Here is a 129,933-nt window from a genome sequence, read left to right as displayed (position 1 = left end):
GTATGGAAATATGACAGGCAGATCGAATGGAATGATTGGACGAACATTTTTTGGTCCGGAGACTTCAACAGACGATATAAGTACTTTTTTATTATTATTATTTATACTACTTATATTATTGATTGCTATCAGGATGTGAAGAGAGTTTCAGCCAGAATAACAAAAAGTGTTAATAAAAAAAAAAATGGCCTACCTCAAATTGAACAAGAGGAATAAAAAAGTATTTTTTCTTAAAGATAATTAAGCCTGTTTTAGTAGTTATCATCGTGACATTATATGACAAGTTCTCCATGCCACCATAATTATGCAAAATGCAAAATAAATCTAATTCTCTGTACTGCCATATGAATGAAATAATAATGTATTATTTTAATTATAAAGTAGCCTACGTACACATCATGGTAATATTTCTTAAACTGCCTTAAATATATATTTGTATTACTCTTTTGTGGCAATGTTGTCATGTCATGAGAATCTAATGAGATGAATGCAAAGTATTTTTTTTTTTAGGTCAAATGTGACCAGGAAATTGTAATATGTTTTTTTCACTCAGTTTGCACATACTGCTGATATATGTACACCTATAGAGCTGTGGCAATATGTGTGGAATGCAGGAAAATGTGCCACATCATTTTCTGTAAAGTAATTTTGACCATATGTATGGAATCAGGAAATCACACAACCAAAAACAAACTGTTCAAAACTGTAAAAAAAAATATCACGCATTCAAAAGCATATATAATTATTTTTAACAGGCCGCAATCCGTAGTTTAAGGTACTCTAAGGCTAAGCGATGTCATGCGTTTTTTAGGCCAAAACATTTTTTGTCACATAAAGCAAACATCTCCTCACTATCCGCTAGCTGCCTGTCGCCTGAACACACTGTAAAAAAACACGGTCTCTGTAGACAGCCCAGGCTCCACAAACGGCAAGAAAAACAAACTGGCCCAGCCTGGACCACGAAACATAACAAACAGTGTTTCAGCCAATAACCGACAAGAATGATTTGGGGGTGGGGGTTGGGGGTTAGTGCGCGTGCACATGAAGGGGGGTGTGGGGAGTGGAGGAGAGAGAAGCAGGAAGAGGGAAGTTAGCTAGAGGAGAGATGTCCTAGACAACGACAACGACTAATGTTAAAAATGTATATTCTTGAGAATTTTAATAGCCCACACACGACCAAAGAGACGACGTTCCGATGAGCAAAATAACAAAGAATAGGGAAAAGGAGAAGGAACGCAAAAGGTGGTGAGAACTCCACCGGCAGAAGGGCTTCTAATCCGAAATTCAGGTGGCTCTGTTTTTGCTGGACAGGTGGGTAAATCCAGTTTGTTTTTTCTAAATGGTTCAGGACTGTTTCAGGAAGCACGGAAGGGAGGGGGAGGGGACGGGATGAGGATTTGAACGTCAACAAGAAGTGACGTCACCCAACATCGCTTAGAGCAACTTTAATGCCATCAAAATAAATATTAAAGTCAAGCAAGACAAGTCATGTCATAAAAATATCCACAAATAAGTACAAATAAAGATACACACATATGAACAAACTCTCTCATAAAGTCTGTGAGGGGTGCAGTCTAAATAAAAGCACCTAGGCCTACTGTTTTAAGGGGGGTGTAGGAGCATTAATGGGTTAATGTAATTTTCTTTCACACCACTAGAGGGCACATAATGTATTTATGATGTCTGCGCCAGCAGGGTGCGCCGGAGGAGGTATGGAAATATGACAGGCAGATCGAATGGAATGATTGGACGAACATTTATTGGTCCGGAGACTTCAACAGACGATATATGTACTTTTTTATTATTATTATTTATACTACTTCTATTATTGATTGCTATCAGGATGTGAAGAGAGTTTCAGACAGAATAACAAAAAGTGTTAATAAAAAAAAATGGCCTACCTCAAATTGAACAAGAGGAATAAAAAGTATTTTTTCTTAAAGATAATTAAGCCTGTTTTAGTAGTTATCATCGTGACATTATATGACAAGTTCTCCATGCCACCATAATTATGAAAAATGCAAAATAAATCTAATTCTCTGTACTGCCATGTGAATTAAATAATAATGTATTATTTTAATTATAAAGTAGCCTACTTACACATCATGGTAATTTTCTTAAACTGCCTTAAATATATATTTGTATTACTCTTTTGTGGCAATGTTGTCATGTCATGAGAATCTAATGAGATGAATGCAAAGTATTTTTTTTTTTAGGTCAAATGTGACCAGGAAATTGTAATATGTTTTTTTCACTCAGTTTGCACATACTGCTGATATATGTACACCTATAGAGCTGTGGCAATATGTGTGGAATGCAGGAAAATGTGCCACGTCATTTTCTGTAAAGTAATTTTGACCATATGTATGGAATCAGGAAATCACACAACCAAAAACAAACTCTTCAAAACTGTAAAAAAAAATATCACGCATTCAAAAGCATATATAATTATTTTTAACAGGCCGCAATCCGTAGTTTAAGGTACTCTAAGCGATGTCATGCGTTTTTTAGGCCAAAACATCTTTTGTCACATAAAGCAAACATCTCCTCACTATCCGCTAGCTGCCTAGCCCAGGCTCCACAAACGGCAAGAAAAACAAACTTGCCCAACCTGGACCACGAAACATAACAAACAGTGTTTCAGCCAATAACCGACAAGAATGTTTTGGGGGTGGGGGGTTAGTGTGCGTGCACATGAAGGGGGGTGTGGGGAGTGGAGGAGAGAGAAGCAGGAAGAGGGAAGTTAGCTAGAGGAGAGATGTCCTAGACAACGACAACGACTAATGTTAAAAATGTATATTCTTGAGAATTTTGATAGCCGACACACAACCAAAGAGACGACGTTCCGATGAACAAAATAACAAAGAATAGGGAAAAGGAGAAGGAACGCAAAAGGTGGTGAGAACTCCACCGGCAGAAGGGCTTCTAATCCGAAATTCAGGTGGCTCTGTTTTTGCTGGACAGGTGGGTAAATCCAGTTTGGTTTTTCTAAATGGTTCAGGACTGTTTCAGGAAGCACGGAAGGGAGGGGGAGGGGACGGGATGAGGATTTGAACGTCAACAAGAAGTGACGTCACCCAACATCGCTTAGAGCAACTTTAATGCCATCAAAATAAATATTAAAGTCAAGCAAGACAAGTCATGTCATAAAAATATCCACAAATAAAGATACACACATATGAACAAACTCTCTCATAAAGTCTGTGAGGGGTGCAGTCTAAATAAAAGCACCTAGGCCTACTGTTTTAAGGGGTGTAGGAGCATTAATGGGTTAATGTAATTGTCTTTCACACCACTAGAGGGCACATAATGTAGTTATGTTGTCAAATTTGACACAGAAGTGTGTGAGCGAAGAAGGTCAAATAAACTTTTTGATCGTGATGGACTTGAATGAATTCAATCAATCAATCAATCAAAACTTTATTACAGACTCAAGGTCCACATCTCACCATAACAATACATAAGTACAAGCTCATAAACACACATGCATACACACATACCTACATACACACACACACAAAAAAAAAAAAAAAAAAAAAAAAAAAAATTTATATATATATATATAAATAACATAAAATAAATAAAACAATTTAAAAAGAAGATCATTGTTCTACCAGGAGACAATTATACCAGTGTTTCCACATACGGGATTGGTAGCGTATAGTACTTAGCCGTATGTTAGTTAAGCCCATTATTATTTCATTTTGTGACCCATTAAGCCGGCACATGAATTTAAACATTAGGTTTCTTAAAACAGCATGAAAGGTCCTTACTCTTGCAACCACAAACATCTCACTTGCACTACACCATCTTGGTCTTGTGAGTAACATTCTCATTGCGTCGTTATATGCCACTTTCAATTTTAAAAGACTTGCCTTTCTATAATTTGACCACAAGTGTGCAGTATAGAACGGTGTGCAATATGCTTTAAACAGAGATATCTTCACACCAACCGTACATGCCCTAAATTTACGTAAAAGAATATTGGCTTGTGCATACATCATGCGACATTGCCTGTAAATATCTTCATCATCTGTCATTTTATCAGTGATAAAATGACCAAGGTATTTCACCTTATTACAGACACTAAGCTTATTATTAGCCAATTTAAAATCAGGGTAGTTCAAACATTTATCATCTTTAGTTCTACTGATCATGACGACACTCTTATTGGCGTTATATTTGATATCATGTTCCACACCATATACCGAACAGATTTTAAGAAGCTGCTGTAATCCAGCACTACTTGGACTAAAAATCACAAGGTCATCTGCATACATAATATGGTTCACTATTGAATTACCAATCATGCACCCAGTATTACAGGTTCTTAGCTGCCTGGACAGATCATCCATATAGAGATTAAAAAGAGCAGGTGACAAAATACCTCCTTGTCTGACTCCATTGCCAACTCCAAATAGAGCAGAGACACTATTGCCCCATTTCACTTGCATAGTCTGGTGGGCATACCAGTAAGCCAAAATTCTCACAATATACTTAGGCACCCCTCTTTGCCTTAATTTGTTAAACAATTTACCATGATTTATACGGTCAAATGCTTTAGAAGCATCAATAAAACACATAAGAACTGATGAGTTTTTATCTCTATATTTGTTCACAATTTCCTTTAGAGCATATATACACAAGTCAGTGCCATGTTTAGCTTTGAATCCAAATTGGTTATCTGTGGTGTTAATAAATTCATTTAATCTGTCCAACAGAATTCTTTCTAGTACCTTTGATAATATGCTCGCTAAAGCTATAGGCCTGTAGTTATCTAGACTACCTACCTTCCCAGCTTTGTCCTTAATGACTGGAACTAATAGAACAACCAACATTGAGTCAGGCAATACACCATGTATCATAAAAACAGTAAAACAAATGGCGAGCAAGGGAGCTATTCTTATACTGGCATTTTTAAGATGTTCAGCAGAAATACAATCCAATCCACTAGCTTTGTTCTCAGAAAGCTTATGTATGGCTTGATGTACCTCATGTGACATAATCACCATTGATTCCAACGAAGTATTACTCTCAATGTGTTCTACTTTATACAAATCAGTGTGAATACAGTTAAATAAGGTACTATAGTGCTGTCGCCATAACTCTGCAATTTTGTCTGATCCGGAGATACCTTCAACAGTGCATGGTAAAGATGTCTTGCAGTTATTAAGAACTCTCACTTCTTTCCAAAAATCATTAACATTGTTACCTATGAGCTTCTTTGCCATGGAATCAGCCCTCATGGCCTGCTCATTTTTACATATAAAGCGAATGGCATACTTATATCTTGCATTAGTGAGCTTCTTATGCTCAAACACAGGACCTTGTCGAGGTCTACCAGCAATAGCCCATGATTTAGTAGCCTCCCGTGCCTCCGTATGATATCCAGCTACATACTCCTTCCAACCAGGCTTGTTGTTATGGTTCTTATTTTTATATCTATAATAGGGCTTACTGCCTTCATACAGAGCATGAACTATGTCAGTATACATGGAGCATATATCTCTCCTATGCTTCTCATCCTTACAGTTAATATCCCTACACAGGATTGCATCTAGAGGTAGTTGGATATTACCTAATGTCTTGTCTGTATGTACATAGTAGGCAGAAATGTCTTCCTTTTTAAGTGTTGACCAGTCTAATACTTTTGTATTGACACCATTTCCACATCCAGATAGCACAGGTATGTGTTCAGCATTTATCACCATAGCAAAAGGTATATGATCACATGTTGTTATCCCATACAATATGTTCATACACCCCATTGAGGCATGGGCATCAGCTGTACTAATACAGTGGTCCAGCCATGATGTAGTGTGCCAGGCCTCGCTAATGTAAGTATAACTATCTGTAGGCAACAATTCTCTGCTTGACAATATATAATTATTATCTTCACAGAATTGAATTATATGTTTAGCAAATAGTGACTTCTTATCCGAAATATCCGCATTCATATCTCCAATGACATAAACGCAAGAGGTATTACTGTTTTCTATAAAGGAACTGATGAAGGCAAGCCTATTTAAATATACATCCTCATTCTGACAGCATTCATATGGTGTATACACATTTAAGATAAGAAACTCCTTGTTATTGCAGACAAAACGCAGGGCTATACACCAATCTGCTTCAAGCCTAACCACATTTATTATTGAGTCTAGCTTCTTATTCCATAGGACAGCCACACCCCCTGATATCCTACCCCTGACTATTCCCATGCCAAGGTCAGTTGTAGACTCCCCAGCACCATAAAAGTCATCATTGATAGAGTTTAAACATTCCAAGTTTTGCTTTGCTAAAAAAGTCTCTTGCAAACAGAGTATATCACAGTTCTCCAGAAGGTTGTCAACAACTAGGCGGCGCGCTTTATCTCCTGCGTTCTGCCCCAAACACAGGCCACGACAGTTGTACGACACAATCCGAATGTCCATTTACAAGGACTTAATGAGTGCCCGTGGCACCAGCATGTTCAATCAATCTCCCCGCAGCGGGTGCACTGCTTGACACGGTAACTCCAGCCCTGCGCGGCTCATAATATCGCCGAACTAATGCCCCTTCCGGCCAAAGTTCGGGATCATACATTTCATTAACTTCATCACATTCAGCAGTAACTTTGAATGAACCACACCTACGGTGCACAGTATCTATCCTTTGGCAAGCAACCTCCCGTCCAAGTTTTTCCCTGAGATAGCCAGATAAAGTTTCAGCGTCTAGATCTGGTGAAAACTTGGAAGCAAAAACACTTACCAACTTAGTCTTGACTACTCTGATATTGCCGACAGTTCCAGTTCCAATAATAGGTTTAGCATTACCGGTTTTCTTTCTCCGCCCGGGTTGTCCAGAGCGTGATCGGAAGCTAGCTTCAGCATCGTTGTTCTCTCGGACTTGACGTCGACCCTTTTTGACAACATGACTCCATTTTGGAGAGCCTGTCAACGATGTTAATCCACTGGGACCATCCGTCGCTATAGCGTCAGCACCTTCCATGCTCGGAGCAGCGGACCCCGCCGCAGTCGCCAGCCCAAAGGCACCCACCGGTGCAGCCCCCCCCGCCACACCGCCCAGGCCAAGGGCCCCGACGCTCACCGTCGGCTCGTCCATACCATCGCCTCGAGCCAGGTTAATAGAACACTCCAATACACCCACACGGCGATTCGTTTCCATCGTAATGGCACGAAAATCTTCGCCAACATCAGTCTGTAGCTGCACAGCACGTTTCAGGGTGGAGACCTCAGCAGACAACTGTTCCATTTTCCCAAGTAGGGTCGAGACATCCATGTTAGTAAATGTCACCGGCGGCAGTTCATTCAGATAGTGAGAGACAAACCTGGGGATATCCTCCCCACACTCATTCAATACTTTCAGGCAGCTCTTTATGTTGTTAACATCTTTCTGTGTCCCTTTATGTGAGACGTTCCTCTGTGTAGTAGAACATAGTTCAAACAACACTTTCTTAGAGGACTCGATCCACTCGGAGTCAAAAGTATTTGTAGCCAAGAGGACAATCTCGTCCTGGCTCAATGTCTTAATTTTTACAGCAAGGAAATTAAGTAACTCATCTTCCACAATGATTTTACCGTCCACTGTCTTATAAATCTCCGGTTTTACTCGAGACCGGCTAAAGACCTGAGCAGCACGAACAGCATGAGCAGTGTCCGCCATGACACAGTATTGTGTATTTAAGCCCTCGTGTTGTTACCTGTTACCTCTGGTTTCGAATATTAAACTGCACTCTTTTGATGAAATGGAAGATTCCTTTATTTATTTAGTTTTAATTTGGAAAGAAATGGACAATAAAGGGATTGGAATATCTAACTTTATTTTCAAAGGCATGGACATTGCATTTTATTTTAATCTGTTCAAAAAACAAACGCGTCAAAACCAATGATCTAAAGAAATAGGACAAATGCGTGCCTACAGGGGGGAAATTAACTTAGTATAGGTGGTAGCCTATTTGTGAGAGCATAAACCAGGGATGGGCAACTTCGGTCCTGGAAGGCCAATGTCCTACAGAGTTTAGCTCCAACCCTAATCAAACACACCTGAACAAGCTAATCAAGGTCCTCAGGATTACTAGAAAGTTACAGGCAGGTGATTTTTTTCAGGGTTGGAGCTAATCTCTGTAGGACAGTGGCCCTCCAGGACCGAAGTTACCCATCCCTGGCATAAACTGATGTACCGAAAAGAGCCACACTGATGTGTATTTGAAAATTAGATTATGAATGAACAGACTTAATGTTTGAGGTTGCACAAAAGCCACTAATAATAACAATAAATAGTGAATATACAGGAACCCGTTTAAAGTCGTATCACAGGCAGTGGTTAAAGTGGGATTTGGCAGGTGAGGGAAAACCCTCAAATTTTGTGTAGGTGCAACAGTGAAAAATGACTCACCGTGGGACAACATATTGAGTATTGTGGTATAGCAATACTTTTTGGGACAAGAGTGTCACTGTGGCACCAAGTATCACAATACTTATTTACTTGATATTTTAATGGTTTTATTTTGGTACATCCACATCTACACTGATATGATGATGATACAATGATAAAATTGCTGAACACCACAATATGGAACACAACCTTGTGTTTCACAATGTAAATTCAAATATAAAAATGGCTGAAGACGACTATAACAGAAATAAATCACAACCACAATTATGTAAATTTGACATTAGCCTACTTCACTTTTGACTTTTAACTCCACTGCAACATCCACTTGCTCTGGCTAGAACAGAACGGACTGGGACATAAATTCAGCCCTGGCACATAGCCACACCAGCCCACATTTATATGTTTTATGAATAATTTTCCTAGACAAGTTAATTTACTCAAGGCTACCAGGAAAGCTGTAGCCTAAGTCAGTATTACCAATAGGAACCTTCTACAAGCTTTGGAATTTGAAAACGCCTGTTTTTAAATGTTAAAAGTAATTTTAAATAATACAAATTATAGGCTACGTTTACCGCAGTTGGTGTAATTGGCAGACTTTCCCTTAGACACCATGCACTGTGGAAGCGCATCAGAGCATTCTCAGGAATAAATATGCAGCTATAACGTACATACTGTAGGTGATTTTGAATGAATATTTCATGTTGATATACAATGGCTACATAATGTTAAAACTAATCCTGCTATTGATATCTTTGTAAGACTGCCGACCCATAGAACAGTGGCAAAACCTAAAACTAACTTTACTGTTCTCAACCACCATGAGTGCATTTCACGCATTAATAGTTGGCAGTGTCCGTGCACTTGTCCGTGCCGGAGACGGGGGTATCCGTGCCGGAGTCGTTGGTGTCCGTGCCGGAATCGATGGTGTCCGTTCCGGAGACGTTGGTGTCCGTGTCGGAGACGATGGTGTCCGTGCCGGAGATGGTGGTGTCCTTTCCAGAGATGTTTGGTATCCGTGCCGGAGACGTTGGTGTCCGTGCCAGAGACATTGGTGTCCGTGCTGGAGACGGCGGTGTCCTTTCCGGAGACGTTGGTATCCGTGCCGGAGACGGCGGTGTCCATGGACTTGTCCATGCCGGAGACGGTGGTATCAGTGCCAGAGTTGTTGGTGCTCCTCCCGGAGTGGTTGGAGTCCTTGCCAGAGACGGTGGTGTCTGTTCCAGAGACGTTGGTGTCCGTGCCGGAGACGTTGGTGTCCGTTCCGGAGACGTTGGTGTCCGTGCCGGAGTTGGTGGTGTCCTTTCCGGAGACGGTGGTGTCCATGCCGGAGACGTTGGTGTCCGTCCTGGAGACGTTGGTGTCCATGCCAGAGACATTGGTGTCCGTGCTGGAGACGGCGGTGTCCTTTCCGGAGACGTTGGTGTCCGTGCCGGAGACGGCGGTGTCCGTGGACTTGTCCATGCCGGAGATGGTGGTGTCAGTGCCAGAGTTGTTGGTGCCCCTCCCGGAGAGGTTGGAGTCCTTGCCGGAGACGGTGGTGTCTGTTCCAGAGACGTTGGTCTCCGTGCCGGAGACGTTGGTGTCCGTGCCAGAGTCGTTGGTGTCTGTTCTGGAGACGGTGGTGTCCGTTCCAGAGACGGTGGTGTCCTTTCCGGAGATGGTGGTGTCCGTGCCGGAGACATTGGTGTCCGTGCCGGAGATGGTGGTGTCCGTGCCGGAGACGGTGGTGTCCTTTCCGGAGACGGTGGTGTCCGTGCCGGAGATGGTGTTGTCCGTGCCGGAGACTTCGGTGTCCGTTCCGGAGACTGTGGTGTCTGTGCTGGAGACGGTGGTGTCCGTAGATGGTGGTGTCCGTGCCGGAGATGGCAGTGTCCGTGCACTTGTCCGTGCCGGAGACGGTGGTATCCGTGCCGGAGTCGTTGGTATCTGTAATTGTATTTTCACTTCACAGCCACAGGGTCTATTTTAAAACTGTTCATTTCAATAAAAATAAAAAACTGCATCTGTTCCCTCCAAACAAACCAGGCTGGAGAGACTTTCTTGTGAAAGAAACTTTACTGAAACACCCCTTCGGGACCTTAAGCTCTTCTAAACTGTAGTAATGTTTAACTTTGAGTTATTTTCATGAATTCTTTCAGTCACTGACAGATGGGAAAGAACAGATGTGGCATTCTCACTCTTGAAAGTAAAAGTGTATATGTGTCCCAATTATTTCAAGCTTTAAGTAGAAGCTTCCAGCAGATTCAGAGGCATAACACAATGATTTCATGATTTTTATGGAGGAAAAAAAGGCTTATTCCTGACTGTTTTAAAGAACTGTTTAAATAAAAACAAGCCAAACACGTTGTTAACTCATTGGCATGCAGTGCTTTTTAAAAGATACTGTACTGAGTGTACATTGTGCTTGATTGTGAATTATGAAGAGGAAATAAAGGAAACTAAACCACAAGGATGAGAGTTGTTATGCTTGATAATAAAATATACCCCACACAGATGTGTTAATGTTTTTTTATTTCCTATTTCGTGTTAACATAGTGTTTCCCTATAGTCAGAGGGTTTGAAAATAAAAACAATAGCTAAAATCATTTTTTTAATGAATGTATTTTCATACAAATAAAAGTACAATTATGAGGTATTATTGTAGAATCGGTTCACATTTAATTTTCTCCCATCTGCTCCAGGTCCCCTTTCCTGCAGAACATAAGAAAATTGTTTTATTCATGTAAACTATGGAATTTTTCTAAAAAAGTTAATCTATGTCTTAAATTTTATATAAAACTTGCCCCAGTTTTGTGAACTGACTAAAGCCATAAAAGCATATAGCATAAAACCTCACCCATTAGACCAGAGGATAACTGGCTGCAGTAGCAATGCCGCATTGGTTGTTCTTGTTCCTGGTCATCATGATGTAGCCGTTGACACCCCATTCCAGCCCCCAGCTAAAATCACAGCAGTTTGTTTGAGTGTTTAGTAGTTATTTCTCTGTTCAGTCGCGTACTATAATTTTGTCAATTATTAATTATTGTCTTGTGCTTTTTTTCTTAACCTGTTCTTAACAAGCCAATAGTCCGCTCCAGTCTCAGTTCCATAACCAACAGCCAGAACACCATGATCTAAATCAGAGCTGCTGCAATCGGGCTCGTCATAGACACCTAGAAACAATAATCAGTAAATTAGCTTGTCAATTAATTAGCCAGCAAATTTAGAATCAAAAGATGAATAAATGGTGTCAAAAAATACATTTAAAACCTAACACCTAAAAAAAAGGTGATGACAGTTACCAGATTCATAGAGCTGAAAGCTGCTGTGTCCAGCATCGATGGCAACAGACACAGGGCCGATTGTAGCAACAGCCTCCTGTAGTGCACTTTCATCCCCACTGGCAACATCGACGTATCCTGTGCAAGTGGCACCGACAGTGCTCGGCTTAAAACGGCACTGACCATCCTGTGTGGAGAATATTGATGAGCAAAAATGATAAAAAAAAACCCTCAGCTGAAGCTTTACAGTTGAGATTTTTCCTCGCTAACATTGTTAGGACTCACCACAGCCTCATACGGGTAGGACTCCTCTGTATCCAGACCTTTATTGGCTTCGATGTACTGGAAGGCCTGGTCCATTAGTCCCCCATCACAGCCCATGTTCCCATAAGCACCAGAACAGTCCACCAGCTGCTGCTCACTCAAGGACACCAGTTTTCCTGTCTTCTTGAATGTCTGACCCTCCAGGGAACCAGTCTGAGAGACAAAAGATGGATGAATAGCAGCAGAGGCAGAAAAATAAGAATGCTGAACTGGTATGGCCAGCCGTTTTAGCTTCAAATGTTCCCAGCATTTTAAGAATTAAGTTTGAGAGCTCTACAGTTAAATTCTTACTAGTAACAATTTCAATATAGAGAGCTGTCTAATTCAATTTTTACTAGTAAGAATTCCAGTTAGAGAGCTCTCTAATTCATGTACAGAGCTCTGCAATTAAACATCTTTAATGTGTTTTTTTAATAGTAAAATTTTAATTTGATAGCTCTTTAATTGCATTTTGCTAGTAAGTATTTAATTAGAGAGCTCTGTAATTGAAATTCGTACCAGTAAAAAATGTATTAAGCTCTCTATCTGGAATTCTTACTAGTAAAAATTCGATTGTAGAGCCCTCTAATTTGAAATGTTACTAGTAAGAATTGAATTAGAGAGCTCTATAATTTTAATTGTTATTAGTAATAATTGAATTAGAGAGCTCTGTAATTGTAATTGTTAGTAATAATTGAATTAGAGAGCTCTCTAATCATAATTGTTACTAGTAAAAATGCAATTACGATGAGTAACTCAGAACATTTTAAGCTAAAACGGCTTGCCACTAAACTGGACTATGGACTGTTTAAGCATTTGCCATATAAGATCTGTTTGTAACGGCAAAAATGTGGGTCTTACTGCACTGAAGGCCCAGCATGATCCGCACTGCTTCTGGTCTTTAATATCGGTGACATAGCCCTTTTCCCTCCAGTCAACAGTATCAGGCAGCACAGCGCCATCTCTCTGCCGGAAGAATGTAGAACCACCACGGGCCTTAGTGTTATTCATGGAGCCCAGGCATCCATGGAACACCACCTGTCTGTATTCCTCATTGGTCTGAGAGAGGATAGATGGAAGAAATATGATGAATTCTGAACTTTTGAGTAAAACAGAACAACTTTTAAATATTGAATATATATATTTGAATATATTTTAATTTCTTACCATGTCAGCAAAGTATGTCATGCCAAGCCTGTAGGATTTGATGCCCTGATCTGCCATCATGTTGTGGACCAAAACCAGTTTGCGATTGGACAACCAGGTCATCCTACGGAGAGATTCTTCTTTAGTTGATCGGTAGCTCTTACCTGAGGCACATGAGAAAAGTTGATGAGGCATTGTTTTAAACAGCGTTAACTTGTAGTTTCTGCAAAGGTTTTGCTAGTTTCAATGTTTAAATAGACATTTGTTAGTAAAAAGAAATTCATTTAGAAATAAATTTGTATAATGTGTAAAGTAAGTCAAATTGAAATAATTTGTTAGTAAAAATTTTGATTAATTTAGAAATAAATTAAATGTGTATAAAGTAAATCAAACATTTCGCAAAAAGGCAAGTGATTTTTGACAGAAAATTTAGTTTTGATTTAAAAGAATTTAGTTTGATTGTAGTCATCTTTTATATTAAAAAAATATAATTTATATAATATAGCTTTTTATTATGAAATTTCATATGTGGAAATAACATTTAACAAACCATTTTCTTTTCTTTCTTTTTTTTTTACATCAATGTTACATTTACAAGCATCTCCTGACTTTTGTCACCTTCACAGTGTCCCATAAGCAACCCGTTTGACTACTGATATAACCATAATCCTGGAGTTACAAAAATGACTCTTAAAAATATACTTATTGATTTATTGTTGGCATTTTTGGCACTTCTGTCTTTGCTCACTGTCTGAGTCTGAACGGCTTCAGTGTTTGTCTGTTTTGTCTTGTTCATTCAGTCAACAAGGAGAACCTTATGAATCTCTTTCCCAATTTAATAAAACTAAAGAAGGAGACTCTCTTACCAAATTTCATTTTCCATGCGTAGAACTCCATGTCCTCCAGAGAAAGACTGGCAGCACTGGCAACAGCCAGAAAAGCAGCAGCAACGACCAAAAGCCTCATCCTGCACAAAGAAAGAGATGTGACAAGTGTGAGGTTGGACTGAGGTGCACAAGTTAAAACAGAACTGAGTGGCTCATGTCACTGTTTCCTTTCTTCTATAACACTCCCACACATTTTTCTGTACATTTCCAGTATAGTTCCATAGGACTGAAATGTGGTTAAACCTGAGTACTTACTTGTGATGGAATGTATAGATTTCCTTGATGTCAGTCACCTTCGTGTCAGTGTTTGTGAGAATGAAGATCTGAGTTTTTATAGGAGTCTTTAGTGTCCTTGATCAGGTGCCTCTCATAAACCCATAAAAAACAGTGATGCTGAGTGTAGAGAAAAATAGAGGGGAAATTACGTAACAACAATTGGTGTAATGCTGGGGAAAATGCTGCGTAGAGGGAAGTTTCCTGTCATCATCGATCGGTGAATCTTTTATTCTTTCTTTTATTTTTTACAGTTTGTTTAGTTTGTTTATTGTTTGTTTTGTTTTTTACATTTGTTTTTTTTCTTTTTCAGTGCAGCGGTATAAGAGTTAAGTTGTTTCCTGCATATAAAAAAAACTGTCAGCTTTCATGATATGACCACACCCAGATAAATCATAATTTTTTTTGTTGAAGTTGCAAATTTGACTACACTTCCAGTAACAAACAGCATGTGACATTCTTTCAGAGCCGGTATGCGTGCATGTGTGTGTGCTATAGCTATAGTTCCTACAGAAAACATTCAGGCTTAATCTGAAAAACACCGTGAAACATCCTCATTTGTTAAAAACAACATATATATAAATTAAATAATAATTTTGTTTTTTGATCTAAAAATGTTAGGTTCTTCACTTTGCCACACCGGTGGAACCCACTGTAGAACCTCTAGGCACCCTTTCAAAAGGGGTGGTTCTCTGAGAAACTCTTATCTATCTATCTATCTATCTATCTATCTATCTATCTATCTATCTATCTATCTATCTATCTATCTATCTATCTATCTATCTATCTATCTATCTATCTTTCTATCTATCTATCTATCTATCTATTATTGTTGTTGTTGGTACTATCGTTACCATTAACTTATATTATAATTAACAAACTGAAAAACTGAACCAAATACAAAATAAGAATTGTTTATTGCATATTATAGATACATTTTAAGACATGCACTTGAATGTCCTTGGAAAAACTTGGAAAAAAACTAGTAATAGGCCAAGGCCAAGTAATACATATAGGAAAAAGAGTATAATACAAAAGCAACATGAATAATCAACCGTTCATATGCAAAAAGAAAAGGCATCTCAACAAAATGCATGAATAAATGTAAAAAAAAAAAAATGGCCGTTAACATCATGACTAATTAAAAGTGCTTCAAATATGTTTTGGATACTTCACTTTAAAACATTTATGTGTCTCAATCCACTTGCTGATGTCATTGTTTCCGGGTTCCTAAGCTCTTAGGTACCAAAAGTGAACAACAAATAGATTTTATTTCCTGTTCAAACTTGTATTTCAGCACACCCACATGATGCAAGTACAAAATTTTACTGTAAATTAATGAAATTAAAAATCATTTCCTCATCCCATAGCTTTTTGTAATAAAAAATACTTTAATTAATATTAAAGTAAAGTAAATAAAGTACTTAAAAACATTAATCATTTTACCCTCTGACAGAGATGTCTTTTATTCTAATACAAATGATTAAGGTATAAGAGAAAAATGCTATTGAGCATCACAGCTTCTCGAACAAGAAAAACATGCAGGACTTGATTTTGTACATCAGGAATTGATTGGATCATTGGATGGTTGTGGCTTGCTGTTGCTGTGATCTGAGCTGTGATAGGTTGTCCTATGTTCTCGTGCCAGTAAACATTTCATCAGAGAAGAGAGGAGAATTGAATTTTTTTCGAGAGCTGTTTCACTCGGATATACGTCACAATGGGGAAAAAAACTATCACATCTTCATGCTGACTTTAAGGTTAGGGAATGGATTTTGGTTAATCTGTAATTATAATAATTATTATAATAAATCTCTAGACAACCATGTTATAAACAGGATAATGTCATGAAGAGATTTTGAATCACCCTATGGAGGTTGTTTTGTGATATTGACAGGCTCACTGTAGTCTGGCTAGTCTATGGCTTCATTTAGAAAACGTGAGCGTGTGGATCTGAGTGGGTTGGAACTGGGTTTGTGTTGCTCATTTAGCATTTTTTGTTGCTTTGATAAAAATGTATGTTATGAAAAAAGCACCGTGGATTATCACTTACATATTCGAGTCAGGAAGGGCATGAGCTGATCAAACAAAAACATGAATATAGGAAATGTCGAATAGTTGTCAATACTGTAAGAGTCAATGAGAATTTTTATGTATAAAGTACATACATTCAATAATTATGTTTATTCAAAAACACAAAGCGAAAGTTCATCAAAATTAATTTTAAGAAGCTCCAGACCAAGATCACCGGCTTCCCTGTCAACACATTCACATGTGCATTTTTTTCACAATGATTTTACTACACGTACTTGTTATGATTTCAGGTTTTTTTCAAACTCATTCTCTCTTCTCTGCCTGTAAACATTATGATTAATGTAGCATATGATTTCTTGTTAATGTGAAATGTCATTTGAGTGGGAAGATGCTACTATTCTGAAACACATAGCTTGTCTCAATTTCTTTGAAAGGTTTTACCGCACATCAGACATCCTGTTTACCTCAGTCAAGGTTTTGCCCATTAACATATCCTCCCTGCTTCTCTATCACCTTTTCTCTCTTTCACATAGCGCCATTATATTTTTTGGCACCCTCTCAGATGATCATGAGTTCTGTGGAGTCAAGGCCTTGCCAATTCACCTTCATTCATCAGTCTCTCTCAGCTGTTTTTTGCATTGTCATGACAGAGGTTAAAGATCAAGTGACATGACAGCAGAGTTCTGTGCATTTGAAGAACATGGCAGATGTGGTTTAGGGTAACGTGTTGCAGTTCCCATTAAATGGACAATGAGCTGTTTTGAACGGAATAGACAAAAGTACAGGCATCATCTTGTTCTGTGCGTGTGATTTGTGGCGGTTTGAAATGTTGGCAATAGGCATTTGTGTGTGCTCATGTGTTAGTGCTTAGTATACATTTTATGTATAAGTATCTGTGTGTTCTTGTTTGTGCATACACACGTCTTCTTTCTCATTATTGTCTATTATAAATTCATATGCTTCATCATATATTGTTGTAGTGTACATAGGTCTGGTGGGTCACAAAAGTCATCACAGGAATAAATTACATCTTTATATATATTTAAATAGAAGACAGTAAAATTAAATTAATAATATTTTTCAATATTACTGGTTTTACTGTATTTTATAAATAAATGCAGCCTTGGTGAGCATAAGAGACTTTCAAAACCATTAAAAATCAAAATTATTGATGGGTAGTGTAATAAAATTCTACTGACCATATATTTGCACATTTGTATAATCATTTTGCATATTGTTGAGTCTATGCAGTTAATATATATATATATATATATATATATGTATAGGCCTATGTATATATATATATATACACACACACACACATATATATAGGCCTATATATATATATATATATATATATATATATATATATATATATATATATATATATATATATATATATCTTGGAATATTGTTTTTTTATTTACTTTTCTACAATTTTGGTACTGTACGGGAGCGCCACTTGATCTTCAACATAAAATCTGGGTTCTGAAGTAAAACAAAATGCAAATGACTGCAAACCAGGTACATTAGAAGTCATGAGAGAAGCCAACATGGTACAAAATCACTTGCTTGCATTATTTGAAGTGCACATGTTTGAAGTATACCATCTTTACGACTTCTGTCAAGTGACTGACTGTATCTGTGTCCTAAAAACCCAGACAGACAGATGACCATCTAACACATGATTGTCATTTAACAACCATATAACTTCCATTTAACAGCAATATAACTTCTTTCTCAGCCAATACTTTGCAGCTGGCCTGCAAATCCAAAAATGTGGTTGTTAACTCGACCCTTGACGCATATTATAACTTTGTTATTAGTTTCAGAATTTTTTCTATTCACACCATTTTTAAGAAACAACTGCAATACATGACCAGCAGAGGTCGTTTTTATCTCTTTATTTTTAGTGTGTGCGTGTGTGTGTGTGTGTGTGTGTGTGTGTGTGTGTGTGTGTGTGTGTGTGTGTGTGTGTGTGTGTGTGTGTGTGTGGTTCAGGTGGGTTTTTCCTACCTTATGGGGACCTAATTTGTTGGTTATAAATCATACTAAATTATGTTTTCCGAAAATGTAAAAATGCTGAAAGTTTTCTGTGATGGGTAGGTTTAGGAGTAGGGCTAGGATTATGGGATAGAATATACAGTTTGTACAGTATAAAAATCATAATGTCTATGGAAAGTCCCCATAAGACATGGAAACATGTTTTAGCTTCTGTTTTAGCTTAAAACCTGAATATAAATAGTCCCTGACAGACAGAGATTTTGCACCAGCTGGCTGTCATGTTTTATAGTTTTGGCAGGGGAGTCTTAGAGGAACCATCTATTCATGCACCCGTTTATAATTTCATCATCGGACAAGAGTGAGTTTGTACCCTACAACATCAGTGATAAGCCTGGAACATCTTTCCTTCCAGAGGAACATAAACACAGTATTAAATCTAGGCTTCAGGAGCTCATCGTTACCCATACAAAAAATGAATAATGGCTTTCCGTTCCTATGACTTACATTAGCTGGAACGGTTTCTTCGGTTCACAATTTGGATACCATGAAGACAAATCAGCTTTTTAATGTTCAACTCAAATCTGAGATATATAACATAACCATAAGTCTTTTTGAAATTAGTAATAGGCCATGACAAGAACAAGGCAACATGTTTAAATGCATGTTTAATAAGGAAATACAAACACCTTCTTGCATTTTTAGTCTTTTCATTTTGAATTCAATAAACATAAAAAATACACCACAAATGACTTTCCCCTTTTAACAACATCAATGTAATCTTTTCAGTTCTATACAGTGGTTGTTGGGAAATCATTTTATTTCACTCTTTTGGCGGTTTACTAATTCTTTGAAATCTCTCAAAGAGATTTTTTTATTTTAACTGTTTCACACCATGTTAAGAAAAAAAGAAAAGAAAAAAACAGCACTGGCCGTGAGTGTATTTTAATTGAAACACATAAATACTATTGTATATATAAATAATACTGTACATGAGAAGAAACAAATAATGCAAAGATACAATACAAACATATTGCTGCCATCCTTATTCAATCAATATAAACAGCCAGATTTTTAGGAAATGTATCATTCCATATACACTGCACCATGCGATGTTTCTTACGTCTCGACGTCCAAACAGAGAACCGAAGAGGGCAAGCTGGATTTTTTTCACGACAATAAATTAATTAAAAAAAGATCAAAAAGAGGAAAACGGATCAAAAACAGAAAGACCATGTCGTCTAGTGCCCCTGCCTCCCCCCAGGCGTTCTCTCATCACCCTGTGTTCATATCTCCATGGTGCACACAAATAGTCCTGGAGCGTGTTCAGAGCGTGTGCAGAGCTGGTGGAGAGCCGGTGTGCGTGGGGGCTAAAGAAACAACAGTTCGGCTACAATGGGCCAAACTGCAGGCTTTAATTGGATGGTCGATGAAGGGCTTCTCATTAAAACCAGTAGAGCTCCTTCCCTTTCTTGTGGTGCTGGAGACCTGCGGTGCAAAGCAGACATGAACACAAAGGCTGAAAACAAGGAGGACCCATACACACACACACACTCTCAATGGTGGCTGCAAACTCTCTATATAATAAGCACCAACAACTGAGGCCAAACAATCCATTTCCTGCCATTAACCTGTAGGGCATGTGGCTTGTTTGCTTTTAACATAATTCATGCACCTTTCTAAACGGAACATTCTGGAAACTTAATGGGTAATTGCTGGTAAACTCTCAGTTAGTTTGGAAAATAAAGCTCTGTGAAATGAAATGAAATGAATCTTAATTTTACAAACTGTAAGTTTACCTGCAAATTATTGAGCAAGTTTTCACAATGTTCAGTTTAAAAGAAAGTGTATGAAAAATAGTTAAAATGCTAAAGCTACAAAGGTAGAAGGTTGTTTTTTTTTAGCAGTTTTATGTATTATATTTATGTCTTAAATTAGGCACGTCTTTGGCATTTTAGGTACAGATTATTCTAAACAGATGTGTCCCTTTTTACACATGTGTAAGAAATACATTTGATAATGAATGATGCTGAAATATATATACACACACACACACACACACACACACACACACACACACAGATTTCTAGTTCCCAGCATGCTTTGCTTCTGACTGTTAAAGGAGAGTATTATTTAATGTTTTACTCAATATTAATATAGGGGGAGATCTGTTGGTGTTTAATGTTCTATTATTTTGGAATTTAAGAGGTTTGCTGGTATGTCTGAGTTTTTGGGGTTACCATTGTGCTGAAGAGTAGAGCCTGTGGTTCGGTTGACAAATGACCAAAGACTCTTTAAACTATAATTACTAAATTTTAAAGTAATGGTGCACTCTTCAGCACAGTGATACTCTTGGAGAAATGCTTTAGTACATGCAGGTGTGCTTGTGCTTTAGTATACTAGCTTGAAAATATGAAACATTTATAATGTAAATAATAAAAAAAAATATATATATATATATTACATTATATATTTCTCTATATATGTGTGTTTATGCTGCATGAGTAAATATATCTGCAATATATTACACATGCAGTACCATATCTGATCACATATACATCGATATATGAAGTGTATTACTGAATATAAAATTACATACATTATGATATATTAGTAAATATATTGTCACATATTTTTCCATATATGAAAAGTGGCAATTTCTTATTCAATATATTGTAATATATTAACACAATATATTATTCTGTATATTTGCAAATATACAGTTAAACCATTTAATATATAGGGAAATATATTTTCTTTTCATAAGGGTATACTATTTGTTAATATTGACATTTCTGATGTTGTGTCCCCAGGATTGGCATCAAACTTGTTACCATATTTTTCCCTTTTTAAAGTGATGAACTATTTTATAAATCAACATAAATCACAAACATAATCATAATTTCAAGAAGTACACTCTTCAGGGACACATTCAATTCTTCTCTTTTTATCACATTATCTTTTATTTTGTTGCTGTTTTGCCTACATTGGAACACCTTACCTGATTCCATGTTGAGAGCCAGACTCTGTGCCACTTCCCCAGGCGGAAGCAGCCCTGGCCATGTTGCAGTGGGTTCCAGCTTTCCCACTTCATAATGCCCAGGCAGCGTCGAGAGATGAGGCGGCCGGACGGCAGGCATCAGCAGAGGTCCATAGTGGGCATCCAGCCCGGGATTGGAGTACAGTTCGTGGAGGGGCCGTGGGGGGGGATAGGGCTGGCTTTGAGAGTAGCTCCAGGACTCTGATGGGTGTGGGTGAGCGTGTGAGTGAGGCAGACCGGGGTGCAAGGCCTGAGCGTACGGGTCCATAGCGTAGGTGGGAGCACCTATGGGATCACAATGGGGCCGGCTGGGCGGAGGGGGGTAGTTACTGTCCCAGAAAGATGGAGGGAAACTGCGCCGACTGCTTGAGGATGAAGCTTCTGATGGGGAGAGAAAAGAAAGAATGACAAAGAGAAACAGAGACCAAAGAGCATAATGTTATGTTTGCATGGACAGAAACTACATTTTTTATACGAATTTGTGGGGAGGATCAACTTCTTAAGGATGTACTGTCCATAAAATTTGGGGAGCTGTTGAGGTATGTCCCACACAACAAAATGTGTCTGGCACCCCTTGCTCAGTTAGCTAACAGTCAACTAATCAACAAAACATTTTTGTGGTATGTAAATGTAAAAAATTATGATTAAAAATGACAGTACAGTACTGTTCAGGGTCAGACACTAATGGGGGCTTGGGGCAAGAATGCTACCAAAGTTAATAAAAAATGCCTCTAAAATTTAAATTGGTGCACAAAATGGACCTTATGAGCCTTATTTTGTTTATTTAGATTTATAACACAATATAGCTAAGCAAATCATATGAGCAAGAGTGCTATTTTTTTTCAGATATCAGTATAATTGCAAATCTTTTTTATACAATTTTATATATTTTCCTATATAGATTTAATACAATAAACAGTTCAATGAACAAACATTTTTTATTAAGTGACTTACATTATTTTGGCAATGGAAATCGTTCCAAAAAAAAGCCCAAAACAGAACAGTTGTGCTTCTCTGAGCATTTTGTTCCTGAATTCAATGACACATTAATTGAATGTGTCACTGAATGGTTGAGTGAATGATTAAATGACACATTCATAAAGATAGTGGCTGCATCCGAAATCAAATAATACCCTATAGGCGAAAAACATGATGTGACGTATGTCCGAATTCAAAGTACTCATAAAAGAGTAGGCGAAAAGTACCCGGATGATCTACTTCTTGCAGAAAAATTCTCAAGTGTGCATACGATGGACATTTTACTCCTATGAGGCCATGGGAGAGGATATGTGATTCAATGTAATTGTAATTCAATGACTCACTCATTTAGACGGTGACTTACCGCGCAGCTTCCTTTCGATTTTAGTTTGATAAAAGTAGGCTATCTTTTTTTCATATTTCTATATTCAAAATTTAAAATGATAATCTCACAACATTATTTTATGCAATTGTCACAGCTTTATGGTGTGTCTTATTATTCTAATTGAAGTTACTCGTTACATTTAAAGGTAGGGTTCCTAGAGGCTAGCAATAGCAAGCTAGCTTTGAAAGCATGAGATCCCACCCTCCCTTCTCCAAAGCCACTCCTCCTTCAAAACACATGAAAGCAGACCGCAGAGTCTGCAAAGCGTCACAAGATGAGAGACGGCGTTAAATTACCTCATGTCTCAAAGCACATAACATTACAATAAAAATTAATGTAAACAACTTACAGAGCTCTTACTTGTACCACCTGACTGCTGCAGATTCATTTTGGCGTTGATAGTGTTAACATAGAGACGCATAAATCTGAGTCTGACGACATGAACAGCTCCGGGTAGTACGTCACGTGTTGCCATCTCTAACTACGTACACGAAATGGCATGTTGTTTTAATTCAGGAGGAACTGTAAAAGGCGGCTGTTATTTTTTTACTGCCTTACTGAACGCACTGATGACGTGTGATGTCTGCACAAGCAGGGTGCGCGGAGGTATGGAAATACATGTTGGCAGGTAGGTAGGACATTGTATCATTACATTCGGACCGAATGCAATTATTGGACAAATTTTTTTTGGACCTGAGACATTCACAGAAGATATACAGGTGCTGGTCATAAAATTAGAATATCATCAAAAAGTTGATTTATTTCAGTAACTCCGTTAAAAAAGTGAAACTTGTATATTATATAGACTCATTACATGCAAAGTGAGATATCTCAAGCCTTTATTTGTTATAGTTTTGATGATTATGGCTTACAGCTTGTGAAAACCACAAAATCAAAATCTCAGAAAATTAGAATATTACATGAAATCACAGTAATTACACAGTGATACCATGGTCATTGAACCAGGTTTTGGTTCTTTTGGCAGTGTGGGCAGGTGCAAATCCTGCTGGGAAATGAAGGAAGCATGAAGTGCTCTAAAAATGTCCTGGTCGACGCCTGCGTTGACTCTGGATTTAATAAAGCACAGTGGACCAAAGTCCTCTTTTCTGATGAGAGCAAATTTTGCATCTCATTTGGAAACCAAGGTCCCAGAGTCTGGAGGAAGAATGGAGAGGCACACAATCCAAGATGCTTGAAGTCCAGTGTGAAGTTTTCACAGTCTGTGTTGGTTTGGGGAGCCATGTCATCGGCTGGTGTTGGTCCACTGTGCTGTCCACTCAACGCAGCCGTCTACCAGGACATTTCCAGAGCACTTCATGCTTCCTTCAGCAGACAAGCTTTATGGAGATGCTGACTTCATTTTCCAGCAGGATTTGCACCGGCCCACACATTGCCAAAAGAACCAAAACCTGGTTCAATGACCATGGTATCACTGTGTAATTACTGTGTGATTTCATGTAATATTCTAATTTTCTGAGATTTTGATTTTGTGGTTTTCACAAGCTGTAAGCCATAATCATCAAAACTATAACAAATAAAGGCTTGAGATATCTCACTTTGCATGTAATGAGTCTATATAATATACAAGTTTCACTTTTTTAACGGAGTTACTGAAATAAATCAACTTTTTGATGATATTCTAATTTTATGACCAGCACCTGTATGTACATGTTTTAACAAACTTCTATTATTGATTGCTATTAGGATGTGAAGAGAGTTTCAACCAGTATAACAAAAAAGTGTGATATGACATTCAATAAGGTTAGAGAAAATATTGTTCTTATAAATGTGCAATAATGCCCTTGGGAATCTGTTTAAGAAAGTTTAATGAAGTTCAATGGAAAGTTCATTTCTATCATTGCTACTGTTGTTATGGTGACCTCCTCAGGCAAATATGCCCTCTGTTCACTAGCATCTCTTCAGGGGGCTCTGACTAACTTGTAATCTCACGTCGGTGATTACTGAAATGTTGTGTGAACACCATTGAAACTTCCTTTGGAGTGTTCAAGCTTTAATAAGAGGGGTCAGACCCCCCATAATTTGCACGCTGATGTCAGTTAGTTATCATATTATTATAGGTTAAGCTGAGATGACATTTCTCTGAGTCTCATTTGTCCACATATAAGGCCGTTGCACCTTAGACTCTCAGGTCAGGCTTGTCACATGATTTCACATGATTTCCAGCCCCACGCCCTCAGATGTCTTTCTGATTGAATCATATGGTGTTCCATTTGCTTCTAAAGAGCTTAGCACACATCACAGAAATACACACAGCCACATGAGAGAGATGAGAGACGGAAAGAGAGAGAGGGAGAGAGAGAGCTAGAAAGGACTAAGAAAACCCACTAAAGATATACAAAAGAAGAGGTCAAGACAAGAAAATTGGTTTGACTGAAGAAAAACAGACATGTTTGACTCACATCTTTTGCAGTGTTTCGCACATGACATGTTAAAAGTTAAAAAGAAGTTCTCTGAAACAGAAAACCAACAGTTGTTATCCCTAACCGTGCCAAACAGATTATTTTTTGCACCCATTGCTGCCACTTGTGAACTCAAAACCGCAGCTCAAGAGCTTGCTTTTTTTTTTCGTTCCACTGACCTGCATTCTGTGTGAATGGCCCCTAAGACAGTCTCTGTCTGTCCTAAAGGTCTATATAAGGCAGAAGTTTAAACCTGGAGAACCGCATGTGGTTTTCTTCTACAGTCATGCCAGTTCCACAACACCTCCACAGACCTGCAGAACCCTGTCTCTGCTCGTGCCCTCACCTGTTGTTTTTACTAACCCTCTCGCCCCCTGTAACCCCTCGTAGAATGTGGAGGGAGGGGTGAAGTATGTTTTTAGCCGTTACTTTTATATTTAGAATTCTTCTGAAAAAAGACACCGGTGATGTAGTCGTGATCAGAGGAGGGGTGGACGAGCTCCTCATAAATCTGACACTTGGTATTGTGAGCTGTTTGAACGCGATACGAGCTCGAGCCACTGCGCTTACCGCCACGTATAAACATAGTATCTGTTGGGAGGCAGGCAGTGTCTGAGAGGCTAGATGAAGATGTCACAGGGAGGGAGGGAGGGAATATACCAAAGGTTCATTAAGGTAAACACACACATTAAGCACCACCTTGCATTGCAGACACTTGTGTGATCTGGTATTCCACAGGCTCTGCACGCTATCTCACTTGGCGGCACAAAAGGGGCAGAAAGTAAAAGACATTTGTGACTAATTGTGACTATACGACATTGTCAGTTAGCTCCTGTCCACCCAAAAAAATAAAATTCTGTCATTTATTCACCCTCATGACATTGTGAGCTCATATGATTTTCTTTCTTCTGCAGAACGCAGCTGTTTCAGCTGTTATTGTCTTTCATGCTGCCCTTTTAGTAGTTTGAAACTTAGTGACTTTAAAAAGTACATGAACTGAGAAATTAAATTTGATCTTTTGACATGTAAAAGGTAGGGGTGTAACGATAGCCTCATGTCACGATTCGACACATATCACGATACTGAACTCACAATACGATTTTATTGCGATACTCCAAGACATATGATAAAAGTTTAACAAAAAATGTACTGTTGATTAAAATGCTAGATTTGGTATTACATTGTGGGTGTAAATGAATAGGCTAGGACTTGGTGCTGGTAACCCAATGCACAGGACAATGGTGACATCAGAATACAAATATTTATGATTCTGAAGCTGAAAATACAGACTTATTTTAGATGAATATGCTTACACACTGTCACTGGCTAGATATATTTAATAGGTCACTTTTTACTGGCAACATAAGACATTTGGCATTATCAGGACCCACAAATATCCCCCCATTGCATTATTATACATTATATTCAACATTATACTATATAGTAGTTTAATTTAGTACTGACACTAAAACTCTGAAAACTTGAATTTTAATCTCACACAGTAATTTTTATTTTGGGTGAACTACACACAATAAATATTCTCACTATCCACGAAACATAGTTGCATTTTTTGTATTATACATAATGATATATTGTGACACGATATATTGTTACTCCCATAGTAAGAGGTCACTGTACTATTAAAGGGTTAGTTCACCCAAAAATTTTAATTCGGTCAGTAATTACGCACCCTCATGTTGTTCCAACCCCATAAAACTTTTGTTCATCTTCGGAACAGAAATTAAGATATTTTTGATTAAATCTGAGAGCTGTCTCACTCCTCCATAGGCTTCTCTGTAATTGAAACTTGCCAGCCCAGAAAGTTAGTAAAGACAAAGTTCAAAATAGTCCAAGTGACTACAGTGGCTCAACCATAAGTTTATCAAGCGACGAGAATTTTGTGTGCAAAAAAATTAAAAAAATAACGACTTTCTTCAACTATTCATTTTCTTCTGTGTGGGCCTCTGAGTGAGTTCACGTATAACAGCGCAGCGCTTCTGGGTTGTACGTCAGAACGTAGGCTCACTATTGGCCAGCATCACACGCATCACACGCATGACCAGCGTCGGTCATGTGTGTGACCGACTCAAAACTTCCTCATTGATCCAAAAACAACTTTTATTAAAACCAAGCTCCGAAAACAACTCGTTTCGGATTTTGTCACATTATGACATAATAGTGAGACGATAGACCACCTCTGCAGAATCAGATCAACACCTATTTCTACATCATCGCATCTTTGGCCCCATCCATTGGTGCATTATGTAAGGGATAATGCCCAAAGAGGTGTCCATTAACAGAAATTAATGGACGACGCGAAGGCGTGAACCGTCCAACACGAAGCGGAGGACGGTTGCTTCCGCGAAGTCCATTAATTTCTGTTAATGGACACCTCGAAGGGCATTATCCCGCTTATACCATGGTCACTTACGAAAGAAAGAAATATTTAATCAATTAATAATACTTTAATGTGTTTTAGAGTAAAAATCGTGAGGGTTTTTATTTATTAAGTCGAGCGCACTATTTAATATCTCCCGTATACAGGCGTTGCCAAGCAACTTGGCCACAGCGACCCGACCGCAGCAGTTGATCAGTGAGTTTGAGCCAGCGCAATCATTTAGAACTGTCATCAGGCAAATGGACGGGACGCCTTTCCTAGGTGTACATTATCACTTTTTAACTTACACCCTCCAGCCAATCAGAATCGAGTATTCACCCAGACCATGGTATAATAAGATATGAAGGAGAGAAGAGAGGTACAGGACCACTGGACTAAAAGTAACATCACCTTGATCCTAATGCTAGGAAAGTGGTTATTTATTTTCAACTATGTGAATGTCTCAGTAGAGCATTATTTGTTTGTTCGGTACATTTCACTGTGGATTCTTTGGTAAATTATGGTACGTTTACATGACAACAATGTACTGAAAAACTGAAATGTGCAATGTACTAAAAACTGAAACACAGTTTGAGCTGAGATTGCTTAGCTGAGATAATTTGTGCATGCAAATTATATGCAGTGATTTTAAATTTCTTTTCTTGTGCCTAATTCTTGCATCTGTCTCAGATCAAACCGATGGACTCTTTTGCCACACTCTCACCTGTGCTGGGATCGCTGTGCCTCTTTTTGCCCTCGGCCTCCATGTAGGTGCTGAGAGCTCTGGAGAAGTGTTCATCCACCACGCTGCTAATGTCCCCTTGGTAGTAGGTGAAGAGAATGCATCGTGAGCTCAGATATTCTGCCTCCCCGACCTCCTTGTCCTTCGTAGCCTCCTCTACCTGTCCGGACAAAGGGTATGGTGATGGGGACGGACCCCCCGAGCTGGAACTTCCAGCAGAAACCGGGACCCCAACGCTGTCCATCAGATCCCTGCAGCGAGATGACGGGCTTCTCAGACCAAGGGGTGCCTAAGAAAATGAAGTAGTTGTGAACCATTGTGACACATTTTGTTGTGTGTATGTCTGACTGTGTCAATGTTTATGTTTGTGTGCCTGAACCGTGTGATTATCAATCTATATGTAAGAGTGTATGCAATTGCAATCATATATAAAAGATATAGGTAAGACCAGTGCTTGTCACACAGGGAAGTTACATTTTGAATAACTATGTTTCAAAAATCCAGTTAGGCCAATGCTTGTTTTCTCTGCAGTCTCTATTAAATTAGAATTAAACTCTCTTAAATTAGGATTATTTTTGTGAATTCTATCCTCAAAATTAAAATTAATATAGCTATATACTCAAACAACATGCCCAGAGCAAAAGGTCAATGTGTTCAGTGAGCTGAATCTTTTTTAGCTGTTTTCTGTGCATTAACGGAAATGTTCAACTGCTTTTAATAGCCAAGACTTGAAGGTTTGCGCCTATACTGAGAAATGGTCACTGGAGTGTGACAACATGCCCCGGTCTAGTCGACCTCACACACACACACACAGCAAACACATTCGTCATATATACAAAAAATAAAAGTGAGGATAAAATACGCAAAATCTTGCATGTTTAATTTAATAGTAATTTAGCAATGCATTTTACATATGCATTGCTGGGAAACGTGCTTACCGGTAAAGTGCTGATGAATGCTGAAGCTTTGTGCGCGTACGGTGCGTAATGACCATAAGCCGGGTACATAACATCCAGACAACTCATGATAACCCGCTCGCTCCTCTTGGCTCGCAGGCAACGGAACAGTCGCTCTCTGTTTCACGTGCTGAAGCAGAGAAACGGGTAAGGAAAGTCAGGTAGGACAGTGCAACATCTCGGTGTCGGTAAGCAGAGCGCGCGGAGACTGATCAGTGGTCCAAGGTGACGCACACCTGACAGCTGCGCTCGCGGGACTGTGGTTTGGTTTATACCACAGAATGTGCCCAACACAGAGCTTCACATGACGACCCCTCCCACCCCACCCCAAGACCCCCGACAACCATCTAAAATCTAACTGCGTGGTCCACACAATGCAGAGCACGTCCGTGAGTTTGGGCTACTGCACAGATAACATTCATGCCATGATTGATGGTCAGAGCAATTACGTGATGGATTTTGAATATGTGCAAATTAAATACAAAGCATTTTTCTATAACACAAATTTAACATGCATATAGGCCTACAGGTTTAAAATGATAGCAGAGACATAAGTGTTAAAAAAACATTTTGTTAGTTTGTCTCAAACCTTGATGTATTCCCATATGTTTCTCCTAAAAGTTAAAGTTATTTAGAAATTAATATGTTTTTGTGTGTTAATTAGGGGTGTTACAAAGTACCCCAAAGTTGTAACTCTGTGAAAACATAGGCATCAGTTTAGATTTTATTAAATGTATTTTACTTATATTATTATTTTACATTGTGTAATCATATTTTTCAAAAAAAATAATACTTGTAATAATACAATAAAAATAATGATAAAAATAAAATATATTAATACATGTAAATATAAAATAAATGCATATTAATAATAAACTAAAAAAATAATTAGAAATATTTTTATGTTCTTAGGGCAGTGCTAATTCTAAAATTCTACAAAAGAAAAGAAAAATAAAAGTTTTCAAGTCACTTTTTAAAATTTCATTTGATACCATCTGGTTAACTATAAAACATCATGTAGTAAACTTAACTTGCTGCGCTGAACATTGGAGGTATTTGGCTGATTCTCAGGGTGGCACATTGGTGTGAGATATAGACTAGACACCCAATCCATACCAGCACTTCAGCAAAGAGATTCCTCTCAAATCTAGCTCACATTATCACCTTCACTTAAACAAACTCGAGGTCAGTCAAACACGCACCCATAAATATTGTCTCTGTTCTAGTTTAGATTAATATTCCAAATCAAAGCTGTTAATGCTTTATTCAAGAAGGAACTTCCTCCAGATCCTGCTCTGTGAACTGTTTTAGATATTCTCTCAGATATTAATATGTGCACATTGGCTCTTGAGTGCCAAGGAGTTTTCTGACAGACATTCTAGAACGTTAAGAGAATCGTGTGGAATATTTGCAGAATTTCATCCAGCAGTGTTAAACAGAGAGGAATGTCTCTGAAGTGTTTGCTCAGGGTCGACAGAGGCGATGTGTGCCAGAACTATGTCAGCTTCAATTGACCAATATACTCTGTCTAATATGATCGGTTTCAGACCAACTGTTTATACCATAGCTGTGTTTTTTTCCCTTCATTTTTAATAAACTCTGAAACAAAAACAAATATACAAATCATCTAATAAAATGAAAATATTATACAAAAATATAATAAAAATATAATAATAATAATAATAATTAATATTATTATTATATTATTAGGTAACGCTTTAGTTAAGGGTCCAATTCTCACTATTAACTAGTTGCTTATTAGCATGCATATTACTAGGATATTAGCTGTTTATTCATATTTTTATAAAGCACATATTAATGCCTTATTCTGCATGACCATATTCTGCATCCAACACCTAAACTTTACTACTACCTTACTAACTATTAATAAGCAGTAATTGCGGGTTTATTAAAGCAAAAGTTATAGTTAGTTAGTTTACTTGTGAGAATTGGACCCTCTAAAGTGTGTTCTATTATTATTATTATTATCATTATTATATTAAAAGGAAACGTACATTATATAACAAGATATTATTCATTGTTTAAACAGGTCTCATCTATACTGTCACATATTTTTGATCAGTACTAAAACTAAAGAAATCACTTGCAGAACTTCATGCAAATGCATTGTAATGATTTGTACAAACGAAACCGTTAAAATATACTCGTACAATTATGGAGTACATTTACGGGAATGAGAGACACGGACACTTGAGACAAAGTTGGATCAAGCTCCACACTGCTGTCATGAGTATGCTTAACTATTCCCTGCTGGAGGTCAAGAGGTCTGAGACTATTAACCTCTCATTTTACATGCATTTATAAGACTTGTTATCTGAATGCATTCTGGAGTCATGAACATGCTGTTGCCCATAATGTCTGTCTCGGCTGAAGCACACTGTGAAACTTTACTCGCATTGGTGTGTTTTTTTTTTGGGATACAGGGTTGAATGATGCAATGCCACAGGGAAAGGGGTTGAGAGCTTCAGCGTGACGGACAGCTGCTCCTGACGACACGCAGCACAGGGTTTAAAACAGACTCTGCACTATGACCACATGAAGGAAGAACCATTTATATTAATGGCCATGACCGATTGCTCTCTCTCTCTCTCTCTCTCTCTCTCTCTCTCTCTCTCTCTCTCTCTCTCTCTCTCTCTCTCTCTCTCTCTCTCTCTCTCTCTCTCTCTCTCTCTCTCTCTCTCTCTCTCTCTCTCAAAGTCTTCCCAGCAACACATATCACTCTCTCCTTCCTTTTTGGAACAGTAAGTCATTTGTCATTACTAAGAAAACAGGTTGTATGACTATATGCGTGCGTGTGATGTCTAGCCCAGTCTGTATCACAATCTCTGAGCCACAGCGAATGACCCCTGATGTTCAGTTCTGAGTGACCAAACTAGGGAACAGAGAAGAAGGATGACTCCCCCCTCATTCCCTACTCTCTCTCTCTCTCTCTCTCTCTCTCTCTCTCTCTCTCTCTCTCTCTCTCTCTCTCTCTCTCTCTCTCTCTCTCTCTCTCATTCCATTTCTATTTATTCCTGTTTCATTCACTTTCCAGGACCATCTTCCTAAGACTGTGCGTTTTTGTGTGTGTGTGTGTGTGTGTGTGTGTGTGTGTTTGTGAACGAGCAGAAAATAAACACTGATTGCATCATTGTTTGGTTTAGACCCTTGATGCTAGACCAATTCTCTCAGCCATAAAACTAAACTGACAAATCAGTCAGGTGATCACAAGGATTAAAATACCATGTTAAACATATTGCAGGATTGTATTAATATGAGCAATAAAATCACTGATAGTTTTTCATGTTCTACAATACTTTCAGATTCTCTTAAAGCTTGTTTTAACTGCTATGAAATACTTTGTCCTGCATTGTGACATGCTATAATAAAGAACATTTCTAAAACATATGTAAACCAAATATTTATATTTTTTTGACAATTATTTATGCAAATGTGTTCATTAATACAGTTGGGTGAAATAAAGTTGATTGGATCTAATTGCAAGCAGTTAAAAGGTAAATGAACATCAGGTGCAAACTATAATCAAACAATGAGTAAGGAAACCAACAAGTGGGAAAAAGGGGAAAAAACAGCAAAAAAAAAAAAAACTTATAGTAAACCTCAAACAGATAAAACAGATAAAACAGAAAAAGGTTTTATGTTTTGTTAGTTTTAGTTAACTATAATTGTCAGTGTTACTGAAGAACAGGCAACAGGAACAATGTTCTCAGGTACTTATTGAAGAGATTCAAAGAAACAGCCCAGGTAAATATCACAGCATGGTGAAAGGCACTTGAATGACTTAACTTAACAGTTCTTTGTCTTTGCAGGATGACCCGGGACTTGTTAGAATGGATGCAGTCTGAAGATGAGGATGATGATGACAGGCAGATGATCAGACGGGGAGTAAGACAACTACATGTTTATGCAAGTCCCAGGTGATTAGTGACAGGTGTCAAATCAGTACTCGAGTGAGTTTGAATGAGGAGGCGGAGTTACAGGGTCTGAAGTTACGGGGAAGTTACACTGAAAGGATTGGCGCAGAGAGTTTTGGGCGTACTCTGCTCAGGGAAGATACCGCCTCCAGCTGTTTTTGTGGCTATGGCAATCTCAGCGTTCTCAGGAAGCATCCTATCTACTGGATCTTCCTCTCCGTCTGCCCATTCGATCGTGGATGGTAGCCGGATGTTAAACTTACTGACTCACCTAGGAGAGAGAAGAATGCTCTCCATACTCTGGATATGAACTGAGGTCCTCGGCCCGAGACAATGTCCTCAGGTAAGCTGTAATTGCGAAACACTTGAGTGAACAGAGCCTCAGAAGTCACTATAGCCAATGGTAATCAAGGGGATGAGGCGGCATGGCTTTGGACAATCGGTCCACGACCATAAGGATACAGGTAAATTAGTCAGAGGCAGGTAGGTCCGTGATGAAGTCCACTCCTAGGTGTGGCCAGGGTTGGTGAGGAATGGGCAGCAATTGGAGTTTCCCTTCAGGGAGATGGCATGGTGACTTGGAGATGGTGCAGGTGGTACATCCTTGGACAAAGCGATTGACATCCTGAGACATGACCACCAATAACAGTTGCGGATGAGCAAGAGGGTTTGTTGACTGCCTGGATGTCCAGACCCCAGGGAATACCGAGTCCATGAGGGACAGCCAAGAGCAAATGGAACATAAATCTATCCCTCAGGACCTTCCGCCAAAGCAGATTCAGTGTGGGTGGCTTCGACGATCTGGTCGTCCAGGTCCCATTGGATAGGACAGACGATGGCGGCTGGAAGGAGGATGGGCTCTGGGTTACTGTTGGATTGATCAGGTGCATAAATACGAGAAAGTGCATCAGCACTTGAATGGTTTCATGGATGGTTCACCCTCTCCAGCCAGTGACGTCATTCTTCCAATCAAGCTTGATAGTGAGATGTTCCCATGTTACCAATGTCATGATTCTGCTCCGCCGGGGATAACTTTTAGAGAAAGGCACATGGATGTGGAGTTTTGGTGGGTCAACCCACCGCTACGACAGCACCGCTCACCCATTTTGGAAGCATCGACATTAGTATTCAAAACCTTACAAAAACGTACAAAAACCTCAAAAGCTTTCAATGACTTAAGTAATTACTAGTAAGTAATCTTTTTTTTTTTTCACTTTAGAATACTGATCCAAATAATTAGTAATTCTTCGGAAGGATTTGGTTATACTTTAGTCATTAGTGGGGGGTGAAACAATTTTTTAGTTACTGATTAGTAATCAACTACCAAATTTGACAAAGCACTAAGTATACTTACTAATTTGTTAATCAGAGTTTCTTGTTAGTTAATAGTGGTTACAGAAGTTATTCATTCTAAAGTGTTGCCCAATAAAGCTGACTACACAATGAGTCTCTTATTTATGTAATGTCTGCAATTTGTTAAAATGAGAGGATTTGTGAGCAAGCAGAACTGAGTGGTGAGTGGACTCTAACTTAAACACCTCTGATTGGCCATTGTGTTCAAGAGGTCAACAGATATGCTTTTGATTGGCTACATTGCTTAATACTGCAAAAACAAATTGTAAATTTCCCCTGGCCACGAACTTGAGACTATAGCGTGGAATTTTCTTGTTCAATCGACTACATGCTGCTTCTTCTGATTACTTTTCAGAAGCTTTGCACTAAACCTTACCCAGCTTTACACACGCTCCACCTATGCCCGAATTGAATTTAATTCCTAAAAATAAATACAAAACCCTCCCAATACCACTTGGACACTCAACCATTTATATAAGGGGCCAGATTTTGTGAGGGCCCTGAAACAACAGCCTGCATTTAGGGCCTGATATGGCTCATCACCAAGCGGGTCAGGGCTGGAGGTTATAGTGTTGTTTGTCTTTTTCAGCTATAGCTCCATGTGTGGCATACAGTTGCTGCATAAGCACACACACACACACACACACACACACAAGTGTGTGCTGTCTGTTACCACAACAAAAGCCACAAGCAGTCTGATTCCGCACTATAATCAGAGCTCTAATGTTTGTTTAATTTTAGCTCCAAATTTTTTTACTGTGTTGCATCAGATAAGAGGAGGGACTGAAGATGCTTGATTGTCATGTAGGATTATCTCAAGCTTAAATCTGGTTTCAGACTGAACAAGAGCATCGGATGTCCAGTTATGTTCGATTTTACCCTTGGTGCATCTAATCATAATTTAAACTATTGCAATTATGAATATGGGGTTTAGTATGACTCTTTATGTAAGAAGGTCATTCCATGCTTTTGAAAGTCCAACATTATTTGTAAACCCATTTTATCATTATGCCTAATTTACTTATTTTCTTAAAGCAGGGGAATAGATGGATTCTACCTTTAACACAACTCAAAATAAACCTTTTATTGACCTTTAACCCATAGGATCATATTTTATTTTTATGTTTTTAAGACAATTATCATCACAGCTAAACATTTTATTGCCTTTTAACTTTAAATTTTAAACCTTTAAATTGTTTATACTATTTATTCATATTCTTTTATATTATTTATATTATATAATTTATATTATATTATTTTATTATTAACCCAAAGCTGAAATAAAGCTAGAAAAAAACTGTTAACTTAACTTACTAACTGTTAACATGAATGCTTAATTGTGCCCAAACAAATGGACTGTCCTCCTCTCTCAGTAGTATTTATCTCCATCAAACACTTTCTCCTTGGGCCTGTTTATTAAAAGCTAACCCACTCAGTATGGATAGTACGTGAACAAGCAGCATGGCTGAAGTAACTGACGGGTGCTACATTCCCCCTTTGGCAGCCTGGAGTGTCCCAGCGATGTAGACAAGCAGCTGATGTCATCCTGTGTGTGTGTGTGTGTGTGTGTGTGTGTGTGTGTGTGTGTGTGTGTGTGTGTGTGTGTGTGTGTGTGTGTGTGTGTGTGTGTGTGTGTGTGTGTGTGTGTGTGTGTGTTTGTAAAGGGCTAGCAGGAGATTGTCACCCTGCTGTTGAACATTCCTGTCCCACAAGCACAGGAGGGCACTACTGCCCCCAAAGAAAGAAAGAAAGAAAGAAAGAAAGAAAGAAAGAAAGAAAGAAAGAAAGAAAGAAAGAAGAAAGAAAGAGCAAAAGAGAGAGAGAGAGAGAGAGATTAACTGACTGATTGAAGAGAAGATGCGGTTACAAAGCTGTTGTGTCACATGCTCCACCAGCGATAATTTACTTCGCCGCAGTCAGATGTTGTTGGTGCCTCAGAATGCCAGGAACTCAGATGAGTTCTTTTTGCACGCTAAGATGATCACTGGAACTCAATGTTAAAGGGCAATGTTAAATGTTAAATTCAGCATAAAGCATGTTGTTATTTAGTCTAATTAGGGAATTCCATATTACTGGATCTATATGAATGCTGTGCTGTTTTGAATTATGGAAATTATTTATTTCATGTGCATTTCACATTTCAGATTAAGAGTGATTTATTCAGTGATGACATCATGGAGTTCACAGCTATTTTTATTGGCCAATAAACTAGTAGATCTGCCCTCGGTTACCAATCAGAGAGGGTTTAGGAGAAGAAGAAAAAAACCCTTTCAACCAGACTTCCAAATCTATGTAAAATTATGTAAGAATTCTTGGATCTATTTTTCTCTGTGATAACAAGGTCATTGCCCTGCCAACCCCACAACTCAAACCAAATAGTTTATCCAATAATTTTCCATCTCTTATTTCTCACAGGGCCCTATAACATGGGACACTAACGTCACCCCTGTGCAATGTCAGTGTGGGACACTCTACTCAGATCAGTGCCATCCATTTTAAATATAAAATTCACTTGTCATCGACCTGCCATGTGCATCAGTGATAGGCATAGCTGACATCACAGCCATGTGACAAATGTTAGACATTTTATGTCATGGACAAATTACAGAATTTGTAAGCTTGTCTTTGAAATTAATTAAATGTGGAAAAACGGGGGTTTTCTTTAAAACCAAAACCATGTGAATATCTCAACTATTCACAAATGTCAGTAACATTATGCAATTCATGACGTTGAATACAAATTATTATATGCATTGTGCTAGGAATTGCAAATGTGACACATGCATGTGTTGTTGTGAAACTAACAACTTCATTTTTCTTCCTCTTTTCGTGGTCATTCAGTTACAGCTGGGAAAAAACATTCTGTTCTATAGCAACCTATAGATGTGAACCTATAGATTCCTATAAAATGTGAGAGATTTTCCTTGTTTGCAAAATATGACCTATTGTCCCACAACAAAACAGAATCCAACAGACATTTCCTCTTTTCTACTGTTCTGAAAATAAATGTTAAAAGGGTTTAAGTATAACTATGGGACATTTGGTATACTTTGAATTTTGTGGCTGGATGTGTTAGTCTCAATTTGTATACCAAATGCTATATTAAAACCAGAGAGCTAATTATTTACTCTGTTAAGAATTCACTTGACCACAAGCCCTTTTTCCATCAGAATAACCTTAAGATGTGACGCTGACCAAATAACAGGCAAGACCGAAGCTTGAAAGATTTTTAGAAAACAGGTCTCACATCTCTAAATAAATTCCAAGGTGAGATGAAGCTACTAATGAGTTGTTTTGACAGTCTTAGGCTCACAAATTGGATCAATACACATTCAGTAAATGGTCAAGCCACCATCTTAATTAGTCGTTCGTGTCATTCATGTCCCTCTTTGCAGGTTTTAACATGTTAATTTGTGTGTGTGTGTGTGTGTGTGTGTGTGTGTGTGTGTGTGTGTGTGTGTGTGTGTGTGTCAGCTTTGAGCTGCAAGTGCATAGGCCAAGTGATATTCCTGGTGGGCCAGAGGATTCTGTTCCTGTTGCAAATGCCAGACGTTTGATTTTTCTTGAACGTTCTTATAAGAAAAAAATCTGTTATCTGGGTGTGCACTCATACTGTGAGACCTGTGATTTCATGGTGATAGTGTTGAGAAACGAGAAATTCTACATGGAACTATGCCAATAAAGAACCTTTATTTTAAGACTGTACAGTTTACTGATTGCACTATTCTTATTTTACATAGTTTGCACTGCTTTCCAATACAGTTGTACAGTTTGCCTATTAATTGAATTTAGAAAAATAGAAAGGTAAGGCAGCTATTGTTACATTTCTGGCTTTGTGTGGATAATGGCAGTTCATTACTTGGTAGATCTCACAAATGCTGCTTGCCACCCTTCCCGTGTTCAAACTTGACACCTTTAAAGGTAGCCTACTATAGCATATATTTCCCATGTTAATAGTAAAAAAAAAACAATGTATCCTATTTTTCGGTTAAAAGTGAAATGAAGTACATCGCCCTTGAAAAGAAAGCATAAAGCAGTATGCAGGCCTATTGAAGTAGCCTACGTTTGTTCCACGTCTGCATTGAGAATTGGCTTTGTATTGGACAATGTAGGCCTACTGATTCAAATGAATGTGCTCCATAATAATGAGGACATCTACTGGCCTACAGGTGTCGGTGCAGAATAGTATTATTGTGGCTTTCATAGTGCTCGCGTCATCATAGTTCATCATAGAACACTAGCACACAAATACAATGTAAACTTATTATATCAACACAAACGATATCAGATTGTATTGATTTTTGTTGTTGTTGTTATTACCTTCAACCGCCAAAGACTATGAAAGCTTGTTTCCGCCACGGAATAAAAAGATTTTTATCTCACAATTATAACTTTTTTCTTGCAACTGCGAGTTTAGATTTCGCAATTCTGAATGAGAACTAATTGCATGTGTTTTAATGGAGGCTTATTTAGCTACGCCACAGAGTAAAAAATTAAATAAATAAAAAACGACATTTATCTCGCAATTCTGACTTTTTCCCCCTCAGAATTGCATGATAGCCTAAACTAACAATTCTGAGGGGAAAAAGCAATTACCCTTTTTTCATTGTTGTAATAGGCTAGGTCTATTCTGTGGTGGAAACAAGCTTCCATAAAAACACATAGTTCTTTCATTAGAACTATTGCGCAGTGGGAGCTTATAAGAGTAGGCTAGCCTATATCCACTTAAAGTTAATTGAGATATTTTCACTTTTGTAAAATGTTCGTGTCTTCTTGATAGCCTAATTCAAGTTCTGTAATTCCAGGATGCATGTTTTAAACTGAGACAAACGAACTATAGCCTATTCATTCCATTTTTCAGGATAAGTCGTTGCGTATAGGCTATACGACTTATCCTGATATGGATCTAAGATGGAACGAAAATAATACAAATTTGTCAGGATAGACGGTTGAAATGTGTAGGCTACTTATAGTGCCTGTGTAAATAGCCTAAATTTATAGTCAAGAACTTAATTGTTAAAAAATGATTGTAGTTAATTATTTGAAACAATTATTTTATATAGCCTATTTTACTGTCCATTTTGATTTACAGGTTTTCTACATTGTCTAAATTTCTAGATTAAAATTTCAAATATTCTCCCCTGGTTTCACAGATTAGTCCCAGACTAAAATGCACGTTGTAGCTGTTTTAACTGAACTTGTATTGACATATGACACAATATGCATTGTTTTGTCTCAAGATGCACATCAGTAATGTAATGACTACAACCTAAAGCACATATTTATTAAAAATCCAAAGAAGATTTCCCCATCACGGACATACACAACCTCCTCCTCCTCCTCCTCGCCGTGTAGCGGCGCTGTCCTGCCGTGGATGAATGTGCGGCGGCCGCTCGGCCATGTTAAAGTGTGGAGGAACTGCAGCCCGCCATTGTGTGTCTGATCTGCAGCTGTAGCGAGAGAGAGAGCGAGCGAGAGAGACGGGCGCAAAGACTCTAAAAACACACGCATTTCCCGTTGACTTTAACCCGCAAACAAACGCGCAGTATAACACACAGGCTCCGGGGAGAGAGAAATGTCAGCCAGCAGCCTTCTGGAGCAGGTAAACAGAGGCACTTTGTGAACATTGAGCAGAAGTGGCGTCGAGGCGGGTTTTTTTCTCTCTCGCAGCGCGAGTTCAGGCCTGAGCTTCATATAAACCTTCATTTATTCTCCCTCTTTCCTCTCAAAACTCACTCCTTCATGAATCACCTGGACCCAATCCAGAGACCGAAAGGCCAAGCAAACAAAGGTAGGTGAAGTGCTGGCATTCCGTTTTTGCGCTGTAAAAAGAGTCTCGTGTTGGTGCTGCTGTTAGCAGGCCGTGTGTTCATACCAACTCCGCTATTAAATCAAGCGGCTAAACCTGCTTAAAACAATCGCACGTGGGATTAGAAGAGAAGTAGGTCTTATAGTAGAGGATCTGGTTGGTTTTAGTCTCACGGAACTGACAAGAGCTTGTGTTTAGAGCCCACGCTAGTTAGCCGCCTAGCACAGGCGAATGTGAGTGAGGCCGAGTGCAGCTGAACGCGTGACACACACACTCAAGCACCTGAACACCCACATACACTGCTTGAACACAGTTTTTAGGTGTTTACTTCAAATGTGGTGGTGTAAGTGTCCCACATACTCTTAGATCAGCATCTGACAGTGGCTAAGTGGCGGGGGTTTAAACATGCTGCCGGGAGGAACCTGTTAAGGGGATTTTCAGCACCACACGAAGTGTATCAACCTTTCACAATCCAGTTAACTTACGTGTTGAATTAGAGCACATGACCACGTGGATATGATGTGAGAGCTTTTAATCCTTTATTTTAGTCCATTTTCAATGTAAAAAGTGTTGAGGATTTTTTAGCATACAGTATTAGAAAAAAGTAGACTCTGCCAACAGACACATTGTCAAAAGATGAGGAAATACCTAAACATAGCCAGAATGATCTTAATAAAGTATATACTGAATAAGTTAAATGCTCTAGACATAAAGTAAAGTGCTATACATTTTCAGCAAGATGTAAATGACAATTAAGACTACTACACTGTTATCAGGACTGCACCGATATGAATATTTTGGCTGATACCGATAACCAATATATTGACCGATAGATCTAAATCCAAATTTTTATTTCATTTGAGAACCTGATTACAAAAACAAGTCGCACCATTAAAAGCCATGTCCCAAGCACACAATTATAATGTTATCATTATCATTTTATGTAGCCTATATGACACTTGCGCTGCACATGTTACACTTAACTGTTTTTTCCTTTTTGAAGTGATTCCAATCATATTTCAAGCAATTAAAAAAACATCATGACGAACAGTGTATCTGAAGAGTCTCAGCTGAAGGAAATTATATCTTATTTATCTGCTTTAATATATTGGCAAAATTTTCTTATCAGGATGATAACAATAGCATTAAAAATGAACACATATCGCCAATACCGATATGGTGGCCGATATATCGTGCATCCCTAACTGTTATACAGACATAATAAACTAGTATAAAGATTAGATCGCTGGCCGGTTTCTGATGTTGAAATATACATTTGGCCTTGATAAATAATCACCTGCATTTGATCTTTCTGACAGTATAGTAAAATGAAGTTTTCTGATATTTGCATTTGATGAGGATCTGTCTTTGATTTGTGTCTCTAGCTGTAAAGAGATATTATCAGATTGTCCTTTTTGTTACAAATCAGGTAATACTTTTTTATTCTAGCTATTTCTTTTGAGTTTGACAGTTAGTGTGATGAATCCACATGTTGAGTTCAGCAGCAGCTGCATTGATCTGGTGGTGCATTCAACTTTTATATATTAACGCCACCTCAAAGTCGTAATTGAGTGGGCATAATCTGAGAGTTGGGCAGGGGGAAAACCTAGACAATGGATGTAGCTGATGGTAAATCTGCTGAAATGTATGTTTTATTTTTGTGCATTTAGAATAAAACTAGCTAAGTTCCCTGTACAAAATACAAAATGATTGTACATTATTTTAGTATGTGTGTATATATATATATATATATATGTATGTATAGGTATACGTATACAGGTGCTGGTCATAAAATTAGAATATCATCAAAAAGTTGATTTATTTCAAGAATTCAACTTAACAGGTGAAACTAATATATTATATAGACTCATTACATGCAAAGTGAGATATTTCAAGCCTTTATTTGTTAAAATTGATGATTATGGCTTACAGCTTATGTAACCCTCAAAATCCCAGAAAATTAGAATATTACATGAAATCACACAGTAATTACACAGTGATACCATGGTCATTGAACCAGGTTTTGGTTCTTTTGGCAGTGTGGGCAGGTGCAAATCCTGCTGGGAAATGAAGGAAGCATGAAGTGCTCTGGAAATGTCCTGGTAGACGGCTGAGTTGACTCTGGATTTAATAAAGCACAGTGGCCCAAAGTCCTCTTTTCGGATGAGAGCAAATTTTGCATCTCATTTGGAAACCAAGGTCCCAGAGTCTGGAGGAAGAATGGAGAGGCACACAATCCAAGATGCTTGAAGTCCAGTGTGAAGTTTCCACAGTCTGTGTTGGTTTGGGGAGCCATGTCATCGGCTGGTGTTGGTCCACTGTGCTGTCCACTCAACGCAGCCGTCTACCAGGACACTTCCAGAGCACTTCATGCTTCCTTCAGCAGACAAGCTTTATGGAGATGCTGACTTCATTTTCCAGCAGGATTTGCACCTGCCCACACTGCCAAAAGAACCAAAACCTGGTTCAATGACCATGGTATCACTGTGTAATTACTGTGTGATTTCATGTAATATTCTAATTTTCTGGGATTTTGATTTCGTGGGTTTCATAAGCTGTAAGCCATAATCATCAAAATTACAACAAATAAAGGCTTGAAATATCTCACTTTGCATGTAATGAGTCAATAATAATAATATATTAGTTTCACCTGTTAAGTTGAATTCTTGAAATAAATCAACTTTTTGATGATATTCTAATTTTATGACCAGCACACACATATATATATATATATATATATATATATAGAATATATATATATAGAATATAAACAAAAAATGCAAAACCACACCTGATGTGCATTGTATATCATCATTTTGTACAAGTAATGTTAGAAAGGCTAGTTTTTTTGGTAGAAAAGGTACTTTGTCATTTCGCTCTGACCAAAGTGATTTGAATGCACCTGATTTTGTAATTGACTTCCCAACTTGTAAATACAAACTGTATTTACTGTATTAATTTTGTTCCTTGAAGCGCACAAGTTCCAAGATAAAACTTCCTTGCTCTCCTTGTTTTGGCTTACACTTGTGTCCTTTTCATTAGGCTCCTGTAAAAAAGAAAATTTGTGGATGCTCTTAACTTTCTGTATCTTTTGCTTTCCAGTGCAAAACGGAGCTGTTACCCAAAAGGATACTTTGAACGATGATGAGTTCGAGCCTTACCTGAACGCTCAGCCCAGACAGGTAGGTCTTGTTTCAGAGCTAAACAAAAGAACCCATAGTGACAAAGAGCAGGGCTATTGTTTTTGCTGCCTATTCTCTTGAGGATTCGTTATGGCCTGTAATTGCATCCTGGTCTCTGTGCTTTGTTTTTTTTATTGGGGTGTCACCATGGCACTCTACACTACGGCCAAAGACTGTACGAGTGTTGGTTAAAGAGGTGTGTGGACAAGTCATACATCTTATTATTTACATAGGCAGATATTTAGTTTGCAGCTTAAATCTTAGTGCACATTGACGAGTCATAGGAAATTGTGCAAAATGCAGTACAGCTGTTTACCATGAAGTGATGAAAGGTGATTAAGGAATGAAATAATTATCAAGTATTATGTTAGTTCCTGTCCAGAGGTTCCAGACATTCTATAATAGAATTACTTTCAAATGAAAAATTCCCCAATTTATCAATCCTTGCACTAATGTATGCTGAAATAGTGGGTTTTCTGGCAATGGATGTCTTCTCAGAAAAATGGGACACAAATGAATAAAGGGTCTAGTATTCTCTGTCAAAGGAATGCTGGGATCTTTTGTAGGGAATCTGTGCCACTGTTGCTCTAACAAAGCTGATTGCTGGTGTTGAAAATATGAGCAGACTGTGTGCCTGGAGGGGGTCTCGGTCCTTGACCAGTCCTAAATGATATTCTCAAAGCTCAAAATTTTCAGGGAGATGCTGTAGTACAGATGTTAGTACAGTTTATGTTATGGTTAGCAGAGCTCAACGATAAAGATGGCCTGATGACCCAAGGGCCCTTTTTTTATCATTCATTTTTTTGTCAGCTAGGTACATTTTATGTAGCCTTGTACCAGATTATTTTTTGTTGATATTGCAAGAATTAAATGATAGTAGTGTATATGCAAATCAGTTTGGGGATGTAAGAATTAAAAATAATTTGAAGTTTCTTGTGCTTGCTAAGTCTGCATTTATGATTTTAAAAATACAGAAAACATTAAAATTGTGAAAAATGATGACAATTAAAAACTTTATTTTATATATATTTTAAAATGTTATTTATTCATGTGATGGCAAAGCTGAATTTTCAGTATCATTACTCCAGTCATAAATATCCTGATTTGGTGCTCAAAAAAGCATTTCTTATCAATGTTGAAAAGTTGTTCTGTTAAATTTTGTGGAAAAGAACAGCATTTATTTGAAATTGTGTATCTATAAATGTCTTTACTGTCACTTTAGATCAATTGAATGAATCTGATAAATAAATGTTAATTTTTTTTTTTTTTTTTTATCGAACTGACCCCAAAATTAAAGTGTATATGTGAAACGATTGAAAAAGTTTAGACATCTGTAATTAAGTGTAAATTTATACATTTTAAGTTCTGTTTAGTGAAATTGACGAGGCAAGTAGTAATCAGTACTACTGGCCTGACTGTACAAGCAGAATAAATTCTTATTTAACCCCTTGTTAGCTTCCCTTCCTTAATTTATTTTTATTAAGCTTAACTTTTTCAAACCAACTGTAATGTTAAGGGAAAGGGAAGAATATTTGGATAACAATGACTTTAATGGACTGTACTGATAATTGAAATGGTAGAAAATTTATCCTTTGCTTCTTTCACCCTAATGTCACTTGTTAATGTTTTGACTCCCCACTGCTTTTATATCATACTTGTTTGTATTTTCAAACTGTGCATCTGATATTGATCAATATGAAGCTCATATATTTTCTTTGTTTTACAGAGCAATGCCTATACGGCCATGTCCGACTCCTACATGCCAAGTTACTACAGCCCCTCAATAGGCTTCACCTATTCTCTGAATGAAGCGGCATGGTCTACAGGTGGTGATCCCCCGATGCCTTACCTGGCCTCTTATGGACAGCTTAGCAATGGGGAGCACCACTTTCTCCCAGATGCCATGTTTGGCCAGTCTGGGGCACTGGGGAGCAACCCTTTCCTGGGACAGCATGGCTTCAACTTCTTCCCCAGTGGGATTGACTTCCCTGCCTGGGGGAACAGCAGCTCTCAGGGACAGTCCACACAGAGCTCAGGTTACAGCAGCAGTTACGCCTATGCTCCTAGCACACTAGGAGGCGCAATGATCGACGGACAGTCTCCCTTTGCAGCGAATGAGCCGCTCAACAAGGCTGTGGGAATGAATAGCTTGGATCAGGGCATGGCGGGGCTTAAAATTGGGGCTGGGGACATGGCACCCAAAGTTGTTGGTTCTGGACTTCCTGGAGGGCCACTGAGTCAGGTGTCTGCAGCTCCCACCATGCCACCCGCCTCCATGGCTCCTGCAAAAGCTGCATCTTGGGCGGACATTGCCAGCAAGCCTGCCAAACCACAGCCTAAGCTGAAAACCAAGGGGGGACTTGGCGGGACAAATCTACCGCCACCTCCAATCAAACATAACATGGATATTGGGACTTGGGACAACAAGGGGACTATGCCTAAACCAGCAGCCCCACAACAGACTTCCCTGCCCACTAATGGACAGCCGCCCAATCAATCGTCTCCTCAACCGGGTGCTACTGCTGGCGGGGTGCCACAGCTGCCCCTCAGCAATGGACAGCTAGGGCCTCCTACTGGTCAACTCGGTCAGCACCCTCTTCCTCCAGGTGGCCAGCCGGGTGCTGTCCCACCTCCACTATCCCAGGGCCCTCCCGCTCCCCAACCCTCCCAGCCAACCCGCTGGGTGCCTCCGCGTAACCGTGCTAATGGCTTTGGGGACGCAGCAGGCGGACCTGGCCAATCCCCTCCAAATTCAGGAATGGGTGGCGTTGCTGTGCCAGCAGAGCCCCACCCAGTTCTGGAGAAACTGCGCATGGTGAACAACTACAATCCCAAGGACTTTGACTGGAACCCTAAGCACGGTCGTGTCTTCATCATCAAGAGCTACTCTGAGGACGACATCCATCGCTCCATTAAGTACAATATCTGGTGCAGCACAGAACACGGGAATAAGCGCCTGGATGCTGCGTACCGTTCGCTGGCCAACAAAGGGCCTCTCTACCTGCTCTTCAGCGTGAACGGCAGCGGGCACTTCTGTGGCGTGGCTGAGATGCGATCGCCCGTGGACTACAACACTTGTGCAGGTGTGTGGTCGCAGGACAAGTGGAAGGGCCGTTTCGATGTGCGTTGGATCTTTGTGAAGGACGTTCCCAACAGTCAACTGAGGCACATTCGTCTGGAAAACAATGAGAATAAGCCGGTGACCAACTCCCGTGACACACAGGAGGTTCCGCTGGACAAGGCGCGTCAAGTGTTGAAGATCATCGCAAGTTACAAGCACACCACCTCCATTTTTGACGACTTCTCACACTACGAGAAACGTCAGGAAGAGGAGGAAAGTGTGAAAAAGGTAACCTGCCATGGCCTTGCTCCATCAGGAATATAAAGCTGATTCTTTTTTTTTATCCAGTTCTTCACAAAGTTCTTTTGCTGATGTCGATTTCAAAATATTAAATGTCAATTTTGTCCTTTTTGATATTTTCCATCTAAAATCATACCTTTATGCTCTTAGAAATGGAGTTGTTTCTTTTATCCAGTTCAGAAGGAGATTAAGAGTTTCCTCTGTCACATACCCATTTACATAAGATAAACACTTTTAATGTCTTGAAAATGCAACCTCAAATGTGGCATGTTGCTACAGGTAATTGAAATGCAGATTTGTGGTTTGATGCACAAATAACTAAACAACAAAGAGCTAGATTATAAGTAGAGGTCGACTTCATCGGTTTTGCCGATATATCGGTACCAATAGTTGATTGGTGGAACTATCGTTATCGGCAAAAATCCACACCGATATTTTTTTCCGGGTTGCGTCCGTTGCTGGAACGTCTGAGAAGAGTTTGCGGTCATTACACAGAACGAGAGCACTGAGAAGAGACTGCTGGCATTATACAGAGTGAGAGCGGCCTCTAGAGGCAAAATAAAACCTATCACTGGCTGAGCTGTTTACGTTAACGTGAGGCTGCGCGGAGAGCACATGCTTCACGGAGAGCGCTGACACTTCAGATGCGCATTTAAAACATCGACTTCAAAACAGTATGAATACAGAACACTACAGTCCATATTGCCATATTATAAAGTAATTAATTTGTTGACTAGATGCTGCATTAGCAGAGAAAGAACAGCAGTATGTTCGCCGTCGAGGCTGAGAGGACTAACATTAGTAGTGGCTACCTCAAGCCATTAAAGCAATGTGACAAAAACACGCAAACCTGACCCAAAAGTTTTGTTGCAATTGTTACCATCTGTTTGCATTAATTTATATCCAGCTGGTCACTTATATGCATTCATTAACTGCCGACAGAAACATAAACAAATCAGAAACGCGTTCGATTTCAGTTCTTTTTGTATCACTACAATACATACTGTTATTTGGATTAGATCATCAAGTGTTCTAAAATAGAAGCAAATAAAGTGAGAGACTATACATTTAATATAGGCCTAGATTTATGTGATTTTAATGCTCTGGCCTTTGTAGATATTTAAAGATGGTCATCTTTAAGCATGACTCTTTATATTTATATGGAATGGTAACACTTTACAATAAGATTCCATTTTTAGCATTAACTAAGGTTAATAAATGTTGCAGTATCATTTATTGTTAGTTTGTTAATTTCAACACTTAGTAACACATTTAAAATTGTTTTAATTTTTATTTTCTGTTATTACCTTTATGTACTATGATCTAACATGAATGATCAAGGTACAATTGTATTGCTCAAATATTAATACATGCAGTAAAAAACGTATATTGCATAATGCATATAGTTCATGAAAGCTAGCTAATACATCCTTGTTAACAAATGGGACTTACAAAGTGTTATCAATTAAATTTACATGTTTCTAGGTTATAGCTAAAGAAACACATATTTGACCTGTAATATTTTAATGTTTAAATTGTTTATGTAGAACTTCTCATTTTAATATTCCTATTTAGCACATTTCAGTTCAGCACTGTTTTACTTGGAGTGTTACGTTTGTTTAATCCAGTATCCATTTTAAAAAATATCGATTGAATAATCGGTTATCGGCATGTACAGTCAAACCTGGTTATCGGTATCAGTAAAATCCACTATCGGTCGACCTCTAATTATAAGTATACATAAAACAATTTTTTCCCTCCCCTCATTTGTAGTCAGTAAAAGGGAACAAGCTCACTGTTTGCAATGCGCAAAATATTACATTTTTATATATATATATATATATATATATATATATATATATATATATATATATATATATATATATATATATATATATATATATATATATATATATATATATATATATTGGGTTTTCATATGAATGTATCTCTAAAGGGAACTGACTGTCCAGAAAAGTCTTGATAGCATTTTCTTTTCCTCTTACCTCACATAATGCCTGTTTATAAGTGGTAACCAAGGAAATGCTATATTGCTACTGGTATATAAGCGCCACCTACTGTTTGAAAGTGAATTTGCATTTACAGTCTGTCTGCTGTTTTTGTTTTGTGAAGTTGTCTTATGTAGCATTATTTAACAGATCTAAAGTCGGACCTTTCTAGTTTTGAAATTAAAGGTCAGTTTGGCCTGTAATATAGCAAATAAACAACAAACAAATTTGATTAATGAAAATCGGCCTAGCCTATTTGCTTGTAAAAAGAATGAAATGATCTATGCATCACTGTTATTCCAAACCTGGATGAATTTCTGCTGAACAGTTTTGTCCATGCAATCAAAGGTTGAGGTTCAATCATTGTATGGACATAGTTTAAATATTCTGTTTTGCAGAAGATAGTCATGCAGATTTGAAATTAATTTTGGGGTGAACTGTCTCTTTTAACTCATGCTGTGGAGCTCATGCAGTTTAAATCTTTAGAATGAAATCTTTTCTTCTTTTTTTTTTATCTCAATTTTTCTCTCAGCTGAGTTTCTTGTTAGTGGGACAATGTTTACCAGATTGAATCCCTATAACCCCTTTTGTTTGACCAGAATGTTAGTATGTCAGATGACAAACTTTTGGTTAAGCCCACCTTAAAAACTCCCAACCACAGGTAGCACAGCTCTTGCAATTACTGTGCATCACTGCAAGAGAACAAAGTACTTAAACGTTTTGCTGCCCATATTTCATAACTGCATACTGCAGGTTTTTTTTTTTTTTTGCCACGATCAAAACCGTGTGAGACCATGTTTAAAATGGTACATGAAGACTAAAGTAATATATGGGTGTGATCACTTTTATTCTGTGTTTTATTGAATAATTCATTGATTTATGCTATACTTTGCTGTGCCTTTGTTTAATATAGTATATTTTTGGCTTGGTGTTAGTTTATTGTGGTGACCACTGACCAGCATGTATAGAGTTACCTGACAGCTCGTAATTGTTAAAACAAATATAAGCCCAGATATCCACTGTTCTCTTTCATATGGTGTTTACACTTATGCTTTTTCTGCCACGTGTGTGGTGCTGTTGCATCAGTAATTTTTAGAGAATTAATTTCTTTACCGAGTTTATATGCATGATGTGAATTATGGCTCTAAGATCCAGAATAGAGTTATTACAGTTCTTTTTGTATTGGTGGGCTAACATCACCAGTTTAGCTCACTGAATGTTGGTAGCAGTGCGGTTATTCTGTTTGAATAAGGTGTAATTGCTTTGTGAAGTATTGCTTACTGAAATAATAGCCTACATTATAAAGATAACACCTTCAAGTGAAATATTATGTGCAATTACATCTTTCTTTACTTTTGTCTTTTTTTCGAGAGAGATGTTAGCATTGTGGTTCCCCCTCACCTCCTTACAGTAGATAGACTTATTTGACATTGGCTTAGAAAGTGTCATTTTTAGTGTATAATGACTATCAGAATAAACCCAATGTATACTACTTTTTTTCTAGCGTATGTTAGCTTATGTATACAGTCAAACGAGTAGCCTTTTAAAGTATAGCCTACTCCATTTAATTAGCATGAGGCGGGTCTAAAGTTGTGACTATCATAACCCCCTCATACAAACTCTTGGTAATGCAGGCACCTGTTGTTGTGGCAATCTCCAGTATTTTGTTGTAGTTCTGTCTCTTAGTTTTCTACTGTGAAACAATGACCCAGTTAAGTGTTGCCACCTTGTGGAACAACTGATTAATGCAAAATAAATTAAATGCGAAGTTGCAACCTGCGCGTACTAAGTACTATTTTACAGACTCTCGCATACACGTAAAAAGCGAAGTATGCTTTGGGCTTAAAGGAGAACTCCGGTCAATTTTAACATTGAGCTCATTTTTTTGTACATTTGGAGTGCTGTCAATACAGAGAACAACGACAAAAATCGGTGTTGCCTACACCGTGTTATCCTCTTTTTAAAATTTGCACCCTGTTGACTTCAATGGGGCAAGTTTTAAACCTGCTTTTAGCCTCTTAACATCCTTGATGTGTCATTACAAGTGCACAGGTCATGTGAGTGATTCCTTCAGAGTGAACACGGTGAATCTGACTGCAGTAGATGTGCAAGATATGAATAAAAATTATGTTTATTCAGCCAGCGCACATACCTATATTTACATCCTGTTTTCGGTCGAAGTCCATAGTAATCGATTGTCGAGTTCACGCGCATTGGTTTAGTACCTATGATCATGCGCGTGAACTCGACAATCGATTACTATGGACTTCAGCCGAAAACAGGATGTAAATACAGGTATGTGCGCTGGCTGAATAAACATCATTTTTATTCATATCTTTCACATCTACTGCAGTCAGATTCACCGTGTTCACTCTGAAGGAATCACTCACATGGCTGTGCACTTGTAATGACACATCAAGGATTTTAAGAGGCTAAAAGCAGGTTTAAAACTTGCCCCATTGAAGTCAACAGGGTGCAAATTTTAAAAAGAGGATAACACGGTGTAGGCAACACCGATTTTTGTCGTTGTTCTCTGTATTGACAGCACTCCAAATGTACAAAAAAATGAGCTCAATGTTAAAATTCCCCGGAGTTCTCCACAATTTCAGCGTTTGTCCTTCTGCACTCATCACTCTCCAGTAGAGCGCCACAATCACAATCGTTAAAAGACTGCAATCTCTATTCAAATACTCTTAAGCTGCTATTTAAAATGTTTCATTTGAAAATGTTTTTTTAATCGGTTTGAATAAATGATTCAATGACGCTCTCATTCTTGTTTCATTAATGAAAGAATCAGTGTTTTTAAACAAATCTTTTGAATGAATGATTCAGTGACAAATTTGTCACTTGTTGCTACTTAGTGGCGTAACAATGTAATGATATGATTATTTAAAGTGCCACGTTACTTTCAAAAAGGTGATTGCTCTATTGTGATCGCTACCGTAGACATCAGTGTTTATAAATTAACTAAACTTTTATCCCAGTTCTTCTGTGATTTTAATATTTGTAACAGAAGTAATGATACAGCGTGTTTGAAAAGACTGAAGCAGTTTCATACCTATACGACTGCTTTCTCTGGGTCAGTGGCAGAGCAAACACAGATTTGAATGTTTCTGTGTGATTTAATAGTTGTCATTAAGGAATGAGATTGCGTGGGTGTTTGAATCGAGATTGCGGTCTTTTAACGATTAATCGTTCAACTCTATTTTGAAAGAAAAATGCCGCTTCAAATAAGTATTGCATCGATTACATCTTTACACCACTAGGTGGTGACAAGTGACTTAAAAAATGTCTCTCATTGAATCATTCATTATTTCAAGAGATTTTTTTTTATTCATTTTGTAAATTCTTGTCCAGTGATGAGAAACTGGACATTTAAATAGTTTGGTCCAAAATGGTTGATATGTTAAGGAATGGTCATTGTCAGATTAATCAGTATTAGGCCTGGTATACAAATATTGTTGTTCTCTGTAATTTGCATTTGAATAGTGTTATTTGTCATTCCAAAAGGATTTGACTAAACTCTATTTCTCTCTTGGGCAGGTGGAGGTTCAGGGGAGTGACCCGTACTCCAGTAACTCCAGTCGGAGCCACTACAGAATGCAGGTGATGCATCTTGCAGATTCGCCACTCATTCATACTGTCCTCTATCTGTCAGCATGCTTGTAAATTAGAGTTTATGTGAGCTTGTAAGTAATAGATTTAATCTGTTAGTTTTGGCAGCAGGCCCTGCCATTAGACATGTTTGTCAACTTGAATGTGCTTAAACTAGTCTCTTTGGGTGTCAGTTTGTTAGTAAAAATATGCTCTGATAACATTGTTAAATGGTATCATAACTTTTTTTTTTTTTTCAGCAATGATGCTTTAAATTGATTAATTTACAGTAAAGACATTTATAATGTTACAAAATTATTTTAGATAAATGCTGTTCTTTTTTTAACTTTCTATTCAAAGAATCCTAAAAAAAATGATCACTGTTTCCACAAAAAATATTAAGTAACGCAGCTATTGTCAACATTGATGTTGATAATGATAATAATAATAATAAAAATAATAATAAAATGTTTTTTTGTGGCAATAGCAAACAATACATTGTATGGGTCAAAATGATCGATTTTTCTTTTATGCCAAAAATCATTAGGATATAGTAAAGATCATGTTCCATGAAGATATTTTGTAAATTTCCTACCGTAAATATATAAAACATTTATTTTTGTGAGTGAATGCAGCACAATCGCGAACATAAATGGACAACTTTAAAGGCGATTTTTCTCAATGTTTTTATTCTTTTATTTTTTTTATTTATGTTTTGCACCTTCAGATTCCAGATTTTCAAATAGTTGTATCTCGGCCAAATATTGTCCTATCCTAACAAAAACCATACATCAATGGAAAGCTTATTTATTCAGCCATGAGATTTATACATCTCAATTTGGTTTTGTGGTCCAGGGTCACATATTAGAATGATTTCTGAAGGATCCTGTGACACTGAAGACTGGAGTAATGATGTTGAAAATTCAGCTTTGCCATGACATGAATTTGAATGAATTTTTTTTACAGTATTTTTGATTAAATAAATGCAGCATTGATGAGCATAAAACAGCATTCAAAAAAAAAAAAAAAAAATTACCGATCCGAACTTTTCTAGTGTACTTTAAATTATAAATTTTACTTGCATATCTATTTTTAGACTTTTTGATGTCATTTTTCTAATGGTAGGGCTGTTTTAATTAAAAATATTAATTTCTCGATTCACATTTTGAAGAACTAATATTGATTCTTGAATCCCTAGAATCAATCTTTTAGTCTATCCTATTTTCAGTTGATGAATGAATGAATGAAGCTTTGTAGCGTACCTACCATCCAGCAATCGCAATGAGTTTTGTGCTTTGTTACTTCTGATATCAAACGGTCTCAGCTTTTTAAAATCTTTTAAAGTCCCCCTGTAGTCAATTTTATCCCTTAAAACTCATCTTTGATCACCAAAATGACACATTTAAAAAAAAATTCCTTGGAAAAAAAAATTCTTCATGCCTTAAAACCCATGTTGCAGGTTAGAGTACCCAGTAAGCCAATGTATAGAAAAATAATGTAGGAACTAGATTTAAATATAAACATATACTTCTAAAACGCTATTTAGGCTTCTGGAGTCGTTTTTGTGAAAATTTTACTTCTGCATTTGAAAACCGCCGAACCGGGAGTGACGTAACATGAGGGAGAGCGGTCAAAGTAAACAAAAGGAAAGCAATGGATCGCAATGACAGCTCGGAAAGCTGGAGGAATTGTAGCCTAAATGTTTACTCATATATCAATTATATGAATTATATATATCATACATGATGATATCATATAATCATGAGCCTGATATGAAGCCAAGTGAGCAGGACAGGCCAGGGTTAGACAGAACAACGGTGAGTTGTGGTGTGAGGAGAACAGGGCGAGAGAACAGTGTTAGCTTATAGATGTATTCACGTTAGCTGACGATATGTATAACACTATGCTCAGATCACAATACTGTACAGATTATTATCATCATGTATCAGGCAATAGCAAAGCTATTATTTAGACCCTTACCTGCATGTGTTGTGTGTGTCAGCCATTAGGAGACAGTTTCCAGAGGAAGAGGGACTTTATAAAGGCTTTGAATTGACCCATTTGGTGACGATGAATTAAAAAAATGATCACAATCACACACTGTATATGTGTATCACAATCACAAATACAACTGTCTTACTGTATAAAAACTTTATATGTAGAAACAGCCAACACAAACATTAAAGTCGGTTTGTACAGATTGAAAATGAATTATAGAACATAATATATTATATTTATAATAATAATAATAGTAAGTGTCGGCTGCAGACTAATAACAAACACATAAATGCATTACATTACAAGTTTATGTAGGATATGTTAATGAATTAAATTAAGACAAGGCACATTTTGTAAAACAGATCTCTGACGGATCCGTGAGCATCATGTTTCCCGCTGGCGGCCGAACCACATGCTGACGGCGGACCGTCACCGGGCGACCCGATGAATGAGCAGGGACAGTGTGCACATATCGCCGGGATTATAATCATCCGGTCTATAGTGAACGCTACACACTACCGCGTTTTTCAAAGCAGAAGCAGAAGTGAAGTCCCGTCTCTTACCCTGCACAAAACGCACACAGGCACGGAAGATCGCACCGTTTTTTTTTTCTTATTCGGAAACCTGTGGACTCGATGTCCTGACAGGCCGTAATTCACAATCATTTACCACGACGATGATTAATTGAAATACAATTAGCACCGAAAACACACTGAATCATGACCGCTCCAACTGAATACCAACCTACTCCGCACTGAGCGAACGCAGAGCCGGCGAACGACTCCCTCATGTGACGTCATATGACGCGATGGTAAAAAAAAGCGGTTTTTCAACACGGTCAAGGAAACTGTCACGTTTTCTAGTAAATTTGTGCCCTTATGTCTTGCAAAACAATTTTTAATCCTACATTTACTTTTCATATGGTATTTTCATACATGGTTATATTAATTTTGAAAAAAGAAAAAAACCTACAACATGGGCTTTAAAATAGCTTAAATGTAACTACACCTTTGCCTCATTTAGTATACGTGGTTCTATGAATATGCAAGTTAGCCCCGCCCCCACTCTCACAGCTCAGAGATCCACTCGTTGACGTGATTGGTTACAAGGTAGTTTGTGACGACAGAAACACCAGCGATTTCAAACCGCTTTTTTTTTTTTTTTTTCTTTAAGACTGTATTTGGTTCACTGTAGCTTTAAAGAGAAAATACTAAGCAATGGTGTTGACATGAATTTGCACATGGTTTTTCTTAAAGCATATTAAAAACACCACAGACATATTAACATTAAAAGCTTGATTTTCACCACAGGGGGACTTTCACTATTACAAAATTAAAAAAATATTGACCATTTTGGCGCTCTTTAATGTGGCTTGACAAACCGCTGTAGTGCCTCAGTTCAAGCAAAAAGCGCACGTGAACGGATCATCTCTTCCACTACTACTAGTTACAGCATTAAATAAACATCAGAAGGTATGTTGAAAGAGTACAATTTACCGATATCCGCATCATGTCGCGTGTAATTGCTCAATCAGTGTTTCAACCATGGAAAGGCATCAATAAAGCTGCTTGTAAACAATGTCAGGTAACTTTATTTACCTCAGAAAGCCATCCAATGTCTATAAACTGTCTATAAAAATGAACTCTAGAGGAGCATTTTGTTCAATATATGCACTGTTGCATATTGTATTTTTACCTAACCTGTTCTTCAGTATTAAATGTTTGAATAAATCGGTCATCTTTTTATAAATGTTTTTTTTTTTTTTTTTTTTTTTTTTTAATGACTAGAATTATATTAACTTTATTATTATAAAAACTTCCTTGTGTGTAATTTAAAGCATTGAGTTCTCTTTTTTTTTTTTTTTTTTTTTTCTGGAGGAAATATGCCATGTACTTTACCTGATAGGCCCCATTTAATCTATATCGAATTGAATAGCAAGCTTGAGAATCAAAATTGTATTGTGACATTTCTGCCCAGCCCTATAAGAGTTCAAATGTAATTTTTATAGAATTTGCTGTCAGTGACCTCTTAGCATCCATTGTTCACAGTTGTTTATTTTCTCTTCCAGGATCGTCAAGGACGTGTGAAGTAACAGACACCGCTTTGGGCAAAAGACTGACAGGCCCTATTTTCTCTCCCCAATCTTACAACCAGATATTTTCAGAAATTATTTTGGGGAAGATTTAACCAAGGATTCAAAAAGAGGAAAAAAAGAAACTCAATGAAGACTCTGATTTCTGTTGACCTAAAAGACTTACTTTGAACTTGTAGTAAAAGAAAATGACACGATTATTCATAGGACTACAACTTAATTCTATAGGATTCTAATAGTGAACCCAGTACTTCCCACTTTTTTTGGTCCCATTTTTGTTCTGCTGCCTCTTTTCTCCCCCAAAAAATGTTTTCATTGTTTTTACAATCCAAGCACATGGCTTTGCTTCTCTCTTACAATCTTGAGGGTTTTCTTTTTTCTTTTTCTTCTTTTTTTTTTTAAACAAACGGAGTTCTAGTGTTCTATTATGTCATTTCTCTGTTAACTCCTTCTCGTTATCGGAGCTGAAACCATCCAATCAGGACGTGCAATGATCGTCGCCTTCTCAGTGGATGTTCCATTGTTGGTTAATTGGCCACTAGTCCAGTACAAGTCTCATTACCTTCTGAGGAAAAAAAAGTTTACCAAGATTATAAAATGGAAAAGTGTAATTAAAAAAAAAAAGTCTAATGAATGTTCAGGAATGTCCTGTTTTTTTTTTTTTTGGTTTTTTTTTTGTGATAGAGGGTGTTTGGCAGGGGACGGTAAATGGACTAGCCAATTTGTTGAGTTAAGGCTTTTGCTCATTGGATCAGTTTTATAGTGTACAAAAGGGGGCCGTGTTTGAGAGTTGTCACCTTATTTTCCATTTACTCCTTTTCTTCTGCAAGTTAAAGAAAAATTTGTTGCTATGGGCTGCTCTCCTCCCATCCTTTTTTTTTTTTTCTCGTCTTTCTCTTCAGTTTCTTAAGTCTGCATTGAGGTGGGCCTTGCACCCTCTCTTTCTCATAATCAGTTCATTAAAAAAATAAATGTGGTATACTCGGCAGAACTTGTGTGTTGCATTTTCCCCTTGTTTGACTAAATACATCATCATGCACTAACCTATGTCCCAAACAGCCTGGTCCGCCCTCCACCCAGCACCCACACTCCTCTCCTACACTAGCTGCCTGCGCACTTCACCCCTTCTTCTACTTTGTTCGTGTCAGTGGAACTGCTGGCATTTAGCAGTGTCAGAATAAAGATGCTGCACAAAACTTCAAGTGTGTTTACTTTCTGAAGAATTGAATTGATAGTATGATCATAATTTGGTGTAATGCTACCTTGTAATGGCACACTGTATCCATGGCCATCTGCTTGGTCAAGTCACAAACACAATGTGTTTCTTTTCAGGAAGCAATGGCGAACCTTGAGTGTTTGCCACCTTAATAATGAATCAATAGTTGCGTTAAGTATTGTGAACATACTTTTTAACTTTACATTTAAATTAATTCACCAATAACCCCTTAACTTGGTGGTTGAGTCAGGTCTCAAAGAAGAAAATGCTTGATTTGCAATTAAAAGGCTTTGGAGATGAGGTTTCTCACAAGAGCTGAAATGTTTGGTTTGTTTTTTTGTTGCTGTTTTTTCTGTGGGTTGAACAGCTTTTCTCATGATCTCGATGTAATAAGAAATAGGCTAGGATTTTTTTTTTTTTTTTTTTTTACTAATTTTCATTATGTAATAACGAGAGTGATTGTATGGTTTTCTCTGCGATATTGCTGTACCTGTTTACTAGATAGACGCACATTCTTAATTGGCCTTTCGATGGCGCTGTTTACACGTCCAACCTGAACGTGGATGTTGTGCCTCGAGTGTGTAAACAAAGCTTGTATGTTTTAAATAATCGCTAAATTCTTCAATAATCATTTTCTTAAAATAGAGTACTCTTATTTAAGTTGCATGTCTGTAACGGGATGCACTGGGTATCCTTTTATAGCGATAAAGCTGACGGGATTTGTAGTTGTAGTCCATCTGTATCCTAAAATCACAGTAGGCAGACGGGTTAATCCTAAAATGGCGGCACCATGTAGAATTGAACATGCTTGTCCAACAGGGGGCGGTACAACTTCATTTTTCATGTGCATCCCTAAACTGGTCTGAACGAGCCGTTTGATTGAAGAATAAGAAGTCGCACTTATGACATTAATTGTTAATTTGATGTTTAAAATAATGTATTTATTTTATTCCCTTAGTCTGTGACTAGATCTAGGCCTACTTTTAACAAAACATAACCTATATCACTTAACTCTTTAAAAGCATAGTTCGTTAAAAAATAAAAAATCTTATTGTTTTACCCTTATGTTCCAAACCTGTTTGACACTTCTTTTTTTCTTCTTCTGTGGAATATAAAAATTTGAGAAATATATCAGATTTGTGTTACAATGATGAATCTCAGGGGTAAACAAAACTAACATTCTTCAAAACATTTGTGTGTGTGTGTGTGTGTGTGTTCAACAGAAGAAAGAAAACAGGTTTGACATTATATGAGGGTGAAAATGATGACAGAATTTTCATTTTTGGGTGAACTGTCCCTTTAAAAATCCCCAGAGTTTCTGAACGAATTCACATTCTCAGAACAGATAGGCTACATTTAATATTACAGATGCATGTTAAGAAAGACACAGCATGTTTGTTTCTGTATAAGCATTTATTTCTGTCTAATCTGACCTTACAATCATAAGTCAAAGAATATCACACTGGCCTATACACACTCACAATCAGACCATATTTTGAAGGTTTTGTGGTTTGTATTGTATTTCAGTGTGCAACATCACCATACCTTTCACTTTGTTTTATGAGGTTAAATTACCAGAGACATTTCACACTGAGTATGAGACAATTTAACTATCCCAACGGTTTTGAGCTTGGGTAATTTGTCAAAGGCCGCAGTGTCAGTCTGGTCACAGCCATCAATCAATTAAACCTTTTAATTCGTGACAGCGCAGTAGAGCTCTGCCTCTTTAAGTGCAAAAACCAAATGTTTACAAGAAGCCTTATGTGCATCTGAATCAGTTTGGGTTTAATGTGTATGTTTGAGTCTTTAGTGCATTAAAATATTAGCCTGCCTATTTGGGTACTTTGTGTGTGTGTGTGTGTGTGTGTGTGTGTGTGTGTGTGTGTGTGTGTGTGTGTGTGTGTGTGTGTGTGTGTGTGTGTGTGTGTGTGTGTGTGTTCGTTTGGTTTATATTACATTGTGGGAACCAAATGTCCCCACAAGGATAGTAAAGCCTGAGATCACCTCCATTGTGGGGACCAGCCAGCGGTCCCCATGAGGGGAATGGGTTAATAAACATCCTAAATTATATAAATTTGAAAATGTAAAAATGCAGAAAGTGTTCTGTGATGGGTAGGTTTAGGGGTAGGGTTAGTGTAAGGGGTTAGAATATACAGTTTGTACAGTATAAAAACCATTAAGTCTATGGAAAGTCCCCACAAAGATAGTGAACCAGACGTGTGTGTGTACGCACACAGTTTTGACTTTATTTGTGAGGGCCAAATGTCCTCACGTAAATAGTGAAATATTAGCCTTTCTATTTTGGACATTTTACTGGTCGTCACTAGTTAAAAAGTTTTATAAATCGGCCAAAATGTGTTTTTATTTATATGTGTTGCATGGTTCTGTAGTTTAAAGAGGTAAAGGGTTGGGTTAGGCAATAAAAATATAATTAACCGAATATAAAATCAAAGGAAGCCTATGCAATGTCCTCACTAATATAGTGAAACAAACGTGTGTGTGACTGTGCACGGATGATATTGGGGGTGTTTTATGTATGAGGGGGAATAAGATGCAGCACATGGCTCAACCTCCCGTCTGTCTATATCATGCCGCCTGAGGGGCCCTTCTCTGACCTCGGCCTCTCTCTCCCCAGGGACCCCAAAACCTCTTGGGATCCCCAGACAACATAAAGGTGGGGAGGGGGTGGCACGTGTCTCTGAGACCGTTGATGCAGTGTGTGCTTAAGACAGATGCAGTCTAGTCTGTCCCTGTGTCTAACGTTCTCTGAAAATAAAGTCTGCTTAGCTTCCTAGCATATCAGATAGTGGTCATCCCTGCTGATGTTTACATTATGATCTACATTTTGTGTAATAAAAACTGCGGGGTGCCTTAGGTTTTGAAGAAAAACAACCTCGCAAATTATTTCTTGTGAAAATTCTTAAACTTGTGGACGAAAAAAAGCTAATGTAGCCTATATGTTTATCTTGCATAGTTTTGGATCAATCGCTATAACAGAGCAGGCCACAGGAAAGTCTGCAGAGATTTTCAGGCTTTTAGATCAAATCCGTGTGGCCGCTGATAACAGGCTGCACCTGAATAACAAAGAGATGCAGGCCTGAACACAATCAGTCTCGGTTTTAAGAGCAATAGATGTTGTGAATTTCCGATTTGGGTTCTTCTTGTATCCCAGACAGTATTATCGCTTTTTATCCTGCTCCCGTAGCCGTCCGGATTGTGTGCGGGGTGAGGGGTGATGGGCGAGGAGGAGCGCGCGCTGCGTTTATCAGTGTGTTGACAGTCGAGCAGCCGCATGCGTTCAGCGCATTATCAAGAGCGCGCGCGTGTATTTTTGCCATTAGTAACGCCTGACCATGTCTGCAAAAGATGCAATTTACATAATAAAATCATTTCTGTACTACACTGAGGGACCGATTTATTTCAAACGAATATGTATATATGGAGGCCGAACGAAAATATGAAAGGGGCCATTTAAATGTCCTTTCAATTGCATCAAATATATTTAACACAAGTTCAAAATAAAACAGATAAATAATAAGATTTTAATTAAAAAAAGAAAAACAATCTTAATTTAGGATAATTATTATGCAAAGCCTTGCCCATTTAAAGTTGTGTTTTTCTAGATTTAAATAGGTTAATAAATGATCTCATAAACATCGGTCATTTTCATATGTTTTTAAATGACAAAGAAATGATCCAAATTAATTCATTCCAAATATTCATGATTTGTAATTTGCTCTTAATTTTTTTCGAAATTACGTTAAAATAGCCTAATCTGACGTAGGCTATATGTCATATCTGTGTTTTTCTTCTGTAGAGGATTTAGAAAGAATAGGACTAAATAAAACTAATAATAAAAATATATAGGCCTATATTATTTATTAAATACATTTGTTGATATCTTTGATTGTATCTTTGTGCAGAGACCGAACATTAGACATAGCCTACAGATGTATTTGACATTTTATCGAAACGTTCAAATGCTTCTTACATCAGAATTTGGTTAAATTATTCTTTGATCCAAAATAAAATTGTTTTAATTTTTATTTTACTTAGCCAATTCGATGTGGTCGTTAAAGCTTTGTGGAATTCAAGAGTGACACCTAACCTCGACATGATTAAAGTGCAAGTTAACGTTCCTCTCAACCTACGTTCATAACTGCATTATTAAAATATTTATATGATTTTAAACAAGAAAAAAAATTCTATAGGCCACTGATTTGCAAAAGCGTCTCTGGTAGTGATCGCGCAATTGTTCTTAATTTGAAGTCGTCAAGAGGACAAATGTGAAGTGTGGGGGCAAAAATAGTGCGTCTTAAAGCTTTGTAAGTTGTACGAACTAAAACAAAATACTCTGCGTAAATGTATAAAAGCGTAAAATGCAACACCAGCAACGTCACGTGCGGTCTGAATGACTGTCAGAGTGATTAATATTTGCTTTTATTGTCTTCACAGTTGTGTGTTCTTTCGACAGAATTCTAGCCTGAGGGGCAGAGACTCATCCCAGACCCTGTTTGCCTTTCTTTTGTGAGTAAAATTCATCATTAGTCATAAATAAATACGTAAACTTTGACCCCTCTAAACATCTGCGCCACGTGCCAAGAGCAGATAGGTGATTTATTACTGGCAGTTTGAAGGGACATTATTTGAATGGCAGAAGCTTGACGGTGGGCCTCATATGTTGGTGTTTGTGCTGTACTCCTGTTTAATATCTGCAGTAGCAGGTTGCAAAAAAAACTAAAAAATACCTTACTAAGGCTTTTCTTAACTTAAAGGGTTTGTTGCAACGGGCCCCTGATCTTACTCTGAATTCACTGCGTCACAGATTTGGACAATGCTGTCAGAAATGACAGAATCGTGAAATATTCTAGTATTTAATTAAAAAAAATTGCACAAAATATATGGGTAAATTTAAAGAGCCCTTAATCCCATGCTCACTACACTGCATTTGCATATTGCACTCCAGTGCTTGTAATGATTACTTGTGTTGTGAAATGTAGGTCATAACGCAACCTTTGCAGTTTTTGCCTTCGAGCCTTTTTCAGAGCATTGTCACTAAATATAATCTAATGGTTCGGGAAAGATACAGCCATGCCTTTCGTAAATCATTATATGCGTATTAGGCCCTGTGTTCATGTGTGGGGTTTTGTTTTTCAATGTGATGAATATTCGTTGGTCTACTTAAGTGTTTGCGATGTATAAGGGGAGCTGCTTTCATGATATTGCTGTGATTCAGGTAGGGGATGGCAGTGGGATGATGCAGTGTATTATTTTATTGTGTACATATGATGTCTAATATGAAACCACAGTTGTAGTGACCGTACACAACGTGACTCGGTCACGTTGATCGGTCGCTCAGGTGAGTGCTGCTGTTGGCTTCTCTCTTGGCATTCACCGCGTGCCTTAATTGTATTGAAATTAAATCAAGGTCCACTGTGAACACAAAGAGCAAAAACCCAAGTTTCCGAACGTCGTCCACTTTGTCTTTTCGTACAAACTCTCTCTGTTCCTCTTCATCCCTGCAGTCTGGTCTGTACTCACGGCTAATGGTTCGGTCGTGCACTTCAGCTTCCCTGCCGGTTCTCTCGTTGTCTGTATTTGGTCCCTATGCGGTCTGCACATCCTGTTCTTGTCCTTCAGGACAATACCACGTTTCTGTACTCATCTAAAATCTATTTCTTCTCACCTGTTCTCCTCCTCCTGCATCTGATGTGGGCTTTGCTGGTGTTAGTGCAGTCGAAACCAGAAGTCCTAATCTCGCACAATCACACACACACACACACACTCACACTCACAGACACTTACAAACGCACCATCGCACATCTTTCCAAGGATTCTCCCTGTGTGTGCAGTTTTAAATCGCATAATTCCCGTCTTCGATCGGCCTAGATGTGTGGTAAGAACAAAACATACATGACAATGCAACACAATGTTTCTCATGGTCATATTTTACACACATATGCACCAAAACATTCCAGTCAAATACATTCAGACCTCTTCTAGCTATGCTTTATACCGAATGCATGACCTGAGAAATTACGAGAGAGAGAGAGAGAGAGACAGTGGAAGAGATAGAGGGGAGATAAAGAGGATCTACCTTTTGTTGTACCCATTCTGCATGAAGCCCTGGCACCTGCTTTCTGTTTCATTCCAGCAGACCTTTTTCCACTCTCGGCCAAACAAAGAGGACCAGCAAATCTGTGCGTGAGGGATGTGCGAAGATGCAAAGCTATGCACTGCTCTTCCTCTCGTCCATTCAGCACGTCCACCGCCATGATGAGATGGCTGCCAGCATCGCAATGTAAAGCTAGCGCTTCTCTATGACAGTCTGTTCTCTCCCTCTCTCCCCCCACCTCTCTCTCTCTCTCTCTCTCTGTCTTTTTATTTCTCTCACTCTCTCTCAGCATACGCGCACCTATACGGCAAGCAAAAACAAGTACGGTTAAAATCACATCACATAAATGAGTTGAAGCTGACGATGACAGTTGAAATAAATGCATACATATGCATACAGAAGATGTACATGTATTTAGGAAAATAACAATATTCCAAAACACATCAGTTACAGCCACAAGCATCAAATCACATACAAGAATTACCCAGAAGCACCGTCAATTGCTGCAAAACTACTGACATTAAGCAGCAAATTATCTTTAGATTGGTTCTTTTTCCTCGCATTCTCGCTCTAGCGGAGAAAACAGAAGCGTATATCCTGGTTTTTCCCGTTCTCATAGTTCCGTCAGTTCTCGCTATTCTCCATCCAAGGGTGAACGGGGGGTCCTGCCGAAGCTCTCTCCTTTTTCTGGGGGCTGGAGAGCAGGGTAGCAAGGGGAGATGTTCTGGGGGGGTGGGGTGGAGGGGGTTAGGGAAGAGGTAGGCAGGTAGGAAGGTTTTCACGCATGCAGGAAGGGAAAATCAGGTGCTGGGATGCCGCAGTTGTTTAAAAACCAAAAAAAAAAAAAAGAAAAAGAAAAAAAAAGAGGAGTCCCCCCCCCCCCTGCCATCAGCCTGAGAAAATCCAGCAGTGCGCGCCACTAAAAAAAACACGTATTTTTTATAAAAAGAAAAGAAAAGTTGAAAATGCGCATATACATATATAAGCACATCATATATGTATACATATCCAGAGGAAGAGGGAAGGAGCAGGTATGCAAGGGATGAGCGGTTCACACACATGGACACACACACACTGCGCTGCGCACACGCTCTGGCTCCAATTTATGCTCTCCGTTTGACACCACCCCCACCTCCCTGGGCACATACATACACGCGCACACACACACACACACACACACACGTGCGTGTAACGTCCCAGCTGATCGTGGTAGAGAGATTAGATTGTGGGGACAGCTGGCAGGGATTACACACGCAGGGGGTTGACTGAGCAAGGGAGGGGAGACCCTCTCTGACCAAGATATATACACACACACATACATCAACACACAATAAATTGCACATAAATGCAGGACGAAAGTGTGCAGCATCATGTTTGCCTAGAAATATACTGATATCACATAAATGGCTGCTATATTTGGAAATAGGTGAGCACACACACACATAAACTGAATGCAAGGTGCACAAATAGCACGCATCTAGACGTTGAGGGTTAATGTATGGTAATACATACTGACTGCTAGGGGGTGGCGGGGTGACACAGTTGACCTTTGACCCTGGACCACTCCATCTTTTCAGGGTGATCAGCTGATTGCAAAAGGGGGGCCGAGGGGAGGCAACCCAATATGCTCCTCTGACACGCACGCACGCACACACACACGCAGATGATACATCATGCATGATATAACACACGAGCCACTACTTCGCTAATGCGCAGTATCACTGCGAAACAGCAGGACGAAAGCTTCAAATGCAAAAGAAATTTTCATTTTAAATAGTTTTTTCTTAGTTCGACCGAATCACACATGGTGTTAAATCTGGAAGCGTTTCAAAGCGTGAAACCCCAGTGTACGAGTTGTACAGAGGAGATCAATACTGTTTAGTCTTGGATTTTGAGCAGCGTTTGAACTATATCTGACATTTAAATCAATTCTATGCTTCAGCATTTTCTGATCTAGAAAGCTGCAAAAACATTCTATTCTTTGATAAATCATCATCTTAAAATTGTATGCAAAATATGCACGGCTATTTAACAGATATTCTTAATTCCCTATTTTTCTCTATTATCCTCTGATTTATTGTAATTAAAATATTTCATTTAAATATATACATTTACACCTATATATCTTTTTATAATAATACATATTTAAACATCACCAAACAATGATAGACAGAATGTCTTTTTTTTTAAGGAGCTAAAACATAAAAGGGAATATTATGGGCGCGTTAACATCCACAACGTCTTTAAAACTGTGTGCACGCTGAAAATGTGTCCTCGCTCTATTTATGTCTTTGTCAATGCATGTATATTCCTGCAATGAGATCATTATTGTATATTTTTTGCATTTTATGTGTGTACACCCCAGGCAAATCAAACAGAAATGAAGTATATATGGAAGAGATTAGGACCAGTGTGTGTGTGTGTGTGTGTGTGTGTGTGTGTGTGTCAGCACTAGCCTAGCCTGCATTCCTCCTAGCAATAGCGTCCTCTGAGTGCACTTTAATCTGTAATCTGACAGATTAGCAAATAGGAGCGTTTGAGCTGGATTATCGCCTCATTACAAATGACGAGCATCCCAGGACCTGCTCCTTCTGTGTGTGTGTCGGCATATTCTGTATTTTTTGTGTTTTGTGGCTGTGTGTGAGTGCTTTTGTGCAGTGAGAGCTTAATTTAAATACACTCCCATGATAGTGTGGGTGTCTCTTTAAAAGTGACTCCACATTTATTGCATTTTGTTCAAATCTGAATGTTAAATAGTTAAAACAGAACAGAATTTAACTGTTTAAATGTTTTTGTAATATCTTTTTTTTTTTTCTGTCCTTCAAAAATGTCAAATTTTCAGCCTTCATTGAAAGATTTATTTATTTGTTGTTGTTGTTTACTTTAATCCCAGAGTTCATATCTTGTATGTCAGCATCAGATTAAAATTTCCATCAAAAAATAAATAAACAAAAGCAAAGCAACCAGATGTTCTGTTAAAGCGGTCGGTCTTTGCGCTGCATCATTTTAAAGAGGTCACATAACAGATGGGTCGCTAAAACATCCTCACCGATGAGCTGAAACGGGACATTTACAAGATTACAAAGACTAAAGCTAAATGAGTTTAAAACCTAAACCTGCAGTATTTAAGGGTGAAAGATAATTATTTTAAACTAATGCAAGCTACAGCATGCAAGTGGGAAACAGGAGAGCAGTGCACGTTGAGTTGTGTGTATTGTGTTTCTTCGTTTTTGTGTGTCCCTGCTTTAAAGGTATGGTTATAATGCTGAGTTGGCCATTATATGTGTCTCAGGAGTGTATGTGCCTATGGGCTATGCACAGATGTGTATGTGAGCGAGCACTGATGCATGTGTGTCTGTACAGAATGCTTGGTAGGACATTTGGTAAATCCGGCAGCATGTGCTATTGTGTTCGCCTCTGCACTAAAATGCATGCACATAAAAAGAAAGCATGAAATGCACAGATGAATGCAACAAAAAGTACAATTTGTTGTTAAATCAACACAATAAATAGATAGCTCACCTGAAAATGAAAATCCTGTCGCCGTTTATTCACCCTCATGTTGTTCCAAACCTGCATGACTTTTGTTCTTCTGTTGATCACAAAAGGAGATTTTTGAAGAATGTTACAACTGTCTTGCAAAAGGGATTTTTCTATATATCTGCAACAAAATGTACAATTTGTTGTTAAATCAACACCTAAACAACACATTATATGGATAGTTCACTTAAAAATTAAAATCCTGTTGCCATTTATTCACCCTCATGTTGTTCCAAACCTGTATGACTTTCGTTCTTCTGCGGTCCATAAAAGAGATATGTTTTTCAATATATCTTCTTGTGTGTTCCACAGAAGAAAGACCGTTTTAGAACGACATGATGGTCCCGGAATTTTCATTTAATGAGTGAACTGTGCCGTCAGATGATGCTCGGTTATTTCTATAAAATATTATCCCATAGATGCAAAAGGGACATTCAGTTTTAATTTGTCATATAGTACATGCATTCAAGGTAAACCGTTGGCATACAGTACAGGATGTGATACTAGTTATGGCAGTGCGCAGTGCGGTCTCCAGTGTACAGCTAAAAGCGTGAGCTCTTGGTCATGAGCACTTCATTGTGGATGGATCGATGCCCTGCTCTCCCCCTGGGTCACTGGTGTCCTCCAGTGCCCTTAATATTAGTGGTAATTTCATTAGCTCTGACCATATCACTCTGATAGAGAGGGCGGCTGATTAAGTAGAAGTGCATAATTGTTTTTGTCCTATTGAAATGACATCCAATGAAGCTCCATTTTGCATTTCTTTCATACCTCAGATCATTAATAGTTCTCTTTGTAGTCGAAGCTCTGGAATACTGCATTTGGAATGGGATCTAGCGTCTTCGGTTGCTTCTTGAAATAAGGATGCTCCTAGACCCTACAACATGACTAATTCCACACACACTAAAAAAAAAAGCAAGGATGGGAACTTCTCTTTCTGTCTCTCTCTCCCTCCCTCTTTTCTCAATACGCCCCAATAGTCAGCCCAGCAACAGCACACAGAAGCTCCCAAAAGCAACCCCCCTCTCACCGCCTCTGCATCCAAGTGACCCAGTTTCCACCCCCTCTCTAAAACAAATCACTCCATGACCCACTTCTTCATTTCGCACCACTTTAGCGTGCGCATGTGCTTCGCAAAATTATGCATCTGTCTTCGCTCTGAGGTTCAGAGGCATTTCATCTGTGCGTTTGGTTACAGAAAAATCCTGCTGGCAGTATAAAATCCCCTACATTAATAATAAACGCACTGAAGACTGGAGATTTTTCTGCCTTCTGTGTGTAGCATCAGTATGTCTGATTGTGTTAAAGACAGTCCTTCAAGGTCAGCATTGCCTCCTGTCCTGACCATCTCTAAACAGGATTTTTGCAATCACAATTATTTTAATCTGCCGCTTTTTGTGGTTCCTCGTTGGATAAGTGCGTGATTTGTAATTAAAGTACGCCATCAACGGCTGAATTCTTTTCTGATTAATGTATGTGATAATGCTCGTACTGCTGATAATAAGAACATGTCAGTGAGACTGTCAGAGGCAGCAACAGGAAGGCAAATCAATTTTGCGGCCTATTTAAGCAGAGAGACGAATGGTAATTTTTAATAATCAGCTACGCTCAGACGATAGGCCACACATACAAACAGACTCAGTTTATAAGGATTAATAGGTAAACATTTGTAATATTTAATCGTAGTGTTTTTCTGTAATGACAGCTGCATACTGTCAGACTGTGGGGTAGAATTGATTCAGATTTATTTTTAATGAGCAGTGGGCCACAGTCATCCTTACAATCTCTGACTCAAAGGTGCATAATTTAGAAAAAAAATGTGGAAAATGTGCATTATTAATTAATGCATCTGCGTAAGTGTGTGCGTGCCCTGCAGTAAATGAAAGGCAGGGTCAGATTGACCCTGACTTATTGGTGACAGGATCCACATAACAGCAATTAATTGTAACTTCCTCCACCCCTCTCTCTTTCTTTTTCTTCTGATTTCTTTGGCACTTCAGATATAGATTTACTGTACATTTGTCAACTAGTCTAGTAGAGATGCATGCAGGCATGTTTCCTGCCTTAAATATCAGTATTTAAACATTTTCATGTTATTAGCTAAGCTGTTATAGCTACAATGTTAGAAGTTTATAAAATAATATGTATACCCAAATTATAAATGATCAAAGTAAATTATGTTTATCCTATCCCATCACAGACTTTGCACTGGAATCGGCCTTTCATGAGCTGATGGGTAAATCTCCCATGACACAATCACATTATGCACAGATGAGGCGAAAATACTGCATCTATTGTTTTGGCTTGGTTTATAATCTCTTTCTGAGCTCAATGCATTCATTCAGGAAGTTGCAGGTGGATTCTGGGATTGAAGAAGGGTGGATTTTGTTGTTGTTGGTATTTTATCAATAAACTGCATTTACGTTTTACAGTTTGTGCTTAATATTTGTATTATATTCAAAACATTTATGAATATAAAATACACACATTTTATAATATATTATAAAATAGAATATGTATTATACAATGTAAAAAATAAATAAAAAAGAGCATCACGGTTTCCACAAAAAATATTAAGCAACACAACATTGTTCAACATTGCTAACATTTGATTTCACCAAATCAGCATATCAGAATGATTTCTGAAAGATCATGTGACACTAAAGGCTGTTGGAAATTCAGCTTTGCCATCACAGGAATAAATTACATTTTAAAATGTATTAGAATAGAAGACAGTTATCTTAAATTGTTATAATATTTTACAATATTACTGTATTTTGATCAAATAAATGCAGCCTTTGTGATCATAAGATTTGTTTTGTACATACATACATGTATTCAATGTAAGAGAGTAGATCATAAAAAGCATGCTTGTGTGAATTTGGCTATATTTTTGTAAATATTATTTATGCGTTTCATACCGCCCCCATAGCGCTTCCCCTTTTTTCCTTGTGAATTTAGCTTGGAGTAAAATGCGTATAAGAGACACTAAAAGCCTACAGCCACAGATTTCTGCACAAGAGCGGGGTGGAAAAGAATGACTATGAGGGGGAGGGAGGGAGGGAGGCCAGTGGCACGTGTCCAGATTAAACATAATCCCAGCACAGGATGCCAAACAAGGCTTCAGGTGAGAGAGGAGCTCCAACGGGACGAGAGAAGGGTGGGAGGAAAGACAGGTGGCCAGGAAGACAAGACAAGAGAAAGAGAGGGGGAGCTGTGTGCGTGGATTTACCCTACAATATAATAATGCCCACTAGAATTATTGTTGCTTGGGAGTTAGAATCTGTATGTGTAATATGTATTTACCTCCTTGGTAGTGCGTAATATGGGAAAGAATGGGCATGAATAAACGAGGGGAAACAGAAGCTGCGTTCAGAGGGTCCCATATGCAGTGTTCACCATACACACTGACATCTGTGGAACTTCACTTTATCAAGACTGACGCTTGATAGGGCTTTCAAGTGTGATTATTATATATTTGTATAATAATTATTATATATGATATATTTGTGTGAAGAAAATGTATATTAGTATTAATTATAATATAGTGGTTGGGTCGGTAAGATTTTGTAATATTTTAAAAGAAGTTTCTTATGCTCACCATGGCTGTATTTATTTGATCAAAAACAGTAAAAACAGTAATATTGTCATTTATTAATATACAATATCATTTTTAATATATTAATATAAATGTAATTTATTCTTATGATGTCAAAGCTGAGTTTTCAGCAGCCATTACTCCAGTCTTAAGTGTTGCGTGATCCTTCAGGAATCAATCTAATAGGCTGATTTGGTGCTCAAGAAACATTTAATAACAGTTGTATTGCTTGAATGTTTTTGTGGAAACGGTTGGTTGCATCTCATGCACTTCACACCCACAAACACCTGCGTTAAAATTAAACTGAATGCTGGGCCCTTTTTTATCACATCTATTTGAGCTAAACGTTGTGTAGAACTGAAGTAGTGCACAATGACTAAGATAAGTTTCCCCTGTCCACTTCCTGTGCTGTGATAAATTAGTGCACACTTGTTTTGTTTCCAAAGCTGTTCTGAATATTCACACCATGCAAATTTAAATATCTCTTAATGTGGTCGAAAAATCAAGCGTAGCGTTAGTGGCAGGTCACTTCAGTCAAGCTCGCATCAGCTGACTCTCAGCTGATCCACGTCTACCTATAGGAATACGACGCCTATCACAGCATTCCAGTATATAAGTTCCATTCAGTATTAAAGCAGATTTATCACGTTGCCCAGGAGCTAATTACACTCCTCCATCCCAAGCTCCTCCTCTCGTCCAGTCAGGACTTGGCCTCTGATATAACTGTATGCTAACTGTATGCTAGTTAGTTAGCATTAACTGTATGCTAACTGTCAATCATCCTTGACAATAGTGGTCCAGACAGAGCCCTCTGTCTACTACATGGGACACTTTTGAGCGATGCAAGCGTATCCAGAGATAGAAACAGAGAGAGAAAGAGATGCAGAGATGTAGGATTATGGGGAAGCTGTAATCTGACCATCCCATGTGGGGTAAGAGTGTCTTACTCAAGGCTGCTCCGGGGTAAAAACAGCAAGGGTGGTGGGGGAGGGGAGGATGATATCTGCTAACCAGTTAACGAGTTCACCAGCTAATCCTGAAGTGGGATTGGGTGGATGCGGACGGCCCTGGATTGGACACAGTGGTTGCAGTGTGACCTTCACGGACACACTGACGATACGTTTTGAGTGAGTGAGGGGGCAAAGAAAAAAAGGATTTCTTTAGTGGTGACGCAGAAGCGTGATTTATTATTTTAATTAAGCATCTCACTCGAGTGAGACCAGCAAAGCCACAATTATGCTAAAACACCCAACAGTCGACTGCCTCTTTTCTTTTTCATGTTAATCAGAAATAGATGTGTGTGTATGCGGTAAGCAGTCAAAGCTTAACAACACTCTCAAACTGTGATGTAAATGCCTTCACAAAACAAATCAATGTTTAAAACTAACCCATCAAACCTGCTGCCAAAAACACTATAGGCCAATCCCTTTAGAAATGGCCTTAATTAATCTCTGATTAACTCATCCTGTAAATCCATTTATCACTTGTGCTCTCCTTTTCTCTCTTTGAATGTATACCTATTTTAACTTTTCTCTCCGTTCTCAACCTGTAATTTATCATTAACAAAATCCATATATTCAGCCCTTCTGCATCATATCAGACACCGTTCAGCATCCCGCCACCCACTCAGAATTTACAAACCTCAGGATAAGAATCACAAATACCAAAACCACAGAGAGAGAGTTTTCTTGAAAAATAAAGTTGTAAAGTTTATTACAATCTATTTTGACAATATGTTGCACCAAAACTCCTCTACAGATAATGGAAACACAATTTATTGAATATATTAATATTTGCTGAGAAAAGCCTAAACATAATATATATATATATATATATATATATATATATATATATATATATATATATATATACAGAGTAATGAGACGTCACTGAATCTGTATGGAAATCTGACCAGAACAGAAGTTTCAACAGTCCAGGAATCGTTTTCATTTCATGACTCAAGGTATTTAACTGTTTTACAGCTTCCATGAACCAGTGATTTCCTCCTCAGGTTTTATTTTAGCACTGCTGCTCTTGCCTGCCCGCATTTAGTAATTATATCTAATTTGCAAGGCGATTTCAAAGCCTCTCTTTCTAACCTTAACACCTCTACAGGTGACACCAAACCTACTGTTTTGCTTAGATAAGAGGCTGTAAGTGAACATAATAAGCAAAAAATGCCCACCTTTGTCTTTGATTCATCACTCCAGTTTGAGCATATATGATGAAGCTTAATGTTTATTTACTTTCAAAAACCTTTTACTTTTACAAATGTTCTTGATGCAATGTTTACACTATGCATGTATGTAGGACTATCTACCTATGTATCTATCCATCCATAGTTAAAATATGGTTGAAACAACCCTGTCGAGGAGTATTCAAAAACTCAGAAAAGATACACTTGCAGACATTACAGCTACAAATCTTGAGCTTATGGGATTCTGTGGATCACTGGTGGTCTGTGTTAACCTTGTTTAATATTTTAAAGCAGGGAATATATTTGGATTGAAGGTTAAGCACAGCATACATACAGTGAATCAAAAGGTTAGACGATGACCTAAATTGACAATTTCGTGTTATACTGCTTTTTTATGGCACTGTCTTGAATTAAACGAGGAATTGAATGTTTAAGGAAGGCATGACAGGCTAGGCAGTGCCTTTATTTTGACACTTGTACCTGAATAAAGCAGCCACTGCAATGGAAGGGAATAATGCAAGTATTTACATGCACAGAAATAGCAATAATCATGATGAATGGATTCCAGATGCTAATTTTAATGTATGCAGCCGCGCTCCTCTACGACAGTACACAGATGCTCAGTTTTGCTATGCCGGCAGACGTAGTGACGCTCATTTGCATGCCGAACTGCTATCTTAATGTGGATATTTATTTTAATTCAATTTCTTACCCGCACATACTGCACGGAAGGCTTTTGTGGCAAAGTCACATTAACCTCTGGCTAGTTAATATTCATCTGGCGAAGTCCCCCATCACTTGATGAATATTCATGAGGTGGGCGAGGCTGTCCCCCTTACTCCTCCTTCAGCTCCATGGCGCCCGCGCGGACATGTTTATTTCTGCAACGGGAGCGCACACGGCCATCATCATCATCCTCATCGTCATCGTCCTGCAGCTCGATCTGCGCGTGACAGTCGCTCAGCTCAATATGGCAAACAAGAGCGTTTTGACCGCCAAAGAGCGCTCACTGAAGGGCAGGGAGGAGAAAATGGTCGTGGCAGGTAAATTCTGTCTTTCGTGAAATTCGGCTGCCACACAGAGGGTCATGTCACATGTGAAGGGACACTGATGTAAAAGCAGGTGGATGTGACACTCGTGCGTTTCTCATAGAGTAAACTCCTGTGGCACATTACATCCGGGACATCAGGCTAGTTGTATAGGCGACAACTTCCGCATTCAAACAAAAACCATAGTAACCGAAATTACGAATAATTCCACAATGAAAGTTACTTCACAATGAATTAATGTAAAATGTCCTTAATACAGTGTAGTGTAGAATTATTCCATGTTCTGTCATTTTGTGTAACGTTAATATTTTTTCTGATGGAAGAGATAGAAAGTTACCACATTTTTATTGTAATTTGGTAGCAAATGTCTTAATTTCCTTTTGGGTTTTGAAACTTGCATCTTTATTTTTTAATGTTTTATATTTTTTATATACCCTAATAGTATTAATAAACTAAAATATAGGCTACTTCTTTACTTCTACACTTTTTTAATAATCGAGAGATAATTTGTCCTTCGATCTTATTTGATACTACATTTTTTAGACATATTTAGATATTTTAGTTATTTCATATAGCCTAATGTCTATATCTTTAAAGCTCCATACCATAAATGGGTAGACAAGACACCAAATTAACAGTAACATATGGTATTTAAAGTTATTAGAATAACATTTAAACAGATCTCACTTCATTTTACATGACTTTCATCACATTAATGCCATTGTCTTATAAGATATTGTTGGGAAGTAAACCAAGTAAAATCTGCATACCACCAAAGTCTATGTATCTATTTATTTATTTATTTACAAGTATTTAGACTGACAGAACGATGGACAGTAACTCAAAACTACTTCACTATTAGTATTAATATTATAAATAATTCATTTTTTAATTATTTAGCTGTATAAAAAAAATGTTTAGGCAAAAGTGTGCAATATAAAAAAGTCTTTATTCCTTTTAACCCATTAGAATTATTGAAATTTAATATTATTAATGTCAATTTGTATTGAGGACATAAAAAGTAGTAAATTGTAGAAATGACCCAGAAACAATAGCTGACCTGTATAAATAAAGTCAAAACTATGGTTACCATAGGAAAGATTAATGAGGCAAAAAACCAAAATGTTTTTCTTTTTGTCAGCAAAAGCATAGTGACTAAAAACAGAATAATGAGAAAATGTCTCTTTTGGATATTTGATTGATTCTCAGTGACGTCAAACTCTCATTAGGCTGGGATGATTTGATGAGAAGCAGCATTAAAACGGTTCAGAACTAAACATTTAGTGTGCTAGTGTAGCCCACATTCACTTATTTTACATGTCTGATACTCTGCTACGGTTAGATGAAAGGGGTCATAAAAAATGCATCAGTTCTTGGCTTACTTGGCAGGACTGAGTTCTTGTCTTTTTAGAGTAAAACTCGGCACAGTTGACTAGTAGGCCTCTCTGCCCTTATTCCAAAAATGGTTGTGGAGTTCCTCACTGTAAATAATCAACGAAACTATATTACCACCAACAAACAATAAATCAGGTGACTGTGCCTTCAGATATAACCATGACAGTTTTGCTGGCCTGGTGCATCCTGGGAGTTCTGGTGCCCTAGCAGTGTCCAGGGGCCCATCTGTGCATTATGCGCATGAAAGCTCCGCCCCCGTCACGCGTTCCCGGCCCTTCTGTCGAAGCAGCTCGCTGTCACGGCATGGCGGAAGCTTCCGGGCCTCTGCATCCATGGGGGGTGGAACAGGGTTTTGGGGAGGATGATCAAACCTTACCTGCTGTTGCCATGCTGGCACAGCCTGAGAAAATGTACTGATGTCATCGCCACAGTCACGCCTCTCTATTTAAATGTCTTTATTAGCAGTGTATTTAAATGTGACGTCAAAATATGCATTTCATTTGATGTCATCAAATGAAATCTCTGAAAAAATTGTTTTTAGTATTGTAGTATGTAATCACTTTACTAGCATTATTTTTGATTCAAATAGGCCTTATTATTCTTTTATTGTGTGTGTATCCTCTGAAATAATGTGCATTCTACATCAGTGCCATTAAAGAGCAATTTCATGTGACCTTGGCGACGAAACAATTTCTGTAAAGAGTGTCTGGATGACTGCTATTGGTTTTCCATCACCCCCACATAGATAGAAGTATTAAGCACATGCTTTTTATCCAAAACAACATAGAATACACAAATAGGAGGCTCGGTCCGTCGTGAACAGGCTGTAGTTAAGAGCTTTGCTCAAGGGCACAGTGGTGAAAGGAGTAAAACTGAAATCAAAGTAGCTCTCCAGATCCTGAGCTTCCCCTTCCTGAGATTGAAACCGTAACCTTTGAGTTAGTGGCTGAGATTCCAAACCCTTAGTTTACAATACACTGACCTGTCAGTATAAATCATGAGCTTTCTGTCATTTTTTTGGAAAACATCTAGATTAGACTATATAGACTATATTATTGGGGTCTTCATGCTGAGTAAAGCTATCCGTTCATCTATGAACACTTTTATACAGGCATTACAATACTTCGATTTAGCATCATCAAGTCATTCAGAAAGTTGATATCTGCTTGCTTAGGTTCTGAAAATACTGTCTTTTCTACAACTGTATTATGTTAGCTTATGTTTTGTCTCGGGCATCAGAATGCTGGAGGTGTTCCACAGATTAAGTGCACTATCTTGCAAACTGTAGTGATGGGGGGGGGGGGGGGGGGGGCATTCTTCACCATAGCAACCGGAAATGGTTGCTTGGATACAGGTTTGAATAGAAAGTATGGTATGAATGCATCAGCAGTCGCCTCCAGGGGACATACAGGCACTTGAACTTGTCGGTGACTCCAGTGTCTCAGCTGATTGAAGTTGACCCAGCATGAGGTGGTTATGTTGCGTTCCAACAGAAATGGTCTTGAATATGCCATGTTTAACAAGAACGTGAAGACCAGTTGGTTAAGACACTTTTAGACTGATATTGCTTTGATTTTTTCTTCAAATTCAGAGTCATAAACCCCGCAGGTAGGCCTTCACACACAATATAGACCTTTTCTCCACAGTGTATTTGTTTATATAATCATACTTGAAGCAGGAGACAAGTTTTACCATCAAGAAAATATGCTTGGACGTTGAATCAATCAATATTTCACCTTACTAGTTGCGTTTATAATAGGATTTAAGTGGGGTTACGAATAGTGAAATCTTTTCCAATTGTTTGAAAACCTACAGTACATGCCATTGATTCTTTTGTGACTTTGAGTTTTCTGAATTTTGCAACTAAAATCAAACAATGTTTGCGTCATGTCTTGTATGTTAGTAACATTTGAGCGACTGCAAAGACTAAGGTGCCTCAAAGTAAACATGGAGTCCTAGATCCAACACCAGTGATATGCATCCAACCAATCACAATTCATCCATATGCCAATGTTACAGAGGACAAGTATTCCTTTCAAAAGCGTCGGCGGCACCGTTGACAACAGAAACGTGCTGTAATAGTCCAGATGAACATTAGGTCCTTGGGTCACGAGAAAGTTGTTGTGTGGAGGGATTGTGAAGGGTCATTCCAATGCCATGATGATGGATGGGCAGACTTTGCAGGAAAAACATGCAATACCCTGAGAAATAGTGTTGCGATTCTGCGCGATTTCTGATATTTGACAAGGCTATTGCTATTTCTTCTGTTTGCCGGAACACAATTCACCCCAAATTAGGTCCGTTCTAATAAAAGTTTTGGAGAAGAAAGGTCCTTTTTCCAATCTTGCCGCTCCAATAAAAAAGTCCTCTTCTGATTCTTTTGTCAGCCTCACCCGCCTTCCTTTGCCTCACTTTCTTTTTTCCTCTTTTTCCCCTTTTGTTTTCGCTGTCCTTTTTTCGGCAGAGCGGTTGGTAAGGTGTTGTGGTGTTGGCGAAGGCGTCTTTTGGCACAGTCACGGGGCACTGTTAAAGGAGGCAGACTGGCACCTCCTGGAGCCATGCCAGAGCTCCTCGGGAGAAATACCCACTGCTGTGGTTGGTGTGTGAGTGTGTGAGAGAGAGATAGATAGAACAGGGAGAGAGAGAGAGAAAGGCATTATGGGAAGGTGAAGGGAGGAGGTTGGAGAATGGTAGAGAGAGAAAACACTAGGTTTGCGGTGCCAGAGCTTTTGTGGATGTTGGTTATGTTGGCGTGTTCTTGGCTAGGTTCACTTCATTCCAGTTTGTTTGTTACGTTATTTTTTTTCTTCACTGGATTGAGCGGCTATGTGTTCATCTGCTGCCAAAAGGAACGAAGGAATGAAAGACAAAAAACGTGTAGCTCCTTATTTCCGCTGCTCTAATCTGTTGCGCATCCCTCGCTTTTATTCCTCTGCCCATTCCTGTCTTCATCACTCACTCTGAAATTCATTTATCTTCCAATTCTCACCTTTTTTTATTTGGAAAATGTGTTTTTTTTTCTTCTTTTCTTTTCAGATCCTCCCTCGCAGAAATTAGAAATGGCATAATTGTACACTTGGCTGGCAGGTCAGTGCCAGGTGGTCTGTTCGAACATAGTGAGATTTGGCAAATGTGACTGTAGAGGTGTGTGATGCACAAGTCCTCACTTTGACAAGAAGAAAAGAAAGCTATGCTTGTCAAGGTGACAAAACAAGCAGCTCTTTTTATCTTGATTTGGTAGCATGGCTTTTGCCTGCCTGTCTTTGTCTCTCAGTTGTTTGCTTGTCATCTCATTTCCTTGTATGCTAAACAGCGTTCTTTGTTGTTAAATATGCTCAGTGTGCAAAACAGGTTAAAGTTTCGTAAAAGAAACCAAACACACTTTGTGCTTTAATTCTGGCCTGCATGTCCTGTGGATGCAGTGCCGATGGATAATAGAATTCAGTATCAACTTGTCATCTAACAACTGGCTAGTTTATATGGGTTTATTTTATTTGTTATTATATTTTTAGTGGCAATGGTTTAATTAGCATGCCCCCCCCCCCCCCCCCCCCAAAAAAAAAAACAGTTTCCCTCCCTGCAGCCAATTTTATTGGTTAAAAGGGATAGTTCACCCAAAATCTAAATTTCTGTCATCATTTACTCACCTTCAAATTGTTCTAAACCTGTATTAGTTTATTTCTTCTGTTGAACACAAAATAAGATATTTTGAAGAATGCTGGTTACCAAACAGTTGACGGAAGCCATTGACTGCCATAGTATTTTTTTCCCATACTATGGAAGTCAATGGCTACCATCAACTGTGAGTAAATGATGACAGAATTTTCATTTTTGGGTGAACTATCTATGTAAGATTAGGGTGTAGGATGGGTATGGTTAGGGGTTAGTTGTTAGCGTAGTGTTGGAAATCAGCACTGTGATTGACATGACCAGTGATATTTAGAATCAGCTGTGGAGTAGAGTTTGCGTTGAACTGGTTTGGGAAAAAGATCACACTGTTTAATTAGCATTCTGAGCTTAAGCTGTTATCTGCACGGGAAAAGTGAGGGTTTTGCTACTTTAAAGTCCCTTTAAAGCACTGGTGTAACAGACAGCAATATGTCTTTGGCTATTGCGTCACGTCTTACAGCGTGTTTTATTACTTGAGCATCTCGTCAAAAGTGTTTTTAAGACACCATGGCCCTGTTTCCACCTGATATTAAGATGTGTTTTCAGCGATCCACTGTCTTACTTGGATTACGTATAGTAAGAATATTAGTCCCATGTTATGTGGATTATATACGATCAGGAAAGGAAGCGAATAAAACGGAAAAGGAAGCTGCAATTTTAAATGCAATCCATGCGTTTTAGCACAAAGCAGCGAAGTTTGAATTGCTTGGTGGGCTATCTTACACAACACATCCCACAATGATTACGTATTAGTTCAGTAGGCTAAGGGTAGTCTTTTGTTCAAAAGAGAACTAGCTCAAAACGTTTTAGACCCCGTTTACACTTGTCATCCACTTGTAATCGGATCAACGAAAATACATATAACCAGGCGTAAACAGGGCCTGTGTCAAAGTTAAAAACTTTTTTTTTAAATGAAAAAGTCTGTTACATTCCATCGCACTACATCTAGCTGTTTTTGAATGCAAAAACCTATAAATAAATAGCCTGATTGTGCTCAGAAAACGTCAATTAATTGTTTCAATGTTTAATTGTTTAAAAATGTAATTGTTCAGGGCTTCCTATTAGTTGACTAGTCATTCAGACAACCCACCTACCGGTACTAGTAGATTTTTAGAATATATAGGTTTGTACCTCTAAAGATTCTCGATTTTTACATTTTCTGAACAAAATGTGAGATGTTATTGTCCTTGCAAAATGTCATTGCTAGCTGGTTGCTTACTGCCCTAAATCAAAGGTACCCACCCCTAAGTCTATTATGTTCTGGTTTCCAGAAATAGCTTGGGTTCCTTCTTCAATGCACATCTATAAGGGTTTGTCTTAGAAGTCTTAGAAAAGTAATAGCACACCTCTCCTTACCAAGCCACAAAATTTGAGGCATCATTCATGTCTGCAGCCAAAGTTTAATACTTAGAGTTAGAGATTCAGAGGCTAACTTTCATACCGAGCTTTTGCAATCAGTAATGGACAGATTTTCAGTATTCAGGTCATTATCATATAGTCTAAACTTTAGGAAGATTAAAGGGGTAATGGGGTGCATGTTGCCCTAAATGCACTATTGTGAGTGTTTGTTTGTGGGGCCATGACACATCTCTTCATCCATATGCTAATATTAGTGCGCTGTGTGTAAACCACTATCCTTTGCTGCCTGGAGATTTAGGTGGTAAATCACTTCAGTCTTCTTAGCTCTAATCCTCCCCACATCTGTGCCCCTTTTCTCTTCCTCTTTACTGCTCTAATTCCAGTATGGCACAGTTGGCCTCATCCATCCAACTCAGGAAACATTTTGTTTGTCCATCCTCTTTTTTTCTCCCTGTGGCCTAATCCACTGCAGGTCGTTCTGTAGGGCTTTCAGAGAGCTGGTGTTGTCTCCTTCCAATGCGTTCACGTCACTCATGGTTTGTGACCTTCTCTGGATGGTTTAGAGGTGTGTGTGTGTGTGTGTGTGTGTGTGTGTGTGTGTGTGTGTGTGTGTGTGTGTGTGTGTGTGTGTGTGTGTGTGTGTGTGTGTTGGGTGGGGGAGGTACAGCAGTGTAATCGGCTAAGTGTCTCCCACTGCAGAAACAGCAGCACTGATTCAGCTTAGCCTGAGCAGACCAGGCAAATCTGCAATAATCCTCACCACAGAAACCAGTCTGACAGTCCCACCATCTGGAACAGCGCCACCTTGTGCACACGTACACCCCATTGATAACACAACATTTATATTGCTGTGTTTCTCTCGCCTGTGTTTCTGCAGTAAAGCACACCGCCATTGGGAACCCCACAGTGGAACCATTTCCTGACAGCATGGAGATGATCATGTTTGGTGAGTTTGGAGAAGATCATATTCCAGACATCCTTGGGTGCAATTAATACATTGCTTCTTAAAGTACCACTTGTGTCAGAGTGGTGGCTCATGGGAAACCTGGGTTTGAGTCTAGGCTGGGTCATGTTCCTATCTAATTTCTCCCCCTCTCTCCTCTTGATTTCCTGAGCCAATAAAAATGTGGCTAAGAGCCAGTTTAATGAACAGAATCAATTGATACAGAACTGTAGTTCTGTTCCAAGACCTAGTAAGCTGCCTACATAGACAGCATCTAAGACAGCATTCTAATTGAAATGGAACCGTATACACTACTGTTCAAAAGGAAATTACAATTTAAAACAACTGTTTTCTATTTTAATATAAAATGTAAATTAAATTTAATAAAATGTAATTTATTACAGTGATGGCTAAGCTAACTAAGTCTTCAGTATCATATGATCCTTCAGAAATCATTGTAATATGCTGATTTGGTGCTCAAGAAATATTTCTTATTATTATCAGTTAAAAACAGTTGCTGTTTAATATTTTTGTGGAAAACGGTGATACATTTTTTCAGAATTATTTGATAAAAAGAAAGTTAATTAAAAGAACAGCATTTATTTGAAATGGAAATGTTTTGTAATATTTTAAGTGTCTTTGCTGTCACATCTGATCAATTTAATGCATTCTTGCTAAATAAAAGTATTATTTTATTCTTTCAAAATCTTTTTGAACTGTAGTGTAAGTGCTGTACATAGGCCATACCTTTCTCACCGGTCACACACATGAGTTATTGCTTTTCACACGAAGCATCTAAAGCTTGCAGTTGATTCCAGTTGAGATTGATGTTAGCATGGGACTATGATAAAAGGTTATACTCTAATAAGCACAAAAATAAAATTAGATAAAAAATTATATGAAAATAATATTTTAAAAAAATAATAAAATGCCATTTTGAGGTTTTATCTATCATTTTTGGGAGGTATCAACAGTGGCTGAATTGTACTTTTGTTTGATGTCAAACATCTGTAGTTAGGAAGGCTTTGTAGTGGAACCAAAAAGACAATTTTGTCTCTTTTTAAGTCAATCCTATAATTATTTGCCATTCAATGTCTGTCCCATTTCTGTTCAGGTATGGGATGTTTTTGGGGAGCAGAGAGGCGCTTCTGGAGGATTCCTGGTGTGTTTTCTACACAAGTGGGCTATGCTGGGGGCTTCACACCTAACCCCACCTACCATGAGGTGTGTTCAGGTGAGTCTAACTGTTCGTTCCCCTTCCATATCAAAGAGGTTTCCGAACCATAAGGCCATCAGCAGCTTCATTGTACCCAAATTAATGCTTTGCTGCAGCCTTCACCAAAACATTCCCTTCATCTGCAGTGAACTACCCAGAGTGCACTGCTCTCTCCCAGATCCGCAGCCCTTCCCCCTTCCTCTGTATGACCTACTTGTAGCCAGACAGTTCAGAAGAGATGAAATGGAGGGAGGGATGCAGCTGTGATGTTGCAGTTTCTCAACTGGTCCCAGTGAGAAGGTTCTGACTGCAGCTCTGCAGAGGGTTGGCTTCACACACACATTCTCTTTTAAGTGTGTAGTCTGGAGAAGACCTGCAGATGTCAGAACTGTGTTGGGTGTTTGGGTTAATATGTAGACAGGCTTTGTTATTTGTAAGAGTAGCAAACGCATATGCAGATACAGTTTTGCACAGTAAGTGCATGGTGTTTGAGTACCAGTCAAAAGTTCGGATTCATTTGACAGAATGGTTCTCATGATCTTAAAAACATTTTAAAGGTTTATACTTAAAAGCTTGAAATTATGGTTTTATTATTATTTATTATTTTATGAAATTATAAATTATCATTGTGCCTTTTTTGTGTGCCTAAAATTGTTCTTGAATTTGTTTACAAAACCATTTTAGAAGTTTAAGATTTTGTGAGATCTGCTTTAGTACAGTTTATCAGCATCCCATGATTCACCTCATGAAGTTCATTGGTATCATAAAATTCAATCAAATACACTTACTGTACCATACTAAGTCAGTAAATGTTTAAAATGTTTTTAAAGAAGTCTCTTGTGTTCACCAAGACTGCATTTATTTTATCAAAAATAGTAATATTGAAATATGGAAGCCATGATCATTTTTTTCAGGATTCTACTTTATTTGAAATATAAATATTTGTATACATTTCTTTACTGTCTCTTATGCTCAGTTTAAAGGGATAGTTCACCCAAAAATAAAAATTATCCCATGATTTACTCACCCTCAAGCCATCCTAGGTGTATATGACATTCTTCTTTCAGATGAATACAATCGGAGTTATATAAAAAAATGTCCTGGCTCTTCCAAGCTCTATAATGGCAGTGAATGGCCATTTATGTGTTGAAGTCCATCAAAGTGCATCCATCCATGATAAAAGTGCTCCACACGGCCCTGAGGGGTTAATAAAGGCCTTCTGAACCGAAGCATGACATAATGACAAACGCGGAAGCGCAGACGATAGAGCAAAACAAAACACCAGTAACAAATTAAAAGTCTAAAATGAGAATTTTTAAAGAGAAATGTCGGAGGAGCTTGAGTTTGTTTGCCCAGGCCTGTTTGGTTGAACCGCGAGAGGCATCAAAGCTACATCTACATCCTACGTCATACATCGTCAAGTGTTACTCTTTTAGCATAAGTCGACTTGCGTAGGCCGTCTGCTGGAAGCTAGTTATTTTAGTCAATAATGTTTTAAATATGGATATTTTTCTTACACGAACACATCACTTTGCTTCAGAAGGTCTTTATTAACCCCCCAGAGCCATGTGGAGCACTTTTATCATGGATGGATGCACTTTGATGGACTTTAAAACATAAACGGCCATTCACTGCCATTATAAAGATTGGAAGAGCCAGGACATTTTCTTATATAACTCAGATTGTATTCGTCTGAAAGAAGAATGTCATATACACTTAGGATGGCTTGAGGATATGTAAATCATGGGCTGATTTTCATTTTTGGGTGAACTATCCCTTTAATGCATCATTGCTAAATATTATTTTTTAAATGTCTTAATGTCTTTGTGAGAGATGAATGGATTTGTTTTTTTGTGTATATTTGTTCAGTGGTTGTGTAATGTAGCTGAATATAATTGTCTATATTTTTTAGCCTTTTAATGATATTCGATATGTCATTATTAATATACTTTTTTATTTTGTGAATTAAATGAGCACACAGAAGAATATTTAATCATTTCATTTTAAAGGTGACATATTATGCCCCTTTTCACAAGATGTAATATAAATCTATGGTGTCCCCAGAATGTGTCAGTGAAAATTTAGCAAAAAATGTTCTCATTTATTATAGCTTTTCATATTTGCCCCTTTTTGGGTGTGAGCAAATCAAATAGTGTTCTGTGCTTGTCTGTGCAGCCAACGACAGAACAGTTTGCGTGCTTTGCTCGAGCTTTTGCCATTGTGTTAGAACTGCTTACACTGTTGTCGCTTGCGAATTATGCGAAAACCATATGGTGGCGCCGTGGGTGGAAACTTGCAGATTAAGGGGTGGTAATATTATAATAAGATCCCCTTCCTACGTCAGAAGGGGAGTGAAATCTGATTGGCTTATTTTTTGACATAGTTGCAGAGAAAGGCTTACTAAAACAAAGTTACTGGGTTGTCACTTTTCACGTTTTCTGGGTTGGTAGATGCACCGGGGACCCGATTATAGCACTTAAACATGGAAAAAGTTCGATTTTCAGGGTATGTCCCCTTTAAATGTTCTGTAAAAAAAACTTAATAGACAATAAAAGAGTCATTAAAATACTTAACATCCTTTTCTATAGCCATAATTTAATATAGACTGCAAAATCACTCAACAATTACGCAGTTCTATTTGTGCGTTACTTCTTTTTCCTTCCATATCTTTAGGTCTAACGGGGCACACAGAAGTAGTGCGAGTGGTCTTCTCTCCTAAAGATGTCAGCTTAGAGAAACTTCTCAAAGTCTTCTGGGAGAGCCATGACCCCACTCAAGGTAAACAAACACACCTATTCCCTCACATCTACAAACATTCACTCACACAGATGTCCATAGAAAGACCCCTGGGTGTGAGATGCAGTGGTCCAAAAGCAAACGGCCTCATGAGGTTAAAACATGGCTGCATCTGTCTGTTCACACTGCCCTGTGCATTTGTGTGTGCTGGATGGTCAGGATGATCTTGCGGGAATTGGAACAGCCTCAGACTGGCTATGTTAATGTGTCTGAGACCAATTCAGCCATGAGAGGAAAAGAGACATCGTGCATGTGTGCATTAGTGCAAGCGTCACCTATTCCTCCAATCCACTGGAAACAGACCCAATCCTGAACACACAGCTGATATTTGCCGTCTGTGTTGTCCTTCAGGTCTTCGTTTGAGAATAAATCAGCCTTGCTGTCTGCTTGAAATCCAGCGCTAAAGATGAGACCCCAAAACCCCAATATATATATATATCTGATCCCAAACAGACACATAAATAGATTTAAAGTTCATCCATCTATCTATCTATCTATCTATCTATCCATCTATCCATCTATCTATCTGTCTATCTATCTATCTATCTATCTATCTATCTATCTATCTATCTATCTATCTATCTATCTATCTATCTATCTATCTATCTATCTATCTATCTATCTGTCTGTCTGTCTGATGTAACAGTGGGGCTGCAGTATGAAGCTGTTGTTTGGCTCTCTGTGTTCAGTCACCCTAAAACAGAGAGAGAAGAGAGGAAGAGACACTCCTCTGAAACATTCATAAAGCCTGACCCTGAGGACCTGAAGCGCACACACATAACTCTTCGGCTCTCCTTCATCACTCCACTGTGGGACTACAGTCTCTGCTTGAATAGTTTATATGACGTCTGTGGTTCGTTCAGTCAGACCCTGTAATAACTTTTCTTGTTTGTATTTTTTCTTCATGGAAGGAACACAAATTCCATTTGGAGATCAGTAATGCATGCCTATATATCTGCCAGTTGAAGACACGCCCCTAAAATTCAGAGTGTGGTTTTAAGGACCATGGAGTGATTTTCTACTCTTTCATATGTCAAATCATCAGTTTGAGCTGACATGATTACCCTGTGTGTTCGGTTCTTTGCCAGCTCTCTAATTCACATCATGTTCTGAACTTTAAAAAGTCACTTGGAACACCGTCACCCTGTCAGCCAGAACGCCCCAGAAAGTAGAGCGTAGAAAATTACTCCTAGAAGCCAGGGTTAGTTGTCAGAAATGGCCTTCAAATGTGATTAAACATCTACCTTGCTCTGTTTTCCTTTACCTATGAGAATACAAGGGATGTGCAGCAGATACATATTTTCAAAATCGATTAGTCTGTGGGTTGTCGAACAATTAAATGATTAGCTGGTCTTAAAGGGATAGTCCACCAAAAATGTAAATCTTTAATCATATACTCATCCTCATATTGTTTCAAACCTGTATAACTTTCTTGTGCAGAACACAAAATAATATATTTATAAGAACATTGAATAAGAATATTTATAATATCCCAACAACATTGGATCCTATTGACTTTGTCCACACTTTAATTGTCTGGAAGAAAAAAAAATTCATACAGAAATGTATCAGATTTGGATGACAGACTTCTCATTTTTGGTTGCACTGTCGCTTTATGGATGTCTCTTGTATAATTAGACTGGCTTAGGAAGATGTCTACCCAACCCAATCTGATGTGTTTCTTAGGGGGTGTTTGCATAAGATCCATTCTTGCATTAGAAAACAGGTAGACAGAGTGCAACAGAATAAAACGCTGAGAAGAGGTCTCAAGGTGCGTTTTTTTATTTATTTATTTTTTTTTTAAAGCTGAACTGTTTTAACTTGACACTTTGGGCCCTATTTTAACGATCTGAAACGCAAGTGTCAAGCGCAAAGCGCAAGTAACTTTATGGGCGGGTCTTGGGCGCTGTTGCTATTTTCCTGGCGGGATAAATGACTCTTGCGCCCGGCGCAAATCTAAAAGGGGTTGGTCTGAAGTAGCTTCATTATTCATAGGTGTGGTTTGGGCGTAACATGAAATAAACCAATCAGAGAGTCATCTCACATTCCCTTTAAGAGCAGACGCGCTTTTTCCATAGCGGATTGCTATTGTAACGGCGGATTTGCCAGGCGCGCGCCAGGAGCGGTTCACAGCCGAGGAGAGCAACGCTCTTGTCACAGCCGTAAAAGAGAGAGAAGTTACATTGAAATGGAGAAACCCACCCAAATTAACTTCGGTTAAACAGGCGTATGATAATTTGAGTAAATGTGTAAGCTAGATGTATGCTTTTATAATAAATTGTCTATCTATCTATCTATCTATCTATCTATCTATCCTATCTATCTATTGTAATAATGTATGATTTGCAAAAATGAAAACTGCTGCTTCTGTGTAGATGAGAGAATCAAAGTGCGCGTTGTGCACACGCTACATTGATTATGACCAAGCATGCGCCCTTAAAATAGCATATGAATAACATGCGCAACGCGCTACTGACTTTAAACTGTTTTATCCTGGTTAGTGGCGCAATTGTTTTCTAAACCTGCAAAATAGCATGACGGAACGTTTGCGCCAGAACACGCCTCCTCTTTGCGCTGAATCGCCCCCGGGAGCGCAAGTGTATTTTTAACCGACGTGCGTCTGTGGAGGGAAAAGTCTGCTTTGCGCGGGTGCAAAATAGGAATGATACATGCGTCGGTGTACAAAGTCAATTGCGCTGGGTGCAAGATAGGGCCCCTTGTCTTAAAAAGGTGTTGTATACATAGAGATACATAGCATTTTAGAAAAGAAGTGTAGACCGAAAAAGAGAACTTCCAGCCTTTTATTCCATTTCCAAAAAACAATTAAAATAACCAAATTCTATCATTCTATCACTTGTACACCAAGGAATATACATGACTTGCATAGTCATTTGTGATTACAGGTTTTATAAAAAAAAATTTTTACTAATGAATAGCAATTTCTACCCAATAAAATCTTTACAGCTTGACATAAGTACAAAATGTATATTCATTATAAAAATGAACCATTACTTTTTAGAATTTTATACATTTTCAGGATTTTTTTTTTCAATGAAATTCCCTCATATATCCCAAGTGATCCCTGGCCCCTTGGTTGAGAATCTAGATGGACTAGTCGACCATCGTGACCCGTCGGTAATGAACACACATATTCACAGTCATGTGAGAACATGCTTGTATGAAACGTTACTCACCTGGATTGACATTTAAATGTGCACTTTGCAAATATGAGCATCTTCTAAAGCCGAACTTGTCGCTGTGTCCCGTTTGGCATTTTTAGGCCGTGTTTCACGACCCTGCAGGAGTTTGGGTAGGGAAGCAGGATGAAGAGCATGACCCATGTGCGTGACAGAAGCGTCAGATTGTGTTTTTTGGCGCAGGCCGCTGCACTGCAATTGGCTGTCGAGAATCGGGAACGTCTCTGTAGGCTGTTCATCCATGCATGCTTAACGCACACTCCATTTGTCCGTACCCGAACGCTCACATCAAATCAACTGTGCACGTGTGTGTGTGTGTGTTCGTCATTGCTCTGAATCACGGGTAGACATCTATGTATAGTGTGAAACTGCAAATGTGTGAGGTTTCATAGGATACATACATGCACGATTGTTCCCGTTGTGCACGGAGACCTGTGTATTCAGCTGCTGTCTCACAGTTCAAAGGGTTCTGCTTTCAGCAGCATGATTTGGAATCGTCCAATCACGGCTGGGATAGCAACATCTACAGCCAATCAAACACTCCCAGCACGCTCCTCTTCGTACCCCCGTCTTATACCCAGCAACACTTGCTCTGGCAGAGTCTTTAGGTCATGGTATTGAAAACGTGTGGTGGCTTCCTTAAACCCTACGCTCATTTTCTAAAAATATAGGCTGTATTTCATGCCGTCATGCTACATCTCTGGCTGTGCTGACAAAGATAGTACAGGAAGCCGAGGGTGGGGAGAGGCGAGTCGGGATAATTGGGTTCCTGGATGGATTTGACGAACAGGAAATGACTGAAGCCAGTGTAACAATTCTATCGCCTGTGGCAAACCATAGAACGGAGAAGTGCAGTACGAACACACACATGAGAGAAACGCGCACACGCACGCTTGATCGCCTCAGCAGTTTGTTACTTCCTTGTTTAAGAAAGACACCCCCCTCCCTCACTCCCCCCCCCATTCCCAGCGGACCCCAGGGCTCTCAGTCTGTCTACAGGATAACAACATCTTATCTTCTCTCTTCTCCTCTCCTCTCCTCCCCCATCCCCAGCTCCTTCTCTCCTCCATCTTTCGCTCCCCCTCACCATCATCCCATCAGCATTTCCGCAGTGACTCCTCATTCTTACCCTCCGCTTTTATCTCTTAGTCACTTTCTTCGTTCCGCCATCCCGCGCTCCCTCGTTCCGCTAACAGTGAAAGGCAAGAGGGCGGGTTTCTCTGCTTCTTTGTCCTCGTTTCTCTGTCTTACCACTTTCATCTTTTATCGTGTCATGTTTTTTTTCTTGATTTGCAGTATTTATGTGGCTGCTGCGTCAGAGAGATGCGTTAATGCACGCTTCAAGGGGTAAAGACAAGATGGCTGACGCAGGCGCTCAAATGTAAAGGCTGAGCTACAATCTTTCAGGCCTGTAAACGTTAAATCTTATTTTACACCTGCCTTCAGTGTGTAACCTGTGATTGACACGTTTGCTATGTATATTGAACCTTGAAGAGCAAAACATCAATACACAAGCTAATTATGTGCTGAAACTGTTTGGATCTACATAATCCCTCAGCAACACTCTTTGATTTGTCGTTGAAAACGAAGGTTATTGGGTTCACGAACACCATTTTGTGCACAAGCCACCAAATGGGACAAAAAGAAAAGACCCCCCCCCCCTCTTCTTTTTGGGGTTCAGTCTGCAACGGGCACGTGCCTCTCGGGGGGTGACCTCGACCCCTGCCTCTCCCCGACGAGGGGGGCTCATTACAGTTTGTCAATCAACTATAGGGGGGAGGGGCTGACAGAGGTCATTTATGGAGAGTAGACGAGAAACGGTTGAAGAGATGCTTCTTCTGTTGGATGGAAAAAAAAGGCTAGAATTTGCTGGAAGAAAACATTGTTTTCTTTAAATAAAGTAACTGAGCTTATTTTTCAGGCATATTGGACCGATTTGGATGTTTTTTTTGTTTTTTGAAGGTGCTTGCAGTAAAAATCTATTTGTTACAAATAAATGCCTTTTACAAATAAAAACTTTTTATTCATCAAAAAGCACCAAATCAGCATATTGTGATATTTGAAGGATCATGTGACAGTGACTGAAGACTGGAGTATTGACTGCTGAACATTCAGCTTTGTCAGTACAGGAATTATTAAAAATGTATACATATTAATTGAAAACAGTTATTTAAAATTTTTATGTTTCATAATTTGGCTGGTGCTCCACTCACGGTTCATGTGCGTTGAGAGGAGAGATTCTGTATATTATTGCTTTTTTTTTTTTTTTTTTTTCAAATGAAGGCAGCCTTAGAGAACATAAGACTTTTTTAAAATACATTAAATACATTTTTCTGAAATGCGGGTTATTACAGGCTATTTTCCTTTAAAATTATGGCAAAAGGAATGTGTAGGGAGAGAGAAAAGGATTGAAATCAGAATATGACAGCCTAGATTCAAACCTGCATCTCTGTGAGCACAATGGCTCTCAGTGTCATGAGCATGTGCACTACCCACTGTGCCATGGCCTCCACACTTCAGTTTGGGTTTTAATTTTTCATCATTAGGCCTTGAATACCAACAGCAACAATTTTTGTTTGCCACAGAGTATTTTACAGTTATGGATCTAGTGTTTAATTTATAGATTATTTTTTTCTGGAAGAAAAATGAGAGCAAGAGAGCATTACTTGTGGTGTATAATTGATACAAAAAAATGTTTTTCATCAGTCAAATACTAGCGGCTACATGTTAAAAATAACAAACACACATGTATTAACAAACCATATTACATTTACTACATATTTTAAACATGTATTTTTATTCGCAAAGGGAATTTGTGTGTGTGTGTGTGAGAGAACAAGGTTGTGTGTGTGTTACATAAGAGGTGTAAAAATAGACCCGGCTCTGCACCATTCCTCTTAGTTGGCTGCTCTCGCACGCACACTGCTTCACCGTACCCACAGGGCACACACAACAGTGCTCTGAACAACCCCTCACACACATACACACTCACATATAAGCCTGCATCATACACGCTCAAATGCACAAACATACTCTCCCCAAAACCCTGCTAAAGCATCACACGTGCACCTTCACAAACACATATGGACATTCTCCATCAGCTTAGAAAACAAACACACAATAGCCAAACTGTTTGTGTGTCTTCTTGTTGGCTTACATTTGAGCCTCCTCAGTGGTTAGAATAAGTTGTTTTATCCGTAGACACTGAGAGGCACTTCGGTCGCGAAAAGCGTAAAGCAATAAACCCATCCGACTGAGATTCTGAGCCATCAATATGACTCATGATTGACATTTTATATGACAGTGAAAATTTTGCTTTTGAAAGACGTGAAGATATCTCTGGAGTCATTCCACGGGCTTTATAATCCAGCTACACTGCTGATGTTCACCATATCAATATAAACCTCAAAATAAAAAATCTGTGATTATTTACTCACCTTCTTGTTGTTTCAAACCACCATGTTATTTTTTTCCACGCAACAAAATTCACCATAAAAGTGATCTATGTAATTTGTGTTCTTCTGATTATGGATAAATGGCCAATTTCAAAATTCTGTACTGCTTTGAAAAGTTAAATCAGTTGTTTTAAATCAGTCGCTACAAGTGAATTTGGACATCACAGCATTATAATGCACAGTATGAAAAGTTTTTTTTGTTTTGAGATTTGCTGAAGAATATATTTAACTGCATTATTAAATTACACTGTGTTATAAAGTAATATAATTAATTATCATCAACCAGTACTGAAATTAAAAAATCTTGAAAAAATTAAATCATAAAAAAATAGAGGCTGATAATTTATTTGGTATTTAAGGATTATATTTTGATTATACTTAAAGCTATTGGCCGTGACCTAAAATTAACTGTCATTTTATGGAAAAGATCTATGTGAAGATTCTTTTTAAAATTATAGTTTATGATAAGAGTTGATGGGAATGATATCATTTTTGGGGTGAACAAAATTCTGTCATAATTTTCTTTCCCTCATGTTCCAAACATGTATGACATTTTTCTTTGGAACACAAAATAATATATTTTTAAGATATAAATACAGTCGATTTTATTCAACCCCCATTGCAAATTAGGTTTATTGGCAAAATTGACAGACTTTCAGCTATTTGCAATGAACTAATCAAACAAAAGTAATTGAAATAGCTCAACACAACAAATGTGTTAATGGGTTTCCCTAAATTCAACTGAAAATGCAACTTTTAATGACTTCTGCAGTCTCAAAATTATTCAACCCCCTGAATAGAATCCCTCACAACAGCACAAATCTGAAAAACGTGTTGTCTCAAGCACACCTAATGCAAATAATCAAGGGCTTCATTAGTTGCACAAGGTGTTCTTGAGCTAGAACACATAAAATATCTGAACTGGGTTTGTTGAGTGTCACAATTGACTGCATGTTAGAAATATGGCTAAGTCAAAAGAATGGTTAAAAAATTTAAGAGAAGATGATATCGCCCTTCACAAACAAGGAACAGGATACAAAAAGATAGCGAATGCACAAATTGTTCCTAGAGACACAGTTTGAAACATAGTTTCCAAGTTCAAAGTTTAAGGAATAGTGGTTACCTGGACGGGCAGAAAAAAGGAAGCTATCAACGGCCACGGCCAGATTCTGAGAAGGCAGGTTCAGAAAAACCCTTGGGTGACTGCAAAAAACCTGAAGCAAGACTTGGTTGCAACAGACACTGAGGTTTCAGCTGCACAGTAAGACGCTTACTAAACGCATGCCAGAACTCAGAGACGTACACCACCACTGACCCAAAAGCACAAGAAAAATTGGCTCCAATTTGCTCAAAATCATATAAATACGCCACAGACGTTTTGGGATTCTGTTCTGTGGTGCGATGAAACAAAACTGGAACTTTTCGGCCCTATGCATTAGCGTTATGTCTGGAGGAAGAAGAATGAAGCATATGCTAAAATAAACACTCTGTATACAGTTAAGCATGGTTGTGCTTGTGCTGCTCTGGGGCTGCTTTGCATCCTCTGTCACTGGAAACCTGCAGCGTGTGGAAGGCAAGATGGATTCATTTAAGTATCAGGAAATCCTAGAAGAAAATCATCATGCCGTCAGTGAGGAAGCTGAAGCTTGGGCGTCATTGGACCTTCCAACAGGACCCAATACCTCAAATTCCACCAAGGCTCGGTTGCAGAAGTAGTCCTGGAAGATTCTACTGTGGCCATCAATGTCACCTGACTTGAACCCCATAGAAAATCTCTGGTGGGATTTGAAGGCGGTTGCAACACGCAAAACCAAGAATTTTTTTGAATTGGAGGCCATTGCTCATGAGGAATGGGCTAAGATTCCTCAGAAACGCTACCAAAAGCTGGTGTCTGGTTATACCTGTCGTTTACATCAGGTCATAACTGCAAAATGGTGTTCTACTAAGTACTAAAGATGCTTGCCATGAAGGGGTTGAATAGTTTTGAGACTGCAGAAGTCATTAAAAGTTGCTTTTTCAGTTGAATTTGGGGAAACGACTTGAAACATTTGTTGTGTTGAGCTATTTCAATAATTTTTATTTGATTTGTTCATTGCAAACAGCTGAAAGTTTGTCAATTTTGCCAATAATCCTGATTTGCAATGGGGGTTGAATCATTTTATATATGTATGTATGTATGTATATATATATAGTTAACCAAACAGGTTTGGTAACCATTGACATCTGTTGTGTGGAACAACATGAGGGTGAATAAACAATGACACATCTGTGTTTCTTACTTGTAACTTGTGAACTAATGTCCTCAAGTCCTTTTCATCTTTTCCTTTTCATCCACCCTTCCAAATCTTTTCTTTTTTTTCCCCTCCTTCCTCGTCATCCCACCAGGAGAAGCCACATAAGTGCTGATATTTGAAATGTCTGGATTGGTCAAAGCATCCTTAGAGGATTGGTCTCTGTCAGGATGATGGTGTGTGTGTGTGTGTGTGTGTGTGTGTGTGTGTGTGTGTGTGTGTGTGTGTGTGTGTGTGTGTGTGTGTGTGTGTGTGTGTGTGTGTGTGTGTGTGTGTGTGTGTGTGTGTGTGTGTGTGTGTGTGTGTGTGTGCGTGCGCGTGTGTGTGTGTGTGTGTGCGCGTGTGTGTGTGTGCGCGTGCTTTCACGTGCATGTACAGCTTATTCACTCACTAGCACACATAGTAAATCTTTCCTTTCTTCCCTCCTTCTAAATCAAAGGGTGAAGCTTCTTGACCTCTGCATTAACAGAAATAGTTTTCCTGCGGGAGAGCCGTGTTATGGGGAGAGAGAGACTGCGTGTGACATTTATGGAGTCAGCTTCTGCCCAGCTCTCCGCTCTCACCCTGTTTGTGCGCTGACAACACATTTGCAGCGGTCTCCACTCACGGTTCATGTGCGGTGTGTGTGTGTGTTGAGAGGAGAGATTCTGTATATTATTCAGCTTGAACAGGGAGGATCATCAATAATAACTAAGCGCTGTGATGGAGGCTGTAAAAAGAAGTGCTCCACTGTCTCGGGTGGAGTACATTGAGTGCTTGCTGTTTCCTTTTTGTTTTTAACTCTTGTTTTACTCATGTGAGAAGAGAGAGATTTTTAAAAATGGTTTTGATATACAGTGGCCCTAAAAAGTATGTGGGCACTTAAACTTCACTTAAAAATGTCTGAATGCCATTTCATTAAATAACAAAATTTCCGGTTTCCACTAAAATACTGCAATAGAGCTGTTTTCAACATTGATAATAATAATGTTTCTTGAGCAACAAATCAGCTTATTCGAATAATTTCTGAGGGATCATGTGACACTGAAGACAGTAGTAATGACACTGATAGTTTTGATCACAGGAATAAATTACATTTTAAAATATATCATCATAGAACACAGCTATTGTAAATTGTAATAATATTTCCCAATATTATTACTTGTATTGTGTTTTTGAAAAAGCTAAATGCAGCATTTGTGAGGATAAGAGACTTCTTTCAAAAACATTATAAAATCTTACCAACCCCAGACTTTTGAACAGTATGGAATACTATTCAAAATGCAGACTAAAGGTATGTGGTCTCTGGTTGTCAAACGTTAGTGTGTTAATTCTGTGTGCACCTATGTTAACTTGTGGGGAACTGACTTTGTAGATCCACTAGATGTTTAAAAGACATTGCAAAAATGTCTCAGAAAAATCAGATTGTAAATGTTTGATTTAATATTGTGGTCTGTGCAGTGGTATTCAGACATTTGTAAGTGTTAAGTGTGCAAATACTTTTTTCTAGAAACATTTTCTATAATTTGGCTGTGTGATGTGTTTGGCGGCTGTGATGACACACGGGCCTCAGGGTCACAAGGAAGGTCAGTGACTGTCACTTTGGCTTTGTAGGATCAGCCAATCAGAACGCAGTGTTTTGGCCTTTGAAGAGAGAGAGAGCTACAGAAGGCACCACACGGTAGAGAGCGCACAGCAAGATGGCCGACATCCAGTTCTACGGAAAGATGGATGAGAGACAGTATATTCACTGTGGAGGTTAAATGACAGGAATGTACTGAAACACAAATAGCTTTCCATATATTAACAAGGGACAAATGATTCCAAGACTGCTATATTTAAAAAAAAAATAACTTTTTCTTTCAGTAACATCACAGTAGAATCGAATGTTGCTTGCTAATGTTAGAAACATCATAAAAATATTGACATATCCACTGTGTCTGACATGATTCTGCAAATTCTTGAGGTGTGAGATTTCAAATGGGTCTAAAGCATGTATATGTGTGTGTATTTTTTAGGAATGGCACAGGGGAATGACCATGGCACACAGTACCGTTCTGCCATCTACACCTACAGCCCAGAACAGCAAGAGCTGGCCATGATGAGCAAGCATATGTACCAGGAGGTGCAGTATCTCCAAACACACACACACTTTACATTGAATTCTGTTGCTTTTATAATGAGTTAATGGTATCTAATAACCTGTAACACTAGCCCCTTCAAACCATTCATTAAGATTCTATGATTATTAAGATATTACTTAGCTAAAATAAGGACATATCATAGACTTTTATTGTTTTTATATAAAGTTGAATATAATTGCTGTACAAAAAGCCCTACAAGATAACTTTTTTGCATTTTTATATTTTTTTTATTTCATAATTATTTTTACATTTGAGAATGTCCCCAAAGGGAGATTTTTTTTTTATCAGATTTTGCTAACTTTAGGGGACAGTTTTGTACATACAGTGCTCATTTATGTTTTAATTATGTATTAGAGGGGGCATTCATGAGCAATTAAGTACATTATCGATCAAAACATTGGCCAGTAAGATTTATTTTTCTATTTATGAATACTTAATTTTTGTATCAAGTAAGGATGGATTAAATTGTTCAGAAGTGACAGTAAAGACATTTGTATTGTTACAAATTATCTATATTTCGAATAAATGCAATGCAGTTCTTTTGAATCCTGAAAAAAAAAGTGTCATGATTTCCACAAAAAAATTAAGCAGCATACCTGTTTTCAACATTGATAATAAGAAATGTATCTCGAGCAGCAAATCAGCACATTTAAATGATTTCTGAAGGATCATGTGACACTGAAGACTGGAGTAATGATGCTGAAATTCAGCTTTGCCATCACAGGAATGAATAATATTTTAAAATATATTTATATATATATATATATATATATATATATATATATATATATATATATATATATATATATATATATATATATATATATTAATATTAATATTTCACAAAAAAAAATGTATTGTAGTTTTACTGTATTTTTGATCAAATAAATGCAGCCTTGGTGAGAAATGTAAAAATAAATAAAACGACCAACCCCAAACAGTAATTTACATTTAATGCATTATTAAATTTAATGTGAAAATATAACCACAGATTTAGCCGGTGATTTGCTTTTTCTTTCCCATCACATCTCCAGAAGCGCTTCTGTCCTCTCTTTTCGATTCTTTGCCTCTCTCAAACTGTCCACTGTCAAACACTGACCGCCCACACCTGTCAGAAAGATGCGTTTGTGAATGCTCATGAACGCTGCTCATCTGATTGTCTGGACTGTTAGCCCTGTCGAACTAGCGTGATGATGCTTTGTTTAGTGAGATGCAGGAGCTTGGGTAAACATCACCGTGGTACGCTTTTCTCCTCATGTCATCTGTCTTGCTTCTAGGGCTCAGATGTGATTTGGGTGAGAGGGGAATGAGGCGGTGGCAGGGAGGTTGGGTGACCCCTCTTGGCCTTGGCCTTGTGCGCATCAGGGGTGAAAGGTCAGGCTTGCGGGAGGCAGCTGTGTTTAAAGGGACGCAATTAGATTAGGGGACGAAACGGACATGCTGTTGATGGCCCTAGTGACCCCACAAGCTTAAATGAACACACACACACACACAGATGTAGTGAGGATGGGGGGGGTGCACCCCACAAACTGCATGTCAGCAGGGGTTAAAATTGACCATTTTATGTGTATTAAAGTGTTTATATTTATAATGTTTTAAAGTGTTCTTGCTAAATAAAGAAAGGAGAAAACATGGATGAATTGGACAGACATGCAGTTATTTTATATATATATATATATATAAAAGAAGTCTCATGCTCACAAGGCTGCATTTATTTGATCAAAAAAGTCAAAATGTTTGATCAAAAGTTTTTGGAAAAAATATACAGGAAAAAAGTAATAGTTTATTAATAGTTTATTCCTGTGATGGCAAAGCTGTCAGCAGTCATTACTCGCAGTCAGTGTTACATAATGTGCTAAAGATGCTCAAGAAACATCTCTTATTATTATTAATGGAGAAAACAGTTGTGCTGCTTAATATTTTTTGTTGAAACGGTGTAACTTTTTTCAGGATTCTTTGATTAGAAAGTTCAAAAGAACAGCATTTATTTGAAACAGAAATATTTTATTATTATATTTCACTTTTGATAAATTGAATGCGTCCTTGATTAATAAAATGTTGTCTAAATAATGATCGATATATGATCATATACGAGAACTGGTGTTGTCTGTGTAAATAGTATTACAAATAAATGATTCTATATGGCATGTGAAGTTGTAGGTGATATGACCTGAAACCTATAGGCCTTTTTAATGGAACGAATGGCTCCGGATTGCATGAAACCTATTTTAAATATGTTTATTAAAAGTGCGACACATCTCCTAGACTTTATAGCATTTCCCTGCAGTCGATGCTTGTGCTTCTCTCCTTATCCTTTTCTCTCTGAGGGCAGAGCAAATCTGAAGTGGTTTCGAAGAGCAGCTTGGTTACATAAGCAGCAGCAGTGATGAGATTAGACATGTTAGCCCAGAGTCTTGTTAAAATATTGAGGAATGTGCGTGTGTGTTTGCGTCCGTCTTACTTTGGAAAAGCACAACTGATTGTCTCGCAGTGGAGAGTGAGAATTTGAAGAGGGACAGTGAAATGAAAGATAGACGTGATGAGTGTGAAGAGATTGATGAGGCCTTTTTGAGGACTCTTCCATAAGGTCAAGCTCAGGTGATGAATCCGACATCACATGCAGACGGGAAATGAATTATTAGCACCCGTCGAGAGTTGCACTCCATCAGAGTCTCTCAAAACTCTGCCATCAGTGAGGGCAGTCAGGGAGAAGGAAAAGCAGGAGTGGGAGAGGAAGAAACGCTCTTTTAAATGCTGTGGATGAGGACGGGAGGGGTGCTGTAATAAAATGTAGGAATTTGCAGAGCATCAAAGAGTTTTTATTCAGTAGTGAAAGAGAGCGAGACGCAGGAAGAGAGAGTGGAGGTACAATTCTGCTGCAGTGAAGCACTTTCTCAGAGGAGTTATTTTAGGGATTTGAATTGAAGTTTGTGAATTTTCTTTTTTATCTGCTTGTGTTATGCTGCAGACATCAACATTTGATTTATTTATTTATTTATCATGGATATGTTCTTTTCATTGCCCATATCAAATAAGGTGGAGAGATGAGTTTTTTAAAGAAAAAGACAATGCACAAATGGGATAGAAAATCATTTTAAAGTCAATCTTTTGTGCAATCTAATGCTATCATTATTCCCACTTCAAAATGTTATCATAATATTTATTATCAAAATAAAATTTTGTAATATGTAAGCTTTTTTTTATGAAATGAATAGACCGTATTGATGTTGCACCCATATGCGTCTTTTTTAATTCATTATTATTTTCTTTAGTCATGTTTTTGTTTGTTCCCTTTATAACCCATGTCAAATTTTATGTCAAATTATTTTTAGCTGACATTAACCGATTAAATTCACAATCTAATCAATTTCCGTTTTTCTTTTCTTTTCGGGTGGAATATCCTTTTATTGTGAAGCACGTCAGTTTATGGAAACCAAATGCGTTTTGAACGGTGTTTGGTTCTGACTTTAAGAATAAAGGAAAACGATTTAATTATCATTTCGACCATGTTAGCAGATTTCGAGAATGAAAAGAACCATGTAATAATCATAAATGTATAGTAATTGGCAAGTTTTTCTTCCAAAATGCTAATCGCTAGTGATGCCTAGCTCAGGTTCCCAAAAGCGCTCTATCTAAAAACAAAATCTCTCTCTCTCTCTGTTCCATGTCATGTAATCTTAAACACATAGATGCTTTGATCTGTCTCCTCTCACGGGTCACATGACCCTCCGCTGTCTTATTCCCTCTCACAAAATGCAGGAACAGCCAAGTATGACAAAATGGATTCCTGACTATATCTCATGCACATAGACACAGACACACACACACACACACACTCATGCTTACATGCAAACTAAACATGGGTGGAGATGTGCATAAATGCACAGAACATGCAAAGAACAGCCTTGGCCTTTACACTGTTCTTTTACATAATTCTGTCGTCCTCTTGAATGTTTAGCCTAAAGTGAATCACACATGCATTTACAGATGTGTATATATACACCTACACATGCTTTTCTATTTGTGCTGCAGAACTATACAGCTTCTGATATATAAGCAAGAAAGCTAAGCTAAAACACTGTCACAGTTTCCATATTCAGATATTTTGCAGAATAGCTTTTTGGTTCATAGAAAGAGCTGCATTAATATTCATTATTTATGTTGTAATGTTAAAAGTAGGACAAGCTGTTGCAGTTAAACGTACACGGGGACTGTGTGTGTTAGCGTGCTCTTGTGCAGATTTGTGAGTGTGTGTGTAAATAGTCTTATAAGGTGAGTTTGTGCCAGAGACCCACAGAGAAACCCTAAATTAAATTCAATCTGATGGGAATATTAAGGGAATTCTGGTTGTGAAACAGCTGTTATGAAGACAGTATATACACCAGAAAATAGTTGGACTAATATTAACATGAGTGTGTTTAAGGATGCAGAAACCCTTTTGTGTTAGTGGCATTAGTTGAGTCATCAGAGTCACATGAAGCATATTCAGATATGCAAATGCTTATGTAATCTCTCTCTCTCTCTCTCTCTCTCTCTCTCTCTCTCTCTCTCTCTCTCTAAATCTCTCTCTCTAAATCTCTCTTTCTATCTCTCTCTGCTTGACTGTCCAGAGAAATGTTCTCCTCCACCGGAGAGACACAGACCACCGAGCTTTGACAGCGCCAAGTTTCTGACACCTTTTCCACACACGCACATACAATTTCCCCAAATTTACACTTCCTCTGCTTTTAATGTACACTATTTGAAATAATTTGCACAATTTAAAGGGTCATAAAACCGGGCTCAGCAATAAAGATTTTTTTTTCTGTTGGCCCATCCAGGCCAGGAACATTAGATTTGTTCTTGACCTGCCAATGTAGGCCTAGCCCCAAAAAATAAGAATTAAAAAAAAATATATATTTTTTTTAATTATTTTAAATATTTTGATATGTGCCTGAGGTATTAATTAATTAATAATTTAAGAAAAGGGGAAACCGATGTGCTCTTTAGAACCACAGAAAAATGCCTAAATGAACTGAATTAATTCATTTATTTATTTAAAAATTTTTTTTTTTTTTTTTACGGAACATTTTCTTTACCAAAAATAACAGCATTTTATTTATGAGTAATGACAATTATTATTATTCTTATAAATAACATTATAAATAAATAATAATGAAATCATAATTTTCTCACATCACTCTTATTAATTTTTCTCATCAAGTGTTTGCTCCTCTCTTTATGCACACCTGGCTAAATGCTTTCTTCATCTTCCTGTTCACTGTAGCAAGTGTAACCATGTGATAATCCAGTAAGATCATTCTCACCTTTTTGCCTTTTAAAAATATTAATTTCACCGACAAGATTTTTAAATACAAAGCATATGGGAAATGTTGGCTTTATGTTGTTGTATAGGTATCTTTGTTTTTGTTTATGTCCCAGCTGTTGTCAGGATATCAGGATGTTATGGTGCACATACAACCTCTTTTGTTAGACATTAAATCAGAAGCGGAGTAAATGCAGCAGACTTCTGTCACCACCTAGTGACTGACATCTGAAACTACATACAATTCAAAAAGGACAGTTGTGAAGGCTCAAAAACCAGCACAATAATTCTTTCCTCTTTTTCTTTCTGATCTAGAGACATGTGAGCTTTAGAAATACTGTGATTGATGTTCAAAGGTGTTTTGTTCTCTATGTTTTTGTACTAGTACTACCTAAAGCAATTTTCTGCTGTTGGAGTTTACAGAAGTGACCCCTAGAGGGAGACAGAGTCCCTTTTAAAGAGTTTTGGATGCAATGCTTGGCTTTAAAATCTCACACAAGTGTTGTCTCAGTTCAAATCGAGTTGTTCCTCCCTAGACAGCAATCACATTTACCCTCTTGATATCAAGAATGTGTCATCATTTACCGTCTCTTTCTCTGCTCTTCTGCTAGGCGCTGGCGAGGAAAGGCCTGGGTGAGATCACCACAGAGATCCGAGAGCACACCGAGTTTTACTATGCTGAAGACTATCACCAGCAATATCTGCACAAGGTGCCTAAAGGATACTGTGGGTTAAAGGGCACAGGGGTCACCTGTTCTTTTGGAGGAGAAAAAGATGAACTCTGACTCGGGGCACACAGACATAATTGTCTGCTGTTTTAAAGGGATAGTTTATCCACAAACATTTTGTCATAATTTATTCACCTTTATGTAGTTCCCTTTTTTTCTGAGGAAAGTCATACTTAATATTTAATATTCTTCTGAATAGCTGGGTTATCGTGATCTAAATCTAAAACAATAACAAAACATTTCTCATTTTTGTTAAGCTTCTTTTAGTTAACTTTGGCCTGGTTTCACAGACAGGGCTTAGATTAAGCCAGGATTAGGCCTTAGTTCAATTAGGACATTTAAGTAGCTTTTATAAACGTGCCTTAGGAAAAAAAAAACATTACTGATGTGCATCTTGAGACAAAACAATGACATTGGCATATTTTAAGGTATGTCAGTGCAAGTTGCATTCAGTTAAACAGCTCAAACAGTCATTTTAGTCTGGGACTAGCTTAAGCCTTGTCTGTGAAACCGAGGGTTTATGTACTAAAATAATAATTAAAAAAAATAAAATAAAAAAACTTATTAACCTTAAAGTGCTCGCCTGTGGTGAAAATCCTGTTTTTAATCTTGTTTATATGTCTATGTGGTGTTTTAATATATTTGAAGACAAACCATGTGCAAATTCATCAGTCAACACCATTGCTGAGTATTTTCTCCTTATATCACTCCAGATATAAGGAGAAAATACTCAGCAATGGTGTTGACTGATTGATGTATGGCAATCCAACCTCTATTCATTCCCAGGATATGAATTCTTGATCAACAATTCAAATTTCACTAGTAAAAATGTTAATTCTTGATATCAACAATGACGTCATCACTCACAGAAATACAAATTCTTGGTATCAAGAATAAATTTCAGCTTTTAGTCAATTTTTTTTTTTTTACAAATTTTAGTAAAAACTTTTAATTCTTGATAATTGTAATTGTATTTTCCCTAGTGATATGTCACCATAGGCTGCCGTTCAAATTCAATTTTTGATATCAAGAATTTCTTTCTTGTTGAAATTCCAATTTCACATATCAGAAATACAATTCTTACTAGTAAAAATGTCAATTCCTAATATCAAGAACTCAGTTTTCACTAGTTGAAATGTTAATTCTTGATATCTGAAAATGTATTTCTGATATCAATAATTAGGAGAGTAATTTCAGACATCTGAAAATGGCTTTGTTACTAATAACAATCACATTCATGATACCAAAATTAAAATTTTTACTAGTAGCAATTTAATTGTTGATATCAAGAACAGACATTTGTTGGCAAGCCGTTTTGACTTTAATTCTCAATATATGAATTATTGATATTAACAATAAAATTCAGAAATACAATTCTTACTAGTAAAAACCTTTATTTTTGATATCGATAATTACGTGGTTGCTAGTCCAAATGGTGAACGGGAACATTAGCATTTGTGTAACATTAGCAAGCAACACATTATCAGCTGTTTGAAAACGTAGTCAAGCCAAAGTCTAATATCAGTTACCGTTGTGTCCGATGTTGTAGAGAGCGATACATAAAATGCATTTCTATTCTGATACATAGACTTGTATACGAGCCTGTATAAATCGCTCCATTTTCTGCGGAATCAGTTTCTGGTTCAAACATATATGGCTGAATTAAACCAATATTTCCACTTGCTATTGTGTAGCATTTACTACAGTTGACTGAGTGGATCAGGTAGTCCGAGCTGGTGTGAGTGATTTGCAAATTCATGGGTTCCGGTAAAATGAAGCAACTGTGCATGTAGAAATTATTTTCACAGGAAAAAGCATTTAAATATGCCATTTTGATAATCAAAGATGAGTTTTAAGGGATACAATTATTGACTACAGGGGGACTTAGACTACCAATAAACCAATAAAAATAACAAAACTACTAAATATTCAAAACTACAAAAAAATATTAAAAACATTAACAAAAACTATAATAGCATATCAATGATCCTAAAATAACACTGCTGTAAAGCACAGAAACTGATGGTCACTCTTTTTAGTTAAAATAAATGGGGATTATAGGCTAGCTTTCATGTTTTAAAAAGGAGAACAACATTACTCACCCAAAACTATCGTATGGTATATATTCAGAAGAATATCGTGCTCTAATCGTATGCACTATTTCACTGTGCTTTTGTGTACTTTTTGTAAAGTTTAAAAGCGTAATTTTTTTCCACATGTAAGAAATGCAAACCTTTTTTATGTTGAGGTGAATTACTCTTTTAACATGGGAGTGCTGTTTTGCAAGTGTATTATGTGATCCATGTGTAAAATGACAGATACATGTGTAGTATGCATGTAAAAATGGATTTTCCTGACAAAATGTCGATAGTCTAAGTTGGAGCTTCAAAGCTAGCAGCAACCTTCTGCCAGTGATATTTCCTGAAGCTAAATCTGTCATACTGTCTGCTCTAGAGCATCTGCTCTGTGGATGCCTTGTGCTCTGGCCAATCTCTGATCTCTGTGGACATTATAGTTCTCCAGCATTCTAATACATCACCCCCTGATTTAAAATACAAATGACAAATTCTGCCTCATGGTAACATGCATTATAATGCTTGCTTTGTGAAATCCGGAGTTTTCATGACCATTCGGAAAGGTGTACATAAGACTGTTTACTTTAATATGCTTTAGAACAATTGTAAAAATAGAATTTAGCTTCTAGCTTATCCCAGTGACCCAGACCATGGGCAGAGAGACAACCTGGATCAATGGCCAGTCATCATCATTATTATTATTATTATTATTATTATTAATCAGGGAAAATTCAACTATTCTTCTTTTTCTTTATTGAGCCGTCAAGTTGCACATGTAATGTCTTTTTACCACTAGGAGGCAGCGCATGTAAATATAAAAAGCATATCTCTGAATAGATTAAGGCAATTTATAAAATGTGTGATTTCTGTGCCATTGGCATCACCAAACAACAGCAGAAATTACTAGAAAAGACAGATTTGTCATTGCTTTACAAAGGCTTGTGAAAGTAATTTAGGCCTTAGTTTAAATACGTGGGTCGTTTGAAGAGACTTGAAAGCTGGAAAAAAATGTGGTTGGTTGGCAGTTGGTTTCTAGATGGTTGGTACGTTTTTCTGGGTAGTTGTGGGGACACTATCAAAAATAGTCGATCTCCGAATGCAACGTAACAGGGAGGAGAGTAAAGATGGAAAGCTCCTAAAGCTTAGTTCCATATAAATTCACGGATAATTTGTTGTTAGTGAAAATCAATATTGACCTTGTATTTGGAAAAAGGATGCTCATACAAGAAGCAATACTAAAATTCAGAGTCAGTTCACTCACATTCGGAGATCGACTATTTTTGACTGTCAAAATGCCGGCGGACACAGCTACAGTGAGTTGTTCAAAATCTCTGTGTACACAAACAATGTTCTCAATGCTCGAGTTCATGTGTAGAGCGCCTGGTGATACTTCGAGCAAAGTTTCATGTTGTGTCGAGCCTTTTTGGTGTTTTAAAAATAGCGATTTTTGATGCTATCATAGTATAGTGCCCCATGCACTCCCATTCAAAAGGCAATTTGACCGAAAACAAAAATACGGTCAAACTTAAAAGTGCCGTTTCCATTCTAATCATGCTTTTAAACGAAAGTTCGCCTCGGGTAGATTAACAAAAAGACCTTAGGTTGCATTTTGGCGAGAGTTACTCTTTAAAGCTTTAGGGGGAGTTAGAGCAGAAACGACCAGAGCCAGAAGACAATTTTCCAAATGTATTTTTCTGTGTTACACAACACAAATAATGTCATACAGGTTTGGTATAAGATGTGGGTGGGGAAATGATGACAGAATTTTCATTCTGGTGTGAACTATACCAGCCTGCTTTAAGTGGGTTATTGTAAATATGCTGGTTTCACACCTCAGCTGTGTAAAGTGCTGCACATGAGTCAGCTGCTCATTTTAGAAAATGAAAAAGAGCTTGACAATAAGCTGAATCTGCTGACTGGCCTGACCAGAGCCGCATACTTATAATGCTTATATGTTGATCTGTCAGACTTAAGCAGCGGTAACTGCCCTTGTTTACCTCTTCTTTAAGTTGAATATGAAGTACTGATGGACTGGGCCTGACTTTGAGTGAAGTTTAAGTGATATCTCTGACATGGACTCTAAAACAAAGGCTGTGTGCTTTAAAACTGTGTCAAGGGGTTGTAGAGCCGTCAGAATGGAGGATTCTGGGAGCCTTGTGTGGTGTGTTGTCGTCTGCTCCTCAGCTGATGATGTCACTGTTATCTATCATCTCTGGCTGTGTCTCTGGGATGAGACACACACATGATTCACACAGCACCTGTATGAGCAGACAGATTTCTGGGAAATGATACATTTATCTTCACACTCCCACGTGTGTGCTATATGCACCTACCTGTTTTCACCGCCAGACATGCATAGGGGTTACATACACACATTTCTGCTATGTATGGTTCAACCATAGACTGTAAAAAATACAGCTTCAACACAAGGTTCAAGGTTCAGGTTCAACACAAACATTGGCGAAGGTCAGATTACCAAGATTTGTTAAACAACTGCTTTCTTTTTTTCCTGTGTAAATTGATCTTCATACAGTGGTCACAAAAAGTCATTTGTACACTTAAGTCATTAATGTCTGAATTACAATAGACATTTTCTTACAAGTAACTTGTATTGCTTTATTATTTGAATATTTCATTATTATTCTATGCATATATGTAATTTAACTTGTCCCTCTTTTTTTTTATTGAATGGGGCCAACCATACATTTTAAAATATGCACTGTTTCAAAAGTATATCCATGATAAGTAATTAGTGGTTTAACATGATTTTAGTGTGAAAAAAAAAACGCTTACCAAGCATTTCTGTAAAGTTGTGTCCAATTTTACAACACCGTTGGCATGATAACGTAATGCCTAAAACCCTATATTGACCATAAAAGATAATGTGAAAAAATGTACAGCTCAAATAATGCACAGGTTTAACAGAAGAATTAATGTGAGTGTGTTTATAAACTCTATCTTTTAAACTCCAAAAATTCTACAAGTTCAAAACTCCAATAAATTCTAATGCTACAAAACCTGACTTTTCACGTTAAATTTTTAAGAAATCAAAGGAGTGTGTGTGTGTGTGTGTGTGTGTGTGTGTGTGTGTGTGTGTGTGTGTGTGTGTGTGTGTGTGTGTGTGTGTGTGTGTGTGTGTGTGTGTGTGTGTGTGTGTGTGTGTGTGTGTGTGTGTGTGTGTGTGTGTGTGCCCTTGTTTATATTACATTGTGGGGACCAAATGTCCCCATAAGAATAGTAAAACCTGAGATCACCTACATTGTGGGGACCAGCCAGCGGTCCCCACTTTTCAAAAGGCTTATAAATCACACAGGATGAGTTGTTTTGAGAAAGTAAAAATGCAGAATGTTTCCTGTGATGGGTAGGTTTGGGGCAGGGGCAGTGGCAGTGTAAGGGGATAGAATGTACAGTTTGTACGGTATAAAAACCATTACGTCTATGGAGAGTCCCCACAAAGATAGTGAACCAGACGTGTGAGAGTGAGTGAGAGAGTGAGAGAGTGATAATCAACATCATGCCACCAAGTTTTGTATTGAAGCCGGAATATTACTTGAAGTGTCCAACCTTTTTTGGGACTGCTGTATATCGTCTTTAGTTGAATTACTATGTCCAGTACAGCCGCAAATCTACCAACATTCACACACAGGTGTGGTGGCATGTTCATTGAACCAGACACACACATGCATGTACACACACACCCTGACACACTGACAAATCTAGAAAAAGCTTTTTTGTTGACCGCAGTCTGATTTCCTCTGCTCTATTTTCTCTTTTCTTTTCTTTTTTCTCTTTGTGTCTATCTCTTCCTGACACCTGTGTGTAGGTGTGGACCGTGCTGCAGGTGCTCTCTCTCTCTTTTGCTTTCTCTGTCTGTCTCTGTCACTCTCTCTCTTTCTCTCTTCCTCCCCTTTCCCCCCTTCATGAGGTTATTTTGGTATGATGGTGATATTTTTTGCATTTATGCACATGTTTCTCTCTGGCTTGTATTTGCCACATCGCTATAAAAATCAGCTTGACTCTGGGTATGTCCCCTTGTGGTTACTGCTGCCTGCCTATCTGATTAATCAGCGGGTGAAAAAGTGTGTTGCTGGAAAAACGGCCTCACTTGTATCTCAGTGAAATGAACTATATGTGGGACAGCAGTTTAGATCTCTTTAGCTCTTTATGTGGCTGTCAGACAGGCTCTGAAATGAAGAAAATGAACAAATAAATTGTCGTTATATTAGATATCAGTGTTGTTATGTGTGATATTATGCGACAATATGTGTTAGGTTATGTTGTGATATGTAATTTTTTGTGTAATGTTCTGTTTCGTGTTATTGTGTTCTGTTTGGTTATATGTTCTATATTTGTGTGATGTTATATGTTTATTTATATGTTATTATTTTATGTTGTGTGGTGTTTGTGTTATTGCGATGTGTTGTGTTAGGTTATATGTTTTGATGTGTTATGTTGTGTGTTTTTGTGTTCTGTTATGCTGTTGTTCTGTTGTGTTATTGTGATGTGTTATGTTATTTTTAGGGCTGTCAAACGATTAATCACGATTAATCGCATCCAAAATAAAAGTTTGTGTTTACATAATATATGTGTGTGTATGGAGTATAATTATTTTCTATATATAAATACACACACATGCATATATATTTAAGAAAAATTTGTTATTTATATATAAAATATTTATATATAATATAAATGATATATAATATAAATATATATACACAATATATACATGCAAATATTTCTTAAATATATAGAAAATAATTATACACCGTACACACACATATATTATGTAAAAACAAACTTTTATTTTGGATGCGATTAATCGCGATTAATCGTTTGACAGCCCTAGTTATTTTATCCTTTTGTGATGTTATATGTTATGTTCCATGTGATATTGTCACATGGATGACCTTTGTTATGTTATGTTCGGTTATATGCTGTGATGTGTTATGTTATACAGTATATGTTGTTCTATGTTTTTGTTATGTTATACGCTGTGTTGTATTATTTTTTGTTATGGTAATGTTTTGCTATTTGTTGTGTTCTGTTTTATGTTGTATGCTGCGTTGTGTTATTGTGTTATATGTTGATATGTTATATGTTATGTTATATGTTATTTGTTATTTGTTATATGTTTATGTTGTTATGTTATGTTATGTTATGTTATGTTATAGCCTATGTTATGTTATGTTTATATGTTGTGTTATGTTTATATGTTGTGTTATGTTATATGTTGTTATATTCTGTGTTATATGTTATGTGTTATGTTATGTGTTATATGTTGTGTTATGTTATATGTTATGTGTTATTATGTGTTATGTTATATGTTATGTTATATGTTATGTGTTATAAACTAGGCCATTTTGTGAGGCATATCCATGTCATCAAGTGGCCTAATTAATCAGAATTCACCCTATAATTATTATTTTTATTTATTTCAAAATTATGTTGATTTTATTTATAACATAAATATTTATAACAATTTATTATTATTATATTTATATCATAATTTTATTTATAAAGGTTAATATATATGTATCATATATATATCATATATATATATATATATATATATATATACACACACACACATATATATACACACACATATATATACACACACATTTATATATATATAAGAATGATAAATACATAAGGACTAGAAATCTATCTTAAAAATATATATATATTTAGTAATTTATTTTTCAAGTCATTGGCAGGTGAGGCCAAAGGTTAATTTTGGACCTTGCTTACAAAAGATCAGCTACTCTTTCTCTTCTCTGTGTCTGTATTATTCCTCCCTCTGTCTCTGATCATATTGGTGACTTTGTGCAACAGTATGAAGGCAGTGAGTGTGACAGAGCCAAACTGTCCAGGTGCAAGTGTCTGACTCCTCCCTCTCACTTACACACACACTTCAGCACAGGATGAAGACACTCGGCAGTTATTTCTGTGTTTCCTGTCTTGGGTCTCTCTCTCACACACACAGGTGCAGTGGAGAGTCACTCAGTGATGAGACCACCAGCCAGTCACATGCACGTGTGTTTTGCGACCGGACACGATGACACACTTTGATATTCCCCTCCCACCCCTAGAGAGTGTGTGTGTGTGTGTGTGTGTGTGTGAGAGAGAGAGAGAGAGAGAGAGAAGGTGGGTGGTGCTGTTACTACAGGGCCAAAGGTCAGAAATCCCTATAAGGGAAGATGTGTAGAACAGAAGAAAAAAAATAAAGGCAGAGAGAATGTGAGAGAGGGAGAGACACCGGTGCTCCACACCGCCCACATCTCGCAGATGTGCTGCCCGGAGAACAGTGAAGCTTACTGGGCAGCACAGAGACAGCAGTGTGCCCTCAACACACACACATACGCGCTCTCGCGACCAGGCGTGATTGCTCCATTAGAAGGTTTCTCAGCTGTGGCCGTTTCTCACACACTCGCATACAGCTGCGAACACACAATTATAGCCTACTTTGACCCTCACGCACAGACGCTCGCTCGCTTACGCACAGACGCACCTTTGAGTCTATAGTTCACATCCCCATCAGACCCCTGGGTATTCTGAGAAAGGCCACATGCAAGCACATATAAAGCTTTTTGTAGCTCATTTGGGTCAATGAAACGCTTCGTCCACTGCTATCAACCCATCAACTGATGAGGAAACAGGAAGAAGAAATGTGAGAGTGATAGATATCAGTGTTTTCTGGTTAACGTCGACAAACTTAATCTCATTAGAACATCAGCAAACTCTTCAGATCTTAGATATAACTCAGTTCTGGACTTTTCAGCTGACTTCTGAAAGGAGCAGAGTTTAACCTTTATCTTCTTTCGTGAGTTGCAATAACGCTCTTTTTTTCACAAGAGAAATTTTTTAACTGCTTAGACCCATGATTCTCAACCAGATGGCCTCAAGATGACTTTAAAATACAGAAAAACAAGAATTAAATAAGCTAAAATAAGTCACCTCTTTATCATGTTTTTTTTTTAAAGAATTATATAAGTGTGAGTTCTAGACTTGGAAAAGTCATGTAAATTAATCAAATCTTAATAATGTATCTTGTCATGTAAATAAATAAACTCCATGAATATAAATTGTTCTAGTTATGGCAAGTTTTTAAATATTTTATCAGGTATAAATTGTGAGTAATTTTTTTTAAAATACTTGAAAATCATGAACCATTGGAAAAGTATTGGGGCCTTTGAATATTTTTGTGGACAATGGGGGGCCTTGGGGTCAAAAAGGTTGAGAACCACTGAAAGTTTTATTGCTGAAAACTGAAAACAAAAATGAATTCAACATGTTTATTCAGTGATGGTGTAATATCCTTTGGCAGAAACCCCATCCACTGTTCAGATGACTGATTCATGTATAGCCTACATGTTCAAACTGTCAGATCCTTGCAGAGAAAGATGTTCAATCAGAAGTTAAAACACTCATTCACTTTCACTTGAGTATGAACTTTGTCTTAGATGTTTCTTCCAAAATGAAAATGAAAATGTCCCTTTAATAGAAGTGTAGGCCTATTGTATTTCTTTCATGAGTGGCTCCCTTTCAATTCACGAGTGTGAATAGGCTTTAAGCTGAACGTCACATGAACAAACAGGAAAACAGATCTCATTGCATCCGCTTGTCAGAGAAAGTCTTAACGTTAACGGCAGTACAATATGTACTTTTAAGGAAAACTTTTTAGGAATCAATCTGCATATGCGATGGACATTGTTTATGCTCATCTGTGCTCGCTCCTTTGAAGGTATCTTGAGTAAAATGGCTCAATATTTAACAAAGCACATTTAATAGACCTGTATCAGAAGTGAAGTGACCCTTTTTTCTTTTTCTTTTTTTACAAAATACAGAAGTTTGTTGCGCATAACCCCATTTGAATTCAATTGGCCACACCTGACAGGAAGTTGAACTGGACAGGAAGAGGAAGTTCATTTATCAATATGGTGAAAGCCCTATAGGCCTAAACCTTCAAAGCTTTTGTCAAGGTTTGTCTTGTCAGACTTTAGTTTGAAATTACAGTTATATTAATTCCAATTCATTGTAATTCTACTTTCTTACATTAAAATAAAAGCCATTCTTGTTCTGAATAGCACCACCCTGCTGTTGTTCAATACTTATTTTGAACATATTTTAACTTTTGATCCTAATTTGAATTGAGTTTCCTATTGATCTTTTCTAATTTCCAGAAGAGACAAATGTGAGATTGATGTCGTCTTCTTCTCAGGAGAAAAAGCAAGAAATGTAAGTAATTTGCTCTGCCTAATCTCATTGTTACTAGGAAAAACACTTGCGATATAACATAGATCTCATTAGTGATTTGTCTTTCCTGTGGGTGGGGCTTATATGAGACCCTGTGAATGTTCAGGTATGTGCCGATCTGTAGGTGTCGTTTTTGTGTTGTGTTCGAGCTGAAAAGCAGATTGTTTTTCAGCAGATCTCAAACCTGGGCATCCTGTTGTTGTGCGATCCGCTCTAGCCCTGTAAAAGGTATCAAGATGTTAATATCAGCACAAAGAAGTGATGTTGTTTTTACTGCGGTTAAACAGGGCTCTTTCACTGCACACACACTCACTGCAGCAGGCCGCAGAGCGCAGAATGCAATACTGCGTGGGCGAACATCACTGTAGCTTTCAACTGCGTGGGACAGACAAATGTGTTTGTATCTGTAAGTGTACATGTATGGGTGTGTGGGTTTCTGTGCGAAGGACAGGTTGAGGACGGGTGCAGAAAGTGTATTTCTCCAAAACAGCATCTTGCTTTGCCCCGCAGTGACTCATTTCCATTTGCTTTTGCTCTGCACCGTGCCACCTCTATGCACACACACACACACACACACACACACACGCACTCACACACAAACACACACACACACACAGCTAATGAGCATGTAGTTTTTTTTTTTACGTAAACCTAACTATAATTACTTTAGATTAACCCATCCCTAAATGCTAATCTTTATCCATGAATCATTGTTTTTACAAATATTAGTCCCCAAATGATTATTTTCATTAAACCCACAATCATGCAACAGTGTCACATACTGACTTAATCTCTATATCTAGTTCTCACACACTCTACAATAATAGCAATTTAATTTCTGACAGAGACAATAATCAGTCACTGCTAACACTTTACCAAAAGGTTCAGTTTGTTAACATTATGCCTTTATCATAAACTAACAACGGACATAATTTTTACAGTACTTATAATGTTAGTTTACAAATAGACTTTAGTTTGTTGTTAATTCATGTTAATTCATAGTACATTAATAATGTTAATTTATACAACTTGAAATGTTAAAACTATAAAAATTAAGATTAAACATTAGAGGCTTATTTTTAAGTAATCTTCATTCTGTATGTACTCAATTAAAACACACACACACACACACACACACACACACACACACACACACACACATTAGCAATTACATGCTAAGAATCGCAAGCATCTATGGTTTAATCTGTAATACACTTGATTGGCCACTGAAGAACTAGCCGATGGAATATGTGGAGTTTTTTCTGCTATTATTTGCTGGGAATTTATTTATTTATAACATATTTTACATAGTAAAATATGATAAACAAGCTACTAGTTCTACACTCTTTTAGGTCAGAAGGCATGCTGAAAGCATTATCAGATTAGCCAAAATATTTAAAAACCAACATTTGCTGGGGATGTGTAGAAATTTGTGAATGATGAGTATTTGGAAATGAATGAGCCTACTGATGAGGGACCTTCCTTACTGTGTCATCTGATGCTTGCAGGGAAAACCCAGCCATGACCCTTACACAACCGTTGCAATTTCTATTACAACAGCAGTCATATATGGTTTGAATGAAAGATATATATATATATATATATATATATATATATATCTGAACTGAATGTTAATTATATTTAACATAAAATGATGTCAAGATGATGTCATCGTCCAGCTCAGTTCAGTTCTCATCCAATTATGTCAGTGCAGTAAAATCAATAATTTGCTGAATTTTAAGTGTCCCCAACTAAGCAAGCCAGAGGCGACAGAGGCAAGGAGCCCAAACTCACTCAGGTGACAGAAATGGAGAAAATAAAAATACTTGTGAGAAATCAGATGAATGAACATGGTGTTTATTTACATGGTTTAATTCCAGACTGCATCACAAGTCAGATTGTGGATTTATCTTTCAGAACATTTGATCCAGTTCCTCCTGCTTGAAGATCGGATACATCACACCAGAATTTGAAGGTAGGAGGAGTTGAAGCTGGCCAAAAAGTCTGTGCAGAGGACTTGTCTGGTTCTCGTGTTTTTGCTGATATATAATATATAGGCCAGGTTTCACACACAGGGCTTAGATTAAGCCTTAGTTCAATTAGGACATTTAAGTAGCTTTTATAAACATGCCTTAGAAAAACAAAAAAATAACTGGTGTGCATCTTGAGACAAAACAATGGCACTTACATATTTTAAGATATGTCAGTGCAAGTTGCTTTCATCTGAAACAGCTCAAACATGCATTTTAGTCTGAGCTTAAACCTTGTCTGTGAAACTGGAGGATAATGTGATATATAATGATAAATGATCTCTCTCTCTCTCTCTCTCTCTCTCTCTCTCTCTCTCTCTCTCTCTCTCTCTCTCTCTCTCTCTCTCTCTCTCTCTCTAGGAGCTCTCCTATGGAAGCTCAGCTGTGTTTATTTCTCAGGCAGAGATCTCACTGATGAATGTTACTAACCTGGTTACTTTTACAGAATGATCACCTCTCTGTTTGACTGATAAGAGGCAGGGAGGATCGGTTCTTTGGGAGGAAACCACATTCGACATCTCTCCCATGCAGCTGCTCCCAGACACCCACTCTTCCTGCAGGAGTGCGCGTGTGTGTGTGTGTGTGTGTTCAACAAAGAGCTAGTAAGTGTATATTTTTAAATTTAGTCTTTATAAAAAGTCTAAGGCACGGTTTCACAGACAGGCCTTAGTCTAAGCCAGGATTAGGCCTTAGTTCAATTAGGACATTTAAGTAGCTTTTATAAATTGCCTTGAAAGAAAACATTACTGATGTGCATCTTGAGACAAAACAATGGCACTGACATTTTAAGATATTTCAGTCCAAGTTGCTTTCAGTTAAAACAGCTCAAACATGCATTTTAGTCTGGGTCTTAAGCCTTGTCTGTGAAATCGGAGTAAGTGTTTGTCCCTTAAAGGCCATTTTACTAAAAAAAAACCCTGTGTTCATGTCATCAGAACAATTTTCTTACAGTATAGAAATTTAAAGGTGCATTCAGTAATTATTTACTTTTACAAAGAATAATAATATTATTGAGAAATTTCTTTCTAAAATATGTTGTTAATAATGTACATTTATATGACATTAAGACATTTAGTAGCTTAATACAAGCTGTTATATTTTACATTGATCGTGCCATCTCATGTAGGCCACAATGTTGAGATCATATGACTAATGACACTTTTGCTCACCAAATAAATGAATCATAGCTGACTTTAAATAGAGTACTGCGATGACACTGTGTAAGGACTTACATATACATCCATACCACTAGGTGTCACTATATACGTATAAAGATGATAGTATGCTACTTCAAATTCAGGCTGGTGCACCGGTTGACATGGCAGTCATAAAACCCTGATTCTGGGTTCATCTTTAAACATTATCTCATACATTTTAAATGTGATTAACCATTTTTTTAAAGTAGAAACTACATCAATCACAATACCAGATCATTATGAATGAAACCTCTTAATACATTCATCAAACCCTAAAGCTGACTAAAATCGAAAAAAGGCAACATTAAAACCACATTCGCAAATAGCAGTACCCAGAAGGCCACACGGCTCTGCTGGACAGGCTCCAGGTCTGCAGGTGCACAGCGAGATGGAAAGACAGACAGATCAGAGGCAGGGAATCAATTTTTTTTTCAAGCCCTGACCTTGAAAAACATCCGGTGACAAAATACTGGTCTGACATCTTGTGGATGGAAAACTTAGAGGTGAGTGTGTGACCGCACTCAATGTGAGGTTTTGAGAAGGCATCATGCTGTTTACACACATACTCACAGGGTGTCTCTGTTGTGGTGGGCCGCACTAAAGTTTCCATTCCGACGAAACATAATTTCCTGGGCAACGACTCTTCCGACCATGTGATCCATCATGTCCGATTGACTCGTGTTGTAGCCTACACCTGTAACCTTAGCTTGAAAAGTCTTGAGCAGATATGACACCAGCACACATCAGCAAAGTTTTTTGTTTGCGGTTCAGTTATGAACGTCAAACCTTTCCTATGTGTTGCTGTTGTGTGTTTGTGCATGCTTATGTCTGCTTTCTTTACTCCTACGTGATGAGTGAGTAAGTATGAGCGGTACAGCGTCAATAGTGTGGTAAGCCACAGACAGAAATAGCTGATGTACTTTTTTGGTGTACTCTGGCCTGGGTCTCACCTGTGGGAGAGAGAACAGGAGGTAGATGAGCTTTTAAAGATGAAAGAGGTTGACACTTTACATAAAAATACCTATTTCACATGAGTTATTACAGTTAACTATTACTAAAAGCATGAAACAAGTTTCATTACTTGAAATAATTTTAAAAAAACGAATAAAAAATTATTTTACCTAGTTGCCAAGGCAAAAATTTGAAAATATTAAAATATTAAAAACTAATTTACAATAGTAATTATATTAAAATAACACACAGTTCCACATACCTTATCATAAAATAACCCCATCACATTTAGAGTTTAGTTTAAGAAAATAGTCCTATTGTGGAGAAAGTTGCAATCTTAAGCCATATGATACTAACATGTACTCATAGGTAAAAGCCTTTCTTTTTTTTTTGGTATGACGCTAAAAGATATAGACCCTGACATGTAACCAAATGTGATATCTGTTTGTAAAGTGAAAGACACTGTTTAGATGTGCGTTTAGATGTTAAAATCTGGCATGTACAAATGACAAAGGGCAAAGTTCACTGGTTAAACTGCTTACTACTTAAAATATAACTGTTCTAAATGTGAACATCACCATATATGTCTATAGTGTGTCAGGTAAAATATGAGCTCATTGATCTAATACAAATGGTCAGCCGGAATAGTATGAGATTTAACACCCCAGAAAAAAAAGAAAAGTAAAGAAAGAGAGATGAAATGTAAAATTCCCTGAACATTAGGGCCACAACCAGCATAGACGATCAGTGATTGATCAATATGGGTCACCCCCACTTTTAAATATTTAGTGCATCTTTACTGCACATTACATCAACATTTCTGTGTTCATACATACATATGATGTTCATATCAGACCTTCCACTGAAGGTCTCCAGGCGCTGGTACCCACAAGGGAACGTGAGTGAGTGCAGCACCCTCTCCTGCTGGCATATAGTGGCATCATTCTAAAACTGGTATTAGACATTTCCTGCTGGGTTCGTTGGCGGGTGGAAGTGTGTGAGTGTGTGTGTGAGTGTGTTGGAATAGATAGCACCTGGCTTGCGCAGCTGTGGGTCTCCTACTAGGGGGGAGCAGGAGGAGGGGAATGAGGTCCTGCACTGTCACAAACTGTGTGTGTGTTTCATATGTGCATCTGCTCAATTCGATATCAGTTGCCAAGGCCTGAGTTAATCGTAAAATAAACCTGAAGAATCTATTTCAACATCTTGAAAATGAAAAAAAAAAAAAATGTTTTTTTACATCCAGCAAACTTGTTGCTCTTGACCTTGGTTAACACAATAAAACAGCAAACTTGTTATTTCGTTAGTAGTTTCTTCCAAGGGGTCAAAGTTTACCTGGTTAGCATGATCCAGTTTGCCCCTGCTGGTAGATGCAGTAACTACATGAAGAGTGCCATCTGAACTTTTCTTCTAGAATGAGCATTTTTTATCAAGCTTGTATATTTAAGTTCAGTAATTTCACAATGGCAATGCAAATTACCTATTAATTGTCATTTAAGTGAAATTACTTATACAAGCTTTATAAAAATGATCATTCTAGAAGAAAATTTCAGATGGCACTTAGAGGCTTTTGCATCTGAACTCTTCACATGCTCTTTAAGCAAAAAGCATCTTCATTGACGGCCTTTCATTTTGACAAAAAAAAGTATTTTTTATTTTCTATAATTAGTTTGTGAAGGTCTATTAAAATCGTGGTCTCGTGTTTTTCCCTGTTTGCTGCATTTTATGCCACAGCTTAGGATAGTTGCGATTGAAGGCTGTGTATCTATTTTTAGATAAATGGGAATGCTAACTGATAGCTTTCTCCAGGTGTTATAGAGATCCTTGGTTTCAAAGACAGACAAAACGAGATTATGATGGTATTATTTAGTGTTCCCTCAAGGCTACATCCCCCATTTGGTTCCTCTTTAGGACAGAAAATACGTTATTTCATCACAAGAGAATTTGTTGAGCTGTGCACATCTCTATAGGCATTTCCCAAGTGTGCTAGGTGGGTATTTAAACGGTTTCTTGTTTTAAGATCCATGTTAGAAGCTATAGGCAGCACATACAGGGAAAATGATTTGTTGTTGGCATGAAGAGAAACTGTAGGAGTGCAACAACCTTGACTGAGACGCTCAGCATCTGTTCAGTGTCCTTGACTCAGAATATCTCCCAATAAGTGCCTTGAGCTTTTAAGGATAGTCTGATTCTCTTTCACAATTTTTTATTTTTGCTTTTCCTACATAATTATTATTTATGAACTGCCTTTAATCATATATCTTCAAACGTAATGTGTATGACATGTATTTGTTTCACTTGAATTCTGAATAAAGCCTGTATGTGCCTGAAAGAATATTCATTGTTCTAAAATGGTTGTTGATACATCTGTTTACGTGAATAATATGCAATCTGTGTATGTTTGACAGCTTCTGCATGTATTGGACTGCAAATAGAAATCCGCTAGTATCCTGTAGGGGGCACTTTGGATCTTGGAAAAGTTCTTTGGAATGCTGTGGAGAGCAGAGAACATGATTTCTTGTGTGGTATGTATATGTAAACCAATCAGTATTAAGATATTCTGAGGGATTTCTTGGTTGGTTGATTAAAAAAACAAAGGCTGAGTTTATTTAAATGGTTTGTAGAAAATGAGAAGCCCATTTTACTAATCTATCTTGCAAATGGACAATCAGTTAAATAAAAAAGCCGAAGTGATTAATCATTTGTCGAAAATTGCAAACACACCCATCTCCAAGTTTCCAAGTGGAAGTGACTTTTAGAGTTATAGCATATCAAATAGCTCTCACAGACTGCAGTGTCAGGATGGTGTTGTCCTGTCGCCTCTCTTCTGTTTAGTTTATATTTCACAGTTCAGAGGAGCAGCTAGAAAAATCCATCAGGAGCAGGTCACATGGCAGGTTAAAGGTGAGAGGTTGGGTTTGACCAGTAGGGTAAAGAGGTCACACATACAACACGACTGTGGCCTCAGGATATTCTGAAACCTGTGACGGACCTAGCATGTAAAATGAGCTTACACAAAAACAGAACCACCAGTTAAAGATTAAGACCACTGTGTAAACTATGGGGAAATAGCTATGCTTCCAGTCAAGACACATTTGTGTTAGCTCGCAATGTCTCTCAAGTGGTAAACAGTGATTTAGCTAATCGACTTTTGTATCACTTTATCACTCTCTGCAACTGTATTCATCAAATATTAATTGGAATATAATTTATGAATGCATTTTAGAATTTTAGAATTGCAAATGTAGAAATATATGGGAGAAGCTGTTAAGTTTTTTTTATCTTGTCTACAACAACAAAAGATTCATTGCATGTTGTCATAATGGGAAGATGCCATTAGGCTTACTTAGCTTTTCAGCAAAATTCAAACAGTAAACGCATTATATAACAGCAAAACTATGTAAAATGGCATGGAAAGATAGCATTATATATAATTGGCTCTTGCCTGAATTTGATTAAATTAAACTTAAACTGGTTTTATTACATTCAGTTGATCGACTATGACCCAGCTAACAAAAATGTGTTCTAAGGACATGTTGCTATAACGTTCCCATTAAGATATGAAAATGTTGTTTCTCAATGTTTTCTGATTGTTCAAAAGTACATTTAAGAGTTGTACATTGAGAGAATTAGTATACATTTAAGAGAAAAGTACATTGATGTTGTGTGAACATCAAAGAAAATATTAAGGGAACGTTACTTCTCTGAACGTTCTGAAAGAAGTAGTATGTATTGACTTTTAAAAATGTTAGACAACGTCCAACTATGTTTCAGAAAAAAAAACATTACATGCATGATGATGTATAAATCAAATGTTTGTGCTAACATTTTAAGGACTTTCTTAAAGACAAGATAACTTTAAACAAATGTTCTATTAACATAACTGAAATCAACATGCAAAACTCCTAGACAAAACTAGCATTTGTGTAATTGGACTTTGGTCTTTGGTCTATTAGCCTGGGACTGCCCTATGTGTAAAATAATCTTTCATTTATAGTGGAGAGAGTCAGTCGAGTGTTTTTATTGCTATGGGCAGTGACTTTCGTAAGTTACTGACAACCAGATTTGCGAGCTTTACCTGCTGTTTGCTTTAAGTAGATTTACCAATTTCTAACAGAAACACTAATTCATTTGTCGTCCAAAAAAAGCAGTGTAGCATGTCAGACAAACAAGATAAGGTCTCATCTTGACCTAATGAACGACCTGACGGGAGGAGAGAGGGAGGGAGAGTTCCCGGACACAAGGACTGTTTAAGATATATTGACATTTCAGGAGAACATTAGTTCAAATTTGAGCTTAGTTCAGTGAAGGACAACTTTAACTCAGTTTAGGTTTTTACCCAAAAGCTATATCCACCACCGTCGGCACAGTCCTGAAGCCTATTATTTGTGTTTGTTTGTTTTAAAAATGTATTGATGCATTTTTTTTCTAGGTATCTATCTATTTGTCTGTCTGTCTGTCCGTCCATCCATCCGATATAACTTTTATTAAACTTAAAGGTTTTCTGCTTGTTTCTGCTGCAACATCCTGTCGTTAAATTAATATATATATTAATATTTACCTGATGATCTTTGATTATATGATATTAGGTTGGTTTATTACCATTAAATCAGGTAATGAAATATGTTTTGTACTGTAAATTTAAGTTAAATCTGTAAACCTAAAATGTTGCTACTGCAATGTACTGTAAATTTCTGGCAGCCACAGCTTTTTACTGTACATTTCATGGAATTTTCTTTTACAGTGCGACAGACACTTTTTGAGTCCTCATGACTGGGTCCGGTTTCCCCTCCCACTCCTTCCTTATCAGTAAGAAACGTGGAAATCCAACACCTCACAGCTCACCAACTGCCGTTTGCGACTTCCGATCATCCATGCCCGAGGGCCAATTTCACGGCAGGCGATCACAACGACCAAATGTCTCCAATTCATCATCTGATCTCCTCAGTGGGAGCAGATGAAGTGAGACATGGAGGAAGGAAGGTCTGCGGGATTATGATGATCTTTGTGGTATTTAGAAGTTACTGTTTGCCTGACACTACACATTTTGACTTTTCTTTGAGTCATTGCAAAGGAACAAACTATACCGGTCTATAACTTATAGCATGTACACTTAGCATCTCATTTTGACCTCATTTCTAGTCTCACTTCTACTTTCTAGTTTAGACCTCAAGTCTAAACATTGTCTTATATAAAAAGCACACACATGTGCCCGCACATGTTTTGAGAAACAGATAGATAACGGAAAAAGGAGACTACGATATAAACAACTGCGAGCATAAGACACCCCTACGGCCACAGTCATTGTTCACAGTTTAGTCAAACTAACACTATAAGTCTCATTTTTCTCTCTCACTTACACATCTTGGGAAGTACTACTACAACAAATGCTGTTCACTCATATTACCAAGAACAAGCACAATGGGGCAGCAGTGGTAATTCAGGGCCTCACTTGGTGCATGTTGTAAAAATATATATATATTAATAAACCAAGCAGAAATTAAATTAAACTTGGCAGCAAGTGATCACTATGCATTTTCTTTGTATGAAAAATACATTTTTGACTATTTGATTTGTGTGTGTGTGTGTGTGCTGTGTTCCATTAATTTTCTGTTTATTTAAATTCAATGATTTTTTTTTTTTTTGAAACGCATGTTATATATCTTATTGTGTTGTATAACAATATAACAATTCATCTGTGCATATGTTTCATTTATTAAAAATGTTTCGACCTAATAATGTTTAATCAAAATGTCAAAACAGAACAACTGACACCTCTCTGGTGACGCAAGTCCTCACCCTACATTTTTTTCTTTTTTGTTAATCCGTTACACTCAAATGTCTAAAATCTAAGATTTTATATATTTCCTTTAGTTTAATTTGTATTGTACATAGATGAAAAGACAATGTTGACAAAAAGGAGGTAAATTAATTTAGTTTGAATGGGCATCATGCTTTTGTCTCAACTTTACATTTATGTGCATAATTACACTTTATGAGTTGTTTCTGCTCATTTTGTTCAGCTTGAAAAAGATTCAAAGAACTTTATACAAAGCCTGTATAGGAACATATATGCCTGCATGCGTGCAAGTGTGCGTGTGTGGTGTGACTTTTGGGTAATGCAGTCGTCTGTAAAGCAAAGATGGAAAATCTTAGAGAGACAGAACTTGCAGCTGAGGTTAAAAGAAGTGTGTGTGAGTGCGGATGAGTGTGTTATTAATGCCCTGGGTGCTGCAGTGAGAGCAGATACTGGTTAGCTGCTGTGGTTGCGCTCTTGCAGTGGCAGGAAACAACCCAACCTGTGATCTTTGCAGACTCTAATGGAAAATTCACTCAAACAGAAAAAAAAAAGTGTGTACGTTTGCCTGTGTGTGTGTGTGACGGAGAGTGAGAGCATGCTGCTGTCACCTAAAAATAAAGGTGTTATTTATTTGTTTGATTGTAAAATATGCTAGAGTGCTATTTAAAAGCCATTCAAGCCTGCATTCATTAACGCTTCTTGCAGTTTTGCTTTTTTCTGGCGTCTTGTGATGTCTATATCTGCTTTTACGGTTCCTAGAATTATGTATTTCGTAATCATAGCCATTAACAGGCTGATAGAGATCACATAGAAATGATAACGCATCTACTTCATCTGGAGTTACGCAAAATTATACGCCCACACCTGACCTGTGCGTTTGTCTTTCGTACTTATATTGTCTGATTGATAATGAGTGATAATGTTTGACTGTTTTGGGGTGTTGTCTTGCCGAGGAATGATAGAAAAATATGCATGTGTGTGTGTGAAGTGTGTCTTTAATATGACATCTCCAACAGCTGTGTATAATCTCCCAACACACTCACTCACACTCTTCCCATTCCATCTCCTGTACAATGGAACAAAAGAGCAGGAACTGCCACTCTCTCCCCACCGTCCAATCAAAGCCGTTATTATTTCTCGGCGGAACACTCCCTCAGGAAGTGCCATCTCCAAAACACGCCAGCTGTGCTTCTGTGCTTATTATGGGCCATTATAAGAGACAGAGACACAATAACACCACAACATACAAAATACCATATCTGGGCCATTGTGTGTACATGCCGCATTAAGGTCCCCTGTCGCTTCTCTATGGTTCCATCGAGAGCAATGCACCCGACTCTGAGACAACATCTTGCACCGCTCATGACTTCAGCTCAAATTGCTGCACAAAGCCTGGGCCAGGTGACGGATAACCTCTTCCAGATGTTAGTTAGATGTCATTTAGAGGTTACGGTAATACAGAAGCTGCAGCGAGGCATAAGAATCACAAATCATATGATGGTGTTTTATGGGGTGAAAGTGGGTGTCTTACTCTCTGTCTTTAACCTTAAACAATCTTTCGTCTACCACCCACCTTCCCAAAGACCACAGATGAGATCGTGGAAACCCTCGCATCTATAACCAACAACTCCTGAGGCTGGACAGGCACTGCTGAAGTATGGAATATGCAGCAAACGGCCATTCTCACGCACTCATTGCTTCATATGCAGGTGTAAAACTCCATAAATGTCTGAAATAATTGACCGTTCTCATATGTTGTATTTTGAAGAGCCCTTTAACGGTTAGCTGTATTCAACTGTTCAATCACGTCTCTACAACAGCCACCGTTTTTTTGGCGGGAAAAATGTGCCTGTGGCGACATTTCTGCAAAAATACGTTGCTTTTTGAATGTTTCACGTCAGTGAAATGTTCTGTGAGTGGTTCAGTTTTATGAATGTGAATCTGGCCTTGTTTTGGGGGGGGGGTTCACATTGGGTGTTGTATGTAGGCCTATATATTGTGGCAGTTCAGAAATGTAAACTCTAATGAGTAGCGATAAGCTCTATTGTGTTTGTAAAGAACGTACTACAAATACTATTACACTAACCGATAGTGTTATAAAGTCTGAGAAAATGCATTTGCTGAAGCTGAAGCAACCATATAATTTTAGCTCGCTTCTACAAGTCGATGACCTCTTTTAAAAGTATTTCACGGGACTAGTATCCAAGCGTTCCAGAAAAGCCTTTCATATGGAGCTGGTTATGTGATGTAGGCCTAAAGGTCAAAATATATTAGTTTACAAATCATGCACTGTGGTAAAAGTGTTTTTCTAGAACCATGCAAAAATACGTCTTTATAAATTCATAATCTGAACCTATAATCACAATTTGTTTAGAAAAGTTTTACTGCCACTTTAGTGGTCATTTCATCTGTACGCACAGGTACATTTTTGGAGTTTTGAAAAGATGTAGAGACACATTTTTTCCAATGAGCCTAGGATGTCATTTACACACATTTCATTTATCTGTCCTGTATTTTTTTAGTTTATTTCGGGTCTGGTCACCTTCAAGAGTTCAGAATGTTTACAGGCCCCAGAATTCAATTAAACATTTATTCTGTTCCAAAATCTATAGCCTCAGAGGCAACATATTTAAAGTCTTATGACACAAAGGCTGTTCTGCATAAAATACCTTCTTATGACAGAATGGGGAGATACCAATCACATGATATCCTTGACATCATTGCTGTCAGAGTTGTAAATACTATAGCAAATATGAGAAGTGCCATAAACTAAATTTTTATTTGTTGGTATACACAGCATTACAACTTTGTTTTTGCACTAAAATTGAATGCTCGCCTTAAAGCAAGACAAGTATGAATTACAATCTTACACATAAACTTTAAGTATGGAAAGGTATCTATCATTTTGATAGATTCAGTGATATTAAAATTAATAATTTTAACCAATATCTGTGTGTACTAAATATTTTTATGTTTATAAGATTATCTGTTAGCTTAGCAACATCGATTGAAATCAACTGCTAATTGAGCTATTTTTGTTGAGTTGAGTTGCTAGAGCCTATATGACTTATATGACAGATGACTGTAAGAATCCCCCACAATGCAGTAGAAAGCTAATTTCACACATTTTTCTAAACTAATAAACAGATATTTGAATGTTCATGTGCAAATTCTGCATGATTACAGCATTTGCCTGCTCTATCTCTCTCCATCGTTGCTGATGTTCAGACCTGGTAGACGTCTGAAAGCTGATAATTAACTCAATCCGTTGACACAGGTGAGCATCTCTGTGGTTATTTAACACCCATTACAGAACAAACAACACACACACAATCCTGCAATTAAACATGCCTCTTTATCACACAAACTAAATCCACACACCCAAACACATGATCGCATTTACACATTATCACATCCCAAAACACCCATAATCGGCCGATCTAAAACTCATGATGCAAATGATTGTTTGTTTATTTGAAGTGTTTCACACTGAGACATTGCGGGAGAGTTTGTTTACTGGAGTCGTTTCTCACTGTGAATCTTATCTTAATTACTCTGTGCTTCTCTCTATATGGCCTCTTCGCGAGTCAAAGGTCATCAGCTCTCTATCTTAAGCACCCCCCCACAACCACCTCCACTTCAGACAGGGAATGCTGAATCGACGTAAGCTTAGCTTTACCACAACCCCCATAATCTTGTTCGGTCACCCTGACATTAGCTATAACACACAGCCACGTCAAGTGCTGATGACCTCTTGAGCTTTACTGTTGTTGTCTCACAATTATTAACTAATTAATGCAGTGACCTTGAATAATTATATCATTTATCTTCTGTTCTTTTATCTAAAGAGTTTAATCAGTGGTTTGAAGGATAAAATGAGCAAATTTGCATCTTTGTGAAAGAATTTGAAAGAAAGAATCTAAAAGCATATGTATATATGTATATATATATATATATATATATATATATATATATATATATATATATATATATATATATATATATATATATATATATATTAAGGTCAGTGTTATTGAAGGGTTGTTCCAATGGACTATTGAAGCAAAAAAAAAAAAAAAAAAAAAAAAAAAACCTTAAAGCAATAATTTACCCAAATATTTAAATTCTGTTGAACACAAAAGAAGATATTTTGCAGAACGTTGGTAACCAGACAGTTGACAGTAGCCATTGACTTCCATAGTATTTATATGGAAGTCAATGGAAGTCAACTCTCTGGTTATCAACTTTCTTCAAGCCTATCTTCTTTTTAGTAAACAGAAGAAAGAAACTCTTGCAGGTTTGGAACAACTTGAGCGTGAGTAAATGATGACAAAAAATTTCTTTTTGGGTGAACTATCCCTTTACATCATTAATTAATGTATACACTGCTTGACTGTATAAGCACCAAATCAGCATATTAGAATGATTTCTGAAGGATCATGTGACGACTGGAGTAATGACGCTGAAAATTCAGCTTAACATCACAGGAAGAAATATATTAATATATTAAAATATATTAAAATAGAAAACAATTACAAATTGTAATAATATTTCACAATATTACATACAAATAAATGCAAATTCAAATAAATGCAGCCTTGGTGAGCATAAAACTTCTTTCAAAACATTAAAAAAAAATTCCCCCTTCTGCTATTGCTATTAAAGCCAATCGAATTTATGCATATTCAGATAAGTAGGTTTGACATTCTGAAAAATAATAAGTTAATTTGAATTCCAATGAAGAAATAAAAGCATGAGTTGGAATGACATGACAGTGGATCAGTTTTTTTGTGATAAACTCCTTTAAACATGTTTTAAATATATTATATGCACCCTCATCACTGATCTTTTTCACAAATCAAAGCCCTATAGCAACAATCTCCACTTTCTTGACATCTCAGAGGATGAGAGGTTAGTTATGTCTGATTAGTTGACTGTCTATCCACGATGGGTCTTGAAATCAGGTCAGTTGTGTGTGTGTGTGTGTGTGTGTGTGTGTGTGTGTGTGTGTGTGTGTGTGTGTGTGTGTGTGTGTGTGTGTGTGTGTGTGTGTGTGTGTGTGTGTGTGTGTGTGTGTGTGTGTGTGTGTAAGTGTGTAAGTGTGTAGCATCTTGAGGAAGGAGAGGCAGTGACCTGGATTGAAACAGCAAAAGGAGGGAGACCATGTGTCAAGAAATCAGCTGTTTGTTTCTCAATGACTCTTTCACATCATCTATTCATGGATCTCAAATGAACGTGTGAATGTGTACATATATGTGTGTGCGTGTGCGTACACATACTTTGAGGTTCAGACCCAAAAAACTCTCTGTGATGTCAAAGCATCATTGACCCAGAAAGAAACGTATATGCACGTTGGATCTAATTTACATGCAGATACTCGGTAAAACTGTCTGCAAAGGACAAGAGGGCTTTTGGCCTCGGTTTATCTCCCAGAGTTTTGTCTCGTTGTCTTGCCCTCTTTTATCCTTCTTTCATCCCTTCTCTTTTTCCCTTGTTCCTGTCATCTACATCCAACTCCTGTCTCAATCTGTTTTTGTAGTCAGTGCATATGCTGTGTGATACTCATGTGTTTAACCCCAGGATAAGTGCCTACTGTGTAGCCCTACTTAACCTTGGAATTAAACATAACTAGTTATATATTTTGTAAGCACTCTGGTAGCCTACTCTTTCACTGGGTTTGTGGCTTAAACACTGTCCATTGTCCATGAGACTATTCTTTCTCTCTTCAAGAGATCAAAACGTTTAGGTACAGACTGATCAGGTGATCATGGTCCTGCATGCTTAGATAGATAGATAGATAGATAGATAGATAGATAGATAGATAGATAGATAGATAGATAGATAGATAGATAGATAGATAGATAGATAGATAGATAGATAGATAGATAGATAGATAGATAGATAGATAGATAGATAATAAAAATGTAATAATTTATTGCTATATTATAAGAAATTGCTCAAATAAAAACTCTATTAAAAAATGTAACCAGATGAACTTTTCCGTTTTTGACAATATCATACAAAATCTGTTCTTAATTTAATTTTTTTGTAACAACAATGACGGAGTTCTGTTTAAATAGCCTATGTCATTCCACTCGATATAGGCTATCACGCAAAAGAAGTCGCCACTCTTTTTCTCTGTGGAGAATTCTCGCGGTTTTCGTCTTCCCTCTGCGATCCCTTATTGCCATTGGACAAATAGAGAGGCTTTGTCGACGAAGAGGGAAAAAACGCCTTGAAAGATTTTCTTTGGGAGTGATGAGGGTGGAGGGGGTGGAGGGTCGCGCTAATTATGCACGGCGATTGTTGATGGCTTGATTGTGTGCGTCCAGCTGCACAGAGGCGCGGGGGCGAGCAGAGGGCGGGGACGCGGAGCAGGGCAGACTCACTGACGCCAGTCGCCACATTCTCCCATGCGCTGAAAAACAGACCCGATTGTACCGGACCTGATCCACAGACACCGCAGTCACGCATAACTAAACAGAATGAGAATGAAATACGTCCTCATGAGTCCTGTTGAATCATTCAGTACAAGTGCTTAATGTAGTTTTCATTTTGGTCTAAATGCTGCTGACTGTGATGATAAGTTATCAAACGGCACGTCAGGTCAGTGCACGAGGTATGTGGTGCATCACGTGATTAGGGCATAATAAGGGGCATATTCATTACAGTTTAATGCGCGTTATTGGCATGACTGCATATTTGTATTGCCAAAAGCAGTGCAAAATAAGTCAAATAAAAAAAGAAATGCAAATGGGGTAAAACAATACGCCTGTAATCAACAAATAAGACAGGCAGTTCACTCACTGTCCTTGCCCTTCATATTGTGATAGGCAGAGACATACTGTAGGCTATATTATCGCACTACATAATGCTCAGGACAAAACAGTGGCTTCTC

At 37.8% G+C, this 129,933-nt stretch overlaps 4 protein-coding genes and 1 long non-coding RNA gene across 6 annotated transcripts; 3 read left to right on the top strand and 2 right to left on the bottom strand.

Annotated features, from left to right (window-relative positions):
- Positions 1-10,673: 10,673 nt before the first annotated feature.
- On the bottom strand, positions 10,674-14,362 carry ctsl.1 (cathepsin L.1). The gene is made up of 9 exons (XM_079852705.1): positions 14,249-14,362; positions 13,973-14,073; positions 13,128-13,270; positions 12,822-13,019; positions 11,943-12,134; positions 11,679-11,844; positions 11,444-11,549; positions 11,234-11,336; positions 10,674-11,088 (listed from the first exon to the last, which is right to left on the bottom strand). The coding sequence occupies exons 2-8, from the start codon at positions 14,070-14,072 to the stop codon at positions 11,237-11,239; spliced, it is 1,005 nt and encodes a 334-aa protein (XP_079708831.1). The 5' UTR covers position 14,073; positions 14,249-14,362; the 3' UTR covers positions 10,674-11,088; positions 11,234-11,236.
- Positions 14,363-18,952: 4,590 nt separating this feature from the next.
- vgll2b (vestigial-like family member 2b) lies at positions 18,953-29,487 on the bottom strand. The gene is made up of 4 exons (XM_079853268.1): positions 29,182-29,487; positions 28,226-28,532; positions 21,303-21,722; positions 18,953-19,789 (listed from the first exon to the last, which is right to left on the bottom strand). Exons 1-4 carry the CDS (start codon positions 29,266-29,268, stop codon positions 19,746-19,748), a joined length of 858 nt encoding a protein of 285 aa, XP_079709394.1. The 5' UTR covers positions 29,269-29,487; the 3' UTR covers positions 18,953-19,745.
- A 10,427-nt stretch (positions 29,488-39,914) lies between these two features.
- Positions 39,915-57,506, top strand: ythdf2 (YTH N6-methyladenosine RNA binding protein F2). Its single transcript, XM_079853490.1, has 6 exons — positions 39,915-40,089; positions 40,254-40,278; positions 43,399-43,478; positions 45,205-46,827; positions 52,392-52,454; positions 56,509-57,506. The coding sequence occupies exons 1-6, from the start codon at positions 40,063-40,065 to the stop codon at positions 56,530-56,532; spliced, it is 1,842 nt and encodes a 613-aa protein (XP_079709616.1). The 5' UTR covers positions 39,915-40,062; the 3' UTR covers positions 56,533-57,506.
- A 16,503-nt stretch (positions 57,507-74,009) lies between these two features.
- msrab (methionine sulfoxide reductase Ab) lies at positions 74,010-104,408 on the top strand (the record flags this gene model as incomplete). 2 transcript variants are annotated; one of them, XR_013819416.1, is made up of 7 exons in its annotated part: positions 74,010-74,241; positions 81,548-81,616; positions 82,728-82,847; positions 85,503-85,607; positions 96,566-96,672; positions 102,608-103,352; positions 103,459-104,408. XR_013819416.1 is itself a non-coding variant. In XM_079853492.1 (6 exons), the coding sequence occupies 6 exons, from the start codon at positions 74,010-74,012 to the stop codon at positions 102,779-102,781; spliced, it is 807 nt and encodes a 268-aa protein (XP_079709618.1). In that variant the 3' UTR covers positions 102,782-104,402. The 2 variants fall into 2 exon arrangements, 1 of the variants encoding a protein (XP_079709618.1); XM_079853492.1 differs by having other exon boundaries at positions 102,608-104,402.
- An 8,576-nt stretch (positions 104,409-112,984) lies between these two features.
- Positions 112,985-115,611, top strand: LOC307148154. Its single transcript, XR_013819417.1, has 3 exons — positions 112,985-113,040; positions 114,976-115,033; positions 115,534-115,611. It is a non-coding gene; the product is annotated as an uncharacterized lncRNA (long non-coding RNA).
- The last annotated feature ends 14,322 nt before the right edge of the window (positions 115,612-129,933 follow it).

Source organism: Squalius cephalus, assembly GCF_949319135.1.
Source record: "Squalius cephalus genome assembly, chromosome: 20".
NCBI lineage: Eukaryota > Metazoa > Chordata > Actinopteri > Cypriniformes > Leuciscidae > Squalius > Squalius cephalus.
This window is presented reverse-complemented; position numbering and strand designations above follow the sequence as displayed.

Coding starts and splice junctions, on each gene's coding strand:
- ctsl.1 (XM_079852705.1), bottom strand. CDS start 14,072: ATGAGGCTTTTGGTCGTTGCTGCTGCTTTTCTGGCTGTTGCCAGTGCT. Junction 13,271..13,972: donor CGCATGGAAAATGAAATTTG/GTAAGAGAGTCT, acceptor CATGTGCCTCAG/GTAAGAGCTACCGATCAACT. Junction 13,020..13,127: donor TGACATACTTTGCTGACATG/GTAAGAAATTAA, acceptor ATCCTCTCTCAG/ACCAATGAGGAATACAGACA.
- vgll2b (XM_079853268.1), bottom strand. CDS start 29,268: ATGAGTTGTCTGGATGTTATGTACCCGGCTTATGGTCATTACGCACCG. Junction 21,723..28,225: donor GCACAGCGATCCCAGCACAG/GTGAGAGTGTGG, acceptor TCTCCCCATCAG/AAGCTTCATCCTCAAGCAGT. Junction 19,790..21,302: donor GGCTCTCAACATGGAATCAG/GTAAGGTGTTCC, acceptor TTTGCACCGCAG/GTCTCCAGCACCACAAGAAA.
- ythdf2 (XM_079853490.1), top strand. CDS start 40,063: ATGTCAGCCAGCAGCCTTCTGGAGCAG. Junction 43,479..45,204: donor TGAACGCTCAGCCCAGACAG/GTAGGTCTTGTT, acceptor TTTGTTTTACAG/AGCAATGCCTATACGGCCAT. Junction 52,455..56,508: donor GGAGCCACTACAGAATGCAG/GTGATGCATCTT, acceptor TTTCTCTTCCAG/GATCGTCAAGGACGTGTGAA.